Source organism: Podarcis bocagei (genome assembly GCF_964188305.1).
Source record: "Podarcis bocagei genome assembly, chromosome: 7".
NCBI classification, from domain to species: domain Eukaryota; kingdom Metazoa; phylum Chordata; class Lepidosauria; order Squamata; family Lacertidae; genus Podarcis; species Podarcis bocagei.
The window spans coordinates 21,051,491-21,153,013 of record NC_138132.1 but is presented as its reverse complement, the minus strand read 5'-3'; the positions used below and the strand labels follow the sequence as shown (position 1 = coordinate 21,153,013).

At 44.6% G+C, this 101,523-nt stretch overlaps 4 protein-coding genes and 1 long non-coding RNA gene across 9 annotated transcripts; 2 read left to right on the top strand and 3 right to left on the bottom strand.

Moving 5' to 3' along the window:
- Nucleotides 1–6,707: 6,707 nt before the first annotated feature.
- Nucleotides 6,708–43,586, bottom strand: DYRK1B (dual specificity tyrosine phosphorylation regulated kinase 1B). Of its 3 annotated transcripts, none has more exons than XM_081201955.1 (11): nucleotides 43,421–43,586; nucleotides 14,291–14,436; nucleotides 13,490–13,609; nucleotides 13,054–13,242; nucleotides 12,129–12,276; nucleotides 10,342–10,628; nucleotides 9,905–10,051; nucleotides 9,414–9,554; nucleotides 8,153–8,456; nucleotides 7,842–7,948; nucleotides 6,708–7,706 (listed from the first exon to the last, which is right to left on the bottom strand). In XM_081201955.1, exons 2-11 carry the CDS (start codon nucleotides 14,351–14,353, stop codon nucleotides 7,311–7,313), a joined length of 1,902 nt encoding a protein of 633 aa, XP_081058081.1. In that variant the 5' UTR covers nucleotides 14,354–14,436; nucleotides 43,421–43,586; the 3' UTR covers nucleotides 6,708–7,310. The 3 variants fall into 3 exon arrangements, with proteins under 3 accessions (XP_081058081.1, XP_081058080.1, XP_081058079.1); XM_081201954.1 differs by lacking the exon at nucleotides 43,421–43,586 and adding an exon at nucleotides 35,425–35,461; XM_081201953.1 differs by lacking the exon at nucleotides 43,421–43,586 and adding an exon at nucleotides 23,627–23,890.
- Nucleotides 23,802–28,060, top strand: LOC308591355. The gene is made up of 3 exons (XR_014010132.1): nucleotides 23,802–23,923; nucleotides 24,703–24,840; nucleotides 27,836–28,060. It is a non-coding gene; the product is annotated as an uncharacterized lncRNA (long non-coding RNA).
- Nucleotides 43,587–47,209: 3,623 nt separating the features above from the next.
- FBL (fibrillarin) lies at nucleotides 47,210–61,889 on the bottom strand. The gene is made up of 9 exons (XM_081202034.1): nucleotides 61,735–61,889; nucleotides 60,736–60,834; nucleotides 57,360–57,539; nucleotides 55,951–56,045; nucleotides 55,613–55,783; nucleotides 53,195–53,327; nucleotides 51,211–51,323; nucleotides 49,302–49,447; nucleotides 47,210–47,437 (listed from the first exon to the last, which is right to left on the bottom strand). Exons 1-9 carry the CDS (start codon nucleotides 61,742–61,744, stop codon nucleotides 47,413–47,415), a joined length of 972 nt encoding a protein of 323 aa, XP_081058160.1. The 5' UTR covers nucleotides 61,745–61,889; the 3' UTR covers nucleotides 47,210–47,412.
- Nucleotides 61,890–65,661: 3,772 nt separating this feature from the next.
- On the bottom strand, nucleotides 65,662–87,104 carry IL20RB (interleukin 20 receptor subunit beta). 3 transcript variants are annotated; one of them, XM_081202036.1, is made up of 7 exons: nucleotides 86,853–87,104; nucleotides 79,489–79,609; nucleotides 77,272–77,462; nucleotides 73,390–73,514; nucleotides 70,611–70,761; nucleotides 69,942–70,084; nucleotides 65,662–69,029 (listed from the first exon to the last, which is right to left on the bottom strand). In XM_081202036.1, the coding sequence occupies exons 1-7, from the start codon at nucleotides 86,905–86,907 to the stop codon at nucleotides 68,904–68,906; spliced, it is 912 nt and encodes a 303-aa protein (XP_081058162.1). In that variant the 5' UTR covers nucleotides 86,908–87,104; the 3' UTR covers nucleotides 65,662–68,903. The 3 variants fall into 3 exon arrangements, with proteins under 3 accessions (XP_081058162.1, XP_081058161.1, XP_081058163.1); XM_081202035.1 differs by having other exon boundaries at nucleotides 69,942–70,087; nucleotides 86,853–87,101; XM_081202037.1 differs by lacking the exons at nucleotides 79,489–79,609; nucleotides 86,853–87,104 and adding an exon at nucleotides 77,691–77,818 and having other exon boundaries at nucleotides 69,942–70,087.
- A 5,015-nt stretch (nucleotides 87,105–92,119) lies between these two features.
- On the top strand, nucleotides 92,120–100,392 carry DBR1 (debranching RNA lariats 1). The gene is made up of 8 exons (XM_081201981.1): nucleotides 92,120–92,363; nucleotides 93,420–93,544; nucleotides 94,006–94,086; nucleotides 95,353–95,438; nucleotides 96,333–96,557; nucleotides 97,665–97,745; nucleotides 98,297–98,442; nucleotides 98,868–100,392. Exons 1-8 carry the CDS (start codon nucleotides 92,146–92,148, stop codon nucleotides 99,535–99,537), a joined length of 1,632 nt encoding a protein of 543 aa, XP_081058107.1. The 5' UTR covers nucleotides 92,120–92,145; the 3' UTR covers nucleotides 99,538–100,392.
- The last annotated feature ends 1,131 nt before the right edge of the window (nucleotides 100,393–101,523 follow it).

The window sequence follows — 101,523 nt, the reverse complement described above, 5'->3', positions numbered from 1 at the left end:
CTTGTGATTTGAAAATGTCTTCACTGTCAGCCTTGGAAGACAGATGAGTTGACCATTCACTATACAGTGGTACCTCGGTTTTCGAACGTAATCCATTCCGGAAGATGGTTCCAAGTTCTGAAACATTCAAAAATCGAAACTCAATAGTTGACAGGGTCTTGCACTCAGTGGAAGCCGCATTTCCTGTTCGTCATCCGTGGCGTGTTCGAAAACCAAAGAATTTACAGTTTATGGCGTTCAAGCTCCGAAACATTCGTCAATGGAGACGTTCGAAAACTGAGGTACCACTGTAGTTTGTATTGATTAGACTAGGTGGTGACAATTTTGCTTTGCAATTTCTCAGGTGTTGTTCTTTCACAGCTATCTCCAAACTCTTAAAGAGTTCAGCCAAATCCCTTCAACATCTGAAGGAATCAAGACAATGCAATGAACATGGCTGCAGCCATGCTTTTTCCAAAGGTACCTTAAGTAATCCTCAGAACTGTGGAATCAGCCATGCCAATGCATAAGCTGAAGGAGTTGTGATAAAATGTGCAAATCTGGCTTGAACCTCTGGATCAATCGTTTATATGAAAAGGAAGTAAAATGTGCCCTAAAAGAGAACAGTGATATTGCAAAGAAACTAAATGAATTATTTGTATCCATTGTGAAAGATGCTGGGCTGATACCTGATCCTCAGCGGCCTTTTTGAAGGAGGAGTCTGAATAATTGAGACAAATGGCTGTGACAAATAGAAGCCCTAGTGCTTATTATCAGATGGCTGGGTCTGAATCAGATCCATTCAAAGTTATTAAAGGAACAAGTGCAAAACTGCTGATCTTCTAACAGAGATATGCAACTTATCCCAAAAATCAGTTTCTGTACCAGAGGATTGGAAAGTAACCATATATATAGAGAGAGAGTGGTTCAGGTGTGAACCCAGGAAATGAAAAAGCTAGTAAGCTTAATAAAATTCTATCAAGTATATAGAAGTTACAAACCTTTCTGAAGAAGAATCAGCATGGCTTCTGCAAAAGAAAGCTCTGTCTCACATCTTTTAACTTTAGTCTGTCAACAGGAATGTGGATGGGATGATCCTGGAGGATCGTGGGCCTTTGGACTTTTGGCCAATACCTCACTAAAGGCTGCTGCATAAACTGTTAGTCACAGCATAGGACCTCTAATGGATCGGTAACTGACTAAACAACAGAAAGAAGAGAGCAGGAATAAATGGACAGTTTCACAATGAAAGGAAGAAAGAGAAAATATATTGTAGTCGTTTATAAATGAGATGGCCAAACACTAAATTATTCAAGATTATCAAACCCTAAATGGATTAGGAAGTTAAAAAAAAAGATCCCCAAATTCGCAAATGAGGTTCAATATAATGGGGGCAAAACCTCCTAACTTTCGATATACTCTGATGGGGTTTTAGCTAGTGCTGATTAACAAAGATGATCTCAGGGTTGTGGAAGAAATCTCACTAAAAATCTTGGCATATAACTACAAACAAATAATTCATTGCTAATGATTATTAGGTAAGAGAATGAGAAGGAAACTGTCAGTGGTAAAAAGCCCTTGGCATAATGACATTAGTTGCTGCTGCTAAAATAATGCTGGATAATAATGGACCCATTGTGTGGCTCAGAATAGGTAGCTTTCTGAGGTCTTGCAAATATTGTTCGCTGTTTCTAGGTGTCTGATCTCAAAAATGATACTGTACATCTGGAAGTGGTACTGGCAAGGACAACTAAAATTATCTCTAAATGAAAGGCTACAGTGGTTGCGGGTGAAAAAAAGGAAGAAATGATTGTTTTTGATGGTTGTAAAATTATGTAGGGTATGGAGAAAATGGTTAAAAATATTTTTCTCCTTTTCAGTACTGTAACTCATCACCCGATGAATGTGGCATAAGATTCAGGACAGATGAAAAGTAATTATAGTACTGTATATTATTTCTTAGTGGAATTTCCTGCCACAAAATGTGGTGACCACTAGCTTATTACATGACTTTAAAAGATCTGATAAATCCATGGGATGGTTATATGCAACCCAGGCTCCGAGGCCGTGTCCTATATACAGTGGGAGGGTTGTTTCCTTCCAGAGACATCTTATTTGCCAGTGGCCCCAAGGCCTCCCACTTTTCCCATGAGCAAAGCGCTCCAATACCCCAAACATTTTGGACACATCACTGATTTGAATAAAAATCTGCATTGTAAAGATGTGTGTTAGACTGGCAGTTTCAATCTGTTTTCTGGCAATACCCAGGGCCGACACGCTAGTTTCTGAATGAGAGACTGAGTAAGTTGAGGCTTCCACTGTCTACCTTTGGCAATGTGCTGGTAGAACAGGAGTAACACAAAAGTGTCCCAAATTTCAGCAGCTGTGCTGTGCACCTTCCTGTTCCACTTCTTGAAAGCCATCTGTTCTCTTGCTCACGAATAGTGAAATGGTTCACTATTGCTGCAAGCCAGGTTAACATGTAACCGCTGTACGACAGAGATGGGGAAGCGGTGGGCCCACCAACTGATGTTGGACACAACTCCCATTGACCATGGATGCTGAGACTGCAAAGAGCTGGTGTCCTACAGCATCTGGAGGGCTACAGGTTCCCCGACATTGTGGAACAGACATTTATAGAATAGCCTTCTTGGCCAAGCTCCTTCAACATGTCTGCTGATTCGTATGGTTCCATTACATGAACTAAGCTTGGACATCTCTCCCATAGCTTTGCTGTTATGCTACCCACATTTCGGACTGGGGGAGGTTGTCATGACTGCAGAGATTTTTAAAAATATTATCATCAACCAGATTCATTCTGCCTTCCTAGAGTGTGGGATATAAATATGAAGGAATAAAGCTGCATGCTGAATGAGTAGTATGAACCCCATGCTACATGATTAGTCCAGCATTCTGCTCCCACCCGCCCAAGCAGGACATGAAAACAATAGCTTTGTTTGCATAATTTGTCTAAAGGAAACAGGTGAATGCATTTCAGGGGTAATGGGTATTTGAAGTGACAGGTCTTATTACCCTATTTTCCTTTGAGGGAGGCTGCTACATAAAGCCTAAAAGCTGGGCCAGGGTATGTGCAGGAAACTACTTGTTAGGACAATTTGGGCGCAGGGTGAGGCGATACAATTTTAGACTCTCCACTGAATAATGTAAGTGTAACTAAACTATCACATCCTTCCCCGCCCCACCCCCAATCTGTTTAATATTTGTGAGCAACTCTGATGAAATGAGAGCAGAGTCTGACATGTGGCATTCTATTTCACATTGTATATGACTGGAAAAGCCCAGAAGTCCTAAATGAAAACACCAAACTAATAGAGCTCAGAATAGTAGCTTAAATCAAACACATACACTCTAAAATGCCCATCACATTAATTAAAAACAAAGGGATAGTACCGAGGTAGAGTTGTGTACCTCGATACTACTCCTTATTCTCTCCTGTATAAATGTTATGCATTTGATCATTTCCAATAATTTCTTAATTTACAAAGAGGTACAAAAGGCTGAGGAAGGGATCCATGAATTTTAGCTGTGCAGTTTGTTACCAACTGAACTGTGGCCTCATCTGAGACCTAGCCCTCCTGCCATTTTGAAAAGATTGCTCTGCCTCAATTTATTGTGAGATGTGTTTTAAAAAATAATAGTGGTGACATACAATGAAGGCTTTCCATGTTGCCTGCCAGAATTAAATTTGTGGGTGATGCCATGACCATATTTGTGAACCTTTGTCCAGTATCCCCAAGCCCCACTAAAGACAGAGACAGAAGTTCTAAAAACACTACCCTACCCTGTTCTTTTAAGGCCCCAATCCTTAAAAACCCTAATTCCCCATTATAGCCAATGGGACATGGGAATCAAAACTGCCTTTAGTCTGTTAATTTAAATTAAACTTGGGCTTGATCATTTTTGCAGTCACACAAGCTAGAGACCTCCTTTTGGAGAAGGAAAAAACTGGGATTCTAAAAATGATTGATGTTAAACTGAATACTAGAGTTTTTTTGTCTTCTCTTTTGCATGTGCACAATTACAACCTGCATACAAGACTTAACAGGCTATAAGATTTAACAGGAGCTTTTAGTCTCAAATCAGGCATTTTTAAAAACAGAAAGAACTGTGCCCAGAGTGGAGTTTACTGTGGAAGAGAGAAAAAGAAAAGAATAAAAGCAGGTGGTAATCTGGTAATTTATGCCAGAGAATATACTCTAGCCCAGGTGTGGGGAAACTCTGGTCCATCAGGCCTTCTCATTCAGCCCACAAGACTGTTTTGCTCACCTGCCGCCATACATGACATCAGGTGTGAGGCTAAATAGAGACATTGGTAGCAGAAAACACACCAAATCACATACACTTGTGCATTAGCTGATGCACAGGGAGTTCAGTACTGCTTAGGTGTACCAGCTGATTCCCACTGGAAACTGCACAAAGCAGGCCAACTTTGGCAGGTGGGCATGACAATCATCAGATGTCAATAAGACACCAGGTGGTTGACAGGTCGGTAGTCCTGTCCCTGTAAGAGTTAGCCCGCGGGAAAGTAAAGATTGGCCTACTGCCCCAAAAAGGTTCCTCACCACTGCTGTAGACAGCAGGGATGGGGAACCTGTGACCCTCCAGATGTTGCAATTTATACTGCCTTTCACCCTTGACCGTTGGTGGAGCTAGGAGTCCCAACATCACACCGAGGGCCATGGGTTCCCTATGCCTACCTCTGAGGAAATGTGACAAGTCAGTAGAGAACTGAACAACATAAGAGCATGACCTTGATGTGCACTTCTACCAGAACTCTAGCCTAGCTTGAAACCTTTCCCAAGCAAGGCTCCTTGGAAGTACAGAACCCAGGTGTGACAGCAGAAAGAACAACAGCCACTGCTCTTTTTAGTAGGCTCAGTTATTATTCCCAGTTTGGGCATGTATTTCGTAAAGGAGGCAAGTTTCAGGTGATACAGCTATCTGCCTTCATTTTAACTGTGAATTCACTCTTAAAAGGCATGAATGGCAGTGGGTAGTGCAGGTGGGGTAGGGGTTAAGAGGAAGCTGGTCTGGCAGGGAGCTAAGAATACAGAACCCTCTGATGATCACTTTTAAGCATTTATCATTTAAGTGGGAGCAGATAATTAATGGAATACATTCCCAAGTTGAACAACTGTCTGCAAGAGCTTGTTTGTTCAAGTGTAACAGACTCATTTATTCTATTCAGAATAAAGGCTAGGACCAGCACCCAAAACCTGCAGAACTTCAACTTTGTGGTACTTACGAGCTATTGGATGGCCTTGGTTGAGGTTATTTTGTGTTCAAGCAGCAAGTTCTTCTTTCCACAAGCACCACCAAATGTCTAATTTGATTTCCCATCTGCAGTGGAGTTTGCTCATGCGCGCAGCCATCTTTCTTCATTAGCTCTTCTACAGCCGACACTGCCTAGCCTAGCTGGGCCCAAGCCTCTCAACCGGCCTCCTTTCTTTCAGTTGGTAGCATTGGGCGCAAAACTGTGCACATTTTGTTCTAAATAACAAAAAAGCCTGCACTGCATAATCTGCATAAATTACACAAACACGCTGTGTTCCAAACAACTGCTTCTTGGGGCAGAAGGAAGAGGGCATGGAGTGCAACAGAGAATTTGAACACCAGGCCATCGGAAGGCCTATCCAAGTCATCTTCTGGTTTCAGAAGTTGGAATTGCCCCCACGCCTTTCAAACCCATCTTTACAACCAAGAAACATATCAAAAGGCTGAGATTTTTAGGATGCTGAATCCCAATATCTAATGCCATGATACTGTAGACATGGGCCTGAGTGTACTAGGACTGCTGAGGACATAGCACATATCCATGGAACAAATTCTTGGTCTAAAAAACTGACACAGGCAACACCCAACTACTCTGCACTTCCATTGAAGCATCACATTTTGCCAGTAGCAGCTGAGTCTGGAACCATGTGCCCTGCTTTCAGAGAACAATGGACAAAACTAACATCTTGTTCAAAAGCCCAAAGCAGCAAGACCACGCTTGCCCTTGTGTTGACTGTATGGTAATTACAATGAAATGCTCTGTGACTGAAATGCTCCTTTTCTGAGAGGCTCCCTTCATGTGTAAGGCCCAGCCGAATCTCATCCAGCTGAAAGGGACAGCAGCCTGCCAAAACTGGAAAAGGACAGTGCTAACTCAAGCACCTCCAAGTCTGGTCAGGTATAAGCCCCGATCTGCCTGGCTGTGCAGCACAGCAGAACTAAGTGCCTAGTGAGCAACAAGAAGCCACTGGAATAGGGAAACAGGCTCCTTGGGTCACCTCTGGCCTTGTTGCTTCAATTTCTTGCCAATCTAACAGCACACTTGCTATTTATACTACAGCAGCATTTTATGGTGTGGGTGTGTTAAGGGCCAACTCCCTGTTATTAGGAAAAATAATATTGGTTGCATCCCTCTTTCTCTGCTAAGCTTCCACATTTCCTACTCGCGAAAAAGAAGAAAAGAATCTTAAGGAAATAGCCTGAGCTCAGACGACCGAATCCTGTGCAGGTGCATGAGCTCAAGTAAGGCAGAGGTACAAGTTCACAACCCAGCTCAGCACCCCTCTCCCTCCTTTGCCACCTTCCTAATTGTGCCCTGCACTAGTATACTTCAATGATGCCAGAGCAAAGATCTAAGCACTCCCCCCCCCCACTTTCCATCATGTACACACAACAAGAGGCAGGTCCAAGATGGCTGCACACGAGTCAGCATAAACATTCGCTGGTTGGGGCAACCCTTTATTTCCAAGCAGGGGGAAAATTTTTTAGCAGCAATTCCCATGGGACCACATAGGCCACCAAGCCCATCAGTCCACGCAGTGCACAGAAGTCTGACTGTCCATCCAAGCACAGAATGTTGAAATCTCTTGCACCAAGGAAGGGAATGGCTGGCAGGCCACATGCCGCTGAATGATTCAAGAGGGGCTGTGGCCAGGAAAGACCACACAAGTCAGAGAAAGCACTGACCGAAAGGGGGAAGGCGGCATCCAGGCTGCAAGGGCGGTAGGATGCTGGCTCCACATGCTTCCCCCTGTCCTATTCCCCCCTCCCCCCTCCCCTCCCCCCCCCCAACAATGCTTACCAGTTGCAGCAAGGTCCTAGGTAGCAACAGGACCTGGTCTCTAGACTGGCCACAGCCAGGCAACCTGACCCATCCCACCGCAAGTCCTGGCCCACTCAGACTCTCACCTATGGAGAAGTGCTCTCTGGGCACTGGTTCCCTGCCCTACAGTCAGTCCTGGCCCGTCCAGGCTCTGGTGCAACAAGGGAGTGCTCTCGCTGGGCACTGGCTCCTAGCCTGCCGGGCCAGTCCATCATCAGGAGCTGGCAGCCGTGCCCTGGGGCACGCAGACACCCATCAGTGCAGTCTCGTCAGTGTCTCGGTGCCCACGCCCGCGGAGAGGATAGTTGAGGCCAAGTCCCTCAGGGCGCGAGCCGCCAGCAGTCCTAGTCCGGAAGGCCGAGGTGCCCAAGTGCAAGGAGGAAGAGCCCAGCCCGGGGGGGTTGCAGTCCAGATGGCGAGGGCCCAGAGAAACCTCCATGGCCTCGGGAAGCGGGGGGGAGAGTGGGAGTGGAGGGCGCTGGTACGGAGGGTGCCCGCTCGGGGGGAAACATGGCATGGCCTGGCTGGGCGTGGGCTTGTGAGGTAAGATGTGAGGAATACTCTCGTTGTCGCCGCTGGCCCAGAGACGCATCTGCTGCTGAGGGGGCGCCTGCAACCACAACAATAAAAAAAGAGGAAAACGGTCAGTTAAAGATGGAAATGGAGGGGTTGAGCATGTTAAGGGCTGGGGCGACAGAAAGGGCACGGGGAGCCAAAACAGGCCAGAGCCTGACAGGCAACGTACTTGAGGACTCTGCATCTCGCAGTCTGCATGCACGGTGCCCATGCTGCCGTAGTAACGATTGCTGTAACGGTAACCGCGGTTGTCGTTGGAAGAACCACTGGAGCCGCCTGATAGGAGAGGAAAAACGTACACAGCGTCAGAGGAGCAGAACAGGGGCCAAGGTAACATTTGGGCACAGAGCAGGAGATGCTAGGAACAGCTAGACTGACACCCTCCTATGGGGAGAGGTGGAAGAGTATCAGATCACGCAATGGAGATGACTGAGGATAGAGCTGGCAGCGGAAAGGAGGTGGAGGGAGAGATGGACATACCAGAACTAGACACAGAACTGGTGGTGCTGGTGGAGTGGCTGTGCTCCGTGCCCAGGCTGGGTGAGGTGCTGGCGCTTGTGTTGGTGCCCTCGTCGGCTGTTTTCTTGAAGAAGTTGTGCTGCAGGGCGTAGAAAGGGGTGATGCGGCTACGGGGTTCATAGTCCAGCATGCGCAGCACCAAATCCTTGAACTTCAGGTAGTCTGAAGGCGAATGCCCCTGCTCCCCTGCACGGCGCCCGCCTGGGCCTCCACTCTCCACCCCCAGCACTTCGTGCAGCCGCCGTGTCCCTGGAACCTTGTAGTCCTGAAAGACACCAAGGAACGGTATAGTTAGGCAGACTTTACTTACAGCAAGATAGAGAATGGTCTGTATCAGCCAGGTGGGGTGTTGTGCTACTGTACTCAGTAAAGGCGTAAACATTATCAGTCATGCCAAGTTTGTATTTGGAAAGTAGAAAAGAATTCATTTTATCGCAACACAGGACAAGGCTATTTTATATTCCTAAACCTAAGGAACTCCATCAGAAACAATGTCCTTGTGGATTGTGAAGTTGATGCGTTTAATTAGAGAAAAATCACTGTCAATATTTACTAAAGATTTGGAGAAAAGAGTTGACTTAACTCTCTGCAAAAAGCAAGGACCTCAGGGCTTCTTGTTCCTGCCCAGGAGTGCCACGCGTTTCTGTCACATGCATCATTCATGTTAAAGGATAGTTATCTTAACACACTTGCAAGATACTTGCCCCATCTATTTCAAATCACCCATGAAAACAAGGGCAACAACTGTGAGGGAGCCTGCTTCTGCCCTCACAGAGAACTCATCTGCTTGTTCCAAGGCGTATTAAAAACTCATGTCTTCCGACCTACATTCTCAAAATCATTCCCCCTCTTCCCTTGAGGTTTCTAGTCTCTTAGCCTGGAAGTTTGAGGGCAGAGCCTGTGCCTTTAGGTTGATTTAGTCAATAGAAAGTATTTTCTACCTCCTTGCCATAGAAGTAACCGAAAATGATGGATACAAAACCACAGTCCCAAAACAAAATACAGTTCAAAGGTCATTGGAAATATTTTGTGGCACAACTAAAAAGCTTACCACAACATGTTCCTCCCCCCCACTAAAACACAAAAAGTGAATAGCAAAACTGACAATTCAAAACCTTGTGCTGTGCAGATAATCTTAAAAACATCTGTTGTCTTGGGCTCATTTTAAAGGGAATGCAGAGGGGGAAAGGGCTGAAGATAGGACAGCTGTGCTAAGCATTACCTTCCTGCCATCTTTGCCCCGCCGGAGGACCCAGCCCCCCTCAGGCAGCTTTTCAAAGTACTTCCGAGCTTTGGGAGCCTGCTCCAACATGTGAGGGGGTGGCAGCCCCAACACCTCCACAATCCGGCTCATCTGATCTGCCTGCAAGGGAAAGGCACAGAATCAGGAACACAAGGTGATAGCTCCCAGCCCCACATGGCTCTTCCTGGCTTTACAAACCCACTCCTTGCTTCTTTGAGGGCCTTCTAAATCCATTCATTTGTCTCCTTGAACCAAGGACCTATTCATGCAGCGCCACACACTTCAACTCCTCCTGCCAGCCAAGCCAAGCCAAGTTGCTGCTGCATTCTTTGTCTCGATTAGATGGTTCTGCCCAGCAAGTTCAACAGCTGCCCTTGCTAAAAGCTAGCTGCTACACCAAGTTCTTTGGAGCATAATACCCAGGGGCCAATCTCCCCTCCCCTCCCCTGGCTCATCCTCTTTCCACCTACCTCATTGGCGCCACTGAAGAGGGGCTCTCCTGTGTGCATCTCCACCAGGATGCAACCTAAGGACCACATGTCAATAGCCAGGTCATAAGGCATGCCCAGTAGCACTTCAGGTGAGCGGTAAAATCGGCTCTGGATATACTGGTAGATCTACAGGGAAGAAAAGGATAGGATCAGCTGCTGCACTCTGGGGACTGAAAGGTCACAACAGGTGGGTCTGTCTTCTTTCAGTCCCTTTGGTTCAAATGTTGGCCAAGACAAATAAGGTGGTCCAGTGCCTTCTAAGGCCCTCATCTAGCCAAGAGCAAGCTGAAGAAGTCCTAAGAAAATGAGGGAAGCTGTTCAAGCTGACAATTACAAACTTCTGATGTCGACCACTAGGAGGCCAGGCACTGGGAGAGGGGCTGCAGTTGGAGAGGTCACAGCAAGGGGTCACTCACCCGCTGGCCCAGCTGGCAGGAGCTGCCAAAGTCCACAATCTTGATGGCACTGCGCTTGGGGTTGCAGAGCAGGATGTTCTCAGGCTTAAGGTCACAGTGGATGATGCTGAGCTCAGGTGTTGCCAGGAAGAGTAATGCAGTGCACAGCTGCTGGGCAAACTTGCGTGTGAGGTTCAGAGAGACGCCACGGAAGTTGGTGTTACGGAGCAAGTCGTAGAGGTTGTAGGACAGCAACTCAAACACCAGGCACAAATGGCTCCGGAACATGAAGTGCCGCTTCAAGTGCACTGCGGGTGGGGTGGAGAGAGTAAGTGTGGTGGAGGCATTGCTAGAATACTGCAGCTCCCCACTGATGCTTTGACAACACCCCGCAGCCAGCACTCGTGAACCTCACTGACATATAATTATGACCTCCAGGCATCCCACATGAACATTTCCCACAGTCTTGGACCACAGGTCACTGAGTGCACCACATCTGCAAGCAAAATGATGAACCAATCTCTCCCAATGACCTGAACCCCCACCGACTTCAACTCATGCCCCAACCAGTCTCTCAAACACTATCCAGACCTTCCTTTAATCAGTCACTCACTTATGCAGAGCCTTCCACAAGTTGCCACCAATCTAAATGAAGCACTGGAGACTTCATTTAATGTGCACCTCACCAGTAGTGCTCTCCCTGACCCACTCACACTTCTCAACTACCGTATTTTTCGCTCTATAACACGCATCTGACCATAACACGCGCATAGTTTTTAGAGGAGGAAAACGAGGAAAAAATATTCTAAATGAAACAGTGGATGTATGATTTTTATGGTTCATGCTGTGGCCACAGACATGTGATCTGACAGTGAGTTTGGGGTAGCCCAATGCAAAAATCCTGAGGATCCATGTGGATCCGTGCTTTGTAACCACGTTTTAAGTGGGGAGGGAAGGAAAATAACTCAAGGGACAAGGAGCTTTTCCGCGGGGAGGAGGGAGGGAAAGAGCACTGTTGCTTTAAAGGTATACTTAAGGTATTTGCCCTGTGCCTGGTTTTTTTTTCCATTTAACAGTTTGCAGCCTTTTCCTTCCGCTCCTTGTTTTGAGGCGGAATAGATTTGAGCAAGTGAGGAGGACTTGGATTGCAGGGGATTCGCCATTAGCTGTGTAAAACTGCTCCTCCTTGCAGCCTGAATGATAAGCAGCCACCAGCAGCAATAGAATGGAGCACAAAAAAGCGGTAGGGGCACTAGGACCCAGACAATGCTCAAATCTATCCTGCCTGAAAACAAGCTGCTCCATCCCAGCCGATCAGCTGAGACGCGGGGGATTTGCGAAGCTTTCCCCTCTCCCTCATGCCCTCCCCAGCCTTTTTTTTACTTCCTGGTTTTCACTGCGCTGGCTCAGAGCTCGAGGTTGGTTTTATTTTGCTGTTGGTTGCTTAAATTTTATCTTTCCTGCCGTCTCTCTGCAGCCTCATTGCTCTGTTTAGAGAGCGCGCAGACCTTTGCTAGCGTCTCTCCCTCCTCCCGTGTAAGCGGCGCAGCCGGCTTTGCTGCTATGGCTCTCCTTCCCTCCCTCCTTCCTGGCTCCAGGTCGCTTTAAAGAAAGCAAAGTGAGAGCCTCGTAGAGCGTGTAAGTGGCTCCCACTTTGCCTGACTGACGGCAGCCATGGCTCTGATCCGTGCATTCGCTCCTTAACACGCACAGGCATTTTCCCTTACTTTCTCGGAGCAAAAAAGTGCGTGTTTTGGAGCGAAATTTACGGTAATTCCAAAAACATATCTCTGCAAACTCTCACTCACCAATGTAGTATTTCATCTCTGTGTCATGCTGGTTCATCAGTTCCAGCAATCGCAATTCAATCTGAGCCTGGCTCAAAAATGCCTTCTTGTTCTTGATTATCTTTATGGCCACCCACTCCTGAGCCTGTTGGTCATAGGCCTTCACCACCTAGCAGGGAGAAAAAGACACATCAGTATAATGTTATCGCACTGGTGCCAAGAAGGAATGACTTTGGGGAGAACCACCAAATCAAAAGTACCGCTGGGCAGGGGGAACATTCAAGCACCCACACACATAGTGGTCATCTTATTTATTTATTGCCCTTCCTCAGAAAGAGGCCAGGACGATATACATGCAAAACTTTGCTTAGGATGGCAATGAAACATCAACCCCAGTTACTTAAAAGCAGGTCAGAACCCAACAAGCTGCCTTATACCAAACAACACTAATGAGCCACCTGGCTTATACTTTCTATATCAAGGACAACCAAAGTGATGATGTCCAGATGTTGTCGGACTCTCATTGTAGTCCCAGCCAGCGCTGCCAATGGTCATGGATGATGGGAGCTGCCGTTCACTAACACCTGGAAGATACCACGTTGGTTATCTCTTGTCTGTACTGACTAGCAGAGGCTCTCCAAGGTTTCAGTTGGGCATCTTTTCCAGCCCTGCCTGGATATTCTAGAGACTGAACCTGAGGCCTTCTGCAAACTAAGCTTCTGCTCTACCAATGAACTACAACCTTTTCCCTTTGGCAAGATTACAGGCCGTGTGTTCCTGTGACTGTGGGGCATGCTCCCTTTTGATCTTGCCAAAGGCACATTTGCTGGGGAAGGAGAACCTAGAGCTGTGTTCTGACCAATGATCACCAGAGCACAGGCTGCAACTTGCTATGTAGTTACAGATGTGGATACAGAAGAAGAATCTCTCCTGGCTGCCCTCTGACCTGTCCGAAGGATCCCTTGCCAATGAGCGAGTCTATTTCATAGCGTTCCAGCCAGCGCTCCCCGTTGCGAACAATGTAATCATAGTTGTCGTCATCGTAGCCCTCGTTGTGCACTTTCCGTTCTTTTTTGGTGCTTGTGTCCTCGGGTGCCACCTGCAAGGCTCGGCGTTTCTTCTTAGCATAATAGACCTGGCAGCGAAACACAGGGTCAGTGCACAGAATACAAGGAACCTTTCTTTTAAGATGAGGAATTGCACCTCCCCATAGCAGCCCGGGGAAGCAAACTAAACTCTCTGGCAGGGCAGAAGAGCTAAGGAATGGTGCCATCAACATGCAGCACAGAAGGAAGAAGCAGCACAAAGAAGTTTAAATCATCACTATTCCCAATGCTTTAAGGAACTGGTCAAAGCTATCACCACAGAGAAGATCCTCTTACCTCATTGATATGTTTGTAAGTTTTGATAAGGTCGACAGACAGCTTGCGCAGTGGGGCTGTGGCAGAGTCCCGAAAAGTGAGCGGGATTCTTCTCTGCAGGATGGCCAGGTCTGGCATGATCTGTGGGAGAAAAGGGGGGTGGGGGTGGTAGATAAGTCCCTAAAGGTCATGGGCTTGAAATAGTTCCATGATGGGGCTAATAGCATGTGTTCCAGCCGCCAGCAGGAAGCAGCGATTGACAAGGGCTTCATTCTATTCCACTAAAAACCCTGTTTTCTTTTATGTACTTGGAGGTGGAAGGTTTGCAGGAGACAGAGAGAGTGAGTGAGTGCAGGGGTCATGCTGAGATTACTAACCTTTTAAACTTAGTAGATTCAGTCTGCAGCCCACATCTAATTTCCCCCACAGTGTAGGAAAGAGGTTGCTATCAGCCCAGGTGAGGATGACTGCTTGGGCCCAGGTTAAGTGGCTCTCACCACACATCATGGCTGATCCCAGTGGCAATTGCATTAGGGGTTTGCTTCATCCCACAATAACTCCCCTCTGCATGCCTTGACTAGAGACTGAACTTAGAGCCTCAAATCTAATAGCCATTGTTTCTATAACGTGAGCTAAATAAAAACAGAGATTCACACCTGTATCAGCCTCATGTAGATTTTACTTGGAATGACCACAGGTTGAAGAGTGGGAAAGGAGCTGAGCCAGGCTGATCTGCTGTGTGTATTTACAAGCATACAGTCTGAAGAGGAGACAGCTGATTCAGGGGGAGCGCCCGAAAAGGCTGAATTTCCAGGAAATTACCTGCTGATGCTCAGCCATGGGCTGGATGCTGGAGAAGGGAGCATGGCTGTGCTGGCTCGACATGATTGTCTCAGTAGGAAGAGAGCGGCCCAGAGAGGCAACCTGGCTGCAGGGCGGCAGCTGGCATTGTGGAGTGCTGCTGCCACCTAGAGGGCACAAAAATAGTTTGGTGAGGGTTTTTTTTTTTTAATCACCACACATGCCTGCACTTCCCAGAAATAGCTCCCTGCTTTCACCACAAAACGCATTCCAATTTAAGAAGAGAGTCAGGTATCTTGATTACAGTAGGGGTGAGGATATGGCCAAGAACCTAGGTTCTATTCTTAGCTTTTTAATGGGAGGGGGGCAGTAGATCCAATTTCCTGAAACAACCCAGGATAGAGAGCTTCATACAGTGAAGTGAAACAGCGACACAAATGTATTAGAAAAGACAGTCTAAAAGGTGTTTGCATTTCATGGTATTATTAAGCAAATTTATATCTGCAATACCGAAAACCACAAAACAAAGTTCATGCATAAGGGCTGGTGCTTAATATAAGCATTTTCCAGCCTTCTTTATTTGTTTTGATTACATTATACCTTCATTATACTAAGCAAGGGTCCACTAAATTCTGCAACCTCAAGCTACCACAGCTTGGGGGTGGGATAGGGGATGGCAGGCCTCTTGTTATCTTTCCCAGACTGACTGCATAGCAGCTTTAAGTGAATGAAAGCTGAGAGAAGAGTATAAGGAAGCCATCAGCTGTTAGCACTGGGATCAAGACCATGCAAATAGGAAGGGAGAAGGCACATATGAACGACTCCTAGATTCAACTGTTCCCTCAGTATGGCATAGTGTGGCTAGGGTGTTGTACTTGGTAAAAGGTAAAGGGACCCCTGACCATTAGGTCCAGTCGTGACCGACTCTGGGGTTGCGACGCTCATCTCGCTTTATTGGCCGAGGGAGCCGGCGTTTGTCCGCAGACAGCTTCCGAGTCATGTGGCCAGCATGACTAAGCCGCTTCTGGCGAACCAGAGCAGCGCACGGAAACGCCGTTTACCTTCCCGCCCTTACCTTACCTATTTATCTACTTGCACTTTTGACATGCTTTCGAACTGCTAGGTTGGCAGGAGCAGGGACCGAGCAACGGGAGCTCACCCCGTTGTGGGGATTCGAACTGCCGACCTTCTGATCGGCAAGTCCTAGGCTCTGTGGTTTAACCCACAGCGCCACTTGGACCTGGGTTCAAAACACTCTCCAGCCTTGAAGCTCACTGGGTGAGCTCCAGCTCTTTTAGCTGTCTTATCTCACAGGGATGTTAACAAAATAAAATGGGAGAAGCAGGACCATGTACACAACCCTGAGTCTATGGGAGGAAGGGCAGAATCATGAAATGTATTCCTGAATGTTTTAAGGTCTAGGTATTGTGTTCCATGTTTTGTAATCAAGAACGCTTGCCTGAGTGCATGTGCACCTTTACCATTAATGGCGTTTTGGGAAAGGAAGGAGGCAAGAGGAGAGGCTACAGCTTGAATTGTGCAGAGGAGAGGTAACTACAGAAAAGCAGGCAGAGGTGTTTGCATGTCAGACATGGTTAGAGGCTCTAGCAAAATCACAGGGATTGTCAGAAGTGAAGAAAAGCTGGGCAGAATGTGGTCAGGGTATCTTATTATGCAGCCACACCTCAAAGTTACAGATCTCTCTTTTGAATGTAGTTAAAGAGAGGGATTCCCTCAGCGCCCACTGGGAGTCAATATCTGTGCTGTTTCCAACATGATTCCTATCTGTTGTTTGCTTCTCCTCCCCCCAAAACAGCAATTCTCCATTGGTGATGCTATGAACATGTCAACTTTTCTTACTGCAGGTTACTAAACAGATTTATACCCCCTTTTGGAATAATTCAGTTTAATTCAGTTAATGTTGACATGTATTTTTCTTTAATGGTCTGTTTTATTATCTGTTTTAGTTTTGAAATATTGTTAATTATAATTTTTATATATATGGTATTTTCTACCGTGGCACCATCTGGTGAAGGATGGTTTATAAATACTCTAAACAAACAAACAAACAAACAAACAAACAATCAAAAGATACAAAAGCGTCTTTTATGCTACTGGTGCCCAGGACATACATTTCCATTTTGCAGACACTTCTGCCCCGATATACACACCCATATATCTATTAGAATACATTCTTTACATTAAAATTTATATTACTGTATTAGCCTGAATATAAGTGCCACTTCTTTCCCAAATTCCGACCATGAAAAGTTAAAGTGCACGTAGTCCCCCATCCTCTCTCCCAAGGCCGGGATGGGAGACAGCGAGGTAGGGGAAAGGCCGCCGGCAACGCAGCACAGTTCCCCCACCCCCCACAAGCAGTGAGGAATGGAGCGGCTTATATTCGGGTATTTTTTCTTCCTCCCCCATCCAATTTTAAAGGTGCGGCTTATATTCAGGCCAATACGGTATTTTGTACAACTTGTGTCCAATTTTCATCTCCCTGTAAGATAAGGATCAACTGATGTGGTCTCGTTGGCCAAATCTGGCCCTTTGAGGTATGTTATGTTTCCCCTACTAATTTTTAGTCCCAAAGGCAAGAGAGGGATCTGGATGAAAAGCAACAGTAGGAACAGGAGCTTACCGTCAAACCACTTTTAAGGGATGGCCTACCACAGACAACTTTCTTATCAAAGTGAACCTCCAGGTAAAACAATCTGCTAACTAAAGTTCTAATATTACTACATAAACATGATGGTGTTTACTGTTTGCTTACAACAAATAAATAAATAAAAAAATCTATGATGTGATAACCTATAAGGTCTACTCTTGCTTTAAAAACAAAACAAAACAAAACAAAATCTGACGTTCTCACAGTGTTGAATTTTGCAGCCAGAGTCATGTTCTCTGCTATCCCAGAACACACATACCCTTGCTAAGAATTCAATAATAGCCAAGCCTACTATTATTTTTTAAAAGCATTTCTAATATTATTTACTTATGTAATAAAAACCGTTAAATTACTCTGAGGGATTGTGAATGCAACAACCCAGATATGTACCCCCCCTCCAGTATGTTTAATTTTTATTCAATTGTATTTTTCTTTTTCTATTTCCTTATTTCTTCCAAGCCAATTCTATTACAAAGAACAAACCACCTACATAATTAAAAAGCCAATTCCCAGAGCCACACATTAACAGGGCCTGAGGGGCCACTGCAACACAGACCCCCCTTCCATGTGAACACACCTTGCCCTTCCGGACACACATTTCACAAGTATGGATTTTACAATCTAAGATGTCAGAACTTAATTCTCAGTGGCTCCCATGGAATTCCATGGAGCAAGGGGGGGGGGGGAGAATTGGAGCACATTTGAGAAAGGCAGATCCCAATGCCTGGAGCAGGGAACAATTTAGGCCTCATCTCAATGCAGCTGCTGAATCCCCCCTGAACGAACCTAGAATCACAGAACAGAACAGAATCTAATCGTAGAGTTGGAAGGGACTGTGGGAATCATTTAGTCCAACCACCTGCAATGCAGGAATATTTTGCCCAACGTGGGGCTCAAACCCACAACCCTGAGATTAAGAGTCTCATGCTCTACCAACTGAGCTATCCCAGTTCAGTATTGTCTACTCTGGGGTACTGTCAACCCAGCACCCATGAAGGATTTTTCTGGAGTCCCCAGGCCCAAGATTGCAGACCCTCAATATTTTTTGGATTTTGCAGGAAGAGGGGATGGCAGAGCACTGTAGAGCAGTTGCTGGAGGTGGAAAGGCAAGTCCTCTTGCATTATATTTGTGGTTTTTTGGTGGCGGCAGAATCATTTTCCTGTTCCCTGAGTATCCCAATCTGTTTGGTTTGTTGCCTGCCAGTGATGTAGAGCTGGTGGCAGGCACTTGCTTCACCCCACGAAGAGGTTATCTATGGATGCTTGACTGACAGAGGTTCACTTGGACAGAGAAAGAGGGAAAGATGTACAGTGGTACCTTGGGTTAAGTACTTAATTCGTTCCAGAGGTCCGTTCTTAACCTGAAACTGTTCTTAATCTGAAGCACCACTTTAGCTAATGGGGCCTCCTGCTGCCGCCGTGCCAGAGGAGCACGATTTCTGTTCTCATCCTGAAGCAAAGTTCTTAACACGAGGTACTATTTCTGGGTTAGTGGAGTCTGTAACCTGAGGCATCTGAAACCTGAAGTGTATGTAACCCAAGGTACCACTGTATGTGTGTGAGAGGGAGGGAGAGAGGAGGTATGAACGAATGGTGGTCTGTGAGAGAGGTAGAGATGCATGGAGATGTGGGTGGCACTGTGGTCTAAACCACCGAGCGTCTTGGGCTTGACGATCCTGCACTGAGGAGACACAGAGACAGAGGCATATGTGAGGGGAGTATGTGTGTGTGAGAGACAGCTGTATGCACTGTGATTATGGGAGAAAGAAGTGGGTGAGGTGTGTGTGAATGTATAGTCTGTGTGTTTATGTGGTCTGTGAAACAGATGGAGAGATGCACTTGGGCAAAGAAAGGGAGAGATGTATGTGTGGTTGTGTATACAGTGGTACCTTGGGTTACATACGCTTCAGGTTACATACGCTTCAGGTTACAGACTCCACTAACCCAGAAATAGTACCTCAGGTTAAGAACTTTGCTTCAGGATGAGAACAGAAATCGTGCTCCGACGGCGCAGCGGCAGCAGGAGGCCCCATTAGCTAAAGTGGTGGTGCTTCAGGTTAAAAACAGTTTCAGGTTAAGAACAGGCTTCCAGAACGAATTAAGTACTTAACCCAAGGTACCACTGTAGTTGAAATATGTGTTTGAGAGAGAGAGAGAGAAGGATGGATGTGCATAAGATCTGTATGTGTGTTAGAGAATTAGTGTAGTGTGGCCACCTTGTATATATTTTTTTGGTACTGGGGAATGCTCTCTGTTCTTATTAGATAGCAACAGCATCAGTCTGTATTTGCAAGATGTCAAGATTGTATGTCAACAGCCAGGGCCAGCAGAACACTGCTGATCTCCTGCAGGTAGCATGAGGTTGTTCAGTAGGTGGGAGAGAAGCAACAATGACTGGATTCTCTCTAATTTTGTGTTATGCCATGCCCTTATGGCAGCAATTTTGTGACTGGTGCCCATATAGTTTTTTCAAAATTCTAAATGGGCCCACTACCTCTGGTCACCAATGATTGGTGACTGACAGGCCAAAGTTTTCCCAGCCCGCAAGCAGGATTTGAACTCAGAACCCTATTCATGCAAAGCATGTGCTCTGTTACTGACACATGGCTGTAATTCACCTCAATGAGGGAAAAGCCAAGAACTGTATTTAGGGACACCATTGTCTTCAGCTCACCAAAGCACAGTCCATCCTTCAACAAAGACCCATTACACATGTTAAGGACCAGTACCATATATAGGCCGTCCCTCCACAAATACTCAACCTTTCACCTTATGTTTCACTTGTGCATTGTGTTTTTAATCTTTTATTGGGAGCCGCACAGAGTGGCTGGGGCAACCCAGTCAAATGGGTGGCATATAAATAATAAAATTGTTATTATAATGATGATTATTAATAATACAAATGAAAATCTTAAGTAGCTGAAGCAGTGCTGCCACATCAGATGCTCTTAAACTATTTTCTGGGACTCATGGTAATATAATTTATTGCTAAACAATTACACTGCGGCCTTACAATTTCTTTATGTAAACATCCTCAAGCAGCACAAGCAAATCATATGTTGCATTACTCAGCAGTCAAAACATAGGGGCTGGTTCACACATTAATGCAGCATGTAGTCACCACATGCAGTGGGCAATTAGTCATGTTGCTAATGTTATTATTTAAATTTATATTCAACTTCTACTGGCAAGGCGTCAATGAAGTTGTACCTTTACAGATTTATATGCTGTTATTCACTGATTTTACCTAACAACTCAAAGCAATACAGGCAACGCTCAGCTTATGCAGGGGTTACGTTTCAGGGATGGCGTGTAAAGCCAAAATAGTGTATAGTCAAAACACACTGGGTTCAACGGTGGGTGGGATTGCCAAAGCCTTTCCCCCCAGACAACTGCCCTCTTTCCATCCCCTTTTTAATTTTCTAAATCTGAATGCGTATAAGTTAAATGTGCACAAACTGCGAGTTAACTGTATACAGATAGCAGAGATTCCACTTAGACCTCTGAGGGGGGAAGCAGATGCAACTTGACTAGAAAATCACGCAAACTATTCTTAAATTAGTTGAAAATATATTAAATATATTATATGGAAGTTTATTTAATATTTTTATTAAATCTACTACTTCCTTACATTTTAAAGCCCTAACCACCATGGGAAGGTGCGGCAAAGCTCTTCGCCGCCCCAGGGAAGCACAGCGCACCCTCCGCCACCAAGGAAAGGCATGGCGAGGCCCTCCATCTCTGTGGGGATGCTTGAGGAGGCCCTCCGCTGCCGTGAATATGTATTGTGATATATCAAGATATTGTGATGTTTAGTTGATGATGTATTGTGATATTGAAAACCAGATATTGCCCAGGCCTACTTATGATCCCCAGCAACTGGTAAAGTCATACTATCTCCATCATGGCTAGTAGGCATTGATAATTTGTCTGAACACTTTTTAAAGCCACCTGACATATCTCTATTACTATTTCCATTTTACTAGGCAGTCAGTTTTAATTTACCCATGGAAGTTGGAGCAAGCACCTAGATTCATATAGGACATATTATAAAGAGTGAATGAAGATGAAGAGGAGTCAGGCTAGAAGAACCAGCCCAGGTCTTACAGATTATGCTGCCAAATATTTAGGCTGTGCGGTAGCAGTGGCCTAATTGGGACTAACAATTGACAACTTCAGTTTACTTCACTTATATCCCACCAGAGCAACATGAGGTCAAAACAACTTGCATTTTTATATTTTTCCAAATCCTGTGATGCAGGATGGCAGACTATAGTGATATGTCCAGTGTAGAAACCATAGCTGGACAGGGATTTGAACAGGGACTCCCACATCCGACCTAGCACTTTAGCCACCGGGCCACACTGGTTCTCTGCATCATAGAACACTAGCAAGATAGGAGACCGCCAAGAAAACCTGAGTCTGAAGCATGACCCCTACAACACTGTGGAACTATTCAAAAATATGTATTTTTAACACCTACAAAGTTTGTGTTTCGAGTTACATAGCTTTCCTCTTACTTGTGCTTCTGGCTGCTCTCCACCAGGGGAAAATTTGCCCTTTTAGAAATATAGGTATTGTTGGCCTAGACAGTGCTCAGTTTGTACATAAAATGCAATTTTATTACTATTGCTGGTGCCTCGGCAACCATCAGAACTACTAGGTACTATTCTTAGCTGTGGAAAGGACATGTTAGAGTGGCTGGAATGAAGTACAGCAGCACACAGGCAGAGAGAGCTAATGGTTTCTATTCCTAGGTCTGCTTCATGGAGGCACAAAACTCAGTACCGATTTGGCAGAAAGAGTGCTTGCTTGAGGTCCCACAAGATCCAATTCCTGGCAACACAGCACCCCTCTAACACCAAGCTGGCTGCAGCTGCATGCTTATTAACACGGCTAGTTAATTAATGGAAGGGTTTCAAAGCTGGGCTTCTGCCCTTTATGGACAGACTAGTTGAGTGCAATTTCTGGCAAAGAAGTGCAAGGCTACTGACATCATATTCCTTATTTATTTAACGAAGGGCCTAAAAAGAGACAGACCCACTTCCCAACCGGAGGTTGGCACAAATAAAAACAATGTGGGGTTTAATAAGCATGTGACATCACAAGTTTTCACTCGGAAGCAAGTTGTGGAAGTTCCTTTGCAGCTCAGCCTGACTCTAGGGTTTCTCCTAAGCCTCTTCTCACAATGAAAAGCTACAACATCTATCTTTAAATCAGGGGTTCCTAATATGGTGCTTTGGGCACGCATGTGCTTGCCTTTCCTAGTGTCCACAGGGTCCGCCCCCGCTGCCCACTGATATCAGGCTTGAAAGAATCTTTCCATTGTAGCCAATAGAACAGGTTGCAGGGGGTGCTTGGTTGCAGGGTGTGTGTGTTGCCCACAACAGTTTATCCAGTATGCCAATGTGCCCATGGGCCTAAAGGGTTGACAACCCCCATTTCCCCAGGATTGATGTCTTTATTAATAAAGAGGTCTATGTACCATTCCAATATGCCTGAGTTTGTCAGGCATAGTGTGGAATTTGGTATTCTGAGCAGTTCAGTTTCCAATGCTTAAGATCAGTTTTTTCAGCTGTTATAGCTGAGGAGCAAAGCTTAGAAGTATCCAGGCAGTGCCTAATGAACCCTCTAGAATTGTGCTCTGCCTTGCTCAGCTCCCATGGCTCATATTCCCTCTTCTCCTACCCACCAAAAGCCACTGGTCCTCCATTCCCCATCCCCTCTCATCTTTCATTTCTCCAATCCTTGACCAACCCCCCCCCCCACGCTCCTTGAAAATCATATGAAATCTCACGCAGACACTTTCATAATTTATTATCAACATTAAATCTGGAGTTCCTAAAACCACTGGTAAGAGCCTATATGTGAAAGTAAAAATTCCAACACAGAGTCCAGGGCACATTCTATTTTCTACATGCAGACTCAGGTTGACATATATGAAGATTTGGTCTTAGATTTTTCATTTAAGTTTCAAAGCCAAGAGATATAATTTTGCTCTTTGCCTGCGGCTCTGCTTCTCTTTTAGGGCATTTTCATTTATAAAAGAAAGGGTCACAGATTAATTTAAAGTACATTTCCACTTCCCTTTTAGTAAAACATGCAATTCCCTAATCCACAAAGATAACAGCTAGTTCCCTACAGAGCTCTACAACCATCAAGATACAATGATTCAAAGAGCGCCAAAACTGCATATGAAACTCAGGCATCATCCATGCAAAGGTGGTAGCTATAAGCATGCTCCTTATATGTGTTTGTGTATGTATTCACAATTAAAAACTTATCCTAACTCAGTCACATAGCTCATGTAGTCCCGATGACCTACTCCTTCCCAGAGTCTCATTCTTGAAGCACTGAATAAAAACCACACCTTGTGTTCCAAGCAAAGCTATTCAACATATTTTAAAAAAAACCAATCAAGCCCAAACCCTAGATTTCTTGGCCTTCTTCCCCAGGGTATTTTCAGATTTCACCTAAGCCCATTAACACCAAAAGGAGACAACAACCTCCCTCTCCCATCTACAGAGACTTTCCTCAGTGCATAATAGTCCTCCAGCTTCCTTCTAGTTCTCCCTTATGCGGTTGCCAAGTCTTCCTCAGTTGCTGCTCTTGGCCTCATAGCTTAGAACAAAGACACATATGATCAGATAATCAGTATTTTCTCATTTGCCACACATGGTCCCTACCTGTGACCATTTTCCTGTTGTAGCAGGCTGAGGGCAGAAAGCAGGAAGGCTCCTGTCGGGCCCAATGTGATTGCAATGTCAGCAGCATCGTATTGAGATGGGTCTCAGTGCTGGAGGGGATCACCATGGGAAAAGCTATCTAACCACACCATCTACTCAAGTCCACACCATGGAAAGCTGTTCGCTGAAGTCCACTTTTTGGCTGTTGCTCGCCCAGGTTGTGCTCCCGAGAGAGAGTCTTAAAGCCACTAAGCAGAAAGCAGTGCTACACAGCTGTCATTGCAGAGGCTATGGAAGGTCAGCGGGCGTGGAATGCTCTCTTGGCTGGATCAAAGCAAACAGCTGGTTACATGCCATGGCCAAGTGGAAACTGATCAGAGGAACAGCTGACAAAAGATTTCCAAACGCAGGCCAGAGAAACCACTAAGGAGAGGGGCTGAAACGTGCCAATTCCAAACTCCTCTTTTCTAAAATGTTACCTCCAGGCCACTGTTTGCCTCTTTGAACTTTCCCAAAGGAATTAACTCATTGGTGCTGGTTTCTAAAAACCTGAATGGTCACTGAACAAGCTGTTTCTGCTAAATCTTTAGAGTCAAGAGGAGTGTGGGACAGGAGTCTAAACTGACTGCATGTTATCACCATTTTTGCAGAAAAAAATAGTAATATAAAAAAATGCAGTTTCAGTATATTTATGAACATGTAATCATTTTGTGAGGGTTTTTGCAGGGTGGTGGTGATGTTAGCATAAATTTCCAGACCCCATTCTCCTAGTAACTAGCATCTTGGCCAACCACCACTGGAATAATAGTTTCAGACATTCACTCTGAGAGGTGTGTGTTTGTTTTGCGGGGTGGGTGGGACGGCTAACGGCTTTCCTGACTAAAATATCAATCATGCTTTCTGACAGGCAAATATAGTATTTTACAATGGATCTCCCCGTTTCCCAACAATCAGTCTCATTAAAAATCCAAATGAGGCAATATTCAATCTTTGACTGAAACTCTGGTGTCTTTTCAAATCAGAGAAAGCCATTGTCCATTGCACTGATACTTCTATAACCAAACTTTTGATTCCAGCACCATCAAACCATCATCCTTTTGGCTCCTTTTAGCTCACGCTGCTCCCATCACCATGAAAATCCACATCCACCACATGCAAAAGTGGAAGTGTTATGCAAGAAGATGGCAGCCAGAGCATGAATCCAATATCAGGAGGTACTATTTTGAGGATTTCTTCACATCAAAACTTTTAAGAGTTGCTACACATTTTATTACTCAGCCCAAACAGCAATGTTCATAAGAACCTTAGGTCTGGTACACAGTTTATACATTTTTTTGGAATAGAGTGTGGCTGGGGAATGAGGGCCATAAATACATTTATTAATTTATAAACCACCCAGGGAAGGACTCTGGACAATGTATTTCAAACATAAGAGCACCATACAGCAAAGGTAAAGGGACCCCTGACCATTAGGTCCAGTCGTGGCCGACTCTGGGGTTGTGGCGCTCATCTCACTTTATTGGCCGAGGGAGCCGATATACAGCTTACAGGTCATGTGGCTAGCATGACTAAGCCGCTTCTGGCGAACCAGAGCAGTGCATGGAAACGCCATTTACCTTCCCGCCGGAGAGGTACCTATTTATCTACTTGCACTTTGACGTGCTTTTGAACTGCTAGGTTGGTAGGAGCAGGGACTGAGCAACGGGAGCTCACCCCATCACGGGGATTCGAACCTCGACCTTCTGATCGGCAAGTCCAAGGCTCTGTGGTTTAAGCACAGATATATAAATAAAAAAAAATTAATTGCAAACATGAAAGCATTTTTAATTGACCTTTAAAGGATACTGAATAGAAAGTAGAAAGAGTTAATTCACTATCTATTAATGGCAACTAAAATCTTAATTGCACAGACCTGGAAAAGGAAGAACCTCAACAACTGGTAAAAGAACTGTTGGAAAAATGATTAATGGCAAAGCTAACTTATTGGAACAAAGAGAAAATAGAGAAGGAGCTTGCAAAATGAACTATTTTGATAATTTTTTAAAAGAATGTAATTTTTTAGGAAGTTTACTTGATCTGGATAAATAGTCTTCGGAAGGAGCTATTTATTGTTGTAAAATGTAAAACTGAAATTTGAATGGTTAATTTAAAATGAATACTTAGGACTTCCGGGTTGACGCGATCTGGAAATGGCGGATTCCCTCCGAGCTGCGGAGGGAATCGGCTCTACCGAGGACGGGTCTTTGCCGCGCCGGCGACACGGGGACCCTTAAAAACCGCAGGCGCGGATGCCTGCGGACTGAAGACTCGGCGGGTGCCTTAAGCGCCCCCCCCTGATCCACGAAGAGCCTTTTTAAAGGCTGCGGAGAGGATACGGGGGTGGCGTGGCACTGAGAGTCGATCGCTACCTCGGTGGAGCGAAGCCGCGAGCCATGACCAGAGAGCGCTGACTTCCTTCCTTGAAAATTTGGACTGAAAGAATCACCCGTGAGTAAGACGGATTGGGACTTTAAAAAATTTACCCTGAATTGGAGACGACCGGGGGGTGTGCTAAAAGGAAGTCCGCACCCCCCCTTGCAGACGATCTACGCAACGACATAAGAGCTAAGCTGGAGAGCCTACCCTTGGTGGGGTGAGTTAAAAAGGACATTAACTTTCAAGATTTGGCTAAAGGAAATTTTGGGCTGGAGAGTGGAGTTTTGGAAACCTTCTTTTTGTTTTGAACAACCCCCCCTCCCGGGCTCGGGAAAGTCCTGCCTTTGTGCCTGTGTAAGAGCTGCGGAGTTTGACAGCTGTCAAAGCTGTCAAACGGGCGGTTTAAAGTGGAAAAATCGCTATCTAAGATCCCTCTGGACTAAGACGAGTTATAATTGAGCCAAAATTGTTGGAAACAAAGTAATAATAATTTGTTAAAGGACTGTTGGAGAAAAGACTAATAAGTAACCAGATTCCCTCTAGGGGGAATTCTGTGTAACTACAATAGATACAATGGCTGTGGAAGGAAAGTTACTAGTGGAAATCGAAAGGATGTTTCAACTGGTGGGAACCTTACAAGAGCAGAGCTTGGCCATGAACAAACAACTTGTGACTATGACCTTGGGAACAGGCAACTCTGCTCTCTGTATTGAGGACCTGAATGAGAAAGAATCCACAGCTGAATGGGAAACAATATCTACAGAGGTGGAAGAGACTAAACAACAAGAAAAAGAAGAAGTAACCTTGGGAAGTAACAACCAAAAGCTGACATCTGTGGAACACAAGCAAGGAGATGCTGGGAACTTATCTACCACAAGTCTGCGAAAGACACAGAAGAAGAAGGAGGAGGTCCCGGGACAATATGGAATACAGGAACTTAAAATAAAGAAATATGACTGGGGCCTCAGTTTGGACTTTGATTCTGAAGATACAGGCTTTGTGGAAACTTTTCAGCAGTTACTTTCAAATCTCCTTGTGGGAAGAGAATACACTTTGATGGTGAAAGAACTCTTTCCAGACTCGACGACTGACATAAAGGACTACCAACAAGACAGGCGGAGAGGGACTGAAATAGACTTGAAAGCCTCGGACGTGAGGAACCCAGGCTGAGAATCTCGAATTTAGATTTCTATTGGGAAGGGACAAAAACCGGGGATGGGAGGGAGGGAAGAGGAGATTCTTAAAAACTCTTAAGACTTTTAGGTTTGGTTAATATGACTCTTAATTAAGACAAAATGAAAATCGATGGAAGAGAACTTAAGTCCAACTTAGGAAAATCAATTTTTATTATAAAAGAGGTAATAAGATGAATAAGATGGTTAAGAGGAGAAACACCAACTTGCTGATATAATCTTGGGAACTGGGATGCACGAGGGGGGGTGGGGGGAAGTCAGGGAACAAGGTTATGAAATGGGGATTTGCTGATTTTATACATGTTTTTGTTTTGTGTTTTTTCTTTGTGTGTGTTTTGTTTTTATAAAAGCAGAAAACCAAATAAAAATTTTTAAAAAAATAAAATAAAATGAATACTTAACTGATATAAAAATTAAATGTATGACTGTAATGTACAGAATTATTGGAGAAATACTATTGTGAATATTGTATATTGTTAACATCATTTATTTGTTTGCCTACTTTCTCTAGTTAAATCATATTCAAGGCAGCTATGTTATGATTTGCAAAAAATTACAATCTAAATCACAATATCTAAAATATTTGTTTTGTGTTTTTTAGTAGCAAATCATTAAATGTTTTCCATTGGCATCAGAAATCCAGTAATGTTGAAGACAGGCCCACTTCTAAGGAGGAATCATTCCAGAACCAGAGATCCTCCTGCCATAGAGGAGGCCCTTCTACGTGTCTCCAAATCCTGGTAGGACTACAAGCAGAGCATCCCAGCCCATCGACCTGAAGAATTTAATTGCCTAGCATTGAAAAAAGTCAACTATTTAAAGCAAATAAGAATAAAATAGACAAAAATCCTGACAAGCCAGAAGTACTGTTTTTGGGGGACAGGGGGCAGGCTGGTGTGGAGGACTCCCTGGTCCTGAATGGGGTAACTGTACCCCTGAAGGACCAGGTGCGCAGCCTGGTAGTCATTTTGGACTCACAGCTGTCCATGGAGGCGCAGGTCAATTCTGTATCCAGGGCAGCTGTCTACCAACTCCACCTGGTACGCGGGCTGAGACCCTACCTGCCCGCGGACTGTCTCACCAGAGTGGTGCATGCTCTAGTTATCTCCCGCTTGGACTACTGCAATGCACTCTACGTGGGGCTACCTTTGAAGGTGACCCGGAAACTACAACTAATCCAGAATGCGGCAGCTAGACTAGTGACTGGGGGCGGCCGCCGAGACCACATAACACCGGTCTTGAAAGACCTACATTGGCTCCCAGTACGTTTCCGAGCACAATTCAAATTGATGGTGTTGACCTTTAAAGCCCTAAACTGCCTCGGTCCAGTATACCTGAAGGAGCGTCTCCACCCCCATCATTCTGCCCGGACGCTGAGAGCCAGCGCCGAGGGCCTTCTGGCAGTTCCCTCACTGCAAGAAGCAAAGCTACGGGGAACCAGGCAGAGGGCCTTCTCGGTAGTGGCACCCGCCCTGTGGAACGCCCTCCCATTACATGTCAAAGCGATAAACTGACATTCAGAAGACATCTTAAGGCAGCCCTGTTCAGGGAAGCTTTTAATGTGATATTTTACTGTATTTTTGGTCTCTGTGGAAGCCGCCCAGAGTGGCTGGGGAAACCCAGCCAGATGGGCGGGGTACAAATAATAAATTATTATTATTATATTATTATAAAATAAAGAAAACAGGTAAAAATAATCCTAATTTATTATTGTCTGAATATTTAAAATAGTAGGTTTATTCTAGCATAGACTTCTAGTGAAACTGCCAGTTAGCATAACACAAATCAATTGTATTCTGTTCTGCAAGCTCTTTTACTTTTCTATGCAAATTGACCTTGCATTTTGATTACTTTCCACTGTTGCTTCTGTCTCGAGCCCCCATTTGGTCATGTCTGGCCAGTATTCAGCTTAGCTCACACAAGACTGGTTCAGATACAAGTAAGCTTCTACCTTGCATACTCACTCCAAATTTGCACCTCCTGAACATCATCTTTTTGCCATACTTTGCTGTTACACACAAACTGGTAAACTATGATTTGTGCTTGCTCTCCCAAGCTAGAATTGCAAATAGTGATCAAACTGTGTTGTGAAATGGAGGGAATCAGAGCATGCAAAGGGAGAGAGGACTACATAAGACTGAGACTTCCTCATGGGAACCAAGCCACACTGGTAAGACTACTGCCCAGATCTAATCCTGAGAAAGCAAAACTAGTTAACTAGTTAACCATATTAGTTAACTAATATGATTTTTATTTATTTATTTATTTATTTTTAGGAAGAAGGGAAATCCAAATCAACCACTTTTATCCTAAAGTAGGCTGGCCAGTGGGAATACAGAAATGGAAATTTATACATTCCTATTCCCTGCTACTTTCCCTTAGTAGTAAATATGTAGCTATGAAGCTTGAGCAAGCAACTCTTCATTTAAAAAAGGGCACTGTACAGGAGTTATAAGAACTACCAATCATGGGGCAATAATTCTCAGGGTTAAACTTCCTGGTCTTCATAACCAGTGCTTTTTTTCTAAAAAAAAGTTTAGGGGTACTCATTTTCCTACTCATATTGAAATACTGCCTCTCAATGAGGCCAAACTTAGATTAACCAAATGTTTAGGGGTATGCATCCCCCTGCGTCCCCTCCAGAAAAAAGCACTGTTCATAACACTGACTATAGCATTTATTCTGATGTGCCTGGGAAGCCTACAGTGCAGATGATGTTTAACATAATAATCCTGAAAAATCCTAGAAACCTTGTACTCTTCAGCAACCAGAGCCACAATCTAAATCACCAGTCCCCACAGACAGGGATTTTTTTCCTTCTGCCCCACACTGATCTCTCATGTCTGTACTAGACATCCTTATACACCTCCATGCAGCTGTACTATTCAACTCACAGGTATCAAGGCTTAAATTATTTGGTGTAAAATACCAAATAGGTTCCAGTATCAACTGTTCTTTGACCAACAGGAGAAAGAATAGCTGTCTGATGGTTGAACAAAACCCAGAGGTGTTGACTGGGTTTATGACCAAGAATACTGGGCACTAAGTGATCATTCTACACAGGAGAAAGGCAATAAAGCATACTGAATATTATCCAGCAACTGGCTATTCAGGGCAGTGAGCACCTCAGGTCTTGTATCTTTGTATCTCAAAACAGCTTTGCCGTTCCTCAGCTCATGAACCGTCAGGCAGAGATTCAACTCATTCAGTTCTAGGAGTTGATGCCTGCCAGTCTGTTGGAAGTGCTGTCCAAACACTTTATATGAAGCACTCACAGAGAAATGGTCTCCATGGCACGTAACAGTCACAGCCTTTTATGCTGACCTAACTAGACTCAATGACTTCTACGTGACATGACATCGGAAGAATGTGCATGATCCTTTATATGTAGGGTGTTGAAGCTGTGTCTGGCCAACATCCGAATCCTAACTTGTTGGGCCACAACACTGGGGAAGCAAAATTCTCAGTCACAATCTTACATCCATGTTAATACTTTCTGGCTCCAAAAGCAGACCCCACTTCGTGAAATGGCTCCACCATACCACCAGATCTCTGATCAAGATGGTTTATACTGAAGGAGATACTGTTGTGAACAGCGTTGATGAAACAACTGAAAAGTATGTAGGTGCAGACAAGTCCACCAAAAATGAATACAGAAGCATATGATCCTGCAGTTCAGAGACAGGTCCATCTTCTTAAAAAGAGACAAAACTGAGTAAAACCTGTAAAATACAGGAGGAGAAAGGCAGAGCTGGAGGTCAAATCAGTTCTTCCTAGAATCACATGCTTTTTCCTAATTCCCCGTCCCTAATTAAGCTGCCTTTATCCTGCTTTCGGTCCAGCCCCAATACCATTCCTATGGGATGTGTTCACAGGGAAAGGCCTTTCTTCTAAGGAGCATAGGCTGGGGCCTTAAAAGCAGAGTGATTTTTTTACAGCAGCACCCACTAATAGCTGATAAACATGCACCCACCTTCATATTTTGTTATCAGAGAAATGATGTGCATGAATCAAAGAGAAAGAATGTGCACATGAGCACTTTCAGCAATGCCATTAATTCAACTTAGACAAATGTGCACGGTGGGGAAGAGGTCAGTTCAAACACAGTTCTGGTCATAATAGCAAAACCCCAGAATCTAGACTTGGAATCTGAACTTGAGACCTCTAGTTTGATCTCCTGGCTTTGGAAAGATGCCCTATACCTCAAGTATCCTAGGCTGGTGCACACACCGCCCTTTCATAAACTTCCAACAGAGATGGTTCAAAAATTCCTGAGGAAGATTATTTCAGTATGAATTGCTCTTATACTTGGGATATTCACCCTGCTAAACATAAAAAATGGGCTTTTCATCCCAACCTTAAGAACTTAAGGAAAGAAAGCAAACAGTGAGCCCCCTTTCTGAAATCTTCTGTTTGAAGATGAAGAATGTCCTGTGACTTTCCCCACCTATAATATGCACCCCAATTTCTTGACCTTTTCCTCATATAACTAGTTCTTACCTCTCCTCTGAATTCTCTACAGCATATCAAAATAGTTTTTGAATTCTAGTACCTGTAAGGTACACAGTATTCAAATAACACATACTGTTGGAGGCAGCATGCCTCTGAATACTAGCTACTTGGAATCATAAGTAAAGAGAGGGCTACTGCCCTCATGTCCTGCTTGTGGATTTCCCATAGTCATCTGGCTCATCGCTGTGAGAACAAGAAGCTGGACCAGATGGACCTTTGTTATGATCCAACAGGTTCTTCTTCAATTCATATGTTCTTACTATTAACTCCTGATATAAGTCAAGTTTCCACTGTCCCCTGCTGGCATAAATTTACTTGCCCCCAATAAACCAAAAGTTATTCAATGCTTCAAAGCATTTCTCAAAAATCATGCTCCCCCAATTGTTGAGGCACTGTTCTCCCATTCATTATACTGCAGCATAGAAGGTCAGAATAGTTTGAGAGGTGTAAATAAAGAGACAGACTTCTCGTTTTCAGCTTTACCTCAACTTTATTGTACTTTTCTGACCATCTGTTCAGGTTCTGGTGCCTTCAGGACCTGGTGAGCCCTTCAAAATTCTGCTTGGGAAGAAACTATGTTTTCCTCACCAACTTGCACAAGTGTGCTGTCCATATCTATGCTGAAGTAGTGTATTTGCTAAATTTCCTTACTTGATCTGGGGAAAGTGTTTGCAAGCTACAAACATCCACTGGCTGCAACCATGGAGGGGATATCTCCAATGCTTGGTCTCTAGGAGGACAGGGTCTCTGGGGGTGGCATTTGTTCTATAGCTTTAAAAGCTGCAGCAAAAGCCTTGGTGGTATCTCAGAAACATTCTACATACAACATCTTGTGATGAAAGTCCTGCATCACAACACAATTAGAGGTAGCACTGTTGGGCTCTTGACTAGAAATTTGAAGCTTTATGAGGAAGGCATAAAGAATTCCCAGTTACATGCTATATTTCAGGCACCCAGTCAGAATGGTCATAGCTTGAAATACTATCAGTCCTGAAAGCTCTTGTTTGCTCTCTAGACCTTCAATGTGACAGACCCCTTCATTAACTCTTGGTGCACTGCAGAAGCAGATCAGGAGAGCTAAGACCTCAAAATGTCTCACGCAAGTGACCCACAGCTGCAGAGAAAGACAAAAAAGCCTGGTGGAGGACCACTGCTCTCCCAATTAAACTTTTAAAGAGTCATTTTTGTGGCATATTCTATTTTCCTTATGAAATCAACTCCTGGGATGAGAAGAGGTTATATCTCTTCAGGAGGAAAGAAGATGCCACCATTTCTTCTCTCTGGAGACAGAAGGAAATGTCTTCGCCCAAGTTCCCCAGATGGCTCCCTCATGAACAAACAGTTCCAGTTGGAGAATTCTAGTTTGCCCATTGGCTGATTTCTGTTTAAGCTCCTGCGTCCTGTTGCTATAGCATGGGCACCCATCAAAGCAGCCCTGGCCTGTGTCCTGTCTCATGTCCACCCTATTCCTCTATGATCAGAGCACACTGGCAGGTGATGATAAACATCTATGACTATGCTATGCTTCCGCTGGTGCTAATATTTTATAGCCACAATTTTTAATATGCTTTGTACCATTAAGATGCTTACTGGTAAACTTGCATGGTATTATTGAGTTTAGTATGTTGTGAACTGCATAGTGAATACAGTTCAATAGGTGCAATGTAATAAAAAAATGCAAACAAAATGCTTGACCTTCTGCAACAATTTCAGAAGGGGGATATAAGCAGCTCAGTGGCATGCAGACTGAAAGGGAGGGTCTCCTATCAAGTAATCTGAGGTTTACTAGCCCTAATGTGTGCTAGAGCTAGGTTTTCTAATTAGGCCTCCTAAGGGAAAGGAGGGGGATAAGAGTTTATGGGTGCAGTTTTTGGAATCTGCCACAGCCAAATTACTGCAACAAGGCAATTCCTTCCAACAACCAAGAACCATAAAGCAGATTACCAGATTGGAGATCAATTTATAAACATTAATAGCAGCAGCACAAAATAGTTGCCTAAGGAAATAAGGGGGCTAAACCATTACAATGTACACTAACTGCTGAAACGAAAAGAACCCTAACGTACTTTCAGACATTCATGGGGCGGCCCTATGATTTCTGAACATGTCAGCACTATCAGCTCTACCACTGCAATGGCTTCTGATGGAACTGTACAGCAACAGCCGCCCAGTCCCTACACAAGGAGAATGCACAACAAGCTTTTTGAGACTGTGTGTGTCCCTTGCCAAAGCAGTTTCTTGCTGTGCGGCGGGGGGGGGGGGGCAGACTGGGGAGGGGTTGAGAAGAGGAAACATGTTACTTGCTCTCTTTGCAGCAGAGGAGAAATTAGCCAAGAAGCTGCATTTCCAAACATGTAGGGCTACCTAGGGGAGTTTCATTCCGTTAGCCCTCCCTGGCATTGTACGTCACTGGCACAGGGCCAAGCCTGCACTCCGCTTCCAGGCCACAGGCTACACATTAACCCTCTGCTTGGTCCCTGTTCTGCCCTGCAGATTTCCACCAGGCAGCAAATTCAATCCCCGCCTCTTCACTCGCTTCTGTGCAGTGGTGCCTCTGCCATGGCAACAAGCTTCTCATTGGAGAAGCGGAGCTGCCAGGGAACCAATGGGAAGCCAGGCGGTGTTGCTAGGTTCTCCGGGATGCAATGGGCTGATTATGCCCAAACAAAGCAAGAAAGAGGAGAAGGCGAGAGTCTCCAAAAATACCTCGGTAAAGAACTGGCTCTCCTTCCAGGAACAGGGGCTAGAAATAACCTGCAAAGGGAGACCCAGCAACAACAGGGCTCATGGTGTTGGCACGATGCCACAGCCACTCACGGCAGTCGTGATCTCTCCTGTTCAGTGAATCTCAGAGCCAGCTGGGTGCAAAAATCTCCCCCAGTTCAGAATCCCATGGGGTGCTTGAATTGAATTTCCTATCTGTCTCCATCCTTCGGTGTAACTGGCAAGGCTAACATAAAAGGCTGCCTGGCCTGGCTGCAATTCCCTAGCTGTGCCTGCCTTTTCTTTTGCCAGCCACAGGACACCAGGTATCCTCAACAGAGGTTCACTGCCACAGTTCTACCAGATCAGAGGTTTTGGACATTTCACGGATTCCTTAAAAAGGACAAGGGTAAAAAAAATGCAGGACTGCATTTCTTTCTAACCCACTGGGCCTAGAGACTCAACTCAAGCTACTGGAGGTGTGGAAATAAAGAAAAAAGATCATGCAAACCCAGTCTAAATTACAGCCTTCAGTAATGCTCAAAAACTTAAGGCAGCAAACAAAACCTTTACAGAAAATTCTAATGTCATATGATCCAATATGGAAGAATGCCAGCTACTTGTTTGTCCTTAGAACAGGGGTGGGGAACCTGCAGCACCCCAAATGTTTTGGACACTGAACACTCATCAATCCCAGCCAGCATGGCCATTGGTCATGGATGTTGGTAGCTGTAGTCCAACAAAATCTGAAGGGCCACAGGCCTTTCCCTGATTGAAGAAAAACATCTATCTATGATTTACATCAGAATGCCACAGAGTTCATTATAACCCTGGGAACTTTCAGACTACTGTCAACTTAAACACTGAGCACTGAAAAACATCTTGTTTGGCAAAATGGCATCTTTCTTTGAGGTGGAATCTATTCCATGCTCCTTGAGAGCTCTTTTCCTCATTGCAACTTAGTAATGGTCTTACCTTCATCACATGCAAGCCTCATAAAGCTTAGTTATATTCCCAGTCAAAATGTGGCCAGAATGATTAGGAATCCCTTCTGCTGAACTTCATTCTAAAGCCATGGGATTCAAGCATGTAACGGGCTCATATTTCTATTGGGCAAAAAGTTAACTGCTACTGTTGTGAAATTAGATGGGCCCTGAGTAACATCTCAGGGAGGAAAGGAAGAGCAAAAGAAAACCTGTTTATAAAATTCAACACATATCAAGCGAGGCCAGAGAAGACCAATGTGGAAGGATTAAAGTGAGGAAAACAAGACTCCACTGAAAAGTATGTCTCACGGACTTTAATGGAATGTGCCTCCAAGAGTGCTGAAGATAGAAGCTTATGTTGAAATCATAAGAACACTTACTTGGAACAAGTTTCCGTAAGTCTATGAGCCATACTTCTGAGTAAAAGGTAGGGTATATAGAGATGATTCAGGGCACTGTCACAAACATTGCAGGGGAATATTATCATCACAGACCGAAGTGAGTTCAGAGCATAATAATATTTTCAAGATAAACACTGTATTATTGGTCATGAGGATATCATACAGCAGCAAACACAGTGCAAGTGAAAATACTTAAGCCTAGAATTACTGCTAGATTTCTCACTGAATTACATACATGGAAATCTCACAAATCAAGTGCACAGAACTAAGACTGTGGCAGCGGGAATACTATGCAGCAGACTGCTGGCAGTAATATGGGTGACATGGATTAACCTACTAGTCATGTTTGGGTGTGAAAGATCCTGTCTCAGTGAAGAGGCCTTGAGTAGACAAGAGGAGCTATTCAGGGTCATACTAAAGGTCCAGCCAGCCAAGTATCCTGTTTCCAACAGTGACTAGATTTGGATGTCACAATATGTTTTAATGACCCAGGATACTAACAGAGTCTCTTCCCGTTGTTCTCCTCCAGCCATTAACAGTTTTACTGTAGATACTCTGATCTTCCATGAATGGGTTTAATATTTTTTTAACTCAGTATTACTAGAGACTACTACTACATTCTGTGCAAGTAAGAGCCACAGGTTTGTACTAGCATAAAATATGTGCTTGTTTAAAAACTACTCAGCGCTCTCCAGTTTTATTTAGTATTAAGTCAATGGACAAACCTCATACCATATTCAATATTCTAATCTAGTTCTCTCTTTTTGACCATGGTTCTTATCACTTTAGCTTATGCTCAATATTCACTTCTGAAATATGAGGAAACTAACAGAGCCTAGGACTTGCCGATCAGAAGGTCGGTGGTTCGAATCCCTGTGACGGGGTGAGCTCCCGTGGCTCAGTCCCTGCTCCTGCCAACCTAGCAGTTCGAAAGCATGTCTAAGTGCAAGTGGATAAATAGGTACTGCTCTGACAGGAAGGTAAATGGCGTTTCCGTGTGCTGCTCTGGTTCACCAGAAGCGGCTTAGTCATGCTGGCCACATGACCCAGAAGCTGTACGCCGGCTCCCTCGGCCAATAAAGTGAGATGAGCACCACAACCCCAGAGTCGGCCACGACTGGACCTAATGGTCAGGGGTCCCTTTACCTAAGACTACACATAGTACTAAGTTGCATGTACATTGGAGAGTTATGTTAGTTTAACCAATTATTTTCCAATTCATTCTGAAGTTGTTAGCTTTTAATGTGGGTTTTTGTCAGTCGCAGTGCACAGAGCTGAAATTTTAAGCAATGACTTTCAGGTCTGTCCAAGTTCCTTTACTAAGGTTGTTCAAATACAACCAAACACCTATTGTCCAGAGGCAATCACAACCTGAATTTGTTGGAAGCTTTTGGAATGTTGGGAATGGCCTGCTCTTGAATCAGAATTTCAAAGCCAACTATATAAACTCAATGATCTGACTATGAATACAGAGTTAGGATTGTTATACATATTACTCTTTCCTAAAACTATGGCCAAAATATTGTGAAACCAATTTTAGCTGAATGATTATTGTGGACCACAGCACTATATTAGGCTCCTAATATAACTTATTTTTCTACATTATCTTAAATTCATTTTTTTTTTTGACACTAGAAAATTCCCTTTCCCCATCTTCTGCAACAGTGTTGAAACTAGGAGATGTGCTGACATAGTCAGTGCCATTTGGTCTCCATCTACCTTGGTTTAGAATGCAAAATCTGAACAATCAAAGAAGACTAGGAAGGAGATAACAGAAACTGAACTGGATCTACATTGTCAAATGGGACCATCACCCTTCTCCACTAACAGTTCTATTTCTCTTATAATGAAATGCAAATTTTCCCACACAAAGTTTACTACAAGTAAACATTTAATCAAAATGTGAAAGAAGGATGTACAAGAAAATAATTAAGTATGGTTAACAAGGTATTTGGGGATTTAAAGCTGGATATGTGAGAAGAAGGAGGACTGAATTGATTTCCACAGGATTTGGAAAAAGGTATTTGGAGGGCTGGGACAGTGCTTCAACCAGGAACACTGGCTGATAAAAGTTAAGTAAGCATAGAAACATTTCATGAAATGTAATGATACCCAAGTAAGGTAGACTACAAGATTTATAGAAAAGACTAAAGATACTTCATCAGGCTCCTTATAGCAGTTCTGTGTAAATTATGTTCCATCTGATGGCATCCAGTTTGTCAACATTCTGTATGAAAAACTTCAAGTACAACCTCACACCCAGATCTTGAGTTCAAGGCAGGACAATGGTAAGTGGGGGAGCCATTCAGGTAGGAATTAGTCCTAATGGTTTAAATTAATTGAGAAATTATGCCGAAAGTAATTTAGGCAAATAGTAAAAGGAGGCAGATGACAAGATCATCAGCATATGTGCTCTTAACTCAAAGTAGTCATACTGCCCCAACTTCCCTGTAATTTGGAATGACAGTAAGAAGCCTTCACAATGGTAAAACCAACAATGATACAGGATTCTCACAAGCCACATTGTTTCTACTCTTAATAGGTCCTTTTTTGTACTTCCAGCTTCTCCTTCAGATAGATGAAGACGCTTCCTAGTGTGCTAAATGCCAAATGAGTTATTTATGCTATGGCTGCTGAACAGTATCCATCCTATAGTTTCAACAAGAGCTCCAAAAGAACTGAGAACAGTGTATCAACAAATGTATGCAAGCCTTAACAACAACACCTTCCTCTTCTTTGTGGATTTTCTGCAACCAGTCTTTTATCAAATTAACACAAAATGAAGTCTGTGAACTATAAAAGGATTACCCAGCTAACAATTTTGTGTTCTGCTAGCATCCAGGAAAAATAAAATAGCCTACCCAGACAACTGATGTAAAGCCTCTGATTTTTACAGAAACTTTGTCAAATGTCTTAACAGGTTCAAGAAACCTTTCTATAAAACCATGGAACTTATTAGTTCCATATAAAGTCTGACACCAGATCATAATGTTGTTGTCCGTTCACACACTTAGGAAAAGGCTATCATTTCTCAAGTGGATGGGTCATCTTTCAACCTCAGCTTTAAGAGGTCAAAATCAGAGCTGCTTGCTTACCACCTTAGAACATTTCAGTTTCTCCTTGGGAATGTAAACAGAACAGACAGTGCCATGTTTCTCATTCAACTTACTTTTACTCTAGTATAGTGATCATTTCACTGATCTTTTGCTACTGCAGGGACAAGGAACCTCCAGCTCATGTGCCTAATTAGGCCCAGAAGTCCTAATTTTGCCTGCAAGGCCATTTCCTCCAAACCATACTGATTTGTCCCACTTCTAACATCATATTTGATGTCAGGTAAAGGTATGGCTACCATCACTTTGAAGTCCATTTGCAAGCAGCATGTATTGAAACTGTTTGCAAACGGATTTCAAAGGCAAGTCTCTTTCAAGTTGTCACCTTTCCGCATGACAGCCCCTGCACATATGTCACAAGTTGGCCTGCAGGGGTGAGTGGAGAAAGGAGTTCCCCACTTCTGGGCAACTGCCACATCCAATACAAGCCATGAAGGAAACAGGTATTTTGGTGCCCTTAATGTACCTGGTGGCTGCACCAGATGCTGTGGTTGCCTATGAAAAACCATGCAAAACTTGTTCCACTTTCTAGAACAGTAGCCATAGTAGTCTATCACTGCAAAGATGTCAGAATTCTGCAACTAGCACCAGGTGAAAAAGGCTGTAGACAAAGGTTTGCCCTGCAGTAAACTCATTCTAAAGAGGTCACAGAAACAACATGAATTTGCAGCATGTGCCTTGGACTGCTCATTTCAATCACCTAAAATGATTTATGCTTACAGAGTTATGTGATGTACTTGCTCTCAGCTTGTGACATGTTGTGGTTTGAATTTTCATTGATTGATCTTATGCTGATGTACAGATAACCCCACCTTGTGATGGTGAATAAACGAGGTGGCCTTGGGGTCCTTCAGCTCCATGGTTCTATAAAATTATTCTTCTTGAACATCTGGAATATCTTTCATCAAAGCCTTTTACAATATCTCTGCATCCTTAGTGAAAATACCCATTTAGTAATCCAATAATCAATTTGTCTTTTTTGTTTTTTGTTAATTCACATTTTGTTGCTCATAGCTATCCTGTATTTTGCCAAGACTCAAAGAGCTTCTCTTTCTTTCTTTACTGTCCTTTTTAGCGAAGAACAAAGTATTTACTACATCCCAACCATGTCACCTTTCACTGTACTTACTACCAAGGGTCATCTTCCACTGAACTACTACTGAGGTTTATGAAATCATCAACTTCTATCACAAAATAACTTCCTGATCCTTATCTGTACTGTCCACATCTAACAACATGTTATCAGTAAATACCATGGTATCAGTGAGCAACCACAGGAAGTGCCTATAGCATTGTAACCTTTCCATGTCCCCAGTGGCACTTTCAGTCAGTGTGTAAAAAACCTGAACCCCAAGTGTGAAAGGCTATGTAACTTCAAATAACAAGCAAGCAAACAACCTACACAAATATTCTACCCATCCAAAATCCTGTATCTGGACATTCTGGGCAAATCAGAAAAAGTGAGACACCTATCCGCTCAGCCTCCTCAGCTGCAGAAACAACAAGTCCCACAACTTTTTATGCTCCTGAGCTATTAGTGTACCCTAACAAGGAAAGGAAGCCCCTATTCTTCTACCTAGTTTACAAGAGTCTGCAACATGTTATCCAATGGTCCTTTCCCAAAGGCTTCCATTCTAGAGGAGTGGAAAAGATTAATTCCACCATGGGTTTCTTAGTCTCCACTCACTTAGCACGACATAGTTATCTCACAGGTTTCAGTGATGCTACTTCTTACAGTACTGTATAGGCTAGACTAGGTGAAGAAATACTCATGGCTTCACAATGGCAGCAGGGGTTTTGCAAGAGCATAGGGCAGACTAGTATGAAATCAGGCATATGCTGAACTTAAATACTGCACAAATGTTGCCTACTAGTGACCATGCAGAAAAAATGCATAAAGTTCATCCAAGATTCTTAGTTTCTTAAAAGTTGTGCTCACTCATAAATGAGTTAATATACTACGATTACACCTGAGACATGTCCCCACATTACTGCAGTAGTGTGAGTCTGAGAACAAGAAAACCTATTATTCAAAATCAGGGGCTAACAAATAATTGCCAGTGCTGTACAGATACCACAAATTCATATCTCAACCTTACTTACAGGTTCAACTCAGGCACAGCTAGAGATGCAAGATATCTAACCTGACATCCACATCAACAATTACGAACAATTTCTGAACCTACAGAAATCTGGGTCTGTTACTAAAGTTCTATGAACCAATACAGCGGTTTTCAGAAACCAACTGCTGATAAGCAGATTAAATATTTTCTATATTTGTTTCTAAGAATGACCTCATTTGTAAATAGCAACAGGTACCACAAATATGCATAGATGGAACTGCTCCAGGAAACCAAAGGAAATCTCCATTTATGCAAAGTTGCGATTAGCTAGACCCAAGTAAGCTGGCACATGGGGTCATAAAGCATTGAGGTCATAAAGACAGCACTGGTAAAAGCAAATACCACCCAGATTACAGAATTAAATAAATTCCATCACAAGGTGTAGGTACGTATATGGAAAACAATTATATCCCATCAGTTTTATTTGTGAAACATCTACAGCACAATCCTATATATGTTACAAAGAAGTCCCCCTGTGTTCAATGGTTTGTGCTCATTGCAGTTAGGGAGCAACCTTACTACACATAACAGCACTTATTTCAGAGCAAACATTAATATGATTGCGCTGATTATTTCTTTATAGATAGTATTAAATACCTGGCGTCAGCAACATCCTGGAGCAAGGGTTCTACAGGTTATCTGTATTGTCAACTTAAATCTCTTTTCCACTACCTGCTCTTACCATTCATAGCTGCTGCAAATGATATCATTGCAACTTATTACTGAAATTATGCATGATGGCATTTATGGTATTAGCATAAGAAACTGCGGCAGGGAGGGGGAGAGAGATAAGATTTTTTTTAAAAAAATAAAAGATACAAGTAACACACTATAATAATTAGTGCTGTGCCAAAGGTTACAAATACCATGTACTGATTTATCCTCACCTGGGAGGGGAAGATTGAGAACATTATGATGAGGGCAGTTTATGAAGGTTGTGTATTCTAGGTAACTTTCTCCAGAGAAAGGAAGACAACTCAAGTGTACTATTTCACCACAATAGTTGAAATGCTCACAGCATGATTGTGGGCAGGGGGAAGATATCCTTGTTTATGGGGCTATCCAAAAATACAACAAAAATATAAACATAAATTCACTTCCTGGAAGGAGTAAAATCCCCAAAGGGATCAACCCACATCTCATTTAAGCCAATGGAGTAAACTCTTAATTTTTAAGGCTGAGCTTTACCCAACAGGTATCCTGATGCAAGAAGCCCCATATCAATCATGGTGCACAGTGGAGCAAAATTTACCTACTTTACTAATTTATGGTAATCCTAGCTCACCTGAAGGTAAAAGGGCTCATCATTTTAACCACCTTGTACGTGTATAGATTAGTATAGATTAATTCCATCTAGATTTTTTTTTTAAAAAACCCCCACCCGTTCAATACACATATGTTTGAGGTTAGAAGAACTCAGTGATTTTCTCATCCAGAGGCATTTGCACATCACAAATGCCCAAGAGATTTGGGGTGGGGGCGAGGAGAGCACCTTAAAGACTACTGGATTTACTAGAGCCTAAGCTTCAGTGGTTTTAATATTTAATATCAGTCGAATATCTTATATCGTTATATTGCTATCACAATAATGAGCATTTGATATCGCTATTAGATTGCCACAGAAATCTTTTTTTTTTTTTTTAGCCCTCCGACGAAGTAAAATAATACACTGAAAAGGCGCCACAAGCCTGGAAACAGTGTGTGGTGGTGCTTAATGTAATAAAGACTAACACGGCTGCAAGAAAGAAAGACGAAGGGAAGGGGGGGGGGAGAAAAAAGATGGGTCTTGTCCATCCATGCACCACCACCAGCAGCAGCAACGATCAGAGGAGGAGGAGGATGTGGGAACTCAGTAAAGGAAGGCCGGGCCTATCGGGGAGGAGAAGGCAGAAACGGGCGGCTGCGCTGCGGAGGGCAGAAGTTTTGGGGGAAGGAAGTGGGAGAAAAGGCGGCGGCGGCGGCGAATCAGGGTGGGGTCGGGCGGCGGGGAGGGGATGAGGGTGGGGCGGGGCGGCCCGGCCGGGAGGACGAGCGGGGTCCCGCCCGAGGCGAGGCGAAGCCGGGGAAGAGCCGGCCAGGGGCGGGGCCTGACGAGAGAGGGAGAGAGTCCGGCTCCCCGGGAGAATCTGCCCGCCGCAGCCGGGATGAGCTGAGGAGAAAGGCGGGAAGGATTGGACGGGTGGCGGTTGGGGGAGGGGGGGTCGGGGAGGAAGAGGAAGGCGCGACGGCGCCCGCCTTTCTCTCCCTCCCCTCCGTCCCTCCCTCCCCTCCTCTCTCCTTCCTCTCCCTGGGAAGGGCCCGGAGGGCGGTCGGATGGGGAGCGGCAGGCAGGCGGGCGGGTCTCTTACCTGAGGAGGCGGCTGCGGCCCGCGGCGTGTTTCAAAGCTGGGGCTGAGGAGGAGAAGCGCGCTGGGGGCGGGGCGCGGCAGGCGGGCGGGTTGCGCCCCCACCCCCAGCGCAAGGGGCGTACTCCGGCGGCTGCTCCGGCGCCGGGATTTCCCAGTAATGCAACAAAAAATGGCGACCACAACAAACCGCCTCCGTTGCCGCCGCCGAGCGCATGCGCCCCGCCGGCGTGGCCACGTGAGGCAGCGGGCCGGGATGGGGAGGGGGAAGAAATGGACGCGCGCTCGCGCGCGCTCTTTCTCTCTTCAGGAGCGCGTGCCTCTTTCCCTTTCGACGCTCCTCCCTCCCAAACGGGTGTGCGCATGCGCAAGTGTCTGCGGGCCGCCGTGTGTGTGTGTCTATAGCGCTCCTTCCCCTCCACCCCGCGCCTCACTCACGTCCCTTTCCAGAATGGCAGCCGCGAAGCTTAGAGCCGTTCTCTCGCTCTACGTGACACAGAATGAGAGGGTAGAATTCTGGACCGTACCACTGCAGATTGAAAGGAAGGGGGTTAGTGTGGGTGCTCCCTATCGTTTCGTACAGCGGCGCAGTTAGGTAATGCTAAGGCTTCTGGGCGCAGTGGTCTTTATACATCCCTCCACTCCCTTTAGATGGCAGTGGCAGTACTCCAAAAAACGTAGCAAGACAGTCCATTTGCATTTGGGGACCGTCCTCATTTTTACTGAGGGGTGCCCTTGATTTGTGCCCCAAAGCCTAGCACCCGTTGAATGCTTTCCCAGAGGATAGCGGAGGGGGAGACTTAAGAGCAGAACAAAAGGGCAATCTGAAACCTTTCTCCCCTAGACCTTAGTGATATTTGGCCGTGGTAGAGCACCTGCTTTGAATGCAGAAGGCCCCGTGTGCAGTCCTTCAGTCCTTCCGCAGGCAGGGCTGGGGAAGCCTCTTAAGTTCCTTACGATCACCTTCTGCATACCAGAGCAGTGTGCTGACATCACCTTGGTGGCATGGAGATGGTACTGCCGATAGCAGTATTTTAAGAAGCACCAACGATCAAAAATATTAGGCATTTGGATTTGTAGGTCAGGGAAGCATTTGAAATGACACCCCCCTCTCAGTTGGGGATGCTAACTGCATGGTGCAGCGCTTAACAGTCCTAATCCTGCTACATGTGGGAGAAGCCTACAATGCAGCCCTAGGTGCTATCCAGGCAGTACAGACTACAGGATGATGCTGCGATGCAACATTCCACAGCTCTGGAGAAGCTTCCTTCATATCCAGTACTGGGATGCTAGTCTAGTCTAGTCTTAACATGCATAGTAAATTTCTCATAGAATTTTATTTTTGTCCCATATACGCCACCAAAGATATGTAATAATCCATGTAATAATGGGGCAGAGTGGTGCTGGTGTGTACTGAAACCATACCATCAAGGAGAAACATCTGCCACCCAGCCCAAGAGAAACTACAGAGTCATCCAATTTTTTTAACATCCAACACCATGAGATGTCCCTTCCCCATGCCCATCTATGTCTTGCCTTCAGGACAGAGACCCATCTGATTTTATATCACGTCTTCACTGAGCCTGGAAACAAACTTAAAGAGATGAGTACTTTGGTCATCTCAGGATCCCAGTATGTATTTTACAAGCATATGTATGCAAAATCAGATTTCTAGAGCTAACTCTCTGGTCAGTTTTACATAATGAATGTTGGCCATTATATTGCCTTACAGCGCAGTCATATTTCTCTTCTCTGTCCACCCCACATCTTGCCAGCCTCCATTTTTCCTCTTACACCTAGATGGGTTGTCTTCCTCAATTTAAAAACATATCCTAAACAACTTTTTTTAAATGGTGCTGATGTTGGGTGTGACCCATTTTAGGCTGTGAACTGCCTGTAACTCCCAAGCTACCACTTGAAGATGAAGAGTACAGAAGTGGAACTCATCCTGGAATCCTAAAACTGTAGAGTTGAAAAAAAAATTTAAAGGTTCAACTAATCCAACACCCTGCAATGCAGGAATATAAACTAGGCCATACATGACAGATTGCCACCCAACTGCTGCTTAAAGACCTCCAAGGAAAGAGCCCATCACCTCTCACAGGAGTCTGTTCCACATTCAAATGGCCCATACAAAAAGAAGGTTCTTCCTGATGTTTAGTCAGAATCTCCCTTCTTGTAACTTGGATGCATTGATTTGGGTTCTAGCTGCTAGTGCAGGAAAAAACAATCTTGCTCCATGTGACAGCCCTTTAGATGTTTGATGATGACTATTATTTCTCTTCTCAGTCTCTTTACCAGGCTGCTGTTGGCATCAGTCTGTCTTGAAAGAGAATGGAGTGTGCGTCCAGGGGTGAAATCAAACTGTTGGAGAGTCACAGCATCCACTGTGGATGCAGAAACTGGTAACTTGCAACTGCTGCTTCCTGCAATGTTTTTGCTGCGTTAGCAGCACCAAAATGAACTCTCTGGGGTGCAAACCTGGGCAGTGTGTATGGCGGTCCTAGGCTGATCAGAAGACACCCCCCCGCCTTGTAGTCCAAAGGAATGCAGCACAATACATCAGGCACCAGCTTGGCTGCAGGAGTTGCTGGAAGGAGGCATAAAAGACACCATCCAACTGTCCAGAATTCACTCTGGATTGGGTAGGGTTTTATTCTTCAGCCTTTTCTTCTCCTCAAGATATTCCACAAGGCAGCGGAGGTGTAGGATCAGAGTTGCCTTCTCCTAGATGGGCTACCTTCCCAGGTTGACGAGCCCCATGTTCCTTCACTTTCCTCTACTGCCTGTGCAGAAACCACCTTCTTGACCGTTGGGCCCACTATTGGTCTTGTCCACTCAATCTGCTGAAGCCTGTCTTCACGTGCAGGGCAAGTCCCTTACCCCTGAAGGTTGGAGACCCAACAACTACTCTCATTTGGTTTAGCTGGCCAGTCAAAGCTGTTCCCCAGGGTGTGGCCACTGGCATATGCCGGCAGCTTCTAGGAGCCACAGGTGAGAACACAGGGCAGGGTGGGGACCAAAGATGGACAAACTACCCCAGAAGGAGCATGCGTGCCCCACCAGAGGTACTATCCCTCCTCTAACACACCATACACCCGTTACCCAGTTCCCTCAACTGCTTCTCATAAGGCTTGGTTTCCAGGCCCTTGGAGCATCTTGGTCACTCTTCTCTGCACACCTTCCAGCTTGTCAGTATCCTCAAATTGTGGTGCCCAGAACTGGACACAGTACTTCAAACGTGGTGTGACCAAAGTAGAATAGAGCAGTACTATGACTTCCCTTGATCTCAAAACTATACTTCTGTTGAGGCAGCATTAGCTATGTGCTGCTGCATCACACTGTTGACTTGTGTTAAGCCTGTGCTCTACTAAGACTCCTAGATCCTTTTCAAACGTACTACTGGCAAGCCAGATGTCCCCCATCTTATATTTGAGCAGCTGGTTCTTCCTGCCTAAGTGCAGAACCTTACATTTGTCCCTACTGAAATTCATTTTGTTAGTTTGGGCCCAGTTCTCCAATCTGTTAAGCTCATATTGAATCCTGATCAGTCTTCAGTGGCACTGGCTGCCCCTCCCAGTTTAATGTCATCTGCAAATCTGATGAACACCCCCTCAATTCCTTCATCCAAGTCATTGAACAACAACAGGCCCAGGACACAACCCTGCGGCACCCCACTTGTTGCAGTCCTGTACCAAATACATATTAAAAGGAGACTCTGGCAAGTTTTACAAGCTACTACACTAATTCTGATCATTGTTGATTATATGCAAGTCCACAAGCAAAACCATATCTACATTACTTATTTTAATAAAAAATATACACATTTGATAACGCCACGGAACACCAACGCACAACAGCATCTCTGCGTAAGTGCTTGGCCTTAAGAAAGCTGGGGTCTAGTCAGTAGAAAGAGTCCTGTATCGTTGAAGCGGCAGAAAAAGCAACTCTGACCTAAAGCACTGTTGCAATGGTCACCTACTAGCTTCCACACTTTATTTCTTCTGTTTAGGAGGTGGTCTGTAAGGAAAAGGAGAGTGTTTGTTAACAGACTGTTGACCAAACATGACTGCTACCAATTGTGCTTTGACACTGTAAATGAAGAAGTTATTTTCTAAAATGTACCATTCAGTATCAACATCAGCTTCTCATACACAAAAGTTCATTTTGTGAGTATTCCGTGGTAATCCTGATAGCAAAGGCCAAGTGGGAGGCAACAAGGATATCGCTGATTGCAGGAGCCTAAACCAGGCATTAGCCATTTCATGGAAAGACTCTCAATCTTCCCAGGTATGTACGGCACACATACCAGGATACTGTTTCCTGCCAGCTACTTGCAGTAACGTGACAAGCAAGGGCAACACAACACAGAATGATTTCAATAACAGGGACTCAAACACTGTCATCATATCAGATGAACCAATTCCCGTAACACACAAATTGGAGCCTAGTGAATTAAGCAATGCTGATGAAGCCTCTGTTGAAATACAACTAGTCAAAAGCTGTTGCAAGGGAATGGCTGATGATTTAGCACCCCCAGCCTAAATTAGTGTGCATTTGAACAAACTTTTGAAGGTCACATTAAGAGTTCAGTAACATCTGGGGAGCCACAAGTTAGACACCCATGAGAGAGGGCTGTAGTGTCTGTCCTCCAGAGATCAATGAGCTTGAAGGCTATTTATGGATATCCTCAATTATACTGCATGGACTTTGACGTAGCTGTTTTTATTTTATTGCTGTAATTGTATCCCAAATTCTTTTTGAAGCACCTTTTGGTCTCCTATTTTTTGAGTCACTAAGCAAGTAGCAAACCTTCCAAATATTTGCATTTTCCTTTTAGACAATCTACAATTGCTTTCTGATTCCTTTAAAGATCTTACGTATTTTACATTCTGTAACTTTTTCTTTGTTCCAGTTCCTTGTGCGAACTGTAAATACATTATATTCCTGTTCATATTTTTATCCTGTTTTAGATAGGTAGCTCCTTACTTAAGATAGAGCTTTGCCTTCAAGTGCAGAGTTTAAGAAAAGACATGTGACATATAAGGGAAAGGGAGGGGGGAAGTAGAGAAGACAGATCAATAGCAGAAAGACATTAATATATTTAATTGGGGCCAGGCGGGTAATCTCTTGCAATTGAACTAGCAACCCTTGTTCTGTTGGGACAGGTGTGGGGAACCTGTGCCTGCTCCCCTCTCAGTGTTGCTGAACTGCAACCCCCATCACCGCTAGTCTTTGGCTATGCTTCCCGAGGCTGATAGGAGTTGCAGTCATAGGACTTTTCCAAGGGATGGAAAAGACCTCAGCATAAGACCCCGGAGAGCCACTGCCAGCCACAGTGGACAGGGTTTATTTAAGACCTTGGGCAAATGGTCTGACAGATGAAGGGCAACTTCTCAGGTTCCTGTACAACAGGGAAACCCAGTTAGTGTGGAGACTGGCATAATTTACAGATTGCAATGATTTTAAGAGATAATGGGTGTGTGTCGGTAGAGGAGAGGGAAGGGAAGTCCCGTCGCACGAACGGAAGAAATGTGTTGGATACTGTCTGATCAAAGGAGTTTGATCAGAGTGGGGGGAAAACCATTATCATGCAAACCAGACACATATCTGGCCTGCTTTGCAACTTATTTAGATTGCTTGGCTATTATTTATTGGTCAGAATACACACAGAATACAGAATACACAGTGTGCACACAAGTCCCATCAACACCCTGGTTCTTTTCCAACCCTGTAACAAGCCCGATCTTCCCTCTGCTCAAGTGTGGGGTGGGAAAAACAGTAGTTGCTCCTCATTATGTCCCAATGCTACCTGTTCCCCTTTTATGCCTCCAAGGAAATACCAAGCGCATCCAGAAATCAGCACCCCCAGACTTTACTGTACCTGTAAATGCCAACTACTACAGCATGGTCCCTCTCATAGGGCTCCAAAGTCAACTGCTCTTGGGGTTTCATGTTCTCCTGCTGCATTTTCTTCACCTCTGATGCAAAGACGGCCTCAGGTGCTGCTGTTGAGTCAATGCAGTTGGCCTGGGAGGAGAGAATCAAGCAGGTCAGTCTAACAGCAAGCCTTCAAGTTTATCTAAGAGGATGGGTAGGCAGACTAAGGCCTGGAAGCCAGATCCAGCCCATCGCCTTCTATATCCGGCCCGCGGATGGTCCGGGAATCAGCATGTTTTTACATGAGTAGAATGTGTCCTTTTATTTAAAATGCATCTCTGGGCTATTTGTTGGGCGTAGGAATTCGTTCATTTCCCCCCCAAAAAAATATAGTCCGGCCCCCCACAAGGTCTGAGGGACAGTGGACCAGCCCCCTGCTGAAAAAGCTTGCTGACCCCTGGCTAAGAGGGACAATTCATCGCTCCCTTATGTTACAGGAGCATCCTAGTAGCCTGGTCGCACACCCGTCCAGAACAAGAACCCTGTCTAATTTTCAGAGCCAGGAAACGCCCACCCTCAAAGGCCTCTTCATTGGCAGGATTCAGTTTCAGCTTGTTGGCCTTTGTGCAGGTCACCCTTACCCAGGACCAAAGTTATGTATGACTATGCAGAAGTTACAAAGAAATGCATTTGGGCATTCTTTGCAAATCGCCAAACCTGCTAAAAAGTATACCTAACGGCTTTATTAGCCTTGGGGACACGATGGAATCCTGTGGCACCCCACAGTGTGACTGCAAGGAGGCAAAGATGCTACTTCCCCCCAATTCTACTTTCTGGATGGAACTGGCCCCATAGGCAGAAGCCAAACCACCGTAGTACTGTGTCTCTTACTCCCACCAAAACACACCGCTAGGATCAGTGTTATCAAAGGCAACTGATAGATCAAAAAGCAAATGGGTTGCATTTTTGTGTCTCCGTCTCAATAAAAGTCATCTCCCAGGGCAAAAAAGGTCTGGACCAAGACTGGAATGGGTCCAGATAACCAGCTTCTTCCCAAGATCACAGCCACCACCAGCTTGAGAACCTTCCTCCAAGAGGGTGATTGTGAGCTGGCAGTAGCTATCACACACTTCTAGATCCACAGAGGGCTTCTCAAGAAATGGGCACCTTTACCTCCCTCATCTAAAGACCATGCTGTCAGCCCACCTGGTCACTCACCTCCAGATTGCTCAAATTACTGGACACCTTGAGGCAGCATTAGCATGAATGTTGCCTCCCCCCTCTAAGAAAACAGTCCTGGGGTTCTCCAACACAACTCCAGAGATTACCTCCAGCAGTCCAAATAGGAATAACATTTGTCAGTTGGGTGGAAGGCATATCAGCCATATCTCTATACACTTAGGTGCGGCTTACGGCCACAAAGGGCCACAAAGCTTTCATGGGAAATGGTCCCTGCCCATTGTGATTTTGTCCTAAAATGGCAGCAGCCAACGAGCAGGAGAGAGACAAAGGAAAAATTGATTTGTCTGATCTCTCTTACTCTGATACATTCGCTCGCCCCACCACACTCTCCATGGTTTCTGCCTGAAAATAGCTGCCACTGACCAGCAAAGCACAAGAAAGGAAGCGGGCATGATCTAGGCTCTTTTGATATCTGAACCAGCGAGGTTTGGGCATAATTCTTTATGTTTGTATAAGTGTCTTAACTGATAGCAAACTGCCATGACCAGAAGAAGGTGTAGACTTATGAATCCTGCCCCAGAATGGTTGGTCGTCTTGATGAGGGAGATGGAATTCCAATGGACTACCGGAAACCAGCTCTTAGCCCCCGCTGACTCTCCAGCCAAAGGCGAAGAAAACGACCCACTGAAGGTCATACAGTGAAAAAATATAACAATCGCACTAAACATTACCTTGATGGAGATGACAAAATGGCCACCATTCTTCAAGAAATTGTGCGCGTTTAAAGCCACAATACGTGACTGGTCGGGCTGAGCCACATCTGCGAAGATCACATCTACCATGCCTGCAAAGCAAGGGGGCGTATTGAACAATGGGCCTGGAAGTTGCCCTGCAAATCCTATCGCTTTCCTCACTTGAAATAAGGTCATCAGGCAAAAGAAAAACAGTAGAGCCTAGAGCACTAACACAGGACCCCTGGCTTAATTCAACACACCCACCTTTCCCAGGCCTGTCTGCTTTGGCCACAGCAAATTTCAAGCCATGGCTTAGAGGACAAAGAAGTAGGAGTACACACTTGATTCTTCCTTTGCATCAGGAAGTCAGTTCTTTTTATATTCGTGCCTCTTCCTGTCACCATACATGGCAACAGAAAAAGGTGCCACATGTAACGAGGGTGGACTTTTCAATGCAAAATATCATTTTGCCTTTGCAGCTGTGGCTTAAACTCAAGCCGGGCTGCAAGGAAGGGCTGGGAGCACACTTAGGCTGTGCTTCCAATTATTTCCTTTGAAGCCAAGTTACCCTGATGTCATGATGGCACCAGGTGATTGACAGGTGGGTGGCTCCACCCACCCAGCAAAGTGGGCCACAGGGGGTGAGGGACTTCCAGATTTGGCCCCCTAACCCTGTTTCCCACTTCCAGTCTACAATGTCAAGATCTGCCCCTGCACTTTTGTGATTAAATCAACAGCAGTGAGGCAGCAGCAGTGTTCATTTAACCTACTTTACCCACATTTATTTAGGACAGCGGTTCCCAGTTAGCTAATTACTGAGGATCACTTATTTTTCAAAAGCCAAGCTACAGACCCCTTACTTTTGATAACTTTATGGTAGTTACCTCTGCAAAGCAATTTTCTGAACAAAATGTGGGGTAGCCCCTAATAAGCAAAGGATTTTAGCTATATTAAAAACAGACTAGGGCTGAGCGATATCTGGTTTTCCGCATCGTGATATATCAACAGCTAAACATCACAATATTCTGATATATCACAATGTCAGAAATGGGAGATCAGGCACAGAAATGAGGGAAGGAGCAGCTGCGGAGATCAGGCAGGTGGGGTTTGTGCAGATCAGGCGTGGGGGTGATTTCAAAACTGATTTTGGCCAATATATTGATACTGGCACAGCAGACCATAAAATCTGTGATATTACCATGCAAAAATGACGAAAATTTAGTTTTTTGGGGGGAGAGGCAGGGGATGGGGCTGTGGACCCCTAATTGGGAACCACTGATTTAGGGGAACAGCTCAGACTTTTTTCTGAGATCAAACTAACAAAACTGTTAGGAACCTTCCCTGTCAATGGTTTAGAAGTGAAGAACACCCAAGACACTTATTTTGTACAAGCCCCAGCATCAGTTACTAGCAGCCAGCCAGTTCCTAATAAACAAAATAAACAAAAATGGATGTTTCTCGGTGGTAGATCATATGCTAGGTATGGGGACCACCACCAGCCCCAGCAAACAAAATTTCCCCACACCTGGTACATGGCTTGCTTGCAGAAGTTCCCAGGCTCTGTCCCCAGCATCTAAGGCTGGGAAAGACCTTTGCCTGAATCCTTGGAGACTCACTGCTTGTCTGTAGACAACACAGAGACAGTTGGGCTTGGCATAATGCAAGTATTAATGTTACTAGGGTCTTCCAATCCATGGGCAGCTGCTTTCGCCCAGTGGGTGGGGGAAACAGAAGACAGACGAGAAAGGGTGCTCCTCTAAGAGATGTCCAGCTCAACCAACATACATGAAGCAGCCTTTCTCAACCTGTGGGTCCCCAGATGTTGTTCAACTACAACTCCCATCACCCCTAGCTAGCAAGGCCAGAGCTCAGGGATGATGGGAGTTGTAGTCCAACGATATCTGGGGACCCAAAGGTTGAGAACCGCTGCATGAAAGGAAGGCTTATTTGCTCAGGCGTTAAGGCTTCACAGGCATCTTACCAAGCAACATGCGGTATTTGTGTGGGTGCCGTGCATCCTCTATTACGGGGATAATGTTGGTCCGTTTCTTTGCCACATTGATGAGGTCGCGACCCGAGCGATGGGAGAACTCCACAGCATACACAAGGCCCTCCTGTTGGGTAAGAAGCAGGAAGCAAGGGAGTCAGTGCCTTGTCCACGGCCCAGAACAGGAAAAAGCGTTCATGAAGAACATCGCCCGGTGCCACTGCTGAAGCCCTGAGTGATCATCTTTGATAAAATAGCTAGAAATAGTCTAAAGAGCAGCACTCACCAGTTCCACTTATCACCTTCAGCAACAATCTACTATTCATTGGGCAAGGATGGCTAGAGGAGCCCCAGACATAAGGGCCATTTTGCTAATTAGATCAAAGGCCATCATTCTGTTCTTGCAGTGGCCAATAAGTTTTTTATAAAAATAGCATTTAAATTAAAGGTGGAGTTACAGTACTTTTGATTGTGATTGTCTGATTGTGTGTGTGTGTGTGTGTGTGTGTGTGTGTGTAATTGTTTCATTGTTTTGCAGACTCATATTTGCTTTTATGCCAAACAGTTTTTAAGTACAGTGGTGCCTAGCAAGACGAAAATAATCCGTTCCGCAAGTCTCTTCGTCTAGCGGTTTTTTCGTCTTGCGAAGCAACCCTATTAGCGGCTTAGCACTATTAGCGGTTTAGTGGCTAAAAGGCTATTAGCGGCTTAGCAAAAGGGGGGGAAAGCGGAAAAAAATCGGAACACTCGCAAGACGTTTTCGTCTTGCGGAGCAAGCCCATAGGGAAATTCATCTTGCGAAGCAGCTCAAAAACGGAAAACCCTTTCGTCTAGCGAGTTTTCCGTCTTGCGAGGCATTCGTCTTGCGGGGCACCACTGTACATGGTACAGAAACCACTGAAGAAGACTAAGGTCAAGAAGTGTTTGGGTTCTTTGTTAATTTGTGAGTTATAGCTATGCACAATTTGAGTATTTCTTAATATACACTGTGTTTGGATTCTTTTGCTCTGGATCAACACTGTTTTTCATTGTCATTCAACTACTTACAATTATTTCGTGTACAACTGTATTTGTTTGTTACAAAATAAGTTAGCTTTCGGACCCCAATTTTCCCCCATGACATTTTTCCAGCTATACAATATTTTCCACAGAGAACAGAAATGCACACAGTATTCCAAGTGCAGCTGCAACACAGATTCACATAACAATATTAAGATACTGGCAAATTTATTTTCACTCTTCTCTAATGTAATTTGCCTTTTTGCATAGCTGCCACACACCAGGTCAACACCTTCACTGACCTATTCACCACTACATCAAGATGCCCTTCCTGGTCAGTCACTGGCAATTTAGATACCTATTAGCATATATGTAAAATTAAGGTTATTCCACAATATGTATCACTTTACACCTGCTCACACTGAACCACATTTGCCAACCCATGCAATCATTTTTTTTTTTTTGCTTTTACCACCTTGAACAACACCTGGAAGCAGGAAGGGATAATCCCTGCAATTATGCTGTCTCCAGAAGTGCTGGCCAAGGGAAGATTCCTAACCTCAGGGCTGGTCACTTCACACTTACAGCATGGAAGCACTGGACAGCCTGCCTGCTAGGCACCAAAAGAAAGCTGCAGTCTTCTCTTTCAGCTCTGGAGAAAAGAGCTGAGTGCTGGGTTGCCAAAGCACTCAAGTACCATGGGGAAAATGTGGGGGTGGAAGCCACAGCTTGGGGGCAGTGCATCTACAAGATCTCAGGTTCAACCCCCAGCATCTCAAAACGGGATGTCCCTGGTTGGAAACCCTGGAGAGAAGTGTAGACAATGCTACTCTGAATGGACCAGTCGCCTGACTTAGTATTAAGACAACCTCCAGTGATGATTCCTGTCCCTACACTCCCCCCCCCCTGTCCCAAGTTTGGAGCTGGGGATTAGGTCTCTTGATCTCATTCAGAGTCATAGCCCGAGGTCAAGGAAAGAGCATAGTACAGTGGTACCTCGGGTTAAGTACTTAATTTGTTCCAGAGGTCTGTTCTTAACCTGAAACTGTTCTTAATCTGAAGCACCACTTTAGGTAATGGGGCCTCCTGCTGCCTCCGTGCCACCACTGCACGATTTCTGTTCTCATCCTGAAGCAAAGTTCTTAACCCGAGGTACTATTTCTTGGGTTAGCGGAGTCTGTAACCTGAAGCGTATGTAACCTGAAGCGTATGTAACCTGAAGCGTATGTAACCCGAGGTACCACTGTATTGATATTTGCAAGCTGTGGGAACTACTCAAGAAGATGTTTTCTGCAGCACCCCTGTTGCAACTCACTAGCTTAAGACTGTACAGCTTTATCTGTACAAACAGCAATACCTGGCAGCAGTTTAAGGTACACCCGCAGTCTCAGGTCCCCCAAAGCGTCTCCTTACCGGTCCAACTATGTCAGAGACATGAGACACTGTTGTTCCTGATGCGGCTCCTAGGTACAGCACTTTGGCACCAGGCTTGATATGGATCTGGTCAATGCCTCCAAGGATGGCAGCAGCCAGTTTGGAGCGGAAGGGATTCCAGGCGCGGTACTCCACCTTCAGTTCACCGTCCTGAAGAGGGGAGGATAAGGCATGCTGGATTGAGAGAGACTTTCCAACCAAGGCGTCTGCAGACCAAGAGGGGTCCCCATCCTTGGAACGTGCTCCCCCTTCCTGCATTTGCCAGCAATTCCCTCTCCCCACAACCATGCACCCATGGAGCGTCATCCATCACCCACCTCCACAGAAATCCTCTTCTCTCCATACACAGACTCGCCAGGCACCATGTTCCGTGTGACTAGCGCATCTTCCTTCCCCCGGCAGATGAAGACACCTGAGGAGGCAAGACAGACCGGAACTTAGATCTGTTCACATTGGAGACATGCTTCAGGCGAGCAAGATTTAAATATTGGGAGACTGGGGCAAGCTCAGGTGGGCAAGGATACAAATATTATTATTCAGCAAAAACTGTTTCCACTCTTGCCTTTCTCTCCCATGAGCTCAATCTAGGCAGCTGCTAAGCCGTGGTGGCTGGTCCTTTACAGTGAATGGGACTCTGTCCCCATAACCTCATTTCACCCTCAGCTAGCCTTCTTACAAAAATCAAAAACATTTAGAATACCGTTAGGATATATGGACATGTATTACGTGCGGAAACAGATCACATGTAGATGGGGAGCTGCCCGTACTTTTTCACACAGCACAGTTACAATTGTGGAACTGCTCCCCCAGGAGGCAGTAATGGCCACCAACCTAGATAGCTTTTAAAAAAAAGGATTAGACAAATTCATGGATGCCTCTGCTGTACCTCCACAGCTGGAGGAAGTAATGCTTCCAAATACCAGTTGCTGGAAATCACGGGAGGTGAGAATTCTTTCTTATGCTCATGTTCTGCTCTCCAGGTTTCCCACGGGCATCTGGTTGGCCACTGTGAGAATAGGATGCTAGACTACATGGGACCATTGGCCTGATGCAGCAGGTTCTTACGTTTTCAGCTTCTGCAACTACCATTTCTGCTGCTTTTAGCTTTCCTCACTTTCCCTTAAAAAACAGCTTCAAAGTTAACAAGCATGCCTAGAGTATATATGATATTTTGGGGCAGGGGCTATTGGGATGTTGGCATCTAACTCCAGTTTTCCCTTTGGTCAGGTAGCTCCCATCCACATGCAGCAGGACTTCAGGCTAATAAAGCAGTATGGGATGCCAGAAGTAGGACTGCATGTCAGAAGAGGAGTGTTTAAAAAAATATTTGTGCTCATACATGGAGGGTTGTAGGAAAGGAATGCAAACCGACTATAAATATTTGCTTTCTAGCATTAAACAAAGTCATGGATATGTGGGTGTGGGTGTTTTCCAGGCAATCAATATTTTAGAGTGAGTAGAAGCTCAACAACAATTATCAGAGAAGCCACGGGGGCTGTTCCCATGATAGCTTTTGGCTACAGTTAACAGGAAGGGATAGCTAGCCTTCTGAAGAGGCTTAGAACGTAACAGTCTTTTACCTTGCCCTATATCAAACAAAGAAAGAATGCCTCTCCCACAATGCTCTGGGAGGCGGTTCCTCATTCACTGGGTCTACTGCAGTAAAAGTAATGTTCTTGCATAAAGTTTAATTATCTTCTTATATGACAGGATGAACAAGTCTCACCTTCATGTCTGTGGGGCTCTACTGTAACCTTTTTCCCTCCTCTGAAGCCACCCCGTCCTCCTCGGCCACCTCCTCCTCGGCCGCCACGGAAACCACCACCTCGGCCGCCTCGGAAGCCACCGCCACCACGACCGCCTCGGAAGCCTCCTTCACCACCACCAGGGGACTTAAACCCACCTCCTACAGGTGAAAAAAGAGAGAAAGAAGGAATGGGGTATGAGCAATTCAGAAGCAACAGTTACCACAAACCCAAAGCCTCAACATGTCTATATAATCCCACCCACTCCAGCTGCATCTATTATCCCAACTATATTTCCCTGACAGCACCATGATTTCCTTCTAATTATGCTCCATTAAATGCACCGTTTCCAGCTAGGAGCCCCTGGGTTATCATCCAGCCCATTAGTTACAATGTAACTGAAAGGTGAAGTAAGCTTTATTTTCTCTCTCCCTACTTAAAAAAAGATTTATTGAACAAGCAAAACAAATAAGAGAACAGCAATGAGTTAAGCTATAAATAAAACTAGTTAGCTCCTTCAACAAATACAACAAGAATGAGAGTTGTGACAGTTCAGTGTAAGTCCAATGTAATTTTAGTAAATCTCTAGTTTCCTTCACTTAAGTTTGCTTCTGTTTTTAACTGTTGCAACTCCTAAAGGGCATAATGGAAAGCAGAAATCTTTCTGCATCAAAGATTAAATACTGTGGTTTTATTTGTATGATTTTGATATCTTATCACCCTTCACCCATAAGGTCTCAGGGAGGGATACAGTAATATACCATTATAAAAGCAAACAAAAACCATTACAGGTATAGGAGAAGTAAAACTATTCCAAATGAGGCAGGACAGTATAAATTCAGAAAAAGAGGCAAGTGCCATGAAACAAAAACACCTTAACCGCCCAAGGCTGGGATTAAGAGATGTGCCTTCAGTGTACAACAAAAGCTGTGCAATGAATATGCTACACATACCTCTGTGGCGAGTTGTTGTTGTTAAAATTTATATACCTCCTTTCATCCAAAGATCGTAGGGCAGTTTACAGTTCACAATTTAGGTCAGGGGCTTGCAACCTATGGCCCTCCAGCTCCCATCACCCTGACTGACTGGGACTGATGGGAGTTGTAGTCCAGCAACACATGGAGCTCCACGTTTTTCAGAATGTCACAGAGAAAACCCTCTCCAGGGCTGCCTTTCTATACAATTCTGAGGGTTCCACCAAACTATCAAGGGAGATGCCTTTGCATATCTTTATGCCCAAGAAGACTGGCAGGGATGAAGATGGTCTTTCAGGTATTTGGCACCTAAGTTGTTTAAGGCTTTAAACATTAATCAGGTCTTGGAAACAAATTGGCAACTAGTGCAGCTGTTTTAAAATGGAGCTACAGGAGTTCCACATTTTATCCTTTATTTTATTTTTTGATTTCTTAATAAATCTTCAGCATTAAAAATTGATGTCTGTCTTCTTTGTACTCAATCCAGTTCCTAACTTCTTGGTCTTTTACTACTAAGTTGGTGACTTCAGACTCAAGGAGTGCGGTGCCTTGTTTTTAGCTCTTGCTTCTCAAGAATCTTAGGGATACAGTGGTGCCTCGCAAGACGAAATTAATTCGTTCCGCAAGTCTCTTCGTCTTGCGGTTTTTTCGTCTTGCGATGCACGGTTTCCCATAGGAATGCATTGAAAATCAATTAATGCGTTCCTAGGGAAACCGACTTCAGACCAGGTCCGGGGACAGTCTGTCCCCGGACCTCTTCTGAAGGCTGGGGGGGGGCAAGGGCTTTTCTTCCCACCCCCAGCATTTTAAAAAACCCTGGGACAGCGGAGTCCTCCGCTGTCCGGGGCGATCTTAAAATGCTGGCGGGCGGCATTTTAAAATCGCCCCGGACAGCGGAGGACTTCTCCGCTGTCCGGGGCGATTTAAAAGCCCCTGGGAAGGCAGGCAGGGGGGACAAAGACTTTCGCCCCCTGCCCGCCTTCAGAAGGTGTTCCCGCCCCCGCCCCACTTCGGAACAGCGTTCCGAAGTGGGGCGGATGGGGCAGCTGTTCCCGCCCCCCTCCCCACTTCGGAACAGCGTTCCGAAGTGGGGCGGATGGGGCAGCTGTTCCCGCCCCCCCTCCCCCCTTCGGAACAGCGTTCCGAAGTGGGGCGGATGGGGCAGCTGTTCCCGCCCCCCCTCCCCACTTCGGAACAGCGTTCCGAAGTGGGACGGATGGGGCAGCTGTTCCCGCCCCCCCTCCCCCCTTCGGAACAGCGTTCCGAAGTGGGGCGGATGGGGCAGCTGTTCCCGCCCCCCCTCCCCCCTTCGGAACACCGTTCCGAAGTGGGGCGGATGGGGCAGATGTTCCCGCCCCCCCTCCCCACTTCGGAACAGCGTTCCGAAGTGGGGCGGATGGGGCAGATGTTCCCGCCCCCCCTCCCCGCTTCGGAACAGCGTTTTAAAATGCTGGGGGTAGGCAGCGAACGCTCCCGACCCCCAGCATTTTAAGATCTCCCCAGGACACGGGGAGATTTTAAAATGCTGGGGGTCGCCAGCGAACGCTTCGCTCCCGCCCACCAGCATTTTAAGATCGCCGGGGCAGGCGGGGGGAAGGCAGGCGGGGGGGGGAGCAAAGACTTTTGCCCCCCGCCGGCCTTCAGAAGAGGTCCTCTTCTGAAGGCCGGCTGTGGGCGAAAGTCTTTGCTCCCGACCGCCAGCATTTCCCTATGGGCTTTCGTCTTGCGATGCAAGCCCATAGGGAAATTCGTCTTGCGAAGCGCCTCCAAAACAGAAAACCCTTTCGTCTTGCGGGTTTTCCGTCTTGCGAGGCATTCGTCTTGCGGGGTACCACTGTATCTAATAAGGTCTCCTGACCCAGAATGTTTGGACAGGAGGAGTGGGGGCAATGTACTTTGCAAAGTTGGTGTCAGACCTTGATTATTAGTCTCAGCTTAATTACCAAGGAATGGGTTTTGGGGACCAGTCCTTGATGCTAAAATGGGTTTGTCAAAGCCCTTTAGCGGGCTCAGTCTTCCTCCCAACCCTGGAGCTCCACAGGAGACCAGGGATTGTCTTGGAAGCTGCCCTCTCTCCACCTGCAAGTTTGGAAGGAAGGCTTTAAGCTGCTTGGCTGTTATGTTTCTGATGTGCCCAGGCCCAAACTGGCTAGACCTCATTCCCACCCAGAAAGGGAAACACACATGGCTGCTACCTGGCCAAGGCACCTGGACCACCCTTTGACTAAACCACCAAGAGGAGAGACAAGCCACCACAACTGTGTGGTTAAATACCTTGATTTCTCCCCAGCACGCCCCACTGCAGATCTGAGTGTCCTATCTGTAGGGTGGCAACAAACGCTTACAGCTAATGTACAAATGGGGGAAGAAAGAGATAACTCACCTCGCCCTCCTCGGAATCCTCCGCGTCCCCCACGATCTCCAAACCCACCACGATCTCCAAACCCACCACGCCCCCCACGTCCTCCACGGGGGCTAAAACCTGCAGAGGAGTAGGGCACACAAGTCAGAGAAACGAGATGAAACCTTACTCTCCCCACCCCTTAACTGAGACCTAACGGCTGCAGTCCCATAAGGTTGCAGAGTGAAAATAAAAGTACAGTGGTACCTCTGGTTAAGTACTTAATTCGATCCGGAGGGCCGTTCTTAACCTGAAACTGTTCTTAACCTGAAGCACCACTTTAGCTAATGGGGCCTCCTGCTGCTGCTGTGCCGCCGGAGCACGATTTCTGTTCTCATCCTGAAGCAAAGTTCTTAACCTGAAGCACTATTTCTGGGTTAGCGGAGTCTGTAACCGGATGTTACAGACTACAGTAACCTGAAGCATATGTAACCTGAGGTACCACTGTAGAGTATGCAAACAGTGCTAACTTTTGCCGAGAAATCAACTGCCTTTGGGAAACTCTCAACCGGTGACGGTTATTTCAACAGGTGACCCAGCTGGCCGTTGTAAGGCCTGGTTCAGGCATCTGCTAGGCCGCTGTGGAAACAGGACCCTGGACCAGTCCTGGACTCCCGATCCAGAAGGCTCTCCTTAGGCTCTTTAATTTTTAAGAATCTGTGCCCTGAGCTTGCTCCTCGCGTCCTCCTTTTCAGATCGTAAGCCTAAAAGTAGGAACCACCGATCTCTATAGTAAACCGCTCGAAGAGACTTTGTCAGCTAAGGAGCAGGGCAAACAGCAGCAGCAGCAACCACCGCATAATGACTTTAAATAACAAACAGAAGAACAAATCAACCACCAGACGATCCCAGCAGCCACGTGTCTGCCCGCGGGCTCCTTTTCCCCTTCCTTCCACCCCTCCCCCGCCAAGCTCGCATCGGCTTCGTGCACCCCCCGAAGCAGAAGCACCCTCCCCACAACTCTTCCCTCCCGTCCCTTACCGGGCCGCATGGCTGGAACCGACAAGAGGCAAACTTCGCCACACACGCGCTTCAAATTCTCGGGCCGGAAGCACTAACCGCGCAGCGCTCGAACGCACGCGCGGGGACAACGCGGTCGCACCGGAAGTGTGAAACAGGGGAAAGAGGCGGGGCAAGGGCGGGAGTGCCGCAGAGGTTCCTGGGGAATGGAGTCCGCCGCTGGGGAACGCATGCGCAGAGCTATTGGGCGGGGCTGCGCTGCTTGATCTTCCCATTTTGCGTAGAGCTCTCTCTTTCTGCTGGGTGCTGAGAAGGGAGACTCGTAGCTGGTTTTTCTTTATTCTTTTCACCCGGGGGTTAAGTTTGAGCTGGAAGGGGGCACAGTTACGGGGGGGGGGACGGACACACACAGTGCAAAAGGCTTGTCCTGGGAAAGCCTGGAATTTGATTTTTATTATATTACTATAATTTTATTATATTATTATAATATATCAGTGAGCGCAAGGAGGCATACATGGATAATAAAACGAGTTAATGCACATAGTAATGAGTCGTTTAGTTATAGCCGCTGAACATTAATTAGGGTTTTTAATTGATCCAGAGTGAGAGATGCAGTGATTTATTCCTGCTCTCCTGAGCAAACGAGCAGAAGTGTGAGCTCCCCTTTTTCTTCGCCATTTTAACAATGGATGGCAGATCCTCCCAAGTGTCCCTATTTTCCAGGGACACTCCTGGATTTACAGAAGTCGTCCGAGTTTCTGATTTGATCCTGGAATGTCCCACTTTCCCTTTGTTGTTGTTTAGTCGTCTTCGACACTCCGTGATCCCATGAACTACAGCATGCCTTGGAAACACTGTCTTCTCAAAGCTGCTCCTTTTTTATGTCCATGGTGTTTTCTTGGCAGAATACTGGAGTGGATTGCCAGTTCCTTCTCCAGGTGGATCACATTTAATCTAAACTCTCGGCTATGACCTGTCCGTCTTGGGTGGCCCTGCATGGCATAGCTCATAGCTTCTCTGAGTTATTCAAGCCCCTTCGCCACGATGTCGCAATTTTCATCAGATAAATATTGGAAGGTATGGAGTTATCCAATGCCTGAGATATTTGAAGGCAGCTCTGTACAGTGGTACCTCGGGTTAAGTACTTAATTCGTTCTGGAGGTCTGTTCTTAACCTGAAACTGTTCTTAACCTGAAGCACCACTTTAGCTAATGGGGCCTCCTGCTGCTGCTGCGCCTCCGAAGCATGATTTCTGTTCTTATCCTGAAGCAAAGTTCTTAACCTGAAGCACTATTTCTGGGTTAACAGAGTCTGTAACCTGAAGCATATGTAACCTGAAGCATATGTAACCTGAGGTACCACTGTATAGGGAAGTTCTTTAATGTTTAATGTTTTATTATGTTGGAAGCCGCTCAGAGTAGCTGGCACAACCCGGTCAGATGAGCAGGGTATAAATAGTAAAATTATTGTGATGGAATAGGATGTCCCTATTTTCATCGGAGAAATGTTGGAGGGTATGGGGTGGGGGGCTAATTAGGAGCAGAATTTGCCACAGCAGATGGGGAAATATTAAAGCATTAGATACTGCTGAACCACACTAATGGTAATCTAGTCCAGCATCCTGTTCTCACAGCAGCTAACCAGATGTCTAGGAAATCTGCAAGAGGTACTTTCATCTGAATCCTCCCAACATTCAGCTTCATTGTGGGTTGTGGTGTCATGAGAGACGAAAAAATTCTGGGTCCACTTTCCCAATGCAATGCATGATTTTAATAAAGTTCAATCATAATGCAGTAAACTCCAATCCTCGCATTTTCTCTAAGCTAAGAAGTCGCAAATGCTTCATAGGGGAGTTGCTCCACCCCCTTGAAATTTTCCAACTCTACAATATCCTTTCTGAGGTGAGGCAACCAGAACTGTACACAGTATTCCAACTGTGATTGCCCCATATAACGGCAACTCCCTTCTTAATGATCCCTGGCATGGAATCTGCCTTTTTCACAACTGTTGCTGTGAAAGAGAACACTTGGAAATAAAACTGAGGACTTCAAACAAGTTGGAGAGGATAAAGACTGCTGCCAGGGCTTCTATTTAAAAAAAAAAATCTACACATTTCCTTTTTTTTATTTTATTTTTTAAAATCATATTTATTAGAGTTTCCAATAATATAGAAATATAACAGAAAAGAAAAGATAAAATATATTTAAAGCCTTACTTTCGTTACCTTCTTTCTAGGACTCCCTCCTCCCCCTCCCGACTATATTCCCCTTTCATTACCGTAATTTGGTTCCACAAGTTCTCACTCCCAATTTAAAACTTAATATATTTAACCCATTAACCAATTTAAATTATACAATCTTACCATCATCCCTCATCGTTAACAGAAAAAGAAAAAAGATTTTTCCCCAAGATCTACCCCAATTTCCTTCCACGAATTCCCTTTTTTTTAAACATGTCAAATCAAAATACCATGATATACAAAAGTTATATAAAGAAATAGAAGATAAAAAATATAAGAAGGTTCAAAAAGATGGTTACATAGCCTTTGGATTCCAAAACTCCCCCCTCCCTTCCCCGGTTTGAATTCCCCATGTCCATCAGTCTATATGTTGTCAGCCTGGAGGTCTCAAGTCCATGGCCAGATTTTTTCCCATTCCACCTTGCCGGTTTTCTTTTAATTTATTTATTTTAATGATGTTTAACTTCAAAAATCCAGTCTAATAGAGGCCTTTAATTTCCTTGGTCTTTGCTGCTCCTCCCATTGTTCTTTCCGTGTCGTAGTTAGTCCTTTGTTCTTTTTATTCCTTACTTTCTCAGGTTTCTTGTCTTGTTCAGCTGCTAAAACGTTCTTATTCCGAGATCTGGTATCTCTACAGAGGTTTGTTGTTCAGGAACAAAAACTTACGTCCAGTCCCTTCCTTTCTTCAATAGAAAATTCTATTGTCTCCTTTTAATGTAAACACCTCTGTAGACAAACTATTTCAGTTTTGCAGCTTTCCCAGAAGATAAGTCCTGTGCGAATCCCAGAGTGATTTTCCACGTACGACCACTTGTAATGTCCCGAAACCCCTCTAGGGGGATTGTAGTAACTTTGTATCCTCTAATCCAAAAGTCAAATTGTTGTTCCTTATTTTCCAACAGTTTATATCCATATTGTGTCAAATTCTAACAGAATTAGCCAGCAAAATCCTTGTAACAAAGTCCTCTTTATATTCTCCAGCTTTGACAGCTACTTTGACAGCTGTCAAAGTCTCCGTCTCTCTTCGCCAGGCTCTACGAATCGCCCCGGTTCCCAGGGGGGGTTGCATTTTCCCTCTCACCCTCCACTCTTCTCCTCCAGCACAGTTCTTGTAATTTCCCATCGTGGAATTAATGATTTTTATCAGCAATAAACTTCTCTTTCGATCTTGGTTACCCAGTCCTTGTTTTAGAATGTTTACAATCGGGGGGGACTGACTTCCTTTTTAGATCACCCCCGCTCGTGCCAAATCCGATTTTTTTTCTTTTTTTCTCCTTTTGTACCCGGTTTCCCAATTACTCACGGGTTGTTGTTGATAGTCCGAATTTCCAATGGAAGAAGTCAGCGCTCTCCATCGAATGGCATGCGGCTGCGCTCGGCAGGGGAAGCGGTGGACTCAAAGCACCACGCCACTCCCCGGCACCCGATCCAAAGCCTTTAAAAAGGCTCCTTCACGAGTTGGGAGGGCGCTAGCGGTGCCAGCCGAGTCCCCATGTCCACGGGCTCCGTGCTCGTGGTTTTTAAGGGTCCCCGCGTCGCCGGCGCGGTAGGACCCAGCCCCTGCCGAGCAGACTCCCTCCGGAGCTCGGAGGGAGTCCGCCATTCGGCGATGGCGCCAACCCAGAAGTCTCAAAATCTACACATTTCCCAGCACTATGAAGTTAAACATATCATCTCTTCTAGTATATGTAATAACTTTGACCACACCATTATAATGCCACATTGAATTTTATATGCTTTCTGTGTTTGTGATATAGGTCAGATGTATGTTACAGTCACGCAAACAGATAAGATTTACATACAGATGTTCCATGTTACGATTAGCCAGTGGCAAACAATCTACATATGCTGTGCTTATGTTTTTTATTAGGTCCAGATTCCAAAAAATCATTACAAAATTTAATAAGTAAACTACTACTTTTGCCAGTAATGTAAAGGTAAACGACCCCTGACAGTTAAGTTAAGTTGTGAACGACTCTAGGGTTGCGGCTATCATCTCGCTTTACTGGTCCAGGGAGCTGACGTTTGTCCGCAGGCAGTTTTTCCGGGTTATGTGGCGAGCATGACTAAACCGTTTCTAGTGAAACCAGAGCAGCGCACGGAAACGCCGTTTACCTTCCTGCCAGAGTGGTACCTATTTATCTACTTGCACTTTGACGTGCTTTCAAACTGCTCAGTCGGCAGGAGCTGGGACCGAACAACAGGAGCTCACGCCATCGCAGGGATTCAAACCACTGACCTTCTGATCGGCAAGCCCAAGGCTCAGTGGTTTACACCACAGCAGCACCCACGTCCCAGTTGCCAGTAAGTTATATTCCTTCAAAAACCAGCTATCAAACTAGAGAGGAAGGTTCACAGTGGTTCTGCTCAGGATACTTTACTCCTCTCTTTTCTTAACTACAGAAACTACAACTGCAAGGAGTTGAAAGTAAGGAGCCACAACCACTGTTTCCCTTAACCTCTCCCTGAAACTGATAAATTTCTGTCTTTTTGCTGGACAAAGGTTATGTGAAATTCATCCACTGCAGTTTTTCCTTGCATAGGTAACTAGTAAAGAACTTGGTTAGATTTCTACATTTTTGTTCAGCTCTTAAAAGGGACATAGGTTTTGCCAGGGGAAAATGTGGCAATCCTAATCTCGTTTTGTAACATCATCACTTCACAGTCTGGTTATGTCAGATTTTGCTGTACGGCTGAGTTGGGACTGCATTAAAATTCCATGCCAAGATAATTAGGTGCTCTGTGTTCTTTTCCCTGTCCCCACCCCAATCCTATGCATCAGCATTGCTGTGTTACATGATATCTTCCTGCACGCCTTATTACTGGCATAGCACATCAGAGGACTATAAAATATACATGCAAAACATTGTTTTGCTTTCCAGATATCTCTATATTTTATGGCTAACATTGGGAATGCACAGAGTTGCAGTACTCAGGATACCATAACTTTTGTAAGGTAACTTTTTGAACTGAACTTAAGTAGTAATCACATGTAACTACATTAAAAAAATTCAGTATTTAAAAATATTTTCCAAGCCTTCCAATGCCTTGCATAGTTAAAAAAAAATCCCACCCAAATAATGCAAAACTTGTTATATGTCTTACTTTAAAACCTGGCCCAGAAATTGAATGTTTTTCAAGCAGCAAACTAGTTCCACAGCAAGTGATTTAATCCATTTAAGTAAGATGTGGCCAAGTTTAACCCAATCAGATTAGGCACTGGAAGTAAACAACTTTCACTAAGCTGGAAAAGCACAGTAGTTCCTGAATGCAAGGCAGACAACCCATGTGTTGTTGAATTCTGTGTAAAATTCTGAAATGCCTATATAGTGAGGGTCGTCTCTCATTGAGCTAGTTCAAACATAATACTAAGCCATAGTTTAGTGTAACAAGAAGGAGCCTCAACAAACCTCAGGTTTGTGCACCTCTCTTCCAGGGCAGACATGAGGAGGAATTTGGACAGCTTTTGCTTATATTTTTTTAAAATTAAATCACATGCACTAGTGGAGGAAGGGGTGTGTGGTTGGTGCGACTTGCCCGGCTGTCATTCCTGAGCAGGGGTGACATTGCCGTGGGTGGCGCTCGCCACAGGTGCCAGAGCAGCTAGCTCCGCCTCTGATCACATGTTGCCCAAACCTGACAATCTGTGGTTAAACAGTGCTGAAATAAGCAGGGCCATCTTAACCATAGGCACCAGGCTCTCAGGGGCGCCAGGCCAAGAGTCGAGGCCCCGAGAGTTGGAGTCCGAGGAAGAGCCCACCCGTCGGTCGGAGCGCCACAGAGGGCTCTTCTGCGGGCGGCTCTGCGCTGCGAGTTCGGGAGCAAGCAAGCCAGCCAGTGAGGCGCTGAGGAAACTCTGGGCAACCAGGGGGTGGGGTGGCGGGCGGATCTTTGCATCCCAGCACCGCATATGCTTAAGATGGCCCTGGAAATAAGCTAACTTGACACTGTAATTTAAGAAACGGTCTTACTACAAAAATCCCAGAGTTAAGGTTAACCGTAGCTTAGGGCTATGATTGAAAAATATATGTGAAAAATATTTATTCAGGTGAGATCTTTGACTAGGAGGAACATAGGAAGTTTCCTTGTACAGTGGTACCTCAGGTTAAGTACTTAATTCGTTCCAGAGGTCTGTACTTAACCTGAAACTGTTCTTAACGTGAAGCACCACTTTAGCTAATGGGGCCTCCTGCTGCTGCTGTGCCGCTGGAGCACGATTTCTGTTCTCATCCTGAAACAAAGTTCTTAACCTGAAGCACTATTTCTGGGTTAGCGGAATCTGTAACCTGAAGCGTATGTAACCTGAAGCATATGTAACCTGAGGTACCATTGTACCAGGTCAGTCTTTTCCAGCATTGTCTCCTCTGGCATTCAGGATTTTTCACACCATCTTCTAACTGATCCTTTTGAACAGAGGTGCCAGATATTGCACTTAGAACCTTCTGACTCAAAACGTGCGCTAGCTGCTACTGCTAAGCTACAGTCTGTCACTGAATTCAAACCTGCTGCTCCTTGCTCCTGTTCCGCAAAATCGACATGGATTTGAATTGCATTGCCTTCTAGCACTGCACCTTTATGTTAAAAAGCAAACCCAGCACATTGTAATCAGCCCAAGGTCTTTTAACTCTCAGCTAAGCAGATGATGACAAGCAGCTAGGATCACAGCCTCTGTGGCTATCCATGAGCTTGGCTGCTGTTCTCTGTCAGACAAGGATGAATGTGTCGGCTCCAGCCCCCTCTGTGAAACCCTCAGCGCGGGAACCCGTCTTGCTGGCCCCATGATGCCTTTCCCTTTGAAGAAAGCAAATCCTCAATTTTCTGTCTTTGTGTTGTTAGGAGAGGAAAGCTACCTGTGTGTGTGCACTGTGTGTGTGTGTGTGCCTTACTCAGAGAGGCAAAAAGGAGAGCAGCACTGCAGTCTCATCTTGCAGATTGTGTCCTTGGTGTGATATTAAAGAGTTTCATGAATCCACAAGCGGAGAAGCTCTTCAGGGGGTAGCACTTGCACAGACTCATCACATTTCTCCGTCTCCTCTCCCCTGTAATTTAGTAGCCTAGCAGGTGATTCTGTTACTTTCTGGAAAAGAGGGGGGGGGAGGAGGAAAAAAAACACCATACAGTAATGGGGAAAAGATGGAAGAGCATTTACTTCACCACTGCAGAGGGATGGAGGTACTGGATTAGTATTGCAAAGCTCAGTGTTCAAAGCAGTGCTCAGGGCTGTAGCCATAAGAGGGCCTGTGTAAGTCTGATTCCCTTAGGCAGAAATTAGGAACTTGGCTTCCTCCAGTTGTTTATGGGCTTCCATCAGCCCCAGCCACCATGGCCAATGGTCAGGGTCAGGGATAGTGGAAACTGGACAGTTTCTCAAGGGCCACAGTGTTGCCCACCCCAGCTTTAAGTGATATTCCACCCTGCTTTTTAATTTTAAAAGTTAAGTATCTAGCCCTCTTCATGGTGGCACTACGAGGGGAGAAGAGCACAGGTAGGATTCTACCTGATAGCTCACTAAGTTGCTCGAGCGTTGGGTTCAACAAGCACAAAGGCAAATATAGTTACATAGCTTTAAACACATTGGGCTACCTGTAACCCTTACAGCAATATTCCTTCATTTACAAATCTGAGCACCTCAATGATCTGACTTTTGTCATTTCAAGGTTATGTGCACATTCAAAGAACATGCCCCCCTACAAAGAATTCTGGGCAATGTGGTTTATCCCTCACAGAATTACAATTCTCAGCAACCTGTAACAACAATGCCCAGAATTCATTGAGGGCGGGAGAGAAATGTGATTTTAAAAGGTATGGTCATGTGTCTGCAGCCAGACTGATTGCTGCTCTTATGCATTCTAATAACCTGCCCGGGTAACAGGCACAGTATAAGCGCCAAGCTTCAACCCATGGCTTTTAAAAGCAGGGCACATCTACCTTTTCTGGAAGTGTTAAGGCACAACCTCAATAAAGTACTCCAAACCATTTCTTATCTTACCAAAGTGTCCGGCAGGCTCTCGTTCGGGCAGCAGGAATACTGGCAGATCTGACATGTTTTCCAGGCAACCCAAAGAAGGGCCAAAAGAGTCACAACAGAGATAACCAAGAAGAGTGGGGCGAAGGTGACCAATATGGCTTTGCCTGCTGGAGACAAAAAAGAGTCTGTAGTTGCTAAGAGGGCAGAAAAACACAACGAGGGGCTCTGAGCTGAAAAGTATCTGGGAATTGATATAAGTGCCACTGCTGCACATTGTGTTTACATGGCTTTGCACTGTTCTGAAGAAGAGTAATGTGAAGCAGTAAAGGGAAGCAGTGCTCCCTTTCCCTTATGGGGTATTCCGGAGCCCATATAGAGTCCTTAAGTGGGTTCCCTATCGGTAGGAGAAAATAACAGAGGCCAACCAGAGTATATTGAGAAGCAAAGCGGCTAGTAAGCCTGATCTTTATTCAAGGAACTGTTGCAACAGGGTCCCCACTCACCACATGCAGGAGGGAGGAGAACCCTGAACAATGGTACGCAAGCCCTTATATAGACTTTTGAAATTGCCCACCCTGTAAGCCCAACAAAGGTGTCACAAATGTTCAAGTTTTTATTAGATTTATCTGCCCTGGCCCCCCAGCAGTGGAGAACCATGTCTGGAAAGGAGAGTATCTTTGTTGTTCTTACCTTCGGCCCTCACACACTGCACCTGGCTGAAATTGCTGCTCCGGTTTATGGCTTCAACATAGGTCTGGGCTTTAACACAGTATTCAGTACCAGCTTCCATGGTGTCCATATGTAAGGTAGTGCTGCTGTCTTTCACCACTTTGCGATACACCTAGGGTGAAATCAGTTGCCTTTGATCAGGTAATGGGAACATATAGCTCAGACGTCCCCAACCTGCGGCCCTCCAGATGTTTTGGCCTACAACTCCCATAATCCCTAGCTAACAGGACCAGTGGTCAGGGATGATGGGAATTGTAGTCCAAAACATCTGGAGGGCCAAAGCTTGGTGATGCCTGATATAGCTGTCCAGACTAGAGACGGAAAGTTCTGTGAATTTTGGTTCTCTTGGGTTCTCATTTTGCCAGTCTGAAATGCACATTTTATATTTTAAAAAATCTTCATGAAAATTCAGCATTTAAGCACAAATTTATCCTATTGAACTTAATTTTATATGCAGCACAAACTAATGTACAAACACTTTCCCCCTAATATAATGTATTTTTGTATGTTATTTTCACTGGTGTCTTTCTTTTTATGCACACTTTTACCTAATATATGCATTTTTGTAAAAATCATTTGGAGAACATCAGAAAATTCTGATAAGAGCAAATTTTGAAAGATACCTATGTTTCTGTTCACATGTTGTTTTGGAATGCACAGATTTGATAGATTCTGCTTTAAATGCATACTGAATGGAATTTCTCCTCCATCCCTACTCCAGACTTTATTGCATTACAACTTCTAACATCCCAGTTCATTGATCATGCTGTTTTGGGCTGAGGTGAGTTGGAGTCCAACAACACCTGGAGAGTCACAGGTTCCCCACCCCTATATTTGATTAACTGGTCTGTTCTTTGCTTTGGCATGAGATCCTGTTTGGTCACCCTCTCTGACACCCGAATAGTAATGAACTCCATTGCTAAACAAGAAGAACCACCACAGCCCATTTCTGTAACGCAGCCAAACGCCTAAGACAAGGTGCACGAATACTAGAGCCAAAACAAAAACTGTTCACAAATTTGAAAATTCTGCAAGATTTCAGAATGCAAATTTGACTTTTTGAATTTCCGGTTATTTTCGCATTTTGCTTTCAGATACTTTCAGAGGCACTCATTAAAAAACCGTCTCAGGGAAATATAAATAGGAATGTCTGCAAGCAAATTCAAGTTAGATCTCCCCACTCCCCACCCCTTTTATTTCTAGGCAGTTGTAAGAAATTCTGGGCGATTAGGGAGTTGTAGGAAGTTAAATTATTATAGTACAAGACAAATGAAATAAGAGATTAACCCAGGTTCCCTTGTATAGGGAAGGGCCAAAGGTTTTGAAAGCTACCAAGTAAATTGTTTTCTGATTTCTTTGTAGGTAAGCTGAGCAGCTGCCAAACTAGACATTACTTCAATTGCACAGATAGCAACAATGTCTTTTTAAAAAAATGTAATACTAGGGTAGTGGATGAAGCAATTTTCACCGGGATAGCAGAGTGTAGGGAAGGGAAGGTTTAATCCAAATTGAACTTTTTTTCTAAAGCTAACTGCAGCAGGGCATAAAGGTAAAGGGACCCCTGACCATTAGGTCCAGTCGTGACCAACTCTGGGGTTGCGGCACTCATCTCACTTTATTGGCCGAGGGAGCCGGTGTACAGCTTCCGGGTCATGTGGCCAGCAGGACTAAGCCGCTTCTGGTGAACCAGAGCAGCGCACGGAAACGCCGTTTACCTTCTCGCTGGAGTGGTACCTATTTATCTACTTGCACTTTGACGTGCTTTCAAACTGCTAGGTTGGCAGGAGCAGGGACCGAGCAACGGGACCTCACCCCGTCGTGGGGATTCGAACTGCTGACCTTCTGATCGACAAGTCCTAGGCTCTGTGGTTAAGGTGATTTTAATTGAGATCATTGCCCTTGGCCCTGGTTCAGAAGCTCCAGCTGGGGCAGAATGCACTGGCCAGACAGCTGATGGGGGTACATTGCTGGCAACATGTGATACCATTGTTAAAATCTCTGTACTGGCTGCCCATCTACTACTGAGCCAGCTTCAAAGTCCTTGCATTAATTTCTGTTTCACTGAGAAGGAGCAACTGAGAAAGCCTCTCAATGCAGGCCCTTGCACTTTTTGCAAGCTGATCTTTAAACTTATTGATAAAGAGTCTTTTAAGACATGCAGATCCCTGAGCTTTCTGCAACTTGGGTTCCACAACTGAAAAGGTTATACCCTGCGCCACAGCCATTCTGACCTCCTATGGTGATTAAATATAAAACAGATCCTCCGGTTTATTGTTGTGGCCAGGCAGACTCACTGGGAGAAGGCCATCCTTTAAACAGTCTCTTCCCACTTAGGATGTTTGCACTGCAGCAAGTAGGAATCAAAGAGAGTGCATACACCATCAGGCAACAGTATATAGCAGGAAAAAATTTGGAATTAGGAAGGACCAAAGTGAAGTCTCCTTGTGGATTGTTTTCTGTGCTGCTCCATCATAATAACGTGCAGAGTTATGGGCAGAGCTTCAGGATAGCCTAACCTAACTTCTAGACTAGGGATGTGGAACCTGTGGTCCTCCAGACATTGATGGTCTACAATTTCTCTGATCATGGCCTATGCTGGCCAGGGCTGGTGGAAGTTCAATAACATATGGAAGGCCACAGGTTCCTCATCAGTGCATTTGATCTTGTCCATATACTTGCAAGAGAACTTTATTCTCTTTTGTTCCTGCATTCTCAGGCCAGATATAAGACCAATACGTACCTTGTGCCCTTGGCCCTTCTTCCAGTAATATATCCAGAATTCAAAGGCAGGTCCTAGACGCTCAAGTTCCACTAGCAAGTGATATCCATCAGCTGTGACAGTCAACATAGGTGGAATGAGGGAGGCTGTGAAAACGACAGAATCATATCCATCATGGGACCATACATGAATCTCGCATCCCAGCTTAGGAAAAACAAGGATCAATATGCTGTGGAACAGCCTAAAGCAGGGGTCCCCAACCTTTTCCAAGCCTGGGGGAACATTTGGAAATCTAAGAAACTGTTGTGAGCATCACAAAATACCCATTTCATAGAACAAAAACTGTCAATGCTCAGGAACCCCACTCCTCAAAAAGCCCCTCAGCCCAAATACCGATACACATCCCAAAACAAATATCAGACAGTAAGAGAAAAAACAGGCAACTTCCAAAATAGGAGCAACATCCCATACCAAAGGAAGAAAAAAAGACAAATATACACACTCCAAACAAACAGAAAAAAGCAGGCAAAGCTGCTGCTGGTGGTGGGGGAACGGGATGGGACAGAGGCTTTATGAGGAAAAGGAGGTAAGATGGCGTTTCTGGATGCTTACAATATGCTTTGTAGCCAGGCACAGCATCACTTTGGTTTAAATAACAACACCCTGCAATATAAATAAATAATGGAGGGCAGAGAGGGACCTTGGCAGGTGCCCATGAACACCATATTGGAGGCCGCCAGCCTAATTTGGAACCTCAGCGCCTAGGACTTGCCGATTGCATGGTCGGCGGTTCGAATCCCTGTGGCGGGGTGTGCTCCCGTCGTTCGGTCCCAGCGCCTGCCAACCTAGCAGTTCGAAAGCACCCCTGGGTGCAAGTAGATAAATAGGGACCGCTTACCAGCGGGAAGGTAAACGGCGTTCCATGTGCTGCGCTGGCTCGCCAGATGCAGCTTGTCACGCTGGCCACGTGGCCCGGAAGTGCCTGCGGACAGCGCTGGCTCCCGGCCTATAGAGTGAGATGAGCACACAACCCTAGAGTCTGGCAAGATTGGCCCGTATGGGCAGGGGTACCTTTACCTTTACCATTAAGTATCTCCCCTCCCTACCCCAATGCTGTGGTCCTAATCAATCTTACCCTACCTCAGTTGATCTGATTAAAAGAGAGACAGAGAAGAGAAGATCCATTCATGGATCTCAAACATTTCATCTGCTTTAGTCCTTACAGTGCATTCTGTGCAAAATTTGAATTCAGTGTAGTTATCTCGTTTGTGGTCCCAGCCTATGGAATGTATAGTATTGCCCAAAGTGATCCACTTGAGCAGAAGCTTACAGCTTTATGTTCAGTGCTGATGTACTGAGTTTGTGAGGTGCTCTCATGCTGATGCACAAATCTTTAGGTACCATCTTGAATCTGTCATCTGTTTTCTCCGATTCCTTCTTGTTTTTCTAGTAGAAACCCCTCAGGGCTAAGTTGGGAGTGGAAACTGGATTCCACCATCAGGGCCAGGCATTTAGCAATCTTGCATAGACTTGAAATGTTTCTTGGGCTGCTGAGTTATCAGTTTTGCCTGCAGGCGTCATCTACAGTAATAGTACCAGCAATAGCTACAGAAGAAGGAAGGACAAACCAGTTCTGTCTAGATTCGAAGGGAGACTATACCATGAAATGCATAAAGAATGGTAATTCAGGCAGATAGAATCAGAAGCATCTGACCAGCTTGTGCTCTTGAAGTTCACTCCTACACATCAACTGATAAAGAAAAGGGAGCCCTGGCTTCCTTTCCAGCTGGGGCAAAAAACTAAAAGTAAGAGTTGAAAAATGCTGCATCAACTGTCAAATTTTGGGAACAACTTTGTCTGGAAGTCGCATTTTCTGAGCTGGAATCCATACTTCTAGATAACAACAACAACAACAACAACAACAATAATAATTTATTATTTGTACCCCGCCCATCTGGCTGGGTTTCCCCAGCCACTCTGGGCGGCTTCCACAAAGACCAAAAATACACTAATATGTCATACATTAAAAACTTCCCTGAACAGGGCTGCCTTAAGATGTCTTCTGAATGTCAGGTAGTTGTTTATCACTTTGACATCTGATGGGAGGGCGTTCCACAGGGTGGGCACCACTACCGATAAGGCCCTCTGCCTGGTTCCCTGTAGCTTTGCTTCTCGCAATGAGGGAACTGCCAGAAGACCCTCAGCGCTGGACCTCAGCGTCCGGGCAGAACGATGGGGGTGGAGACGCTCCTTCAGGTATACTGGGCCGAGGCCGTTTAGGGCTTTAAAGGTCAACACCAACACTTTGAATTGTGCTCGGAAACGTACTGGGAGCCAATGTAGGTCTTTCAAGACCAGTGTTATGTGGTCTCGGCGGCCGCCCCCAGTCACCGGTCTAGCTGCCACATTCTGGATTAGTTGTAGTTTCTGGGTCACCTTCAAAGGTAGCCCCACGTAGAATGCATTGCAGTAGTCCAAGCGGGAGATAACTAGAGCATGCACCCCTCTGGCGAGACAGTCCGCGGGCAGGTAGGGTCTCAGCCTGCGTACCAGGTGGAGCTGGTAAACAGCTGCCCTGGATACAGAATTGACCTGCGCCTCCATGGGCAGATGTGTGTTTATTAGGTTAAATGTGCTGGCGGAAACTCACTTGCTCCAAACCCATTTTTATTACGACCTCACATTTGTGGAAGGCTGAGCCATGGGATTCAAAACAGATTTTCCGCCTCAACCCTGGCAAATTCCATCAAATTAAAGCAGAGAACTGGGGAGAACTGCACTTGCTGTAATTCTCCTAACTACCAAAGGCGCAGGAAAATCCCTAAGTCATTCGATCCAACGGTGAGGCAGCCCACCATTACGTAGGCCCACAGGAGCCAAATCCTAGGGGCCGAGGTCTGTTCAGCCTATCACGATAAAATATTTGAGGGGGTCGGGGGGCCCTAAAGTTGATGGGCATTGCCAGTCAAATGGTGTGCATGCACAGCATCATGTGACTGATTATGTGGGAAAGCCCTTATCTCTCCCCTCCCCCAATATTTTAACTAAGTTGGCACCCTATGTAGGCTCCAACCTGTGTATGTTCAATTGTTTCACACACACAGTTTTATCACCTTAATCAGGACCAAGTTTGTGGGGAGGAGTTTCCCACAGCAAAATGCTGTTGGTTTCCCAACTCAGTCAAGAGCTTACCTGCCGACAGTGGCAGGCAGACCTGAGCTGCCATTCAGATTTCACAAAGTGCCCTGGAGTGATGCTATACGTACATCGAGTGCTCCAGTGCATTGTGAAAAATTTAAAACTGCAACTCAAAGCTGCCTTCCCCAGCTTTGAAGAAGGAGAGGGCAGGGCATGAGTCTGCTTCAGCGGGGTTTTGGCAGCTTTATAGAATCAAAGAATTGTAGAGTTGGAAGGGACCCCAAGCCTCATCTAGTCCACCCCATGCAATTCAGGAATCTCAGCTAAAGCATCCAAGACAGATGGCCATCCAACCTTTGCCTGAAAACCTACAAGGAAGGAGAGTCCACCACCTCCTGAGGGAAACCATTCCACTGTTGAACAGCTCTTAATGTCAGAAAGCTTTTCCTGATGTTTAGTCAGAATCTCCTTTTTGTAACTTGAAGCCATTGGTTTGAGTCCTACCCTCCAGAGCAGGAGAAAACAAGCTTGTTCCCTCTTCCATGTGACAGTCCTTGAGATATTTGAAGATGGCTATCCAATCTCCTCTTTTCCAGGAGAAGCTGCTCGGGTCCTGGCTAAGCTGCTCAATGGTGCCAGTTTGCTGACACCCAGGACTGACCTCAGTAGGAACAAGGTCCCCCAACGGGATCATTAGCATCTACCATTATCCTAAGGATCCCAGCGTGAGATGTGCATCACAGAGGAGCACGTGAATGCACTTACTTGTGACACGATTGAAGAAGCTGCTGAGAGTGGCCCAGTGCGAAGCCTGGGTCCCCACACCTGCCCTGACACGTAGATCGTATGGCACAGTGGCAGAAATGTCTTCTGTGATGTCACACTGAGTAACACTAATACCCGTACACTCTCCAATGGGAATCCAGCTGTCGTTGGCATAGTCTCTCTCATATTCTCTGAGGGGAAGAAGAAGAAGAAGAAAAATTAGGGGAAAGAATGCAGCACGCTTTGCTGAAGGCTGTGGTTCTTACTTATTTATTACATAAAATGTGTACACCGCTTGATTGTAAAGAAAACCTCTTCAAAGCGGTTTACAAAAGATGAAACAGTGAAATCGAGAAAAGATTACGACTCTGCTTTAAAACATGCAGAAGTTAACATACTAATACAGATATTAAAATTACCTCAACCTTCTAAGCATCTGGGTAGGCTTGTCTAAACATGAATGTTTTTAGCAGGTGCCGAAAATAGTACAGTGAAGGCATCTGCTTGATATATCAATAGGCAGAGAGTTCTGTAGGCGCTGCCACACTAAACAATTGAGTTCTTACAAATGAAGAACAGGTATTATGTGTAGTATTGCCAATTCCGCCAACTGAAGCCACTGACCTACTTCACTCAATAATGTTGATGCTTATTGGTGGCGGCTCTCCAGGAAGAAACCTGGAAATGACAGGGATTGAACCTGGGGCCTTCTGTATGCAAAGTGTGTTACTCAGTTGAGTTATAGAAGACTGAGATCAAAGCAGAGTACAAATTACGCACTGTACACTTGAGGGTGACCCGCCCCACCCCGAAGCAAATATTCTGTGCACGTTTTAAAGAATATTTGTTAGGAACCCTCACACACATGTGTTGCAACGTGAATAGTCCCACAAGGGCAGACATGTCTGGTAGCAGATTCAATTCTTTCCAACCTTCTCACATGGGCTAGTTTACTGCAATGCCACTTAATAACTATGGCTTGGGCCCAAAGACATGCATCAGAATGTCACATTAGGGTTATGAGGGGATAGAAAGGGTTGTATTGCTCCAAACTGGAAGTGGGTAATAACATTTTTGAATGCTACTTTGCAAGCAGAAACCTGGAAGAGGGAGCAAGCTGCGCTAGAACTTCTTTCCGCAATGTTCTACTTTTTTCTCACTTGCAGGAATTTTGTTTTGTTTTTAATGCTTGGGAACATTCAAAGGCATCTCATTTATAGTCTGGAACCATAGGCTGTGTGCACAACCCCACTTACTCTGCATTCAGTACATTCCCACTTAGAAACCAGAGTACACACCACAACAGCCACAATCCAAATCTATCCTGTTGTTTCTTATGAAATAATGCATTTTGATGAATTCCCCCACCCCCAAAAGAAACCAGTTTAGATCCTTATTGAGAAAAAGAATGACGTGGCTGTGTTTCAAGTTGGTCGTGTGTACACAGCAATAGAGTCAACTTGACCACCTCAGGATATTTACCACATTATTTGGCTGAATGTGTGGGTTGGGCCTAGGTCCTACTACATGCTCCAGTCTGTGAGGAAATTTTGCAAGAGCTCAGCCAAAGGAGCAGGATAGGCCCTCAACAGCTTGCATTGGCTTGGGTCATAAGATCCCTGCTGGGTCAGACCAAAGGCCTATCCAGTCTAGGTTCTTGCTCCTAACAGTGGCTAACCTTATGCCTACAGGAAGCCCACAACAAGGGCATGAGGGCAATAGGGCTATCCCACTGTTGTCTTCCAGCATCTGATATTCAGAGGCATTTTGCCATCATGACTAGCAACAGAATTTGCCTAATGGGGATTATCTGATTGATTTTTGTTGTTATTCATGTTTTTATACCGTATTTTATGCTGCTTTTATAATTAGGATAAGTGTTTTAAAGTGTTTTAAATTTGTTGTTAGCCACCCTGAGCCCGGTTTTTGAACTGGGAAGGGCGGGGTATAAATAAAAAATTATTATTATTATTATTACCCTTTTAAAAACATCAACTATATATTTTGGACACCATAGTTTAATACTGAATGGTGTGAATAAATTCCCTTCAGCTTAATTGTATGATCTCAACCCCGTGTTCTAATTATCCATTTCCTCACACCATGCATAATTTAAGACTCTTCTGTCTTGTCCTTTACATACTTGCCTAAAAAGAAAAAAGAAAGGTCAGCAGTGATATTTACTCCATGTTTACACTCAATGTGAAGAAAAGTTACCCTTGAAATTCGACGGAATATTTTACAGCTGCTCCAGGCACCGTCACCGGGCTCCATACTAGAAAGTGCTTCATATTAGTGGACAGGATTGTGATGTTCCGAGGAGCTGGCAGTAGCACACCTTTGCGTAGGAATCACCCAGGAACATGCAAACAAGGGAGAAAACCAGAAATTACAATTGGCTCTGTGAGTTATTATGGAGGAGCAGAGGTTACTGTTACCGCTGGGTTGCTCTGTCAACAGGGTACAGACTGATGTGCTCATGTCCAGCTTTGTCTGAGAAATGTGTGGAATCCTCTACCTTGGAGATTTTTATATACAGTATATAAAAAGTCAAATGAACATCTGTCAAAGATGCTCTAGATCAGTGGTTCCCAATTAGCTAAATACTGTGGACTTCCTACTTTTGAAACTTTTGATATTCCTGTTGTAGTTTTTGTTATGTGAATGGGATCCATGGACCACCAGATGGGAACCTCTGTTCTAGCTATTTGACACACTCTGAAAATTTGGGCAGCTGCCTATGTAGAAATCACACTTCTGTTTCAAAGATCAGTTCCTGTACATAAAAGGGCTTTTGCTTAACTACAGGTTTTTTCCAGATTAGGGCTGCAGGGCACCTCCATCAGCTCTGCTAAGAGACCATCTTCATCAGACCCTTCCCTCAGTTGTCATCTGCCAATGGCACTCATTCCATCAGGCTACAGGAGAGGAAGAGATGGAATGGCAGAGCCTACCCTTCAACCAGTCAGCAATGTTTGGCTCCTCCTCTTCAAATCTCTCCATTCCAGCTGGTTGCGACAAGACATCTGTTACTACGAACTAGTGCCTGAACTCGTTTTCTGTACTTGCTATTCCCCTCCTCCCCACCTTTCCTTGTGTGCTATGTATCTTCGATTATGAGCCTGAGGGCAGGGACTGCCTCATCACTGATAGATGCAAACTGCTCTGGGAGGCCTTTTTTCTTTCAGATTGAACTATGAAAGAAAAACGCTGCTACTACGATGGCTGATAATGATGATGTATAGACTACAGTTAACATTAACTACGATCAGCGATATTTTTCTAGAAAAAGAAGTGCCAGAAATGAGTTCTGGTGAGTTCTGGATGAAAAATCCCTGACTACGATTACCTTCAAACAAGTCGACTTGAAACCATAGCTACTGAAGCTGGCTTGTTTTATAATGTTCATAATGCTTCGCATGTGCATTATGCTTCGCATAATGCTTCACATGTGAAAGTTTAATTCCTGCCATCTCCAGGAGAGCATTTGCCCCTCGGTGTAAACAGCAATGGGTGGATCAAAGGTTTAATTAAGGAGAAGGAAGAGTCCTTTGTACCTAACCATAATTTGCATGTCTGGACGACATGGATAAATGTGGCTAATCAAAAGCAGAAGCTTCCTAACTCTGGGAGAGTGTAGCAGTATATTGTTATGGCAAGTGCCTTTCTGGTTAAATAATAATAATGAGGCGCCAGGGCTCATATCTTGATAAAAGCATTACAGGCGTCAACACAACATAGCTGACATGGGCAGCAAAAGCAATAGGCGACTTGGTACCAGTGAGTACTGGTCACAGAAAAAGCAATGGTTATGGCTAATGGCTAAAACCAATGCTATTTTTCTTTATTAAAAAAAAAAAAGAGGTGTGAGAACTCACCATGAATACCTCCCTCATTCTCTTAGAATGGCAATGGCGCCCACCTGAGAGGTGCTGGAACTCAGTTCCGGCTGAAAAAAAAGCCCTAGCTAAAACCAGACTAAAAGAATATGTGGGGAAATTTTGTTTCGCAAGGTGTAGCCCGGAAAGGAGTCACCAAATCTTGTGCGTCACTTGTTTGAGGATTGAGTAGCCTGAGGGCCTTTCGTTACAATTCATTTTAACTTGGTTCCTCATGTCATGTGCATGGGTCACATATTTCCCCTCAAACTTGTCCTCCTGTTTGTGAAGATACCACTTTTTCTTTTTTTTAGTACTCAAGGAGATATAGCTCTGAGGAAGCTCAGGCCAAGAAGCACATGCCGTCAGCTCCTTGTAAGGACCATCAATGGTCTGAGGGAACTACTTGGGCACCAGTACTATTCCCCGGGGCTACTTAAGACCTGTGCGACCTGAGGGAAGGCAGAAGTGATGAAGCCCAGAGGAGGAAGAACCTACCATCAGCTTTCAGTTGACCTGAGAGACTTTGGCCACTCTCCATTTTATAGGATTTTTTGTTTTTTGTTTTAGTGTTTTACAATTGTGAACTGCCTTTGGTACCTAAGCAGAAAGGCACCACATATATATATAAAAGAAATACATTATAGACCAGGGTTGTGTGTTTTTTGCGCATTTAAGGTCCCCATCATTTAAAGCAGTGTTATACCACTTTTAACTGCCCTGGCTTCCCCTGAAGAATCCTGGGAAATGTAGTTAATTATATCATTTATTAATAATAGTAATCTCCCTTCCATCTCTGTCACCATGGAGAAATTATCTTAAATCTCTAGACTGAAGTATACAGTACCCTGTGGATGTGAGCTTAATCTGTAATGTAAAAGATTCTTCAAGTCTGTTTTGATGCAATGTGGATGACTGCACACAATACTTAACATCTGTGCATGTATTTGTCCTGGAAGACAACACTCTATGCTCGATAATTGTTTTTAACTTTTTCAACAAAGTTTGTAACCATACCACTTTAAACAATCACGCCTTCCACCAAAGAATCCCAGGGACTAGTTTGTTAAGTGTTCTGAGAGTTGATGTTAGGTTAAGTACAAGAATAGTCTTGCAAATTTGTAAGCCCCCCCCCCTTTTCTTTCTTTTTTACACAGGTGTCTTAACAATTGTTATTCTTTTCATGTCTTATTTTACCTTGTGCACTTATAATTTTATACTAGGTATATATATTTTTCTATTTTCCAATAAAGAACATAACTCTTTAACAGGTGGTACTATAGAGGTGTGGAGCAAATGGTATAAGAAACAAGCTTCCTCACCCTAAATCCTGCTTCCTTATATACTACAATTTCAAGATAACTTATCAGTATCTACTATTCTTTCCAAAGCAGGGCTCCATCGCCTGCAAGACTGTTATGAAAACAATGTGCCACTTACAGAACCACAACTCCTGGAACACTTGAAAGATTGGCATGGGGTAACCACAGAGTCATGACACTTTATGAACATCTAACTTTAGCAAGCTCCCAGAAAGGCAGGGTCTGTGTGATATATCCCCCTACTGATACAATCCCAGTTCTATTCACTTACTACTTTGAAACTGGTGTGAGAGACGGACCCTATAAGCAAACTGAAAGATTCTCAATGGCTTAAGATTTTATCCACCCGTCCCTTTAGGTCTGTGTCTGCTAACATTAAGGAGAATTCTTCGAGAGCGAACGCCTTTGGCTTTAAAAAATAAGGAAAAACATAAGCATCCTACACTGTTACTGTATTAATTAACAAAGAAAATGAATGGATAGACTATGTGCTATTGCTGTCTTAACATTTGTGTACATGTATTTATCTGCATAGGCACCACTAAGACAGAAATCAAAGTTCTCGGGATGTAAGAGAAGTGGGGAGGCTCATCAAACCAATTTAAAAGGCCTGGCTAATTTTAACACCCAGTGCCAAAAAGTAAAACCGCCCTGCAGAGTGTTTTCCAAAATTGGAGTCAGTGGTGTGCGGTCAGTGGACTAGGCTAGTCCCCTAAATGTTCCCCTGGCACTTCCTTCCCAAAGCCCGGAAAGTTTCTGCCTGGCTTAGGGAGGAAGGCATGATGCTCCAACAGGTCCAAGATCCCTTCTGCTACCTTCCCAAAGCCTGAGAAACATCTGCCTGGCTTATGGAAGAAGGCACAATGCTCACATACACAGCGTCCTCCCCACAATTACCCTCGCAAGCTGGCACCTCTGGCCCTAACTGTTCCCCTACAGACAATTTCATCACAAACCACTGTTTGGAGCAACACCAAAGAAAAGTCCCATAAAGGAATATATGAAAAGATTTGGTTTTGGAGCTCAAATTTAATATGCAATAGTTAAAGTGCACAGGGATATAAGACAATAGCATAACATATAAAAAGGTAAAGGTAAAGGTCCCCTGACAGTTAAGTCCACTTGTGAACGACTCTGGGGTTGTGGCGCTCATCTCGCTCTATAGGCCAAGGGAGCCGACGTTTGTCCGCAGACAGTTTTTCCGGGTCATGTGGCCAGCATGACCAAGCCGCTTCTGGCGAAACCAGAGCAGCACACAAAAATTAGAACCACCGACCTTCTGATCGGCAAGCCCTAGGCTCAGTGGTTTAGACCACAGTGCCACCCGTGTCCCAACAGCATAACATATATGGAACAACAAACACAATACCTCTGTCAACACAACGAGAATCAATATGATATAGAGAAGATCGCACATGGGTGAAGGGAAGTTACGAGCATGGGGGGGGGGGGAGTATAGGGCAGTATCTGAAAAATTGTTAAAGATATACCGGTATATGTGATTTAAGAGGTCAAGAACAAGGAGTCAAAAGAAGGAGACTAATATGAATGAACAGTAAAATAAGGAAATCTGAGAAGAATATGTTACAAATTAAAACATGTGAGTCATGTTCTTGCTTGTATTTTGGTTTATTTGGGTTGTAAAGTCTTCTGTTGTAAAGACTGTATATAAAATGAAATAAAACATAAAAAGTGAAAAGAAAAGTCCCTCTCTTCAGCCAAGGAGATGGCGAATGCCTAAACGGTCGCAACGTCCCCCCATGATGACAACTGCCCAACAACAAAAAGGGACCTGAGGTAAATGGAACTCGGTGTACAGGGCTCCCGTGCTGCTGCTTTTGACCTTTAAAGCCCTTCACGGCCTAGGACCCTCGTACCTACGGGACCGCCTCTCCTGGTATGCCCCACGGAGAGCCTCAAGGTCCATAGATAACAACACCCTAGTGGTCCCGGGCCCTAAGGAAGTTAGATTGGCTTCAACCAGAGCCAGGGCCTTTTCAACTCTGGCTCCAGCCTGGTGGAACCCTCTGCCTCATGAGGCCAGGGCCCTGCAGGATCTGATTTCTTTCCGCAGGGCCTGTAAGACAGAGTTGTTCCGCTTGGCCTTTGGCTTAGAGCCAATTTGATTCCCTCCCTCTCTTTCTTTTTTCTTTTTTCTTTTCCTTCTCCAATGAGGCTACATTTTAATATTTTAATGCTGTATTTTAATTTTGTTTTTTAAGTTGTAATCATTCAACTTGTTTTTATTATTGCTTGTAAGCCGCTCTGAGCCCGGCCTTGGCTGGGAAGGGCGGGGTATGAATAAAAATTATTATTATTATTATTATTATTATTATTATTATTATTATTATTAAGACTAGCAGAACTATTGAAGAACACAGTGACTCCCCTGAAGACAAAAATCAGCGACCTGACCTCCAAAGTGGAGACCTTCACTGGCATCATCTCCACTCTAGAAAAGGAAAACCAGATCTAACTAAAACAAATAGAGCAACTCCGAGAGGAAAACACATGTCTGAAAAATAAATCAGCTGATACGGATAGCTGCCAAGAAAGAGAAAGCATGGAAGCGAGAATTAAACTAGCAGACCTTGAAAATCACAGTAGACACTGCAATATTGGCTTCCGAAATTTCCCTGATAAAACGGAAGACAAAAACCAGGCTGATCTCATTGTATGCTGGCTGAAAACCACAATTCCAAATCTAAAACTTGAAGTAGATGATCTGAAAAGGGCACACAGAGCTCTTAAGACCCATGCCGAAAGCCAAACGCCCCTCCACGAGACATCATCGTGTGCTTCACCTGCTACAAAAATAAAGAAGAAATATGGAACAATCTCAGAAACTCAACCAACTTCCAATATTGAGAAAACCGCATCCTGGCCTTTCAGGATTTATCGCAAGAGACCCTAAACCGAAGAAAAAACCTACGACCCTGTATCCAACATCTTCAACAAGCAGGAATCAAGTACCAACATTTGTCTCATTGTAACAACTGACACAACACAGCACACGGCCACCGGCATACCTGAAGCCCTGCAACTTCTGGAGAACCTCAGACTTAACCTTCCACCAGAATGGCAGCCATCTGACCCACCGAACGACAGCCAAGGAGAAAATACAGCTAATGATTGAACGATAGTCAACAAGAGAAAGAAGAAATAACAGAAACGACATGACAATGCAAACCAAGACAGTCAAGTACCACTCACAGAACAGCTCCACTGAACACAGAACACAGGACTACGAACCAACCTCAGCTAAACCCACACATCACAGATTGACAACCCTGCAACAACATCTACTGTTGAATTAAGCACCCAGAAAGCACCTCAAACCAATAGACTGGTGACCAAATCTTCCACCCTCTTCCCTCCCCCCCTTGCTATCCACAGAGATCCTTCCCACATCAACACCTTCTTCTTCTTCATCGATCACTCGTAGTAAGATTGTCTTCCATGAACACGGTTTTAACAGTGAGTCCGTAAATGACTGTGGAGGCCAATTCTGGATCCACATGTCCTTCCACAGTGGGGACATAGGTTTCCGTGTGGGAGTTGATCACGGTGAGGGTTCATCCAGTGTGCCTTCCTCTTAGCACACTTCTCCCTTTCGTCCTGAGTTTGAGCGTCTTCGAAGCCCATGACAGCTTTGGTAAAGGCTGTTCTCCAATTGGAGGGCTCCCAGGCTAGTGTTTCCCAGTTGTCGGTGTTCATACTACATTTTAAAATTTGCCCTGAGAGAGTCTTTAAACCTATTTTGTTGATCACCAGCATTACGCTTTCCATTTTTAAGTTCGGAATAGTGTAGGTGCTTTGGAAGACGATAACCAGTCCAGGTGCGCTCCTCCATTCTCTCCAACTCCACCCACCCCAACACGCCATCCGCCCCAACAACTCCTCACCCCAACAAACCATCCCCCCAAACACACACACCCCTCGCTGTAATGACTATACGCAAAAAAGCACACAAACAAAAACAGAACCCACCTCTCCATCCCCTTCCTCACCACATGAATAAAACAAAAAACAAAATAAGCAGGTAAAAGGAAAACAGAAAAAGGCAAACTCATGCTAACTAAAACAACACTCCCACCCCAATAAAACAAACAGCAAACAGCATTTTCTAGGAATAAAAAGAAGGAAGGAAGGAAGGAAGGAAGGAAGGAAGGAAGGAAGGAAGGAAGGAAGGAAAAGGCCCTTTCTCCCTAGGACATATCTTAACAGATTTCACTAATTAATGTTACTTGGAGAAGAGTCTCATTTTAAGATATAAAGAAAATCTAAACAATCTGGAAGTTACAGTTAGTTCTAGGCAATCCCCCCCCCAGCTCCATGCCCCATCATTCTGAACCAGGATCAAACATAAATAACCACATACCTGACACAAAAAGTGGCATCAAAGAAAAGATAAAGGACCGGAAGCAAATTGCCATTTCACTCCAAATTAGGAAGTCTGCTGAGGTATGGCTGGCCCTGGCATTTTCTGTTCCTGGGCCAAGAGTCTCTCCATGTTCTGAGCTGAATGGCAACTTGAATGTTCAGTGCAGAATGCTGTTGCCGTTGCTGCAGCATGTAAACTGCTCCAATAGTCACGAGTGTGGCTGCTACTGGATCCTACCTTACACATGCAATTGCATTGCTCAGGAAGGTGTGGCCACAGGTAATTTAGGTTCTGTAACAGGTTCAGTTAATTTCATTTGGGTATTTTCCTACACTATAGGTTGAGCAATTGACCTAGAGAGAGAGAGGAAAAAATGCTGGCTACGTTGGCTCTGAGATTAGGCAATCAACAACTTGGAGGAAAGCTCAGTTGCAACAACCAGATATTATCAAAATTCTGGAGTGAAAGTTGTTGTCTGAAGGCTTTTGAAAACCCCAACAGTTGATATTTATTTATACCTGCCATGAATGGGAAACTAGGCCACGTCTCCATTATAAATGGCCAAGGGTGTAATGAAGACATCTGCCCACACCCAACTCTCATCCCACATAAATAACTTCCTGCTTAAACCTTTATATCATCCCATGGGAACATTGTTGGAAGGAGAGAGAAAAAAAGTGAAGCCAAGCTGGAATTATTGTAGATAGTTCTGGATACAGTGGTGCCCTGCAAGACGAATGCCTCGCAAGACGAAAAACTCGCTAGACGAAAGGGTTTTCCGTTTTTGCGTTGCTTCGCTAGACGAATTTCCCTATGGGCTTGCTTCGCAAGACAAAAACGTCTTGCACTTTTTTTTTAAAGCCGCTTGAAGAGGCGCAGTTGCGACGGACCGTGCTTCGCAAGACGAAAAACATCGCAAGACGAAAAGACTCGCAGAACGAATTATTTTCGTCTTGCGAGGCACCACTGTACTTCTTATTAAATAAAGAATGCTGAAGAGATGGTAAAGGGGCAGAAAAGGTCAAGTAATGTGAGCAAGGGGTTTGTGCATTCCCCTTTGAGGAAAGATTAATACATTTGTGGTTACACCTCCCATCATCCGTAGCCATTGGCTATCCTTGCTGGGGCTGATGGGAGATGTAGTTCTGAAAGGTTTTTTAAGTATTCATAGGCTCTCTTGATTGGGCAGGATGTGTTTGACCTGTCTTTCATTTGTGCATATTTTTGTGGGGTTTTAAAAAATGTTTTTATTGTTTTAGTGTAGTTTTAGTATTTTTGTTGTGTTGTAAGTTGCTTCCAGTCATTTCAACGGGTAAAGCAGCTAATTAATAATAATAATGTGCTCATGGGAAGAAGATGTAAGCAGCTCTTCTGTTTTAGCTTTCTTTTCTTTAGCCACCAGCATTCTTTAACTTGTAAGTTTCCAAATCTGGACAGTCTGATCTTCTCCATGTTTACCCATAAGACTTGCTACTGAATAAATGTGCATTACTAGCGTGTGCTAAAAAAGCAACATTGCTTCCAAAAATCTTTTAAGGACTTTCCCCAGAATATTGAGCTAGTTTGTATTTCTAAATAAAAAAATTCCTTCCAGTAGCACCTTAAAGACCAACTAAATTAGTTCTTGGTATGAGCTTTCGTGTGCATGCTCACTTTTTCAGATATTCTTCAGACACTTCTTTGTATTTCTGTGATGCTTTGTTAGTGCTGTAACATTCAATTAAAGCCTGCAACAGACCCTCCAGGTGTCCCTATTTTCCAGAGACGTCCCTGATTTAGAGAAGCCACCCTAGTTTCTGATTTGATCCTGGAATGTCCCGCTTTTCCTTAGGACCTCCCTATTTTCATTGGAGAAATGTTGGAGGGTATGGTAGGATGTCCCTATTTTCACTGGAGAAATGCTGGAAGGTATGGGGTTATCTGACCCCCAAGCTGTCTGAAGACACTTCTGTATAGGGAAGTTTTTTTAAAAAAATATTTAATGTTTTATTATGTTTTGTGCTGGAGGAGACTCTTGAGAGTCCCATGGACTGCAAGAAGATCAAACGCATTCATTCTTAAGGAAATTAGCACTGAGTGCTCACTGGAAGGACAGATCGTGAAGCTGAGGCTCCAATACTTTGGCCACTTCATAATAATAATAATAATAATAATAATAATAATAATAATAAATTTTATTTATATCCCGCCCTCCCCAGCCGAAGCCGGGCTCAGGGCGGCTAACAACAATCAAATAATCAGTCAAATAATCACACAATCTAAAAATATTTCATTATAAAAATTAATTAAATCAAATTGATGGCAACCAATTAAGCAAAATTCTTTTCAGGTTGCCAGAGGAGGGAGTCAGGCTGCGCCCTGACCAAAGGCCTGGCGGAACAACTCTGTCTTGCAGGCCCTGCGGAAAGATGTCAGGTCCCGCAGGGCCCTAGTCTCTTGTGACAGAGCATTCCACCAGTTTGGAGCCACAGCCGAGAAGGCCCTGGCTCTAGTTGAGGCCAGCCTAACCTCTCTGAGGCCTGAGACCTTGAGGATGTTATTATTTGCAGACCGTAGGTTTCTCTGTGGGGCATACCAGGAGAGGCGGTCCCGTAGGTACGAGGGTCCTAGGCCGTATAGGGCTTTAAAGGTTAAAACCAGCACCTTAAACCTGATCCTGTACTCCACCGGGAGCCAGTGCAGCTGGTATAGTACCGGATGAATGTGCTCTCGCAGCGAAGACCCCATAAGGAGTCTCGCCGCGGCATTCTGCACCCGCTGGAGTTTCTGGGTCAGTCTCAAGGGCAGCCCCACGTAGAGCGAGTTACAATAATCCAGTCTGGAGGTGACCGTCGCATGGATCACAGTGGCTAGGTCAGGACTGCTTAGCTTGGCGGAGATGAAAAAATGCCGCCTTTGTTATAGCTGTAATCTGCGCCTCCATAGAGAGGGAGGTATCGAAGATTACACCCAAACTCTTAACGGACGGTGCTGGCACTAACTGCACCCCCGCAAAAGATGGGAGTTGCCCCCTCGATCCCATATCGTCCCGCCCCAGCCAGAGGCCCTCTGTCTTCGAAGGATTTAACTTCAACCGGCTCCCACGTAACCATCCAGCCACAGCTTCCAGACATCTGGTCAGTGTGTCTGGGGCCGAGTCAGGATGGCCATCCACCAACAGATAGAGTTGGGTGTCATCAGCATACTGATGGCAACCCAGCCCAAAACTCCGGACAAGCTGGGCGAGGGGGCGCATAAAGATGTTAAAAAGCATCGGGGAGAGAATTGCACCCTGAGGCACTCCACACACCAAGGAGTGGCGTGATGACAATTCCCCCCCAAGCGCCACCCTCTGTCCCCGACCAGAGAGAAACAAGCGCAGCCATTGAACCCTGCTACTGCACCTTTGGGTTGTTAGTAACGGTCATCATGTTACAATAAAAAATAAATAAAGAAACAATTAAAAGAAATACTTATAAAAGAAAATTTTATAAAAGGGGAAAAAAGAAATGAAAATATGGGGTGCTGATTTATCTTGTCTCGTTTTTATCCAAGTGCTCCTCTTTATCTGTCTTGGTTAACCTCATATATTTCTGATGTTTTGAACTACAACTCCCATCATCCTGTGCAAGCGAGGTGTGTATGGGAGGTTGGTGAAGGCTGTTCTATTACAAAGGAGACAAATTTAATATTTGGACAAGGTCTTTGGACAAAGCGTGCATTTCATACATTTTAAACAACAAGGGTGAGACCAATGTGGTCAAGATGACTCCTGCGGCTGAATGCCAAACAGCACAGACACCTCAAGCTGCATGGCACTGAATCACAAGGCTTGCAATTCTTTTTTAAGATTTTTTTTTTATTTTTTTATTTTTTTAAAAGTATTTATACTTTGCATAAATGCAGTGCTGTGTGGAATCAGCCCTGAGCGCTCACTGGAAGGACAGATCGTGAAGCTGAGGCTCCAATACTTTGGCCACCTCATGAGAAGAGAAGACTCCCTGGAAAAGACCCTGATGTTGGGAAAGATTGTGGGCACAAGGAGAAGGGGATGACAGAGGACGAGATGGTTGGACAGTGCTCTCGAAGCTACATACATGAGTCTGACCAAACTGCGGGAGGCAGTGGAAGACAGGAGTGCCTGGCGTGCTCTGGTCCATGGGGTCACGAAGTCGGACACGACTAAATGACTAAACAACAACATTTGTTGGAAGCTGCCCAGAGTGGCTGGGGCAACCCAGTAAGATGTGTGGGGTACAACTAGTAAAATTATCATTATGGAATGGGGCGTCCCTATTTTCATAGGAGAAATGATGGAGGGTATGCTGCAAGTGTCTGACATGTGAACGGTGGATGTAGGCAGATGGAAGAAGATATGTTTTTGTAGCCAGTAAATGCCATTTCTAGGCAAATTGTCTCAAGAACAAGCCTGATCTCCAAGCAGTTAAACGGGACATACTTAAGGGCTTATCCATATTTCTGGTTCTTGAAAGAATGGGGCCGAGCGGTTTCCCCCTTCCCAAGGGAAAACCCTCTCCTAAGTGACAGATCGGAACACATGGCAACCCGGGGAAAACCCGTTTTACTTCTAAGCACCTTAGAAATCAGGCCTGGAAATTGCATTTATTGGCTATAGAAAAAACACCCCCCTTCTTCCATCTGCCCACACCCACCGTTCCCACGTCTGACACTTGCAGGCTTTAACTGAAATTTCTGATGGCATTTTACTTCTTGCATTGTTCTTTCGCCGCTGCACTTCCACGTGAACGCTGCTTCTAAGGAGGAGCTGGATTCAACATTCTAACCTTCCCTTTGTTTAAACCGATTCTGATATATTGCATTTTAATTTGATCGTGTCGTAGCCCACCTAATTGCGGAAGGGTGGGTAAGGAATAGAATGATAGTGATGATAGTAATAATAATAATATGAAATGATAATACATGAAATATCGTAATATGTGCCATTACGAGATTGGTTTCCTTATGACGATTAACAGTAATAATGAACGATGATGACGATTAATAATAATACAAAAAATGAACCAAAAAGTTCCTTGGAGCCACGTTAATACCATAGATATTTGCGGGGGGGGGGGGGAAGCATCCTGGCGATGATAAAAATCATTCGGCGGGATATTGTCGCAATTCTAGCGCAACCTCCAAACGTTCGGTGAGAGCAAAGGAGAGACGCATGCGCAACAGCATCGGCGGCAGGGGGCGGGGCGGGGCCCTCCGGCTGCCTCGCGATGCGGTGAAAGCAACGGTCGAGGGCGCGTGCGTTGCGCAGGCCGGGCTGCCGCCGCCGGGGCGCATGCGCCGAGGCCGGAAGATGAAGGTGGCGGTGGCCGGCTGCTGCCATGGCGCGCTTGACAAGATGTACGAGACGCTCCATTTGCTGGAGCAGCGCCACGGCCAGGCGGCGCCGGATCTGCTCCTGTGCGCCGGGGACTTCCAGGCCGTGCGCAACGCGGCGGACCTGCGCTGCATGGCGGTGCCGGCCAAGTACCGCTGCTTGGGGGGCTTCGCGAGGTGAGTCGCCCGCGAAGAGGCAGCAGGATTTCGAATTCCGCGGAGGCTCCGCCCCGGAACCCATTTGAGGGAAGGGTGCCTCTGAGCACGCGCAGAGTGCAAGGTCCTTTGCGGGGTTTTTGACTGTTGGGGCGGTAGAGGAGTTGGTTAAGCATTGTGTGCGCGCCTGTAAAATATTATGTAATTTGTGTTTTATGCCTTGGTAGGCTGTTAAAGCAGCTCCCGTAGGAGGAAAGGCTACAGCATAAAGCAGGGGAGGTTTTTCTTGGTGTGCTTTTTCACCAGGTTTTCCATATGCGAATAGCAAAGTATTAACCAAGTGTCAAGTTTTCCTGAAAGACCAGCCCTGAGAGAGGAAAGGACGTGTTCAACTCAGTACATAACAGGATGGCAGGGCCACACCACTGACCCCAATCCCAATTTTACACAGCGTTTTCTCTCTCTACTCCTGACATCCACGGGTGAGTGTCTGCAAGAGAAGCGCTACAGATCTCTGCAGGAACTGGAATCCTGATCATCCGGGGTTCCACCTTCTGTAGAAGTCAACAGGTTTGTGTAGGTTTCCCCCCTGCAAGATGTTCACACGCAACGTGTGGATGGCAGATGGAGGAAGTTGACTGGCCTTGGGGAAAGCCCCACTGTCCTTTTCAGTCTATGCACTCCTTTTATCCATATACTGTAGTGTTTTAACTAAATCCAGCATCCCAAGTTGAGGTGAAATACGTGGCTTAGTCAGTCTTAGTTGGATTGACTGTGGAACTTAGTGGGACTTAACTTCTGACTAAACATGCTCCTGCTTCCGCTGCATGTCCTACTGACAGGTGCAATTAAACAGGTTTGCTTTATGTGTTTCATGTTAATTTGGTGATTCCTACGAGCACTTTCTTCTCAGCAGTAGACCATGTGCCATCTCCACCTCCCCAGCTGTGCATCAAAAGTAATGTATGATACAACGCGTATGCATGTACGGTAAACCTAGTTCCTCTGATCAGGAAACATGAATATGCTGATCCTTAATACCAGTGACGAAGACATTGGCTTTTGGCTGTGTTCTAGGTATTATTCTGGAGAGAAGAAGGCTCCTGTCCTGACCATCTTTATTGGGGGCAACCACGAAGCCTCCAATCACTTGCAAGAGCTACCATATGGCGGATGGGTAGCACCAAACATCTACTATCTTGGTATTAACATTTTGCTTTCTGTTTTGATAGCCTAGGATGCACAAGCATAGGGCTGATGATTTAGATTGAAGTTCAGCTTTATAGTGGGGGACTGCTCTTCCTTCCCTCCAAAATTAGGCATGTCAGTATCTTGCAGGTGAAGTCGTATACTCTTGTTGCTGGAATGTTTTCAGTGTAAGCCTGTATAGCTGTTCTGGAAAGTTTTCAGTGTAGCAACAGCAAAATATCTAGGTCCAATTCTGTCTTTTTCTGACCTTGTGTGGCCAGTATAGTGAGCAGCAGATTGTAGCCCAAAATACACTATTATCCCTATACAAATTACAGAATGCAACCTTTTTATTTGCTATGAAGGAAATACAGCACATTCTTGGGAATCAGTAACCACTTTATATACTGCTCGTGGTTTTCATGGACAGTCTTCTACTTCTTAGCCTGATCTACATATTTTTTTCCTGTTTCAGGTTACGCTGGAGTGGTAAAGTATCGCGGGGTGAGAATTGGTGGACTCTCTGGCATCTTCAAATCTCATGATTACAAAAAGGGTATGTCTAGGATGGGGTTGTGCTGCAGATTCTTGTTTTAAATCTGAATTTCATTTTCGGCTGTAGCACTTACTGCACTAGAGTGAGTTGCGTCTGTTGCTGGTAGGTATTCTGAAGCCTGGTTTTGATACAACGGGAAGCTGTGGCTAATGAATCAGGATCTGAAACCATGGTTTGATGTTTGTGTGAAGTAACCACAGTTAGGTTATTGAGTTTAGATGTAGTGGGAAACTGCAGCTTATTCAAAACTGAAAGTAGGCATTTTTTAATCTTCATTCTTGCTTGAAGGAGGGGAAAAGGGAGCATGTGGTTCCAATGCCCACCACAGCATATTTTTTAATGGAAAACCCTAGTTTACTGGTACATCTGAACAGGTCTTGATTATCCCTGTGATGTGGCAGTGCTGAAGGGAATCAATGTGGCAAAATAGATCAAAGGTTTTTCTTGGATGTAGGAAACCCAGTTTTAAATCTTCACTTGACTAAAATGCTTAGCTGGGAAACTTGGAGCAAATAGCTATTTTTTACCACGGCCTAATTCAAAGTGGTGTTGTGAGGCCCAAATGCTACTCTGATTCCTGTGTGGAAAGTATAAGATACAGATACAAGGAAAAAGGATGTGAATGTCCATTTGGTTTTCTCTGCACCAACATCTGTTGGTGATGTTCTATCTCATCTGCCTTGTGATCAGCAAAGGGCCTCATTTCAGATCCCTGCTCACCTGGGAACTGAGTTTTCACTTCAGTAAAATAGGAAAAATTGTTACTTGCCTCTTGAGGGTGTCAGAGTAAGGTTGTGTGATCTTTGTTCCATGGACGGTGCTAAAGCCAAATATCTATTGAATGAAATAGGAAGACGTTAAATTCCTTGTTATGTTTACTTATTTAAAATATTTTTAGCCTGCCTTCTTTTGAAAGCAATCTCAAGGTGGTGTGCAGTGCATTTAATCTTAAAGTAGTAACATCAATCCGTACAATAAAATGAGGGCAAATAAAATGCATAAATAATACTATGTTAAAATTATAGTACATCTGTATTCCGTGATCAGGCTTCTAGATCTCAAGTTGTATAGGGCTTTATAAATTATCATTAGCACCTTGAAACTGGCCTTGTAGTATAGTGGTAAGCACACTTGTGCAACTCTCAAAGGAGGTTGAATATAGCACCCATTCCACAATGCTGCTGTTTCAGGGGATCGGAGCCAATTAGGAAGTCTTCCTTTTTGTCATTGTTTTTATTCAGCTAAGTGTTTCTCAACTTGCTTAAGGTCACTTTGAGTATCCACCATACAACCAGCAAACAATAAGAAGTGTCTACCATGTAAGAAACATTGAAGTCTTCAAGCTCAAGCAGGTTAGTGTAAATCCAATTTCATATCACCTGTCTGTATGTTAAGATCTTCTTCATAGCCCTGCCCCTTCCCTTCAAGTACCTTCATCGCCATCTGAGATAAAGTGGGTGACACCACGGGGATAAGGGCTGGCATCCCAGCTGCAATACACTCTCCCAAGAGATTTGTGTGGCACCGTTCTTGTTAATCTTTCTGGCACTAGGTTTTCTGCCACCAGCCTTTTAATTTTCCAGATCTTTTAATAGCCTTTAAAAGGGCTTACACCTTTTAAAAATTGGTTTTATGTTGTTTCTAGTTATGTTATTTCCTCTTCAACAGCTCTCACCTAGGCAGAGGGATGAGAATTAATGTTTAACTGTTTTTTAAATTATTGTCCCGTCCCCGCCCCGTGTTTAAAGCTGTTCTGATTTTATCTTTAAGCCACCTTAAGTTACTCTCAGGGAATAAAGGCAGGCGAATAATAATATTAATAATAATTCATTGATGTTGCATTCAGCTGCAGAAACACCAGGCACCAGGAAGTCTCAGCGGGTGCTGCCGAACTGGCTGGCTCTTAAAATAAATAAATAAATAAATAAAACAGTTAACAAAAAGAAATACTAACTATGTTGACTAGCAAAATATAATATTTAAAATATAATCAAGATACAGTAAAACATTACTTAACAGAAGAAATCAAAAAGAAAAAACCAGTAAGTCAAAACTTAGAAGAACAATAATCTTCATTAGTCCTACTCAGAGCAGACCCATTGAAACTAATGCAGTTAAGCCCACTTAATCATTTCCCCTCTTCCCTAAAACTTAATTGACATCCTGTGATCCTATGCTGTGTTTCCTTTACTCACAACAGCAGCCGTATTGTCTCATTTTGTGTTGCTTTCGTTTTGGTTTAACAGCTAAAGCAGCCTATGGATGTGTTTATGTCCCACGACTGGCCCAGAAGTATATATCATTATGGAGACAAGAAATTGCTGCTTAGGAAAAAATCCTTCTTCCGCCAAGAAGTGGAGAGTAATACATTGGGAAGTCCTGCTGCTTCAGAGCTTCTGGAGCACTTGAAACCAACCTATTGGTTCGCTGCACACCTGCATGTGAAGTTTGCTGCCTTCATGCAGCACCAGGTAAAAGAATTGGAGCGTTTTGCTGTGCCTCTGTTGACATTTATGTGTGCAGTTGTGTTTCACCATTGTTGTTTTTAACGGAAGCTGGAGCTCCAGAGAAACTTCAGTGGAGGAAACCTGATACCTGCCAGTAGTTTCAAAATAACAAACTGCTCTGGATTGGGGGCCCGTTGTGCTCAGCTTGCACCTGGCGCTGCTTGAGAATTCTGAGAAACAAAATAAGTCATTGCAGTTTTGAAAGGTTCATTCTGTCATATTCTAAATTCTAAATGGCGTCCTGTTGTCTCCAAACGTAGACAAAAAGCTGCTGTTTGAGCTCAGGAGTTATTATGCAAAATTTGTTTATAATTTCTTAAGAGGGGTTCAAATGCATAGGGAACATGTAAGCAAACAGCCTTCCAAAATATATAATAGATTGCAGGGGTGGGAAAACTGCCTCTCCAGATGTTTTTGAACTACTGCCCCCATGATCACTGAATACTGGCCTTTCTGTCTGGGGCTGATAGGGAGTCTTACAGCATCCTCAGTTTCCTTGCCTGTGCTCTATTACAATCTTTTTCAAAATATAATTCAAATATGAGCTTATCGGGGGTTCCAGAACAGTGGTTAGGATCTTAAGAGGCTATTGATAAATTTACCTTGGTTTGTTTTGATAAGTAGCTCTTAGTGAATTCTGCTTGGAATCATAGAGCTGGACAAAACTGGAGAGCCTGCCATGTAATGATACACTTCACACTCTTCTTTGCACTGTTGATATTTCTATAAAAGTGAAAATTACTGATAGGCAAGCAAACCTCTGGTACTTCCAGAAGGGCAGAAGACAGTTGTCTGTCTGTGAATTTGTTTTGCTGGTTTAATCCCTGGCATCTCCAACCAAAGCTTCGGGAGGCACCAGGTAAGAAAGACTTCCATCTCAGATAATAGAGGGCTGCTGCCAGTCAGAATAGACATTGCTGGGTTAGATGAAACAGTGGTCTGACTCGCAAAAAAAGGCAGCTTCATATGTCCATGCATATAAATCGCATCAATCCTTGTTGTGTAGCAAAAAATGTTGACTTTGGTACATGTACCATTTTTTGTTAATGTATTCCCTCCCCTACTTAATAGGCCAATGGCAGCGGGAAACAGCCAAAAGCAACAAAATTTCTGGCCCTGGATAAATGCCTGCCCCACAGAGACTTCCTACAGGTAAAACATGCTGAATTTTCTGTTTGGTATCTATTGTTATGAAGCCTAAGGCTCAGTGTATTTAGAATCTTCTGTAAAAGGGGGAGAAATGGTCATCCAGATATGACCTTCCAAGATGCTCTGTTTGACCCTTGGAATCTTCTCCCGAAGCTGCAGCCCTCGCTATCCTCCTTGAGTGTTTTTCCATAGCATGGATATGTCCTTGAACTGTGATAAAGCCTCAAGGAGGATGTTGAGTTGTGTAAGTAAATGTCTGGCTTTTGTGGCTTACAAAGTAAGAGCTGCCTCTGTTGCTTTACCTGCTTTTCTCTTGCCTTGCCCACTGGTGACATGTGCCCCCCCCTGAAGGTTGCCTGTGGGGGAATGTGGCCCTTGGACTACCCCTGTTTCCCAGCCTGGCTTCATGGTCCTTCCAAAAACAAGGGAGAAGTGCAGTCTGTAGCAAGGGCAAGGGCAGATTTATCTGAGGTGCTAGTGGCTTAAGTTCACAGCCAAGTCTTGCCTGTTATGGAGGACAAAGAGGTCTTCTTAATTTCCCAATGTTTTCTAAGATTGTAGAGATTGAGCACGACCCAAGTGCATCTGACTGCCTGGAATATGACCCTGAATGGATTGCTGTCCTTAAAGCTACTAACAATCTTGTTAATGTGTCTCCAAATTCCTGGAATATGCCTGAAAACAATGGACTCCATGCAAAGTATGTAGAGTGTTGTCTGTGTATTTTTATTTATTTGCTGCTTTTTGACCCCTTATGCCTCCTCTGCCAACATCTCACCAATACAACAGAGCAGTAATGAAACAGTCAGATTAAAAACAACAACTAAGGCAACAATCCTAACCCCACTTACTTGGGAGTAAGCCCTACTGAATCCATAGGACTTCTGAGTAGATATTGATTGCACTACTCCCAACTCTCCCTTGCACTGGATTCCTCTAGCATGCTGGGATAATTGAATCCGGCCCATTGAAGTTAGGAGGCATTACCATCCCTAGAACTCCATATATCAGTTAATGCCCTGTATGAGGAAGCACTTCCTTTTCTTTGTCCTGAAGCTGTTCAGATGTAAGGGGCAGAGAGGTGGGTAGCCTTACTTGAACCTCTCTGTGTTTGGCCTCTTGTAGATGGGACTACAGTGTCACAGAAGAAGACATCAAGGCGGTTTTGGAAGAGGCGAACCACGACCTTAAGGTTCCACATAACTTCAGTACCACAGTTCCCTGTTATAACTCAAACAAATCCCAGGAGCACAGAGAACCTGTTCATCAAATCAATCCCCAGACGACTGAGTTTTGTGCCCGGTTTGGCCTCTTGGACATTAATGGCCGACTCCAACAACTGAGAGAGGAGCACGGAGATGATGATGATGAAGAGGAGGAGGAGGTAGACAGTACTGGATCAGCAGAGGAGCCCAGTGACTATAATACAGACATTTCTGGCTTGTCCTCTTCTATCAACCCTGATGAAATAATACTGGATGAAGACAGCGATGATGAAGAAGAGCCAGGCAGCTGCCCAGTGGACTCGTCTGCTAACCACCCTTCTGACGTCTCAACAACTTTTTCCGACATCCGGGTCACGCCAGGTTCCATGGCTGTGTCGCCGAATGATACTGTGGAAAGTGATGAACTGGAGAAATCGAGTGAGAGAAACCAGCCAGAAGAGGTGATCCCCAGTGAAACGGCCTTGAAGCGGCTAAGTGACACAAGTGAAGAAGGAAAGGGTGGACCAAAGAAAATTAAAAGGAGGAACCAGGCTATCTATGCTTCCAAAGATGAAGATGAGGTGGAATGAGACAACCCCTTTGTTGACACTATAGGCAGGATCTTCGATTGCTATACCTGTTCAACTTTGGGTGTGGGTCTTTTTTTTGTGGGGGATGGGATTTTACAATCCTACACAGTTTTTACACTTTAATTGCAATAAGCCCTTTTTTATATTAGAGCAAATATTTTTATTGGGGAACAAATATTGATTTGGTAGGAAGAACTTGTAGGCATCTGTGATCCAACGGAGGACCTGTTGTATCCCTTTTTGCAGAGGCTCACCAGACAAGGAGAAAATATTTTGCATTTTGATGGAGGTTCGGAAAAGGACCTTTTTATATATATATAATGAAGCAAGCTCAAATTGATTCAACTTCTTTGCTACTGAAGCTCACCCATCTGCCCATTGACAGCAATTAGTTCCGAATCTTGCATTCATTGGACTTTGCATCAGTGAATGTTATAAGTTCTAGCTTTCTCAGGTAGTCCCTCCTCCTTCCTGCCCTCCCAGTGTTGATGGGGAATTTGCTGCCTTCTGTATGTTGTTGGACTCCCAGTTCTCATCATCCCTGATCGTCGTCCATACTCACTGGGGCTGATGGGACTTAGTGTCCAACAACTTCTGGAAGGTCATGGATTCTCCATTCCTGGTTTTTGCTATGTTAACCATAAGAACTAATAGGCTGTCTGATGTGCATCATTTCAGCTGTCAACCACATTGAGAATGTGATTGAAATAATACTATATAAAATTGGGAAAGTACAATAATCCTATGATGAGTTGAGCATGTAAGAAGTGAAACCACAACGTGGGGTTTATTTTAATGCCATTATTTACCAAGATGATATATAGGTCTGTAAATAAATCCTTTTGCACTACCCTAGTTTCTAGATTTTCTGTGCATGCTATGTGAATATGCAACATAGATTTTCTTTCATGCATGTAGTGAACCATTTCAGACAGTCAGATTCTGACTAAATAACCTGATGTATGAAATGGGACTCAGCTATAAAATAACATTTTAAGTGTGTTTTAAGTGCATTATACAAATGTTACACTAGATGGTGCTAGTGAGCTAATATCAAATTCAATATATATATATTTAAATGGTAAAAAAATTCACAGCGTTTTTTATATATGTGTAGACTCCACCTGAATTTATCTGTGTTTCCCCAGAGCAATGATTAACATATGATCTCCAATCATAGTTTCTCATTTTGTCCAAGCGAGCCAAGGAAACAGTTACCAGTTTTGGAACAAGCCATACTGTACTTGTTAAGCCACAATTTGAAGCAGATTTAATTTCTTGGTGTGTTCCAAAGCAGTTAACCATAGTTTCATCTCAATATAGAAATTATGGTTAACTAGAGAATTGCAGCAAAGGTGAGGCGAAGAGAGCCACATATCTGAGCAAAAGGTTCAGATAGAATTGTCTGAACGTGGCCACTGTCAGTTTGAGGAGTTGTAAAATAATTTACATAACCAGATGTGCCCAGAACAGTACAGCGGTACCTCGGGTTAAGTACTTAATTCATTCCGGAGGTCCGTTCTTAACCTGAAACTGTTCTTAACCTGAAGCACCACTTTAGCTATTGGGGCCTCCTGCTGCTGCCACGCCACCAGAGCACGATTTCTGTTCTCATCCTGAAGCAAAGTTCTTAACCCGAGGTAATATTTCTGGGTTAGCGGAGTATGTAACCTGAAGCGTATGTAACCTGAAGCGTATGTAACCCGAGGTACCACTGTATTCTGAAATGGAGAGTAGATAGCAAAGATAATATACTGTATTAAACCAGAATTTTGGAGAGACATTGATTCCTAGTAGTTCCAACTTGCTCCATAAGTTAGGGCAAACATTTCATGCATGCCCGAAACTGGCAACTTAGTTTCCCAGGTACAGTGGGTAATTGAATAGCTGCCATCTAAATAAGACAAATTCTAGAGGGGTAGAAATCTTTTGTAACGAGCAACCGAAAGTTTATTGTGGCACATTAAGGGGTTTATTGCGGAAGGA

Bases quoted from the DNA above. Each gene is read 5' to 3' on its own strand.
- DBR1 (XM_081201981.1), top strand. From the start codon at position 92,146: ATGCGCCGAGGCCGGAAGATGAAGGTGGCGGTGGCCGGCTGCTGCCAT. The intron at 92,364-93,419 runs GTGAGTCGCCCG...GCTGTGTTCTAG, and splicing joins TGCTTGGGGGGCTTCGCGAG to GTATTATTCTGGAGAGAAGA. The intron at 96,558-97,664 runs GTAAAAGAATTG...CCTACTTAATAG, and splicing joins CTGCCTTCATGCAGCACCAG to GCCAATGGCAGCGGGAAACA.
- DYRK1B (XM_081201953.1), bottom strand. From the start codon at position 23,753: ATGGTGATCCCCTCCAGCACTGAGACCCATCTCAATACGATGCTGCTG. The intron at 13,243-13,489 runs GTAAGAGGATCT...TTTCGCTGCCAG, and splicing joins CTTACAAACATATCAATGAG to GTCTATTATGCTAAGAAGAA. The intron at 10,629-12,128 runs GTGAGTGAGAGT...CCCCACCCGCAG, and splicing joins AGAGATGAAATACTACATTG to TGCACTTGAAGCGGCACTTC.
- FBL (XM_081202034.1), bottom strand. The intron at 57,540-60,735 runs GTGAGTTATCTC...TTTCACCTGTAG, and splicing joins AGGATTCCGAGGAGGGCGAG to GAGGTGGGTTTAAGTCCCCT. The intron at 47,438-49,301 runs GTACAGTAAAGT...TTTTCCTTACAG, and splicing joins GTAGTAGTTGGCATTTACAG to ACCACCTCCTAAACAGAAGA.
- IL20RB (XM_081202035.1), bottom strand. From the start codon at position 86,907: ATGGCAATTTGCTTCCGGTCCTTTATCTTTTCTTTGATGCCACTTTTT. The intron at 77,463-79,488 runs GTAACTTTTCTT...TCTTCCCCTCAG, and splicing joins TATTCCGTCGAATTTCAAGG to AGAATATGAGAGAGACTATG. The intron at 70,762-73,389 runs GTACGTATTGGT...ATTTCACCCTAG, and splicing joins AGAAGGGCCAAGGGCACAAG to GTGTATCGCAAAGTGGTGAA.